At 38.7% G+C, this 135117-nt stretch overlaps 4 protein-coding genes and 3 long non-coding RNA genes across 9 annotated transcripts; 2 read left to right on the top strand and 5 right to left on the bottom strand.

The window, feature by feature from the left end:
- Positions 1-16781: 16781 nt before the first annotated feature.
- On the bottom strand, positions 16782-18260 carry LOC126615826 (uncharacterized). 2 transcript variants are annotated; one of them, XR_007620910.1, is made up of 3 exons: positions 17368-18259; positions 17173-17236; positions 16782-17076 (listed from the first exon to the last, which is right to left on the bottom strand). It is a non-coding gene; the product is annotated as an uncharacterized LOC126615826 (long non-coding RNA). The 2 variants fall into 2 exon arrangements; XR_007620909.1 differs by having other exon boundaries at positions 16782-17236; positions 17368-18260.
- Positions 18261-20481: 2221 nt separating this feature from the next.
- LOC126615816 (protein DGS1, mitochondrial) lies at positions 20482-32815 on the bottom strand. The gene is made up of 14 exons (XM_050283724.1): positions 32428-32815; positions 30148-30262; positions 28846-29049; positions 27976-28113; positions 27673-27834; positions 27188-27382; positions 25149-25249; positions 24469-24558; positions 23684-23756; positions 23576-23604; positions 23352-23475; positions 22699-22809; positions 20988-21088; positions 20482-20847 (listed from the first exon to the last, which is right to left on the bottom strand). The coding sequence occupies exons 1-14, from the start codon at positions 32658-32660 to the stop codon at positions 20727-20729; spliced, it is 1797 nt and encodes a 598-aa protein (XP_050139681.1). The 5' UTR covers positions 32661-32815; the 3' UTR covers positions 20482-20726.
- LOC126615828 (uncharacterized) lies at positions 32781-33005 on the top strand. Its single transcript, XR_007620912.1, has 2 exons — positions 32781-32896; positions 32932-33005. It is a non-coding gene; the product is annotated as an uncharacterized LOC126615828 (long non-coding RNA).
- A 324-nt stretch (positions 33006-33329) lies between these two features.
- LOC126615817 (uncharacterized) lies at positions 33330-50712 on the bottom strand. Of its 2 annotated transcripts, none has more exons than XM_050283726.1 (14): positions 50008-50712; positions 49875-49915; positions 49708-49800; positions 49534-49608; positions 47178-47227; positions 44564-44653; positions 44380-44436; positions 43878-43947; positions 43566-43667; positions 43442-43494; positions 42690-42840; positions 42495-42579; positions 42265-42393; positions 33330-33770 (listed from the first exon to the last, which is right to left on the bottom strand). In XM_050283726.1, the coding sequence occupies exons 1-14, from the start codon at positions 50312-50314 to the stop codon at positions 33583-33585; spliced, it is 1491 nt and encodes a 496-aa protein (XP_050139683.1). In that variant the 5' UTR covers positions 50315-50712; the 3' UTR covers positions 33330-33582. The 2 variants fall into 2 exon arrangements, with proteins under 2 accessions (XP_050139683.1, XP_050139682.1); XM_050283725.1 differs by having other exon boundaries at positions 42265-42420.
- A 144-nt stretch (positions 50713-50856) lies between these two features.
- LOC126615822 (4-diphosphocytidyl-2-C-methyl-D-erythritol kinase, chloroplastic) lies at positions 50857-56483 on the bottom strand. The gene is made up of 11 exons (XM_050283736.1): positions 56131-56483; positions 55931-56029; positions 55771-55839; positions 55559-55663; positions 55414-55470; positions 55128-55328; positions 54729-54821; positions 54539-54638; positions 52505-52604; positions 51764-51849; positions 50857-51279 (listed from the first exon to the last, which is right to left on the bottom strand). The coding sequence occupies exons 1-11, from the start codon at positions 56335-56337 to the stop codon at positions 51179-51181; spliced, it is 1218 nt and encodes a 405-aa protein (XP_050139693.1). The 5' UTR covers positions 56338-56483; the 3' UTR covers positions 50857-51178.
- Positions 56484-63739: 7256 nt separating this feature from the next.
- LOC126615818 (uncharacterized) lies at positions 63740-69219 on the bottom strand. The gene is made up of 13 exons (XM_050283727.1): positions 69022-69219; positions 68805-68900; positions 68538-68615; positions 67058-67138; positions 66754-66973; positions 66620-66678; positions 65391-65440; positions 65212-65299; positions 64862-65119; positions 64669-64761; positions 64434-64538; positions 64151-64267; positions 63740-64055 (listed from the first exon to the last, which is right to left on the bottom strand). The coding sequence occupies exons 1-13, from the start codon at positions 69085-69087 to the stop codon at positions 63984-63986; spliced, it is 1383 nt and encodes a 460-aa protein (XP_050139684.1). The 5' UTR covers positions 69088-69219; the 3' UTR covers positions 63740-63983.
- A 37505-nt stretch (positions 69220-106724) lies between these two features.
- On the top strand, positions 106725-109803 carry LOC126614655 (uncharacterized). Its single transcript, XR_007620473.1, has 2 exons — positions 106725-109291; positions 109726-109803. It is a non-coding gene; the product is annotated as an uncharacterized LOC126614655 (long non-coding RNA).
- Positions 109804-135117: the final 25314 nt, after the last annotated feature.

Here is a 135117-nt window from a genome sequence, read left to right on the forward strand (position 1 = left end):
CAAATCGTTTGATTTCTCATATAGATGTAAATGAATCTTTTGTTTACTAGTTTTACAAAAGATTAGTGGGAGTTAATCATGTTCCTAAAAATTTAAATATATATGATATATTAATTTTGGAAATGAAAAGAATACTTCTTCGTTAAAGTTATGACTTTAATACATTATATGAAGATAGAATGTATATGGGAGATATAGTCTATATACATGGGATGGAAATCTATAATGATATATTTCATGATATAATTGGATTATATCAATCCCTAATAATAGACAATGGATGCTAGGAAGTTTCTCATATGATGATAAACTTCAATTAGAAGGACGATTCTAGTGAGACTAGTAAGTTGCCCTTCTCAAAGGGAACGTGCCCCTTTGACTCCCAAAGAAATAATGCGTAAATAGAATCCTTTATGCGTAAGTAGAAAGGTGATTTATGTATTTCATATTGTATGAAAAACATTGATATGAGTTGTACCTAGAACGGTACAAGACGATATCAGTGCAAGCCCAGGATCAGAACCATGGCAACTGTCAAGTGAGTCCTTAAGTATTTAAGAAATACTAAAGGATAAATTCCTCAAAGATCGAGGAAGAATCAAAGTAACGTAATGGAAGCGTAAATGTATTAGATTATGAATCTAATCCATCATTGGATGTTTCTTCATTATGAATGAAGAGATAAACAGATATCTCTTTATTATGAGTAAAGAGATATTTGGATGGAAACATTAAAGTAATGACTTTAGTGTGTTCCATTATGAATGCAAGATATATTGCCATATAGAAGTTTACAACAATGTTGTTTGGATGGGAAAGTTCATTTATGAACTCTCTATTCGGTTCCAACCAGAAAGTGTATGACACTAATGGGGCGATAACTCAAGCCTGGGAATCAAGGTCTCATCAAGATCCGAACACAAATGAGAGACTGAACCACATGATTGAGAATCATGTATAATGGTGACGTTGTTATTCTCAAGGTTGCTTCTGTGGATAACACATATAGATATCAACTGCCTAGGCCTACTATTCAGCCATTTATGAAATGACTACAGAAGAGATATCATCATTGATGATCAAGCTGATTGGCTCTAGTGCAAGTGGGAGATTGTTGGAAATGTGCCCTAAAGCCAATCATGTGATGATACTTTACGGACATTTCACATGTTAAACTAATCTAGTTTAACATATAAAGGGCATAGATTATTGTTTGAGCCGTCTCATATAAATGTTATATGCTTAAACGATAAAGTCCAAGGAATATGTGATTGGGAGAATGTAATCTAATGAAGTTAGATTCTTGAGACCATTCTTTCGTAGACACATCCTAAACGTTCCTGATCATAGGATTGCCAATTGGGCATTGACAGTCCGTCAAGATCGGTACGTACTATGTCTTCTCTCAGGGATAGTGATTAGTCTCGAATCATTGGTGTGTGTGACATCAAGACAAGTACGGTAGGTGCTCAATAGAGAATGAGTTCACTGAACGCGATCAACGAAGAGTTCTCATATTCCATGTCACATGAGAACTCATGGTTGGGATAATGCAAAGTAGTCCTTTGACCTGAGGCGTCATAGTTGTCTTGTGGTTAAGACCTTGATCTTTGATTATGTCAAAGTCATCCCACCAGGAGGGTGTCCACGGCATCGTTGGGGTCAAGCCGCTTAGCTATGGAGACAAGTGAATGCGCAACAAGGGATCTCTAACCTTCAAACCGTTTGAAGGAGAATACTCTCTGATATGATTTGAATCTCTGGCCAGAGTATGAATGAGATTTGGGAATGCGTTCCTAATCACATTCAAGGTAATCATATAAGCACAAGACACACATTGGATAGTAGACATGAGAAAATAAACTATCAAACCAAACAATGTGGTCAAGAGTATTAGATTAGAGAAGGACCGTATTGCATTTGTAATCCCAGACTGAATAGGTTCTCCACCTCTTCTGATTAGCTTGGGTAACCATGACATACGGCTAGGTGTCACTCATGGTTTGTGGAAGCCCTAAACGTGTGTAATCACTAAAGGGAGAATTGAAAATAGTTTCAATTCACAATCGATGTAAAATGGTTTTAATCGCCCACTACCTCGCTAAAAGGAACCTAATGGATCGTATACCGTGTAAGGTAGAGATGGACGAAATAAATGAAATGAGTAAGATTAATTGAATGGTTTAATTATTTATGGCAAGGATTAATTAATATGTTAATTAATCAAACGAATAAGTTCGTTAAAGACCACGGGATAGTTTTGGACCTTAAGGCCCAATGGGCTTCGAACGTCAAGCCCATTAACTTAAGTTGTATGACAATTTAATGAATAAAGATTCATTAAAGCCCAAAAGCCCAAAAATCCCTAAATGGCCGGCCATAAGGAATGAATTAGGGTTTTGGTTATTTAGGTCACTTAAAGAAGTGACTATATAAATGACTTTATAGCCAAATATTCATTAAGTGAAATAAGGGTTTATTTTTGGGGAAAATGGGTGAGAATTGTCTCTCCATTTTCTCTCTAAAGAGGCCAACACCTTGGAGGTGATTAGCTAGTCATCTAATCCTCCAAGGTCACTCATTCATCATCCAATCTCTCCTTGGTGTAGAGACTTAGAGGTTCTCAATTTTGGGAACTTGGAGAACCTATTCTTCCATCCAAATCCATGGATCTAAGAAGCAAGGAATGAAGGCCCTATCTCTTTGGGTGATTAGCCTTTGCTTATGCAAAGAGGAATCTACAAAGGTATTAATTTCAACTCACTTATTTTTGAGTTGATTATTGGTTCACCAATCTACTAGGCTTTGAATTTCATGGTCATGTTTTGTTTTTGAGTACATACAAGCATGATTCCGCCTTTTAATTGTTAATTGCATGCTATATGATGTTGCTCAAATGAACATGTTTTTCAAAATAATTCCTTCACTGACTACTTCACTAAATAGGTGGAAGTAGAGCCCATGAAAACCACAACTCAGACGAACATAAAATGTTTCATATGGAGGAACATCATTTGCTAATTTAGCATCCTTCAATCCATCATCACAGACAACGGCCCGCAATTCATAGGCAAAGATGACGAAGTTCTTCTAGAAATATGGCATCAAGCAGCACATGTCCATGTCGAGGTATTCTCAAGGCAATGGGCAGGCTGAAGCATCCAATAAGATGATTCTCAACTATTTTAAGAAATTCCTCTCCGACAAAACGGGAAAATGCCCAGACGAATTTCTTGGATATCTATGGGCGTATTGCATAACCAAACGACGAGCAACCAGTGAGACGCATTTCTCTTTGGCATTTGGTTTAGAAGCAATCATTCCTTTCAATGTCATCATGCCAAGTATCAACATTCTACTACCAAGCATTGAGCATAATAGAAAGGAGATGGCCACAAACTTAGATCTAGCAGCGGAGAAACGCGAGAAGGTCACCACCATCATCGCAGCCTACTAGCAGTAGCTATTTTCCACCTGTAACAAAATGGCCAAGATCCGGTAGTTCTAGCCTGGAGATCTAGTCCTAATAAAAGTCTTCATCACTGCCTGCAAAAAAGGCTCTAAAAAGATAGATCCCATATGGGAAGGTCTATACAAAATCAACAGGGTAGATGGCAAATGCTCAAATCTAACAGCCTCATTTTTCTTCCCATTAGAAGAAGTCAAGTCAATGAATAGCCTATCATCAGCAGACGGACCCTCACGAGTAGCGGAGGAAATCTTTGGGTTTTTCTTAACCGGCATCTCTTGAGCAGGCTGGGAAGATTTCTTCTTTCCACCTTCATTCATAGTAGATTCCATAACAGCGATCGGACGAGCTAATGCATCTGCCTTGATCCTTTTTATCTCCTCTACCGAGAGCAGCCTATCTTTCTCCAAGCTAATTGGATTAAGTAGCCAACGCCATTCACGGTACTCAGCGGGAGAGCTCAACCCATTTTGGCTTTTCCGTCATTTTTTTCTCTCAGGCCAGCAGGCAGGAGGCTAGTATGCCCAGCGTTCTAGTAGCCCATGAGGCCCGCGACCTCCTCATTTCTCTTAATCGCCAACCTAGCCCGCTTTAGGTCTAAGAGCCCAAAGGACATGAGCTATGCGGCTCTCCTAGCACTTCGCCCCAGCATCTCCATCTGCGACCCCAACCGTACAGCTGCCCTTGGCTCTAGCCAAGCTAAACAACCTAAGTTGTGATCCCTGCCACAACACTCATCGACCCATGTCGAGCTGACTCCTGGCCCATCTCAGCAGATGTGCTGCACCACCCCGACGGCTGCCCTGCGACAGCACTATCTAAGAAGAAGACAAGGAAAAATAAATTTTTCTTACCTTAATGCAGCATGGAGAAGATGAAGAAAGTAACGAAAGACGGTCATTTGCACAGACAAGTGTAGAAGATTGCTAGGGGAGGTGGAAAAAATATGCTTTAGCTTTCTCTCTCTTGTAGGGTAGAATAAATTGCTCTCTGAAGTTGATTTAATAATCTACTTAAGGTAGACTTAAACAGACTTTAGAAGTAATTTATTTCCCTTTCCTAGAAGGATCTAATTTCCAATTAAAGAATGAATCTACATCAAGAAAGGAAACAATCCTATGTTTCCTAACAGAAAAGATCTATACACCTGCTATTTCATGCAAGCAGCCCAACAGGTGTAGGGGCATTTGTGGGGCCAAAAATAATCAAGAAAAATATAAAGACGACATGTGGACCTTTAGATGAGAAAGACAAAATTACCCTTGAGGCATGTTGTGGTAGAAACTAACACACTAATTAAACCCCATAAATTATGCAATCGTAATACGAGTAAGTAGGGATCGTTCTACTCCGAGGATTAGAAGGGATGCTAATCAACACAAACTAAACTTATAAAATTGAAAACTAAATTGAACTAACATTAAAACAATGACTGGGGAGATTTCAGACGAATTTGATTAAAACAAAAGTAAATTGCAGCAAGTAAATTAAGTTGTGAATGAACTATGGATGAAAGGATAGCTAAATGATTCTTCTCCACACATGAAACATATGCATACAAATCGATTTCTAGCTATTCTTCCTATAAACCATAAATGACTATGCCCCAAATTAATTGTGAATAGCACTTATTAACTCTCAGAGTTTCCTAAGTTCATTGAATTGGACTCAGCGACGCAACCAAATTATTTTTCTCAAGTTCCCTAACTATGAAAAGCATGATAGAGATACATCTCAAAGATCATTAACTGTGAAAATCATAAGCATTGACAAAGCATTCGTAACTATGGAAAGCATGATACTCCTGCCAAGAATTTACTTAACTCAATCATGACTAGTGACTTTTATTACTTAAAAATATAAGTTCATAACAATTGGGTGAAATTCCCTTGTATTCTAGCATCAAATCCCTACATGCAAACTAAGTATTCACCCTTAATAAACATACAACAATAAGTTTTCTATAAAGCAGATAAGTAAATCGCAGTCATGTTTTATGAAACAATAACTGGATGTAATCAATTTATATAAAACATATGAACATGGCTTCGAATCCACCTCTAACTAAAAAGAAACTTAGTTACACATGTTTATCATAATTGAAAAGCAATCTAAAATAAACATTGAAACTTAAAACAAAGATAGAAAGAACTTTGAAATTCCAGTAACTTCAATGGATGAATGGTAGGCGCGGCACACCCTAAATCTCTGCAGGAATTTCATATATATATGGGGAAATGGCTGAATCCAAGGAGGAAAGGGTTTTGGCATTTTTGAGTTATTTTAGGACTCTAAAAATCAGGTAGAAAGTGTTGGAATGTGATTAGAATTCCTCCTTGCAGCTGGAGATAAGATAAGATAATATTGGATAAGATAGGATAAGATAAGATAGGATAGGATAAGATAATGTTCCTCTTCAATTAGGATTTCTCTTTCTTGTGTAATTCCTTGCCTTCCAAGCGTCAACTTTAATTTCTCCAGATTTTAGCACATGTCTAGCACCATTTAAACACCAAAAACGTTTAGCCCATAAGCTATCCATGCATGCTATCCAATCCAAGTCCAAAACTGCTCCAAATTGCTCCATTTAGTTATTTATTGTTATCTTTACCAACTGGACCTACAATAATACGAAAATAATAAATTACCAAAATAAATGGAAATTAACGAAGTAAATGCAAAGAAATAAGATAACAAAGTCACTTAAATATGCTCTTATCAAGGCACACCGGGACTCCCACACATATGCAACGGACAATAACAGCCCAATTGAGGTCAAAGGTGATCAAAATGGTATTCTTTAAAACCTTCTCATCATTCCTCAACAAACCCACAAGGTAACTCCCAATTATCCTTTCAAATTGGGATTAATTACTTTAATTAATTAATTAATTGATTAATTGCCTAAAGCAATTGCAATATATTATTTCCATGATATCTTGCAATCAATCTCACAAAACAACCAAATATGGCCGGTCCCAATTCTCCTAAGAGGGTTAGCCACACCCCTATATATAGCCCCTCATTTTCTACAAAACCTAAGTCTAATTCTCTTCTAAAATTCTCTAAATTTCTTTAAACACTTTTCCCTTAAATTTTAACTTTGGCATCAGAGAATCTTCGGCCAAAGCCCCCCCCCCAAAAATAATCGTGGGCATGTGAGGCTCTTGGCCTTGATCATAGGTGTAATTGTTTCACATGTGCATTTTCATCCAAAAAGAAGAAGAAGGCAGAAATTTGCATCCACAATCATGATTTATGCTCTAGGACAACAATCACGTGAAGATTGGCGCTATGCGCATCACATACGAGTCATAATTGCCTAGAGCAATTTAGGACTGGACTGGCACCTACAATGGATCCAAAGTTAGTCTACGGTGCGATGTGAACATACATGTGAAGACTGGCCCTAGCTTAGGCAAGTACTAACACTAGTGTAGTACACAAATGAGCAAATAACGTAAATATGATCATGCAATAGTAAACCGATAATTCTAGTCGACATAATGTTATTCATGGCCGTAAATATGATTAAGGCATCCTATAATAATATGCATATTTATGCATCCTTTAGGACGTAGCATAATTTCCTAATTTCTATCAATGTGCTAATTCTTATAAACATTAATCTAATCTTGACATAATGTAGAAAATTCTTTATAAAAAATATAAATGAAAACTAAATAAATATATAGTATTTAAAAGCAAAGACCCACTCACAAATTATGTCGTTAGGTCAAACCCACTTTGCGGGCATCGAAAATCCTCACGATGCGTTTCACCTAGAAATGAAACCATTTACATAGATATATTACGTAATATTGTAACTAAGCATTTTCGTACAAAGTACGGCTCATAAAGAAACTATTTTAAAATGATCAAATTTCAAAAAACGGAGGGCTGATTCAGATTTAGCACGTCGAGAAACCTATATATATATATATATATATATATATATATATACCAATTCGAGGTTGAGTCATAGTCGGTGCTGGTTGAAAGAATGGCCTAAAAGTGGTTGCATCATTCGCCAAAAAATCTGGGGAAAACTCCTCGAGATGCTTTCTATATTAGATCACTCTCAAATCTCGTTTTAAGGTTGAAAAACAATATAAAGGCTTCGAAATAAGAAGGATGTGAGGGTCTCAAGGCTCACCATGGTTGGGGAAGGGAATGAACAGTGATAGAAGTCACTATGCAATGTAGGGTTTCAAGTTCATGGTTTGAGCTTATAGACCGAGATCCTATTTCTGACTGGAAGATTGTTGAACTTCTTTGAGGTGGCGAGTCAAGGCAGTGATGGTGTTGGCCGCTACAGCTTTTTGGTGCTTCAACGAGAAAAGGATGAGTTAGAGAAGGATGAGAGAAAGAAAGTTAAAGAGTGAGATCAAAAGAAAGATGAGAAGGAATCCAGGAGAGTAGGAAATAAGAGGACACGGGGACAAATGGGACAAAAGACCCATATGGGTTGGTCCCACGAACATAGATACCCTATAAGAAAATAATAAAATAATAAGGATGAATATCTAGAATAGTGAATTTACTAAAATGCCCTTCTGCTTCGTTGTTTCGTAAAATCTTCATCATAGCTCCAAATTCTAGAATAGTGAATTTACTAAATGCCCTTATGTTTCGTTGTTTCGTAAAATCTTCATCATAACTCCAAATTCAATTCCGCTTGCGCCCACGCTTTTGTAGCAATGGGTACTACGAGAATACAATACGATAATAGCTCATACACGTCACGAAATGACGGTTAATGAAAGTCAACGTTTTTGCCCCAAGGGGCATTATGGTAAAATCACATATTTAAGATTAATAAAATCGTAAAATTTGGGACAGTTTGTTACACCCACCATTTGTCCTTGCTTATTTGGATTGCTGGAGGTATTTTTTTTTTTTTGGGCTTGAGGGCAACATTATTGCCTTTGCCTTTGCCTTCCACCAATTGGTGGAGATACTCATAGAGCAAGTCCACTCCATGCAAATTGTTTGGGCAATTAGCCAATCCAAGCCCTCAAAATCCAAAAAATACTTCACCCTTGCCCAATCAGTTGGTTATTCGGTAGCAAGACTCATTACTTGGGCATGAATAGTCTAAGTTTGTGACTGAGTGGATCTGACATCAACCATGCATCAACCACGTGAACTTTTTGTAGCAATGGGTACTATGAGAATACAATATGATAATAGCTCATACATGTCACAAAATGACGGTCAATGAAAGTCAACGTTTTTGCCCCAAGGGGCATTATGGTAAAATCACATATTTAAGATTAATAAAATCGTAAAATTTGGGACAGTTTTTACACCCACCACTTGTCCTTGCTTATTTGGATTGCTGGAGCTGTTTTTTTTTTGGGCTTGAAGGCAACATTATTGCCTTTGCCCTTGCCTTCCACCAATTGGTGGGGATACTCATAGAGCAAGTCCACTCCATGCAAATTGTTTGCGCAATTAGCCAATCCAAGCCCTCAAAATCCAAAAAATACTTCACCCTTGCCCAATCAGTTGGTTATTCGGTAGCAAGACTCATTACTCGGGCATGAATAGTTCAAGCTTGTGACTGAGTAGATCTGATATCAACCATGCATCAACCACGTGAACCTTTTTTTTTTCTTTTTTTTTTGTGCCAGGCTTGTGGTTTGCACGCACAAAGAACGGTGAGTGAGCCGACCAAAAAACATGGTTGGGGCCCACACTGCAGCCACACTCAGCCTTTCAAGATAAGGAGTGACGTGGCTCATTTCTAGGCAATTGGATTTCCAACTGTCAAAAATTTTGAATTCAATTGTAACAGCAGTACATGTGGCGCAACCTGGGTTGTTAGCTTTTATCATCAACAATCCAGATTCTTTTGGCTTAGAAAATTAAAAAACAAATCAATAAAAAATATTTTATTACCATTGGGCCCACGTGTCACAATTAGGGTTGTTGGATTGCAAAAAAAATGTAATCCAATGGTCCATATTAATTAAGTTAGATAAAAATCATTAAAAATGTTGGGTTTTCGAGTCCCAATGGGCTTTGGTACATAAGGCCCATTAAGCCTAAGTTGTATGAAAACTTAAACAATAAGGGGTAAACAACCCAATTATTATAGGGAGCCGACCTTGCTAGAGAAAATGGATTACTTACACTCATGCCACTCAACTTTTAAGGGCTCTAAGAGGATTGAGTTATAACTCAACCCTTATTAAGGTTGTTTGAGAAGAAAACTTAGAGGCAATCTCCTCTCTCTCCCTATAGTAGCCAACCCCTAGAAGAAGTCCCACTAGCAGCAAAACTTCTTCTTGGCTTTCCATCTTGTCTTCACATCTCTACCTTGGTGTGGAGACTTAGAAGCAACATTCCTTTGGTGCTTGGAGAATGTTGTGTTCCTTCCAAGTAAAATATATGGTTAGTATAATGGCACAAGTAAGGGTGTCGAACCACAGGGATTGATTAGACCTCTACAAATTACTACTAGCTTTATGTGAACATTAACTAAATAATGAAAATGCAAACTGGATTTAGATTTTTCAACTGAAAACTTAAATAACTTAAAAAAGCAAGAAAGATAAAGATAAATGATAGGTTGATTCAGAAATAATGGGAATGGAACTAGGGATACTGATTTCACCATTACAAGCCAATTCCATGAAAATTAAGTCAAACCGCATTCAACTCTCCAATCTGTAACTAGGGTTCGTTTTACTCATTTATGATCTCTATTTGATGTATGGGTGTGATCAAGTACTCCTAGTCTGCAACCTAGTTGTGATGTTCAACCTAGATTGCCAACTAAAAATCCATTAGGAACAAGAAAACTTCAAAGAACCAAAGAAATCACATGGCAGGATGTATGCATAGCAGTTTCTTCATTCATTCACATGTCTACCAAGATTAAGCATGACGTGTACTATAACCTTGATCAAATAATCTGTAAGAAACTCTAATGGCGATCAAACATTAAGATAAACAAACAAATTGAACTATGAAATCAGTGAATGAAACAAGAAAACAGATTGATGAATTGAATACTGTAACTTAACAACATAAAATAGTTTTGCAAGGCTACATCGAAATCCCCAGCTATGAACTTAATTACGTAACATAATTACAGAATATATAAATATCAAGAACAACATGAGTGAAATTAAAGTTCATAGAAGAAACCCCCTTGAAATAATTATGATGTTGAACTTCTCCAAGAACAGCGCGGCTGCGTGGTTTCTTTGGTGGCTGCAGATGGTGAATGGAGAAAGGATTTTGTTTCTGGAAGAAAGGCCAAAGAAAGAGAGGAGAGAGAGCTCTAGGCGACCCCAAAGGGAAACTTATGTAAAAGTGGTTGAAACTCTTAGTTTTATAAGGTTAATGAGGCTGTTACAGATTGCCAATACATCCCAGTAATTAGGCATTTAATTCCCACGTTTTTTGTTGTTATTGGTCTTATAAAGAGCCATATTCAATTTCCACTTTTAATTCTTTGTCTATATCAGCATCCTTATTCAATTCTCCACTTTTAGCACCATTTTGCCTTATATGTCCTCAATTGAGCTCCAAAATACAATTAGCTGCACACTAACACAAAAGAGGGTAAATTGCAACTAGTTTAACTCAAAAATATCACAAAGGGGCTAGGAATGGATGGTATAAATCTATGAAATATATGAGTTATCAAAGAATCCTTTCATCCAATCCTCAAGTAGCAAATGAGCAAGGAAGAAGAAAAGATCCAAGGATTCAAGCTAAATCCATGGAGCATGTGAAGAGGATTGAAGAGCCTCACATGGGTGATAACATTGTGAAAACAAGGGTGAGCTTCAAGGGTATGAAAGCTCAATATTTTTTTTTTTTTTATGAAAGTAGTCTTGGTTCACCATCCACTAGGCCTTGAATTTCATGGGTGTTTGATTTGTTTTGAGTTCATGCTTTACTTTAATTGTTAATATATGCATGTGTTGCTCAAATAATCTCTACATGGACAAAGTTTTTCCTTCACAAACAAGCTTATGATAATCTTCGAAGCGGCTAAATATCGGATGAGGCAACAATATTTTCTTTATTTATTTGTTTGCCCTTAAATTGACATTAATTAGTTTTAGTAGTGTTTTTTTGTCCCCATATTTTTTGTAGGCACTTCAAGTACAAACTTGGTACAATGAGGCCAACAAGAACAAGTCATTTAACCGCTTTGAATGTTGGAATGTTGTCAAAGGTTGCCCCAAATACAAAATTGTGCACTGTCATGAACAACTACTTTACATTCTACACCATAAGACCATAAAAAGTCTCGCTTGTTCAAGAAGGGAACCCACTTGAAGTGCCGGAATTGACCCATCAAACTTAAGCCTCAAGGTCATAAGGTTGCAAAGAAAAAAGACAGTTCTTCCAATAGTGACTATACAAAATATATGGAATAAATTAGCCGCCAATGTGCATTGAGTTTGAAGAAAGACATGGCTAGAATTGAGGCTAAAAATGCTAGATATGCGACTAAAGTTGCGGCTCATGAGAGAGAAAGAGGGATACTTAGGTAAGAAAGGGATATACTTAGGGAAAAAATGAGGGCGAAGAAACATAGTCAAATTATGTCCAAGTCTCTTGAAGGAATGTCTCTGCATTCAAAAAATTTTAGAGGTCAAAAAAAGTGGAAGTTATGCAAATGAGGGATGCAAGGGAAGAGGGACCAAGTGGAGATGACCCTAGCACCATAGATTGGTTAGGTGATTTATAGGGAATTTATAGTAAAATCAAATGTGCCCATAATATCCCATCCGCTTTGGGTTGTAATTTTGTATTTGTTCAATATGGAACATTATTTATATTAAGAGAATCGTTATATAAACTAAGAGTATCTTCATTCAAATTGAAATTGTTCATCACACCAAATAACATAAAAACAACACACCAAATAAAGTAAGGTCATTTCCTTCCACCACAAGCTTTTTTCAAGTGTCTTGAGCTTGTTTCATTCCATACAAGTGCTCAACTAAGTCACTTTGACGCGTTTTGTGAATGTATGAAGATTTCAATGAAGTATAGGTTTGAGTGTTCCTTTCATTGTTACGTCCATTTCGTTCCAATGGCTCATGGTGCACGGTGTCTTCGGTGGCGTCATGAGCCCAATAAACCCATTTTATGGAATTGTTCATCATATCTAGTTCAAATTCATCAACAACATTATAATCATATCATCTTCCACAATCATATTGTGGATTGATGCACGTCATCATGATGGATCGAAGTGTCTCTTTATCAATTAATCGTGTAGCCCCCCTAACAATTCACCAACAAGCTTGGAGGATCCAAAACAATGCTCCACATCCTTCTTATACCCATCTTGACATCTTGTGCAGTGTTTGTCCTTTCACTTTGTGAACGTGACATTATTTTGATAAATGATGTCCACATTGGGTAAAAGTCGTCTATTAGGTAGTACGTTCTCGAGTACATGGTTCAATTTATTGCATATGTGACTTAAGGAGATCTTCCTTGTAGCACATCATTGAATACTAGGGATTGGGTAAGCACATTGAGGTTATTTTAAGCTCCTAGAACACTGAAAAAAGCATGCCAAATTCATGTATCAAATGATGCAACCACCTCCAAAATGATTCTTTTGGTTCATTTTCTGTTTCCATAATTTCCTTGCCACGAACTTGGGTAGTTTTTTCACTGCCATTAAATACAGTCAATGCTTCAGTCATGCTAGAAAACCTCGCATCTTACTGTTTTTTAGAAGCCTTTGCAGGTCCATTGTCGTGGATCGCCAAAGGTACTCATTAGTGTAGATAGCTTCGATTGCAAAGAAAAACCTCATCAGGGACTTTAAAACAGTTGACTTCCCAATCCTCGCAATCTCATTCACTTGGTATGCAGATGCCCTATATGCAAGCGTTAGGTAGGTAGCAGTAATTTTTTGCTCATGAAAGAGACCTATACATTAAAAGCATTATTCTTTTGCACAGAGTATGAATCGTGGTTGCAAATAGCAATCATGATTTTGTTGAACAAATGTGGTTACATTATACAACGACGTCTAAATATGCACCAAGGTAGACACTATTTGGGACAAAGTAATTTTTCGAGAGATCATTACCTCGTTATTCCTTCCTTATATTGAGGTTCGGGGAACGACTGGGTCTAGAGATTACCACTACAACTTGCACGACTTGACGGGTATGTGTGGTTTTTTCTCTTCTTGCTTCATCATATCTCCTTCTATGTTTTTGGTCCTCTCATTTTTCCATTTCAAACAACTCATTTTCTCGTTCCTGGAGATCGAACAATCCATTCACTTGCTCTTCAATTTCTAACAAGCTTCTTGAAGAAAGCATTGTAAGAACTCAAGATTTATACACTATGAAGAAGGATTCTAAGATATTTTGAATTTGGTGTGTGATTCTAGGTTGGATGTAGGTTTATATGGAGAAGAAGAAAAAATAAAGGATAAAGTCATAGATAATGCCACGTGGCGTGATTGGTTGAACAGATAGTGACATGTGGTGCGATGAGATTGGTCAAAAATGTAATCGAAATCTATCCACAAAAATTGTAATTTTGTATAATGACATGTGGCGTAACGAGATTGGTTAAAAATCCTATCCGAAATCAAACATTAAATTATCTTCTTCTTTTTTTAAAAAAAAAAAAATTTATTACCAATTGCTTGGGCAATTCATTTACAAGGTGGAGATGTACTCGTGCAGTATTAAGTAATTGATTTTGCAAAAGAACGGAGAATTAGATGGAGATCTCAACCATAGAATACAAGCTGGATGGATGAAGTGGAAGAGTGCATCCGGCGTTTTGTGTGACCGCCGTATGCCACTGAAGCTCAAGGGAAAATTTTATAGGACGGCAATAAGGCCGGTGATGCTGTATGGCACAGAATGTTGGGCGTTGAAGCATCAACACGTACACAAAATGGGTGTAGCGGAGATGAGGATGCTTCGTTGGATGTGTGGGCACACAAGAAAGGATAAGATTAGGAATGAGGATATCCGGGGTAAAGTAGGAGTAGCCGAAATTGAAGGAAAGATGAGAGAAAATCGGTTACGGTGGTTTAGACATGTGCAAAGAAGGCCTACTGACGCTCCGATTAGAAGATACAACTATGGGACAGAGGTTCAGGGCCGAAGGGGTAGAGGAAGACCTAGGAAAACTTTGGAAGAGACTCTAAGAAAAGACTTAGAGTACTTGGATCTAACGGAGGACATGACACAGGACCGAGCACAATGGCGTTCAAAGATTCATATAGCCGATCCCACTCAGTGACTTGGATTTTCCAAGTCTCCAACCGAGAAGTTTTCCTCACTCGGGAAATTAAGGGTATTCTCACAAAACTTCAACATACAAGCTTCAACAAAAGAAAATTCAGAGAACTTAGCGAATAAGGCTTTGGTGTATTTAACACAATACGTTGAAATGAAGGAAAGCTATTTATTGATATCCCCGATAAGTCACAAATATGTACATATACATGAGTCAAAATAAACAAACAAGAGGGAGCCTTCACAAAGGTTGCTTAGGAGAAGTATCAACAGTCGGTAGAGCCCCAGAAAGAGCAGGCACTGGAGGGGGATCATTTGGAGCCTCAGTATTGGACAGAACCCTAGAAGGAGGAGGCAGCAGAGGTTGATCATTTGGAGCTTCATTACGCGGTACAGCCCCAGAAGACGAAGGCAATAAATGCCTTTGGAACAAACCCACAAATCTCTGATGATCAAGTAAAACCTGACCATCAGATTCCTTCATCTGGTCAAGCTTCCTCTTCATGTTTGTAGCATAGTCATGTGCGAGCCGGTGCAACTGTTTATTCTCATGCTTGAGCCTTCTAATCTCCTGTTTGAGACTCATCACTTCAGCCGCCAATGATTCAACTTGGCGGGTTCGAACAAATAGGCATTGGGCCATGTCAGACACAGAACCTGCACACTGAACACTGAGAGCCAGAGAATCCTTAACAACCAACTCATCAGACCGTTTGGAAAGTAGTCTGTTATCTTTGGGAGTGAGAAGGTTCCTGGCCACTACCGCAGCGGTCATATCATTCTTCATCACGGAATCCCCAACGGTAAGAGAACCAGTAGGGGAGACGAAGGATGGGCGCCATATGTTGTCTGGAGAAGGCGTGGCTACCTCTTCAACAAGGTTCAAGTCAAAACGACGGTCGGAGGGGCCAGACATTTTCAAAGGTGTTGAAGAGAGAAGAGGTCGGACAAATCAAGATCTTAGAAGTGCAAGAATGGAGCTTCTACTGGTGAAGATTCAAGTGTGCTTTGGAACTTAATGCCAGCCTCTAAAAAAATCTGCACTCGACGGAGCTTCAGAAATCGAAGAGGCGTTTGCTTTCTCAAAAGCTGGGCTGCTCAGAGACCACGAGACCTTTGCTTTCTCAAAAGTTGGGCTGCTCAAAGACCACGAAGACCGATCTCAGAAATCGAAGAGGTGCTTGCTTTCTCAAAAGCTGGGTTGCTCAGAGACCACGAGGGCCGATCTCAGAAATCGAAGAGGCACCTACTTTTCCAGCCTTGTCAGCACCTGTCAGCTTTGCGGAAATTATGGGCATTATGTCGAAGATTTCTGGTGAAGTAGAAAGCACATGAATCTTACTGTTCAATCACCCACTTCCCACACGCAACATTAGCTCATGGGTACCACAGATAACTTTGCCAAAGTTCTCTGACAAAGTTAAGACACGTGAAGCTTGCAGCTCCCACTACACTGCTCTGACCAAGAAGGGTAAAAGAATAGCAAAGAAACAGCACTAACAAAGTTTAGACACATAAATTTTGAAGGTCTAGCTACCATATTATTACCCACAAGGGTAAAGGAACAGTACTATTGCTGGATAATTGGAAAGTCCCTGTGTGTCAACCTCTGTGCTTCGTGGCAAGATAGACTAGTAAACATGCCCAACCTTTTCTCACATTCGAGAAAACACTCCCAACAAGATTGCTTGCTCCAAAATTGAAGAGGCACCGCCCTCCGAATCTCGAGAGCCAGACTCCCAACATGATTACTTTCTCAAAAATCGAAGAGACACCACTCTCCAAATCTCGACAGCCAGACCCCTAGCAGGATTGCTTTCTCAAAAATAGAAAAGGCATCGTTCTCCGAATCTCGAGAGCCAGATCTCCGACAGGATTGCTTGTTCGAAAACCGAAGAGGCACCACTTTCCCAACTTCAAGAGCCGGATCTCCTTGGATAAAGCTTATCTGTAATCTTTACACGCAACATCAGCTTTCCATATACCACAGACCACTTTTTCAAAGTGCTCTGACAGAGTTAAAACATGTGAAGCTAGCAGCTCCCACTACCGTGTTATGACCAAGCAGGGTAAAGGAATAGCATTACTACTTGTTGTTAGGGAGACTCCTATATATGTTGACCTCCATCCCCAACAGACAGGCAGACCTGCAAAAATGCTCAACCCTTCCTCATATCTGAGAGGGCACTCCCAAAGAAGCCTTTCGAAATATTCAGCTTTCTTTCCCCCCGATAATACCTCTGCAAACAAGCTATACTAGAGCAAGAATATCTCATATCATCAGGGTTAAAAGCAAGAGTATCCCATATCATGTTTTTTCCCTGTCTTTTCCTTTGGCCTTGTTCTTACCTGCAAGACAAGGAGAAAGAGAGCAATCAGTCAGCACTTGGAATCAAGCTTCTAGTCAGGAACTGACTGCTTGGAACCCCTTACTTGATTACTTACCTGGCATTGCTCTCGAGTACTCATCTTCAACATCTTATGCTTCCAGGGAAGATACCGCATCTGCCTGATGAACAGATAGGGCAAGTGAGAAGGATACAAGGAAGCATGTGGAGACAAGCGTAACAGCACACGTGTCGATACATCCACTACTCTGTCAAAAGCAAAAGTATCCTATATCAGCAGGGTCGAACGTACTATAGATTTGATGGACTTGTTTTGACCCTCAAATTCTTCAGTCGGCCTTATACTCTGGAGGAAACCAGAAAACCCTCCAGCCCAGTTCAAGAATAAGCATGTGGAAAGTTACTTCTTCAAAAGCAAAAGTATCCCATATCATCTCTTCTCATTTTTCTTCTCTTTATCCTTCATGCTGCCTGCAAGATAGGGAGAATGTGAACAATCAGCCGGAACTCGAAATCAAAGTTCTGATCTGGGACTGATTGCTTGGAGCTCTGATTGCTTACCTTGTCTGTCACCTCTTTCAGCAGATCCCCTAGCTCGGCGACTTGGAGGACTCCTACTACATGGTTTGTATCGCGCTTGACCAAGCCTGAAACTACAAGTAAGCTTCAAGTGAAATTGATACATTACCTTGTGCATCTCCACCAGTTAAAGATACCACCCCTGGATGGAGGAAGAGTACTTCCAGAGAAGATGCCACATCTACCTACGAGACAGATAAGGCAAGTCAAGACGATACCACACTCCGGTACTTAGAAGTTTCGTGATTACGAGATCATTCTCCCACGAAATTTCCTAATGTCATTTGTACTAAATCATTCACTTGTACTCACTAAAAGAGAGCTTGAACCTATGTACTTGTGTAAACCCTTCACAATTAATGAGAACTCCTCTATTTCGTGGACGTAGCCAATATGGGTGAACCACGTACATCTGGTGTTTGCTTTCCTATCTCTATCCATTTATATACTTATCCACACTAATAACCGGAGCAATCTAGCGAAGATCACAAAAAGCGACCGTTTTCGCTACCTAGGATCTATCTTGCAAGAGAACGGAGAATTAGATGGAGATCTCAACCATAGAATACAAGCTGGATAGATGAAGTGTAAGAGTGCATCCGGCGTGTTGTGTGACCGTCGTAGGTCACTGAAGCTCAAGGGAAAATTTTATAAGCTCAAGGGAAAATTTTATAGGACGGCAATAAGGCCAGCGATGTTGTATGGCACAGAATGTTGGGCGGTGAAGCATCAACACGTACACAAAATGGGTGTAGTGGAGATAAGGATGCTTCGTGAGATGTGTGGGCACACGAGAAAGGATAAGATTGTGAATGAGGATATCTGAGGTAAAGTAGGAGTAGCCGAAGTTGAAGGAAAGATGAGAGAAAATCGGTAACAGTGGTTTGGACATGTGCAAAGAAGGCCTACTGACGCTCCGGTTCGAAGATGTGACTACGGAACAGAGGTTCGGGGCCGAAGGGGTAGAGGAAGACCTAGGAAAACTTTGGAAGAGACCCTAAGAAAAGACTTAGAGTACTTGGATCTAACGGAGGACATGACACAAAACCGAGCGCAATGGCGTTCTAGGATTCATATAGCCGACCCCACTTAGTGGGAAAAGGCTTTGTTGTTGTTGTTGTTGTTGTCTATGCAGTAATTGCCTTAGTGATGTGGACTTGCTTTAAGGATTTATCAATAGGAATTTTTATTTTTTTTTTATTTATTTATTTTTTTTTACATAAGAGGTATCCAACTACACATTTATAGCAAATTAACCCCCTCTCAATGTAGCTCCGATACCAAATGAGGTGGTAGCATACTTTTAACTAGGGATGGGCATAAAAACTGTGGAACTGCGAAACCGAATCTAACCGCAACAAAATAAACCTTTAAAAACCATGTTGACAAAAAAAGTCAATGTAGGTTCAAGAACCAAAACGAACCATTCATACCAGTTCCGATTCTCATGTTGGTAGAACCGCTTAAAACCGAACCGAATCGTGAATATAAATAATTAACTAAATCTAACAGTTGTATACAGGTGTCGCTAAATGAGTAGTGAAAATCAAATTGGTTTCGCCTAGTGCAATTGCATAGGAGCATTTCTCAATTAGGTCTTTCACTTGCACGGTTCACCTATTGAGATAAGGCACATATTTAAAAAAAGGAGGTCATTTTCTCTCCTGAATCTCCGTATTTGACATTCAGGTTTTAATATATTTTTCTTGGACAGAATGATCTTAATGTGTTAAGTTACATCCAACTTTTTTCTTTTCCTTTTTCCTGGGCCTTTTTTTAATCTCTTGATAAGTCCCCTTTGGACTCAAATTATTGTATTCATACTAACGTTATTACTACATAGTGGATATATTTGTATTTGTGGATGTATATTCGTATTATGAATGTACATGTACATTTGAATTGTGTTTTTGTTTTTGTTTGCTTGGTGTGAAGGATGTTTACATTTTAGAAGTCGTATTTGAATACAAGCATGCAAAAAACAAGAAAAAGAAAACAAGTAAACTTTAAATACCATTTTGATTTGGTATTCAAATGATTTAGTATTCAGAACCATAAACTGGCATGAACCAAACTAGAACATGCATGAACCGAACTAAACGATTTTAGTAATAAACTTAAGCAGAACTGCACCAAACCGAACTATTGGTATTTCCTTGTTCCGATTATGGTTTGAGAATGAAACAGCACAGTGCCCACCCCTACTTTTTAACTCCTGAATCGAACAGGATACAAAGCAGAATCAGGCCTGAGGGAAGTGTTTAATTAGGAATACGTCCAAAGTTGATTTTGGTTTTTGGCCGAGTTATTATGCTTGATTTGTTAAATTACATCTAGGTTCAAAAAGGAAGGCCACATAGTTTTCTGTTTTTTTCTTTTTTTTTTCTTTTTTTTTTTGGAAACAAGGCCACATAGTTTTCAGGCCTTGATAAAAGGTGGCAAAATGATGCTTTTCTTATGCCACTTTTTGCTATGGTTTCAATCGTTGTTGTTAGTAGCTTCATGCAAACTGAGAATCATCTAATGTTTATGGGTCACTGTCGTGTTTGAAGGTTGATCACATTTTGTATTTTTTTTTTGGGGGGGGTTGATGTATGGTTTTTGTTATCCGAAGCACGTTTAAATTTTATGAGTTGTGTTTTCACTGTTTTTAGGGTAATTCTCAATTTACTACCATGAGGTATCAAATTCTCAATTTACCAAATTTTTTTCATCTCAGTCTCATACCTAAAGTGAGGAATGTGAGACTTCATGCTTATGTAGGCCTTCTGTCAAAAGATCCGTTAACGGATGATGCATAGCCACGTGTCACAGACCCCATAAAAAATTAAAAATTGTAACATTGCTTTTTAGTGATGAAATAAGTGTGAATGTCTTATTTTCTTAGGAAAAGGAAAAATAATACATACGTAAACCAAACATTTACACAGTTTTCTCTACTAACAAAATTTCTAAGCTGTGAAAGATAGGCGGGCGGAGGAAAATGACGGGAAAGAATGGGGAAAGAGATTAGGAGAGAAGAGAATACTCCTCCGAGGTCAATACGAGGGAAGGGAGGGGAAGAAAAGAGTCCTATTGGCGTTTCAACGAAGGAAGCAGACAGTCGTACACTCGTACCATGCGTGAGGTCAATATGAGTTTATCTCCAATTTGGAGGCTGGGCTTCCCCAAATCAACAATATCCTCACTCAACCTGTTCATCATATAACAACTCATAAATTATTTACTCCAACACAATACCCCTCTTTCTTTCTTTCTCTCTGTTTTTTTTTTTTTTTTTTTTTTTTTTTTTTTTTTAAATGTGAACAAAGTTTACATTGTAAAGAAACTAACCATTTCCATTCACCGGTTGCTTTTGCGTGCCTCTTGACAGCACGGTATAGTCGATCCAGACTATACAACAACAATCCATACACGCACTGCGCTTCTTTCTCCTGTAAATTACAGATAAAGTATCAAGACCAACTTCTTTGCTTAAGTTTGTGAATGTGCCTCTTCCGGAAACCAAACAAAAGCACACAATAATATAATGTGGAGGACAATTACGAAACAAGAATGACTACTACAACCCCAACAATATGCATTAGAAACAACACATTCACAAATTTTATTATTGTGAATGTGTTGTTTCTAATGCATATGTAATCATCCAAATTATTCACAAAGGAAAACAAAGAGTGATTACAAAAGAAAATTAGAGGAAAACAAAAAAGACCATGATTTAGAAACAACACACAGATAAAGTTAAAAATCAGAATCAGATCTCATCACATAACAAAATCAATGAGAGGTTGCAACTATTAGCACTTTCTTATCAAAATTTTACAGATTCAAATCCTTGTTTTCATTGCAGTTTTTCATTACAAATCATCAAATAGATCATTACCCAACTCTAACAGAACAAAGCAACGAAGATTTTTCTATATATTTTTCAGTGTTTTAAAAAAGGGGCCTTGAGGCGCCCCTAGACAACCTTCGAGCGGGGCGGCGAGGAAAACACCTTGCCCAGCGGGAGTAGGCTTAAACTCATCTAGGCGTGGTCGAGTCGCGCCTCAGCACCTGAGGCGTCAGCTGGGGCCTTTTTTTATTTTTATTTTTTAAGGTAAGGGTTAACCTATACTGAATAACTTTTTGAATTGATTGTTGATTATTCTTCTATAATGTTTGATTTCGACTATATATGTTTAACTTCGGCTCTATATGTTTGATTTCAACTCTATTGTTGATTATAATTATATATAATTATAATATAATATATATTAATAATCAAATGCCTTGGCTTTGCCTTTTAAAACATTGATTTTTTTTTCCAGATGGAAAAACAAAAAGACAAATAGAATAATCAAAGAGCATATAAATGCTGATAAAGTACAGACATCAGCTCTCGAAGTAAAATAAGGACGGTAAAGTCACAGCCGCTTTCTTCTTTTAAGCAAAAATATTTTGCCAAGTGGCCTTGATTGTTGAAACAAAAAGATAACTCAATGTGCCTACATGTTTTATATTTATGTGGAGTTAAAAAACTGAAACTTAAAAGGAATATAGAAGCAGTGGTTGCTAACTTCTATAGTTGTTATCCTAAGTTTAGCTATATTTTATTGGAATTTGTTATTACCTTATTCGATTTGCTAAAAGTTTATTGCTCTATGAGTTAATGAATTGCTTCTCCTGTGCAATCTTTGCAAGCAATATACTTATCACATCTAATTATTTGTAATCTAATCTAAGGGCTCTAATTTACTTATCACATCTAATTATTTATATTCTTCAGAATGCAATATTATGCATAAGTGCACATAAAAGAATTAAAGAGAGCAAATAGTGTACCCTCCCAATCCTTCTCAATGCATATAATCCTGAATTAAATGAGTGAGATAACAGTTCTAAAACACTTTTCTTGCAGATGAATACCATTTGAGACCTGTATGCTATGAAATAATTGCCCAATACTAATATTTGTATAGTTCTATATTTGAAGCTCTTCTAAATAAATTCTCTCTATTGACAATCAATACAATAGACAGTTTTAGAACTGAATTCTTACCATCCCTTGACAGTAAAAAGTACGATACTGCATAATCTGTTTCTCAACCTCCACAACCAGTAACCTCCGCTGGATCCGAGCAATTCTTCCCCTTCCTTCTGCTCTAGTATCCTGATTTGCATAAGTAGAAATGAGATTGAGCAACTAATACAAACAGGAAGAGAAGAACAAATTTGCACAAATGGTAACATTAAAACATTACGGAGCTTTACAGAATTATAATATTTTCAGATGACTTTAGCTTTGATGTCTTTCCATAAGTCCATCTGGCATACATTATGAAGAATGTACCAAAAACTTTTTGTAGCCCACAAAATAAATAAATAGTTAAATATTTCTCAATTACAATTTGACATACGAATTTTGGATGTCAAAGAGAGGAAAAAGAGGTTTATGGAGAAAACTGAATTCTACGTGTTTTAGAAAGTTTTGCAGTAGGCTAGTAATGCTGTTGTCTTTAACTGTGAACAATTGTTTTGAACTCTGCGCAATAAGTTGGAGTTGATGATGTAATCCATTACACATGGGATATGCATAGAAATGAAACTACATCTTCATGTGAGAATACTCACATGCAGGCACTAACATCCTTAGGATAATTTAACTTGAGAATATTTAGAAGAAAAAAAAAATGCTTAAGAAACCTCTCCTACCTGCTTGAACCATGCACGCACTACCATTAGCAGAATGAGGGAGAGGAAGAATGCCGGTAAAGCTGCCAGAATAGCAAAATTGATCTCATTTGCCCTCAGAATTTGGTTGAGTTCAAGCATCGCCCTGTTCATAATAAGATCATCTTTAGGAACTGAAACATGAAATAAGATGGTGCATCTGAAAAACTTGCGTATTAACCAAGACACCAGGATCAGAAACGCACGTTTCAATATCCAGCTTTAGCTTCTGAACCTGTGTGGCACCAGGCATTATAACATGAGAAATAATATAAACAGTGGTAACAGTACTGATAATAGGTAATGGATACTACCTGGATCAGCATAGCACGAGCCAGCTCTCCATTAAGAAGGTTCTGAATAGGATGGGTAAGTTCCTCTTCGTACCTATATATTCATAAGATTAAAAAAAAAAATCTATTTTCAAGTAGACATGGGATTTTTTTTTTATGAAACGTACACATACGATTTCAGAACTATACACTAAACAACCAGTGAACCATATGCATCTTAACAAAACCATGAACAAGTTTCTAATCTACTGTTTTACACATACCGGCAGAGTACTTGTTTAGGCTTATCTGGAATTTCAAGAAGATCGAAATAAAACAACCAAATCATAAATTAGATTACAACGTATATTAAAAATAGGATTTTTTTTTTATTGAAATACAACATCCATTCCATTCATATGAACTTCAACAACAACAAAAAAAAGGGTAAATTAGCATCCATCATTTCAATCATAAGAAATCAAAGAGGGAAACAAAATGAGAGGTTCAGAGGATAGGACCAAGCTCCAAATATGTACACTAAATGAGAAACTCAAATCTGAATAAATTCGTTGATTTAGTAGACTCAAGGATATAGGTCACATTCAAGAATTTAATAACAGACATGACAATTTTATTACACAATTCCCATAGATCATGTTTTACTGCATTCACAAGTCTCAAAGTTGTTTCAATAAAAACTTCTCATGTCAAGACTCTGGACAAGAGTTAAGCAAAGCTACGTATTTATACAAGCACATTTTAAGTTTTATAAAAAGAGGCTAGCACCAAGACACAACAGAAGCAAGCGTACTATAAATACCAACCTGGCCATGACTATTTCAAGCATTTCCTGATCTGATGCATTCTCTGGGAACTTTTGGCCTTTTGTCTGCTCAATGAAAGCCAGTAACATTCTACAAACGAGCAGATAGAAATGTTAGGTTAAAATAAAAGGCATCAACCAGTTTAGCAAAATAAACTAACGCTGGATGTGCTATGTGAATGTGATAAAAGGATAAATAAATAGAACACAAACCCAGTGATCTGCAAAGAATAAGTTTCGTTAGTATAATCAAAGGATATAGTAATATTCCCTTCTGCCTCTTAAAAACACTTTTTTTTGATAAATTTGAGAAACACTCTATAAAACAAAAAGGGAAAATTGTAGCAATACACCCAAACTAAAAGGGTAAAATCTTTATTAACTACACCTATTAATGTAAGTCACAGGTAGCACAAGTGATCCAAAGCCCGCGGAATAAAATATGAAATGTAGAAGGATTTAACAGTTAGAAAGAATAGTTTTCTAAACCACTGCATTAATTGTGAATTGAACATCCCCTCCTTCCACTAAAAAAAAGGGCAACTGCCCACCACTGACGTAAGACTTGATAAGTCACAATCTGCATGTTGATCACTTTTATGACTTGAGAAATGTGAATGGCATGATCAGCATTTTACTACCCACAGTTTAAGCAAGCAAGGGGGAGATAAAAACATTAACCTGTGTAGAGAATTAGAAGTTAGTTGCACTTCTTCGTGATCCATCATTCCTTTATGTCTTTTCCTGAATGTCTCAAAGAGTTCATCTCTAATAGACAGAAGCTAGGAAAAATTGAGTCAACATATAGCTGAAGTCATTAGAATATATTCAGATGTTTATATAAATATGAAAAAGGTTATTTGCATGTACAGGAGAGAGAGAGAGAGAGAGAGAGAGAGAGAGAGAGAGAGAGAGAGACGAAGGTTGAGGTCAGAAGTGAGTGCCATCTTTTTAATAATGAGATAATACTTCAAACCAAAACTTTCAGTAAAAACAGAACAATTACAATACGCTTAATTCTCAAGGATGCATATTAAAGGCTGGATGATATAAATTTTAAATGGAAAAGATCATCCTGGTTCTCAACAATATGGGCTAAGTGGACTCTTCACATCTTTTCCTGCAATCTACGATAGGAGAAACTGAGAGGGGTTTGGCTAACAGGCACTCTGGCAAGATGAGACACGAGCATACTTTGATCAATATCTCAAAGCCAACAAGGGGAAGCTCTCTCTGAGGTGCTATTGGAGCAAATCACGTAGTAAAAAAGGACTTCAAAAGGCTAAAGAATGACTTCAGTATGCAATTTTTTATTTTTATAAAGAGACAATATTATAAGAAGAAAGGGGAAAGCAAAGAGGGCGGTCAAGAAAATCACCCAAAACAGAAAACAGAATAAACACAGCCAACCAGAAAAGCTAAAACACCCAAACACCAATTATTAGGCTGCCCCTTCCAATCTAAACAAATTATAGAGAGAGATTCCTGGGAAAACTGAGGCCCAAAGGGCAGACAAAAACTGAACTCTATCCCGTAGGTCCGCTAAACCAACTCTAGCATAATCTTCGAATATATCTACCTGGGGTTCTCATGTAATGGCTGACGAGATGGGTTCCTTTAGTGATACCGAAAAATAAATTCGAGCTCTTAATCGATAATATAATCCATCCAACTTAAGAAACAAAATACCGCACGTATTTGAACTGCTAATGTCTGCTATAGCTTCCATGAAGAGTAAAACAATTTATCTGGCTGTCAGATGCACTCTGAATTTTATTTTTTTACCTCTTCAGAGAGGAGACGCGAGAAATTAATAAAAACCGAGGAGAAGATGTCCTCTAAAATGGCGAAGACAAAAAAGCAGAAGCATCGTCCACATTCACCATAGCAACTATATAACATATCCAAGATTAAAAAATGAAGGTATTGAGAAACAGCATTGCAATTTGAAATAATAACAGAAAATGAACTCTCCCTAATCTCTGAAGATACCAAAGCTCGAAACATAACCCCTTCCAACAAATAATCCACCTCTCACCCCCCCCCCCTACATCCCAAAATCTGTCTACTCCTTTCCACCAAATTCTTTTTTTATCACTGTATCCACCTCTCACGCCACTACATCCCAAAATCTGTATATAGTCCTTTCCACCAAATTTATCACTGTGCCTCTTTCTTCCTCCAACTTACTTGTGCTTCTTACAAATAATGCCACACATGTAGCTGGAATCTCCCAGCCCAAATTAGCCTTCACGAATAACCTCAGCCAAACAATCAATGCTACTGGACTGTGCAAAAACAGATGACCCATTCTCAGCATCTTTTATCACAATTCACACACCAATGTCGACAGTACAGACACAAAAAGAGGTGTTCTCCTTTGAACCATATCGCAAATATTGCACTGAGCACTATCGAAGCTAATACCCTTAGGGTGTATTCAATTGAGATTTTAAAGGATTTTTATGGAATTATAAATCCACGGATTTTGATGGAGTTTTAAATAAATTACATAGACTCCATGGAAATATATCACAAATTTAAGCCTCCGAGAAACTTCTATCAAAGGTTAATTTATAAAGTGATCATCTGAAAATATAAACTTCATGTCAAGACAGTTACATGGCACCATAGCTTCCTTCACTTTCAGTCAAATAGCATAACAAATATTTTTTAGAGCAGCAGAAAATTAAAGCACGACATAAGTTGAACAAATATACCGGTTGCTCCACATGATCGCTAAAGAAGCTGACTGTTGAATCCCTCGCTTCACGAACCCAATTGTCAATGTCAGGACTTCCCATCAGACTACTATGTCCTATAAGCCACACAGAACAAACTGAGAAGCCAACCGCACCACATGTATAACGGATCCAATATTGTGTTACCTTCCTTGGTTTACGATGTTTGCAAACCTATCACATAAATAAATCAAAGAAAAAGTATAAAGAAGTATATGAAAAAGAAAAACAGGAAATAAAATAAATTAAAATAAAAAAACGAAAGGCAACTATTTCCTGCATATTGTCAAAAGATGGATAAAGTATATAAACAAGAACCAATCATAAGCCAGTTGATACACATATGATCTATCAGCTGCTTCAAATTACAAGGTACTACCCGTATGCCAGATAGTCATTTCATCCAGCTTCCCCAACAAAAGCTATACTTAATTCGATAGAGAAAATGTGGCAGAAGCTCTTACAATAGAAGACAAGTAAGAATCGAGCTTGTCCAGATTCTGATAAACCAAATTGATAGCATCCTTAATTTCACAGTCTGTCCACTGGGATCCTTCTTGATTTATTTCCGGGAGTTTCTCAAATAGTAGTGGAACTGAATAGCTGCCCTCAACAGACGAATCAACCTGCATGGCAATTAAATATACATATTACAATGGTTTTCATGTTTCGTGCTTGATTCTCTTTTTGAATTTCAGATGGTGAAACAATCTTGACAATAAGGCTACCACCACAATAAAATCAAGTTCGAATGTTCAAGAAGCTACCTGCCGCATTGCATGCACATGGCCAACAGATGCCTCTAGTTTGAAGAATAAGCCATTAATTCTAATTAGTAAGGAAGGCAATGAATTCTCTGGATCGCTCACTAACCCGTCTCCAAACTTGTCAATTTCCATGTAAACCTATACAAACCACGATTGACATACATCATATTCAGATATGTGTGCGTGCGTGCACGTGTGTGTGTGTGTGTGTGTGTGTGTGTGCATGTGTCTCTGTTTGTGTGTGTGTGTGTGCATGTGTCTCTGTTTGTGTGTCTGTGTGTGCGCGTGTTGTGGGTATTCTTAAGAGGATCCCTTTGGAAGAATAGTTGAGAGGGTTGTTCCTCACACTCCACAATGAGGTTCAATAATCCAAACTGACTACAGTTTAGATCTCCATCCAAGAACCATGCCTACGAAAAATCATTGAAATCCAAAATCGTTTGACAATTTGATTATCATATATTTAGTTCTTTTAGAAGAAAGATTGTGTCCGTCTATTTCTTATGTTATTGTTTGATGACCATATGATTTTGGATTTTGGTGATTTTTTGCAAGGACGATCTTTGAATGAAGTCCTAAAAGTTAAACAATTTGGATTAACGGATAGCTTTGATGGTTGGGCTCAACTACAATCCTTTTTCTAGTAGAAAGGGATCCCTCTTATGAAGCTCTCATTGTATGTATGTGTGTGTGTATGTACTATCTATCTACATATATATATAAATAAATATATATATATATATATATATATATATATTTGTGTGTGTGCTGAAAAGAAAATATAAGAGGGCTATAATTGGTCATCTCTCTCTCCTCAAAAAATTAGAGACCATATTCAAATTAACAATATATGAACAAGGTAAAGCAAACCTGGGCCAAAAATGTGGCGAGAGAACATCTCAAGCTAGTTAATATAGTTATCCGTTCAGATATGTGAGCAGATGCAGAGAGGGATATACTCTGTATAGAAGAACCTTCAGCAATGCATCCACGTATCAGCTGAATTGCACCTTCAACAAAAGCATGTGGCCCTCTCTCTAACACCATAAATTTAACTTTTTGAGCATTAGATCCCTGAAATCAGATATATCAAACATAAGTCTGATTGTGTATCATTTGTATATAACATCAATATTTGTGCATGGTTTATTCAAATCATAGCCAGCACAGACAGACGCATAAATGCAGGAACGTAGCCATGATTTGCATTGTGTGGGGGAAACCCAGAAAGTAAACTGTATTTGTTTTATTTCTAGTAACAGAATGTGGCTGGTAAGATCAATTGTTATATTACCATTTTACCCAGTTGTTAACAGATGCATTACCTGCTACAAGCTATAGTCAAAGACAACTGCTTATATGTAGCTTATCTTCAATTTAACAACATAACAAGAAAATTAACTAACTATATGTGGCTTATACACAATATGATGATAGGAACGATTTAAAATTATGTAAAACAATCTCAATGTCACAAAGATTTAAGGTTGGTGTTAATAAAGAAAAGTTAAGGGAAAGTGGTAGAGTGAAGGAAAACAAAAAGTTCTTGCATGAGCAGGAAAGGACTTTTCTTATTTGAATAACAGAGGAAGCTTTGCCTTCTGTGTGAACCTGCTTGGTGAAAATTTGGAACTGCCCCACCTAACATAAAAATATGAAAAACAACTAACACAAAGAAAACACCTGCTGATTCTAATCTCCAGGTCCTTGAATGTGGCCTGGTTGATACCAAGCGAACCCTTTCCACCAAAAGTTGTTGAACCATCATGACCAAACAATATATACATCCCGTGGCACAGATCCTTCAACACTTACTTCTCAAAACCGATTTTGAACCTTCCCAAACTGGCTTATTTCCAGTAATTTAGTATATCATCTGTTTATTTTTCTCAAAAACAACTTTTTGCTCATGAAATTGTGTCACCTAAAAGGCTTTAACCTCCCAAATCCTAGCTTCCAGCAGAACTTCAGCAGTAAACTCAGAAAAGGCTGGCAACTCTTCTTTCTATGTCATTCATCAAATAGGGAAGCTTCTGTAGTTTAGACATTTTGATAGGTTCTTTCGTGATATGTTTCTTTTTTGTTTTGTTTATATTTTCACATGTTTTTATTTGCATTCCCCTCTTTCTGTAATCTATAATGTAATTAATGATGTTGTGTTTTATTTCTCACCTCAGCCCTAGATTGCCAAAACTGCAAGTTCTTCTGGATATTATGCAAATTGTAGAAGATGTGTTCCAACATATCATGTAGAACATCAAAAACTCTAGATGCCTCTGTCGATACCCTGCATATTTAAAGAAACAAACATTTAAATGTCTTCATTTATCACTAATATGATCCAATAGTACAAAAACAATGGCATTCTTCCAACAAAGCATGATATTTGTTGATCAAAATAAATTTAACCATCTCATAATAACAAAAGTGATAATTCATGGGCACTGATTCAAGCATCATGTTTCAGTACAAGGGCGTTACGTAGATTTTATAAATTCATGGAGTCCATGAATTTTATTTGATTTCTATACTACATAGAATTTGACTGAATTGTATGTGGAATTTAATGAAGTTTGTTAAACTTCAAACATAGAGTTTGAAATATATTTATAGGCTTGATTTTCTCTACTACATAGAATTTAACTGAATTGTATGTGGAATTTAATGAAGTTTGTTAAACTTCAAACATAAAGTTTGAAATATATTTATAGGCTTGATTTTCATGGAATTTTAACGGCCAAATAGAATACTGTTGTCATGCTTACTTTGGCAGTTAAAATATTTATAAAAAAATAAAAAATAAAAACTATTTAACATTTCATATACACATTACCCTAAAATCAGTATTTTGGAAAGTATTACTATTAACTACAATTATTATAATGAAAAGGATCATAAAAATATGCATAGTGAAAATAAAAATTAATAGGGTAAGCAAAATATTGAACTACAATTATAGAAAACAGACTTTTTTTTTCTTCTTTTTTCGGTTAACAACACCCCCACCACCACCAAAAGCCAAACTTGTAAGTTTGTAACGCATACAAACAAGAAAAGAACAGAGAGGAAGTTGAAGTACAAGCCTTGATAGCTGGGTGACAAATCATTAGCCCCTGTAATACCACTAGCTCAGAATAATCTTATTTTCCACTGTTCATTTTTTTTCCTTTTTATACAAGCAATTTTGTCAAGATTATTTCAGTAGGCAATATGGCACTAGACAATCGTAACTTGTAGGTTCAATAAATATTTATGCACGTGTGCATACAGGTCTACTCTCGATGGTGTCTTCAAACGATCTACAAATTCAGTCAAATCCTTCATGTTCACAAGCAGGGTCGGCATCTTACATCCACCAAAGTGAAGGGGAAAAGGCTAGACTTGTTATAGCCCATAATTCATTCTAAAATACACCAAAATTCATTACTTTATGTAATATATTTTTAAAAATTCTTTGTTGAAAAGACCCAACCTTTTATAGGTTCCATAAAAATTTGACTATAATACGCCTAAAATCAAGCAAGTTACTTCTAACACTATTAAAATCCCAATTGAACACACTAGGCTTTTAATTAGAGCACATTAAGTGATGCAGGTACTTGTAACACTAAAATCAAGCAAGTTACTTCTAACACTATTAAAATCCCAATTGAACACACTAGGCTTTTAATTAGAGCACATTAAGTGATGCAGGTACTTGTAACACTAAAATCAAGCAAGTTACTAGTGTGTCCTATTTACCCCCTCTAATACAATTCACACACAGTTATTGTGTAGCATAACAACTACAACAGAAATTGACATTGAAAAGTGATTATTTCTTCAGGTATTAGTAATTCAAAAATTCAATGACTTCCACGCGCTTCATACTCCAACCAATATCACAATTAAAACTCAACATAAAATCAAAAAGTGCAGGTTAGAAAACTAAGTTAATATTAATGGTTTTTTTTTTTTTCTGTAATTCCATGTTTATAAAGACGATATTGTGGAATTGGGATTTAAGCCGAGCCACAAATTGACCAACCATAATTTGAAATAGTACTTCCTATTCAGGGGGAGTCAAGGTAAAGGATACTAAGATCTTAAGTATGATATGAATGGCCCACAAACCAAATGCAGCCTTATAGAATCAGGAAGAAAAAGGAAAAGTGAAGAGAACGATGTACGCCTAGATGCAGTTTCTTAGTAGGGATCCGCTCAACTGCAGGAAAAATTGATAGGGAATAGGACTATAGTATCCCATAAAGTCTGTACGGAGACCCTATCATCCCGTGTTTGTGATCATGACGAAGCAGGGGCTCGTGTGTGCGTGTACGTATACATGTATATATGTATATATGTATATATGTATATATCTATATATGTATACGTGTATATGTAAATCCGGGTTTAGGAAAATGCATCAAAGCAACCAAAAAAGAGAGTAAAGTAATGTAATAAGAGGCATACCCAGATGATTCCAGTGGATTAAAAGGCAGCGGAAGAGGAAGACATTCTCGTCGTTTCCGTGATCTGGCTTCCCCAGCCCCAGCAAGAATTGGAATTTTCCGGAGAAAATTGGAATCAGAAGCGGGGAGGAAGCGGCGGACGCGGTTCCAGAGACGGTTGGAGTAGAGCGAGATGAGGGGTTTCAGGCCCTTGGTTTCGGTTCCATCACTCGCTGGGGCTGGACTGACCTCCATTGCCTTGAGTTCAATTCAAAGCTCTGTCTCTGTGTGTGTGTGTCTCTCTCTCTATTGTAAAATTGTAAATTGTAACTGTAAGTGCTATTGTAATGGTCTACAGAGACGGATTGTGGGAAGCGGGTTCGACCTGGGCAATGGGAATTGTGGGAGCCGGGCCGCACCACGATTTCCATTAAACGGGGCCTCTATTCAATCCACTATCGTTTTTTCCTTCTTTTGCGGGCATCATCTGTGTATCATTTTCATTCTTTTGTTTATTAACAATTAGGGTAAATTACACTTTACCACCTCAAGTTTGTGGTCGATTTTAATTTCTTATAACATGTTTAAAACATTTCAATTTCATACTATTTTATTTCAATATAATACATCAGTTACATTTTTCATCCATTGAAACAGTAATAGATGACGTGGTTGCCAAGTATGTGGTCCTACTAACTTCTCTAAATAATATTGGACCACCTCGTTTGAATAATGGGTCGCTTGGTCCTGACTATCTTAAATTATGGGTCGCTTCATCACGGATGTATAAAATTTATTTTAGAAACATATATACGTGAAAAATTAGATTATTTTCTAATTTTAGTAATTTTTTTTCTACATGGCACGCATATTAACACAATTGGAGGTGTCATTGTCCTGCATCGTAAGCATAGTGACAAACAATTTAACAGAACACTTCATATTTAATCAAGTTCACTAGGGACTAAACATTATAAATTTTTAAGTCATGGACCAAAGTTACAATTGGTTCCTAATTCCGCGGCCACTTCTCGGATTCTTGTTGTTGTTATTGTTGTTGTGAAATAAAATTTTGAATTGAAAAGAGGGCCAAATTACAAGACATGGAACATGGAGAAGAAAAGGGCTACAGGTCGACCATCTTGAAACAAACTCACTCAAAAAGTCAAGTCGCGTATTATGGGTGGCCCAACTTATCAAGAATTTCAGAGAAAATGACACATCCAGCACCTCCAACCACAAGTGAAAGAGTAAGCCTTCCTCCTGGAACCAACTGTGGCAACTTCATACCAACGGATGATGAACTTGACGAGTACCTATCGGACCAAGACATTACAGCTGGAACAATTCCGAACAGCACCAGCACTATCAAAAGCAAGAAACAAAAAGAAATTTGTTAACACTAATCGTTCGTTTTATGCATCTAACTTATCTATTCTACAACAACAACAACAACAAAGCCTTTTCCCACTAAGTGGGGTCGGCTATATGAATCCTAGAACGCCATTGCGCTCGGTTTTGTGTCATGTCCTCCGTTAGATCCAAGTACTCTAAGTCTTTTCTTATAGTCTCTTCCAAAGTTGTCCTAGGTCTTCCTCTACCCCTTCGGCCCTGAACCTCTGTCCCGTAGTCACATCTTCGAACCGGAGCGTCAGTCGGCCTTCTTTGCACATGTTCAAAATCACCGGAGCCGATTTTCTCTCATATTTCCTACAATTTCGGCTACTCCTACTTTACCTCGGATATCCTCATTCCCAATCTTATCCTTTCTCGTGTGCCCACACATCCCACGAAGCATCCTCATCTCCGCTACACCCATTTTGTGTACGTGTTGATGCTTCACCGCCCAACATTCTGTGCCATACAACATCGCTAGCCTTATTGCCGTCCTATAAAATTTTCCCTTGAGCTTCAGTGGCCTACGACGGTCACACAACACGCCGGATGCACTCTTTCCATCCAGCTCGTATTCTATGGTTGAGATCTCCATCTAATTCTCCGTTCTCTTGCAAGATAGATCCTAGGTAGCGAAAACGATCGCTTTTTGTGATCTTCGCTAGATTGCTCCGGTCATTAGTGTGGATAAGTATATAAATGGATAGAGATAGGAAAGCAAACACAAGATGTACGTGGTTCACCCAGATTGGCTACGTCCACGGAATAGAAGAGTTCTCATTAATTGTGAAGGGTTTACACAAGTACATAGGTTCAAGCTCTCATTTAGTGAGTACAAGTGAATGATTTAGTACAAATGACATTAGGAAATATTGTGGGAGAATGATCTCGTAATCACGAAACTTCTAAGTATCGGAGTGTGGTGTCGTCTTGACTTGCCTTATCTGTCTCATAGGTAGATGTGGCATCTTCTCTGGAAGTACTCTTCCTCCATCCAGGGGTGGTATCTTTAACTGGTGGAGATGCACAAGGTAATGTATCAATTTCACTTGAAGCTTACTTGTAGTTTCAGGCTTGGTCAAGCGCGATACAAACCATGTAGTAGGAGTCCCCCAAGTCGCCGAGCTAGGGGGTCTGCTGAAAGAGGTGACAGACAAGGTAAGCAATCAGAGCTCCGACTGATTGTTCACCTTCTCCCCATCTTGCAGCAGCATGAAGGATAAAGAGAAGAAAAATGAGAAGAGATGATATGAGATACTTTTGCTTTTGAAGAAGTAACTTTCCACAGGCTTATTCTTGAACTGAGCTGGAGGGTTTTCTGGTTTCCTCCAGAGTATAAGGCCGACTGAAGAATTTGAGGGTCAAAACAAGTCCATCAAATCTAGAGTACGTTCCACCCTGCTGATATGGGATACTTTTGCTTTTGACAGAGTAATGAATGTATCGGCACGTGTGCTGTTACGCTTGTCTCCACATGCTTCCTTGTATCCTTCGCACTTGCCCTATCTGTTCCTCAAGCAGATGCGGAATCTTCCCTGGAAACATAAGATGTTGAAGATGAGTACTCGAGAGCAATGCCAGGTAAGTAATCAGGTAAGGGGTTCCAGGCAGTCAGTTCCTGGCTGGAAGCTTGATTCCAAGTGCTGACTGATTGCTCTCTTTCTCCTTGTCTTGCAGGTAAAAACAAGGCCAAAAGAAAAGACAGGGAAAAAGCATGATATGGGATACTCTTGCTTTTAACCCTGATGATATGAGATATTCTTGCTCTAGTATAGCTTGTTTGCAGAGGTATTATCGGGGGGAAAGAAAGCTGAATATTTCGAAAGGCTTCGTTGGGAGTGCCCCCTCAGATATGATGAAGGGTTGAGCATTTTTGCAGGTCTGCCTGTCCGTTGGGGATGGAGGTCGACATATATAGGAGTCTCCCTAACAACAAGTAGTAATGCTATTCCTTTACCTTGCTTGGTCATAGCACGGTAGTGGGAGCTGCCAGTTTCACATGTTTTAACTCTGTCAGAGCACTTTGAAAAAGTGGTCTGTGGTATCTGGCTCTCGAGATTCGGAGAACGATGCCTCTTCGATTTTTGAGAAAGCAATCATGATGGGGGTATGACTCTCGAGATTCGGAGAGCAGTGTCTCTTCGATTTTTGAGGAAGTAATCATGTTGGGAGTCTGGCTCTCGAGATTCGGAGGACGGTGCCTCTTCGATTTTGGAGCAAGCAATCTTGTTGGGAGTGTTGTCTCGAATGTGAGTAAAGGTTGGGCATGTTTGCTAGTCTACCTTGCCACGAAGCACAAAGGTTGACACACAGGGACTTTCCAATTATCCAGCAATTGTACTGTTCCTTTACCCTCTCTTCGATTTTGAGAAAGTAGTCATGTTGGGAGTCTGGCTCTCGAGATTCGGAGGACGGTGCCTCTTCGATTTTGGAGCAAGCAATCTTATTGGGAGTGTTTTCTCGAATGTGAGTAAAGGTTGGGCATGTTTGCTAGTCTACCTTGCCACGAAGCACAGAGGTTGACACACAGGGACTTTCCAATTATCCAACAGTGGTACTGTTCCTTTACAGTTGTGGGTAATAATATGGTAGCTAGACCTTCAAAATTTATGTGTCTAAACTTTTGTTAGTGCTGTTTCTTTGCTATTCTTTTACCTTTCTTGGTCAGAGCGATGTAGTTGGAGCTGCAAGCTTCACGTGCTCAACTTTGGCAGAGAACTTTGGCAAAGTTATTTGTGGTACCCATGAGCTATTGTTGCGTGTGGGAAGTGGGTGATTGAACAGTAAGATTCATGTGCTTTCTACTTCACCAGAAGTCTTCGACAGAATGCCCATAATTTCTGCAAAGCTGAGTGTGCGTGTGACAGGTGCTGACAAGGCTAGAAAAGTAGGTGCCTCTTCGATTTCTGAGATCGGCCCTCGTGGTCTCTGAGCAGCCTAGCTTTTGAGAAAGCGAGCGCCTCTTCGATTGATTCGGAGAACGATGCCTCATCGATTTTTGAGAAAGCAATCATGCTGGGGGTCTGGCTCTCGAGATTCGGGGAGCAGTGTCTCTTCGATTTTTGAGAAAGTAATCATGTTGGGAGTCTGGCTCTCGAGATTCGGAGGGCGGTGCCTCTTCGATTTTGGAGCAAGCAATCTTGTTGGGAGTGTTTTCTCGAATGTGAGTAAAGGTTGGGCATGTTTGCTAGTCTACCTTGCCACGAAGCACAGAGGTTGACACACAGGGACTTTCCAATTATCCAGCAATGGTACTGTTCCTTTACCCTCTCTTCGATTTTTAAGAAAGTAGTCATGTTGGGAGTCTGGCTCTCGAGATTCGGAGGACGGTGCCTCTTCGATTTTGGAGCAAGCAATCTTATTGGGAGTGTTTTCTCGAATGTGAGTAAAGGTTGGGCATGTTTGCTAGTCTACCTTGCCACGAAGCACAGAGGTTGACACACAGGGACTTTCCAATTATCCAGCAGTGGTACTGTTCCTTTACCCTTGTGGGTAATAATATGGTAGCTAGACCTTCAAAATTTATGGGTCTAAACTTTGATAGTGCTGTTTCTTTGCTATTCTTTTACCCTTCTTGGTCAGAGCGATGTAGTGGGAGCTGCAAGCTTCACGTGCTCAACTTTGGCAGAGAACTTTGGCAAAGTTATTTGTGGTACCCATGAGCTATTGTTGCGTATGGGAAGTGGGTGATTGAACAGTAAGATTCATGTGTTTTCTACTTCCCCAGAAGTCTTTGACAGAATGCCCATAATTTCCGCAAAACTGAGTGTGCGTGTGACAGGTGCTGACAAGGCTGGAAAAGGCTGGAAAAGTAGGTGCCTCTTCGATTTCTAAGATCGGCCCTCGTGGTCTCTGGGGAGCCCAGCTTTTGAGAAAGCGAGCGCCTCTTCGATTTTTGAGATCGGCCTTCGTGGTATTTGAGCAGCCCAACTTTTGAGAAAGCAAACGCCTCTTCGATTTCTGAGATCAACCCTCGTGATCTCTAAGCAGCCCAGCTTTTGAGAAAGCAAACGCCTCTTCGATTTCTGAGCAGGCGCCTCTTCGATTTCTGAAGCTTCGTCGAGTGCAGATTTTTATAGGGGCTGGCATTAAGTTCCAAAGCACACTTGAATCTCCACCAGTAGAAGCTTCATTCTTGCACTTCTAAGATCTTGATTTGTCCGACCTCTTCTCTCTTCAACACCTTTGAAAATGTCTGGCCCCTCCGACCGTCGTTTTGACTTGAACCTTGTTGAAGAGGCAGCCCCGCCTTCTCCAGACAACATATGGCGCCCATCCTTCGTCTCCCCTACTGGTCCTCTTACCGTTGGGGATTCCGTGATGAAGAATGATATGACCGCTGCGGTGGTGGCCAGGAACCTTCTCACTCCCAAAGATAACAGACTACTTTCCAAACGGTCTGATGAGTTAGCTGTTAAGGATTCGCTGGCTCTCAGTGTTCAGTGTGCAGGTTCTGTGTCTAATATGGCCCAACGCCTATTTGCTCGAACCCGCCAAGTTGAATCATTGGCGGCTGAAGTGATGAGTCTCAAACAGGAGATTAGAGGGCTCAAGCATGAGAATAAACAGTTGCACCGGCTCGCACATGACTATGCTACAAACATGAAGAGGAAGCTTGACCAGATGAAGGAAACTGATGGTCAGGTTTTACTTGATCATCAGAGATTTGTGGGTTTGTTCCAAAGGCATTTATTGCCTTCGTCTTCTGGGGCTGTACCGCGTAATGAAGCTCCAAATGATCAACCTCTGATGCCTCCTCCTTCTAGGGTTCTGTCCAGTACTGAGGCTCCAAATGATCCCCCTCCGGTGCCTTCTCTTTCTGGGGCTCTACCGACTGCTGAGACTTCTCCTAAGCAACCTTTGTGAAGGCTCCCTCTTGTGTGCTTATTTTGACTCATGTATATGTACATATTTGTAGCTTATCGGGGATATCAATAAATAAGCTTTCCTTCATTTCAACGTATTGTGTTAAATACACCAAAGCCTTCTTCGCTAAGTTCTTTGAATTTTCTTTTGTTAAAGCTTGTATGTTGAAGCTTTCTGAGTGGAGCATGTAGGTTGGGGTAGTGTTCCCTTAATTTCCCGAGTGAGGAAAACTTCTCGGTTGGAGACTTGGAAAATCCAAGTCACTGAGTGGGATCGGCTATATGAATCTTAGAACGCCATTGTGCTCGATCCTGTGTCATGTCCTTCGTTAGATCCAAGTACTCTAAGTCTTTTCTTAGAGTCTCTTCCAAAGTTTTCCTAGGTCTTCCTCTACCCCTTCGGCCCTGAACCTCTGTCCCATAGTCGCATCTTCTAATCGGAACGTCAGTAGGCCTTCTTTGCACATGTCCAAACCACCGTAACCGATTTTCTCTCATTTTTCCTTCAATTTCGGCTACTCCTACTTTACCCCGGATATCCTCATTCCTAATCTTATCCTTTCTCGTGTGCCCACACATCCAACGAAGCATCCTCATCTCCGCTACACCCATTTTGTGTACGTGTTGATGTTTCACCGCCCAACATTCTGTGCCATACAGCATCGCCGGCCTTATTGCCGTCCTATAAAATTTTCCCTTGAGCTTCAGTGGCATACGGCGGTCACACAACACGCCGGATGCACTCTTCCACTTCATCCATCCAGCTTGTATTCTATGGTTGAGATCTCCATCTAATTCTCCGTTCTTTTGCAAGATAGATCCTAGGTAACGAAAACGGTCGCTCTTTGGTATTTCTTGATCTCCGATCCTCACCCCTAACTCGTTTTGGCCTCCATTTGCACTGAACTTGCACTCCATATATTCTGTCTTTGATCGGCTTAGGCGAAGACCTTTAGATTCCAACACTTCTCTCCAAAGGTTAAGCTTTGCATTTACCCCTTCCTGAGTTTCATCTATCAACACTATATCGTCTGCGAAAAGCATACACCAAGGAATATCATCTTGATTATGTCGTGTTAACTCATCCATTACCAACGCAAAAAGGTAAGGACTTAAGGATGAGCCTTGATGTAATCCTACAGTTATGGGAAAGCTTTCGGTTTGTCCTTCATGAGTTCTTACGGCAGTCTTTGCTCCTTTATACATATCCTTTATAGCTTGGATATATGCTACTCGTACTCCTTTTTTCTCTAAAATCCTCCAAAGAATGTCTCTTGGGACCCTATCATACGCTTTTTCCAAATCTATAAAGACCATGTGTAAATCCTTTTTCCCATCTCTATATCTTTCCATCAATCTTCGTAAGAGATAGATTGCCTCCATGGTTGAGCGCCCTGGCATGAACCCGAATTGGTTGTCCGAAACCCGTGTCTCTTGCCTCAATCTATGCTTAATGACTCTCTCCCAGAGCTTCATTGTATGACTCATTAGCTTAATACCCCTATAGTTCATGCAATTTTGTACGTCGCCCTTATTCTTGTAGATAGGCACCAAAGTGCTCATTCGCCACTCATTTGGCATCTTCTTCGTTTTCAAAATCCTATTGAAAAGGTCAGTGAGCCATGTTATACCTGTCTCTCCCAAAAGTTTCCACACTTCGATTGGTATATCGTCTGGGCCTATTGCTTTTTTATGCTTCATCTTCTTCAAAGCTACAACCACTTCTTCCTTCCGGATTCGACGATAAAAAGAGTAGTTTCTACACTCTTCTGAGTTACTCAACTCCCCTAAAGAAGCACTCATTTCATGTCCTTCATTGAAAAGATTATGAAAATAACCTCTCCATCTGTCTTTAACCGCGTTCTCTGTAGCAAGAACCTTTCCATCCTCATCCTTGATGCACCTCACTTGGTTTAGGTCCCTTGTCTTCTTTTCCCTTGCTCTAGATAGTTTATAGATATCCAACTCTCCTTCTTTGGTATCTAGTCGTTTATACATATCGTCGTAAGCCGCTAACTTAGCTTCTCTGACAGCTTTCTTCGCCTCTTGCTTCGCTTTTCTATACCTTTCACCATTTTCATCAGTCCTCTCCTTGTATAAGGCTTTACAACATTCCTTCTTAGCCTTCACCTTTGTTTGTACCTCCTCATTCCACCACCAAGATTCCTTTTGGTGTGGGGCAAAGCCCTTGGACTCTCCTAATACCTCTTTTGCTACTTTTCGGATACAACTAGCCATGGAATCCCACATTTGGCTAGCTTCCCCCTCTCTATCCCACACACATTGGGTGATTACCTTCTCTTTGAAAATGGCTTGTTTTTCTTCTTTTAGATTCCACCATCTAGTCCTTGGGCACTTCCAAGTCTTATTCTTTTGTCTTACTCTTTTGATATGTACATCCATCACCAACAAGCGATGTTGATTAGCCACGCTCTCTCCTGGTATAACTTTGCAATCCTTACAAGTTATACGATCCCCTTTCCTCATTAGAAGAAAATCTATTTGTGTTTTTGACGACCCACTCTTGTAGGTGATCACATGTTCTTCTCTCTTCTTAAAGAAGGTGTTGGCTAAGAAGAGATCATATGCCATTGCAAAATCCAAGATAGCTTCCCCATCCTCGTTTCTCTCCCCAAAACCATGGCCACCATGAAAACCTCCATAGTTGCCTGTCTCCCTGCCCACGTGTCCATTTAAATCTCCTCCTATAAATAACTTCTCCGTCTGAGCAATTCCTTGCACCAAGTCTCCAAGATCTTCCCAAAATTTCTCCTTCGAACTCGTATCCAACCCTACTTGAGGTGCGTACGCACTAATCACATTGATAAGTTCTTGTCCTATTACAATCTTGATTGCCATGATTCTATCTCCTACCCTCTTGACATCTACAACATCTTGTACCAAGGTCTTGTCCACGATGATGCCAACACCGTTTCTCGTTCTATTTGTGCCCGAATACCAAAGTTTAAACCCTGAGTTTTCTAGATCCTTTGCCTTACTACCAACCCACTTAGTTTCTTGTAGGCACATAATATTTATCCTTCTCCTCACCATAACTTCCACTACTTCCATAGATTTTCCCGTTAAGGTTCCTATATTCCACGTTCCTAAACGCATTTTGCTCTCTTGAACTCTACCCTTCTGTCCTAGCTTCTTCACCCTCCCCCGTCTAATAGGATCAAAGTACTTCTTTTGTGTGTCCCGGGTAAAGTTGATAGGAGCATATGCTCCCAAACAACTTTGAGTGGAGTCGTTCGAAAAGAAGTTTCTATGGCCCCCTTGCTCATTTAACACTGCATCCGAGTGCCGATGGAGATACAGCGACCCTTGGTCACTTATCACTGTGCTCAGGCCACACAGCGCGCCACTTACGGGTGACGCCCTAGCTTTAGCGCGATTTTGTTCTGGATTCATTTTCATAAGGATTCGACGTGATCATGGAGTGCCGGCTGTCGACTACCTGACGCCCTCCCCCTCCTCCTTTATCCGGGCTTGGGACCGGCCATGTAAGACATAGGCGGAGTTTAACTTATCTATTCTAATGCAAAAATAATAATCTGTTAACTGCAAAAGCTACATAAGATATGGCACACGCACACCTCCATAAGTTCCAGCAAAGTCCAAGGCTTTGAAGAATATTTCTGGGTCTAGCAATGACAGCACAACCGGTGGAGCCAATGTCATTAGGTATGGCAGAGACCGGCTTTGGCCACCCGGGAGTTTCAGCACTGGGTATTCAAAACCGAAGATGAACACTGATTTTTCGAAAATTCATCAATAGGTACTTTAAAGATGAATATATAGTGGTGGAGAAGAAGAAGGCACTTACAGTCGGCAAGGAAATCAGAGAGGCCCAAAACAAATCCAATGTACGACGTTGCAATAGCAAAAAGGGAGAACACCTCAACAATAGGCTGAAAAAGTAGAAAACATATAAAACAAAAGAAAGGAAAATAGAACTTCATTCTTTTAAATACCATATGTTACTTGCAAAGAAACTAAAGAATCGTTGTGATAAACGTACTCCAACAACTTCATTGGTAGCTTGCAACTGTTGTAATGGATCCATGATCTTATCTGAGCTCATGTCGACATTTGTGATGGTTCCTAGAATCACAGCATTCCAGACTAGAAATAAAACAAGTGGTATACTTGTACCTGTAACAATTGCAGTCCTGCAAAATAACAACTTGATTACATACACAACATACAGTATAAACTATATATGCATGACAAAACTCTATCAGACAGCAAACTTTTATAAGCGTAATGAAAACGTGTGAGGTTCTTCAATGGAAAAGGCCATACGTTAATTATCCCACATTGGAACATATTGCAAAGCTGTGACTGAGATTTGACTGTCATTTTCTTGATTGTCCAATGGTTTCAAGTTTCTGGTACTAATTTTTTCAGGTGCTAGGTTAAATTGGATGCTGCCACATTTAAGTACCTCTTTTCTGTTTAGGTGCTTTGATCGATGGTGGAGAGAAGGCTAAGGTCTTAATGAGTTGCAGTGTACTGAAACCTTTTTGGGCAATTTATGAGAAGCTAGGAGAGGCACCCCTTGTCTGTGGGAGACCACCCCTTATTTCTTTACATTTAGAGGGTCAATTGAGCAGCTACAATTTCTGGATTTAAATGGATGGGTGGACTTTGTTCAGTATAGTATATGTCCGGTGCCTGGATTTTTCGGGCTGAGGGTATTTGTGACTTTGACTATAACTATCCCATATTAGTAATATGTTTCCTGTAAAAAGAAAAAGTTATCACTATCACCTTACTTTTGACAGGTCTCCTTCAAGATCCGTGCAAAGAACAGGCACTACATTCTGGAAGAAGTAGATACAGAATGTTAAAGGGTTTAATTCAGTATCGAAGGACTGTAAGTTAGTGATGTCACCTGGTAAACAAACGACAGAACGATTATGGGTATACTCATGGGAACAGCTTGAAAGTTGGCCTTCAAAAGCTCATCCCATTGTAGGTATCCACCTGCAACTGCCTAAGATAAAAAGCTCAATGTTACACACAGAAATAACACATATCCAGAACAATAGAATTGTACACAGCAATGCCTATGAGAATCGACTGATCACTTTCAGGGGAAATATTCTAATGACTAATGTGCAGAAATTTGGTGTAAAATGGGCAAGAGCAACAATCCGTAGTCTAGAGAAATTCACTTAAGTGAGGAAGAGAGAAAGAGACTTACTACAAGAGCAGCAAAAGATATGATGATTCCAGATACCAGAACCCCATTAACCGCACCAATGAAGCGTTGACTACATGTGAAGAGAAGTTTACAGTCAAATCTTAACACGTACACACAGAGAGAGAGAGAGAGAGAGAGAGAGAGAGAGAGACAGAGAGAAGTTTACAGTCAAATCTTAACACGTACACAGAGAGAGAGAGAGAGAGAGAGAGAGAGAGAGAGAGAGAGAGAGAGAGAGAAGTTTACAGTCAAATGTTAGCTTGATATACACAAGTATTGGTTCATTCCCTAACAATTTGAGCTTTTGGAAACATAATGATCATCATTCTCGACTACTAGAGTCTAGAAACTAATGAACGATCCATTCAAAATATATATGTACAAGCATTGCATAAATTCAATTTTCTTACTAGAGTCTAGGAAAAGAACGGTTTACTTTGATGAGCTTAGTTTACAATATAAACCAACAGGTTATAAGCATCACATTAGTGTAAAGACAAACCTTCCGAAGTAGCATATGCCTCCCAACAGAACTGAAAACATGGTTGCACTTTCCCATCTGCAACCACAATGCTGCCATCAATACCTGACAAAGGTAGAATGTGCTTCGAAAATAAAATGCGATAAAACAAGACATTTGCCCAACAGATGGGCGCATAAGCAATGCTCAAGATTTTGGTCCTTACAAGGGAATTCCGAGAAAATTTGTCAAAATTTCTGAAGAACGAGCTACATAGGCAACAAGAAGTGCGTAATGTATAAAAATGTATGACCAACTGCAGGTTAATGGAAGTTGTTATCAGAAACCGATAAAGAAAACTGCAAACAAAATTGTAGAATCTTAGGTTATTGTCATGATAGACCATGTTTATTTGAGAAGAAACAAAAGTTATTAAAAAGCAATGAAAAGTACTTAAAGAGAGTGATAAAGAATCCACCAGTAATAAAGAACAACTGATTACCAGAGAATTACAACCAAAAACAACAAAAACCAAGTTATCCTATAGCAGCCTTCCAACAGAAGAGAACGTTAAATTCCTGAACTATGAGGAATCTGAAGCCTACAGAGACGACAAAATCCTCATCCTTTCCAAAAGCTCTTCTACCACCACCCCTTAGAGTTGTCGAGAATTCTCCTTTTCCCTCCATCCAAACAACCCACAAACAACAATCCCAAAGCAGCCTCAAAACACACTAGCCTTCTTAACTCTACCAAAAGCAACAAGACTTCCACTAAACAATGAATGGCACCCTTCTGGAAATACCAACTCACTCCAGCCTCTTTGAATATTTTTTTTCCTTTAAATAATAAAAACCAACAAATTTAGAGCTATTGGATGGTGGAGAAACAAAAAAAATAAATGCAAACTAGTAGACCATGCTTAAATAACTATCAGTACAGGTATTACATAAGAGCAAACTGAACCTATAGGCATGTACAAGAAGAAACGCCTTGTTTCGAAATAAACAAAAGAAGCACGATGCAGATTTTATCAGTAACCATTTTCACATTTATAAACTATAGGAGTGGTAAGAGTGTCACTCGGAAAGGTTCTTCAACAATAGGAGACATATCTAACCCTAATGTAGAAGCCATGGTCGAAAAGGGATGCGGCTGTGTTGAAGAGACAATTATTTCATCGGGCACTCCTTACCTTAAAACATTATCAAATTAGCTTACTTCTCTGTTGGTTCCCTTACGTATCTCTCTTGCAATTCAAGCCATATCCTTCTCTCTGCAGCCCAAGCCATAACTTCAATTTTGAGGGGAACTTTCATTTTCCAAATCAGCAATTGGTTGAAATTTTGGATTAGTAATATCCTCACAAGACATCTGAAATATGATTTACCTGAAAAACTCTGCGGATTATAGCCTCCACACCTTTCAATCCGGTAGAGTTTGTTATCAATTTGCACCACTTTCAGTATCCCAAACAGAGAAGGTTAGTTCCTACATCTCAAAAACCCTTCAAAACCGCTAAACTGTTGTAATTTGACAAATTATAGAACCTGGCAAACTGATCTTTCAACACTAATTCCCCAACCCATAAGTCCCTACAAAACCACACCATATCTCCATTGCCACAAACTATTTTCAACTTTCTAGAAAGGCAACATGCTCTTGTGAAACGATATCCTTCCATGGACTTCAACTTGAGCCTTCACATCGTAAACTGGAACGTTGAGCCTTCACATCGTAAACTGGAATGATTTCCAGTACTATAAAATAAAGACAAACAGTAAACTGAAATGCTTTCCAGTGCAACTTTCAAATTTTTTTTTAACCTTTTCAGCCACCAGATTCATAAAATTTACAGCTCTAAACTTGCTGCCCAAGAAGAAAGACCTTCCTTTTATCTCAATGGGTGCAATTAGTTTGGCATGGGCATGGGCTCATCCATCGGTCCAAGTCTTAGAGGTCATCCCAGAGAGTCATAAAAAACATAAGGAACAAAAAATTAAATGAAAACAAGAAAATGAAAGTCATTTCTATGTTGAAATAATCGAGTATGTCTATGTCCAATGATCTATCAGTCCAAGTTGATCTTCTCCCTCCAGCTTGGACTACAGTTACCTTGGTTTTCATTTGACGGTGAATCCTGTGAAGCCGGCCTTCATTCTACTTCACATGGCTTCTTCTACGACACCAGTATGCATAAAGCCGATTCCAGCTGTTGGTTCCAGTGGCAGGATCTCAATTATTTTCTTTCAAGGGCTTGCTGAAAGAGGACAGAACCTTCAACGGATGTCCACCAAAACTTTAGACCTCTCTCTATAATAATTTTTGGGAAACGTTTGGGCTCAGTTTCCTTCTACCAACATCAAATTTACGACAGCAACATAGAAAAAAACTACAATCTTATTAAACAGATGCACCTTGCCAAGAATGACTACCTATTACAACTCTTTAGATACAAAAACTGAAAACTCTAAAGACAACAACTTATCTCACAGTTAGTCCTCGGAGGAAACTTTGGATACATTACATTTGAAAGCAAGGAAGGTAACACTGACTTGAAATAAAAAGCTTAAACGAAAATTTCTAATATGCTACTTTAATTGTTCAAACAGAAACCAGAGTATTCAGGACAAAAAAAAAGGTCGTACCCAGTGCACAAGGCTCCCGCTTTACGCAGGGTCTGGGAGAGGTGAATGTCGGCTAGCCTTACCCCCATTTATGGAGAGGCTATTCAGGACAAAACAAAACAAAACAAAAACCCAAAGTATGCACGTTGAGATCAGCAATTTGCTATAAAAAAAAAAAAAAATGCTTGAAAAGTCTATCAGATATCACCCTACCAAACAATTTGAACTCCCACACTCCCCATAGTCCTCATAGCCATTGATACCTGAAATCGATCGCAGGACAAACTGTTGTGAATTTAATCTCATTCTCACAAGTAAACTGACGAAAGAAACAAAATTAAAGTGCCAAGAGGACAAAGAGCGACTAAAGAAAGCACATCAAGAATTAGAAAAATTCAGCATACGTCCTATAGTGTTGTATCAAATACATCCATAGAGAGAGTGAATATCGTACGTAATAATGCTCATGGGAACTAGTGCTTATGGTTCAGAGGTCCATTGTATAAGCTTGTGTTAAACCGAGTTAGTATGGTGAGCCTAATTAGGTCAAAAATTACTTTAGCACTTATGTATAACTGTGGTCTATCGACTCTATCCGTAAATAGCGAATGGAAAGATAGTACACATGCAACTCCCAACAAGAACAACAACGTATACAGATTCCAACTCTCAAACTAACATAAGGGCACAGTTTGTAAACTATCTCTGGTAGCACATAAATACAGGGTTTGACATCACTTTTACATAGCCTCCCTCTTGGGGAGAACCGCAACTCTCCATTCTCTCTTTATATTGCTTTTGAATAAAAAACAAAACCCTATTTCCCTTCCATCCGCTGCCACAAAAGAAACCACGCAGCCACGTTGTTCTTGAAGGAGTTCCACCTCAAAATTGTTTTTTTTTTTTTTTTTTTTGAGAAGAAACAAACATTTTCTAAAAGAACAGAGAAATACACAGAAGTGGATAAGAAATCCACCAAGAACAAAAACAAGAAAATCCCTCAAGAGGATCTGGCTACATCAACAAAACCTAAACCTAAATCACTTTACTGCTGCTAACATATCCCACAGTAACTAAGAAAGAGAGTAATTTTTAAAATCATTTGAAACTGAAGCCCAGAGGGCTGCCCAGAATCTTACTCTTCCCCAAAGTACTTCTACCCCCACACCAGTATAATCCTCAAAAATTCTTTTGTTACGCTCCAACCAAATGTTCCAAAAAACTGCCGAGACCAGACAACCCCACAAAGCTTTAGCTTTCCTCCCAATTCCTAGGGCCTCAAAATTGGTGCTTAGAAGCTCAAAACAACCCTTTGGAATGACCCAACTAACTCTAACCTCCTAAAACAATTTCCACCACAATTGAATCGTGTAAGAACAATGGAGAAAAATGTGGTTTACACTCTCCTCCTTAGCTTTGCACAAACTGCACCAATGGGGGGAGAAGCAAATAAAAGGGCTTCTCCTTTGAATTTGGTCACAAGTGTTGAGCTTCCCATTAGCCACAAGCCAGACAAAAACTTTGACCTTCAGAGGAACTTTTGATTTCCAAATCTGTGAAGAGGGTGGAAAATGTTGCTCAATCCCATTGTTACTCAAGAAAGAGCGATAGGATTTGCACATGAACAATCCAGATACGTCCAGTTTCCACCTTCTGTTATCCGTTTTCCACCTTCAGAGATTTCTTCTATGAGTTTAATTCATTCATGTTGTGTGTTACATTTATATTTTATGCAATCATGGTGTAGCTAAATTCATAGCTGGGATTTCTATGTAGCCTTGCAAAACTATTCTATGTCATTAAGTTGAAGTACTCAAACTTCCAATCTGTTTTCTTGTTTCATTCACTGATTCTATTGTTTGATTTGTTTATTAATCTTAATGTTTGATCACCATTAGGCTTGCTTATGAATTTTTTATCAAGGTTATGGTACACATCATGCTTAATCTTGGTGGACATGTGAATGAATGAAGAAACTGCTATGCACACATCCTTCCATGTGATTTCTTTGGTTCTTTGAAGTTTTCTTGTATTAATGGATTTTTAATTAGAAATCTAAGTTTAAGATCACAAATAGATTGCAGATAAGGAATACTTGATCATAACCACACATTGTATGGATGACCATAAATAAGTAAAACAAACCCCCTAGACGCAGATCAGTTAGTTGGCTATGTCTGGACTTAATATTCATGGAGTTGGTTTGTAATGGTGAAATCGAGATCCCTAGTCTCATTTTCATCGGTTCTAAAGCAATCTATCATTCATATCTACATTCTCTTGTATTTTAAGTCACTTTAGTTTTCAAAACAAAACCCAAATTCAATATGCTATTTCTATTGTGTAGTTAGGGTTCACATAAAGCTAGTGATTTGTACCAGTCCATATAGATCGACACCCTTACTTGTGCCACTATAGTAACCATATATTTGCACTTGAAATGAACACAACATGAGTGTGTGACAAGTGTCTGTTTAACTATTGATGGGAAAAAGAAGAAAGAAAATCCTATTTTAGAATTGCAGACTGAGGAAAAGACAAGTGTAAAGAAAAGCAAGAAACCAAGTACCAGTGATACACTGCCGGAACCCAATTCGCACATAGTGTTTACATTGACTTGGGCTATTAGCAGTCCTGTTGCAACCTGCAGTTGAAATGGAACAAATTGCGGTTAGCGACAGCCAAAGCAGCCATTTGGAGAGTAAAAACCGGGGCTAAACAGAGGGCGTTTCCAAAATAATACCATGTATAACCAACAAAGGATGCATGTAAGCGCAGAAGCCAGAAATCCAGATTCTAGTGTGACTGCAGGAATTGCAAGGATGCCGGCACCCACCTAAAATTCAAATGCAATATCTGACATACATGATAGGTGATAGTACAAGTAGAAGTAGAAGAGCGAGAGAGTACCGTTGTCCCTGCGACTAGCAAAATAGCGCTGGCTAGACTTCCTGTCGATTAGGTTACCCAAATGATAATAATTAGAAATTATGATATTGGATACTAATAATAAATGACTAGTGACGGACCGACGGTGACTGACCAGGTTCTCTCTTCAATGTGGTTTGGTTGAGGTTGGAAAAGAGACGCCGCTGCAACTCAAATTCCGCCTCCGTCTCACTCTCCTTTGAGAGGCATTTGATAACTACATTTCTTCTTTCACCTCGACTTGAGTAATCGCTCCTCCTCTTGCTCCTCCTCCTCGTCTTTGTATATGATGTCGAATAACTATGTGCAAGGGGGAGTGGACGATGACCAGAATAATGCAACGACAACCTTGACGACGGCGACGACCACCACCACGGAGGACTAACAACCCAAGAAACAGAACGACAGAAAGCTGCTGCCATTGCCCTTCTGCTCTCTATAGTTTTAGCCTTCAGGTAGAGGATGAGCAACGGCCAAGAACCAACAGCCGCCAACCAAAATAATCAAGTTGTTTTTTGTAATTTCGCTTTGGCCCTCTAACTTTCTGAAAATTACAAAAGATCCCCTAGGGCCTAGTCCGATGGATTCGACATCGTGGAACATCTTTCGCTTCAATTTCTTGGCACCGTGTCGTTAGAGAAGTCAATTTTGTAACCCATGTCATTTCTACTTTTGGTTACACTAGATCTGCTAGGAGCACCTAGCTTTTTCATTGCAGTGACTTGATTGTGAAAGAGTTTCTCTCCGTTAATATTATTTTATGTTCCATTAGCATAGCGGTATTCTATTCACTTGTAAATGAGAGGCATTTGGTTTAAATCTCATAGGTGACGAGTACCATACCAATTCATCCCTTCACCAAGTGTAAATATATCATTGTATATATAGGAAGCCTTTAAGAGAAGGGATTCCCATTTTCTTTATAAAAATGGGGATTAGTTGTAAAGTCCATTACACATCCAACTTTAACATTCTAAACGGTTTATTTTTCAAGATGCACCTCATAGATCATCCTTACAAAATATTAACTAAATCGGAAATATCTAAGACGTCTAATTAAGTTCAAAGAAATTGACCAACACATTGTTCTATAAACTCATTCCAAGGTTAGAGAATCCTCAATGCATGCCAAAACCTATTTCTAATGCCCAAAATCTTTGTATTATGCAAGACTCAGAATCCTCAACCTATAATATTTGCAATGAACGTTTCTTTATTTCATATTGAAGAATGAAAACCATTCAACAATATGAACCATTACAGACTTCTCTTAGTAAAGGAGTCAATCACTCAATCGACCCGGAAAATTGGGAGGATGAGCCAGAAGCACTTCTCGAAGCAGGTTCCGTATACCAGTTATTTTCTTCACGTGTCAGAAAGTTCGCCTCTGCATAAGGTAACACATCCACGCAAAAATACAATCATTTCAACAATCCTTGATATACTTCAAAAGGATATTTAAAGCCTTTAAGGTTCACTCCGTTAAGCATAGTCTAAAATTATTTCGACTAGGTGATCAAAAACGTTAGGCAGCCATCCATGAATTGCTTGATTTTTTTTTTTTCTTTTCATTTCATGGTTCCCCATGGATATCAAGCTTGGGAAGTTTTACAGCTATTACATACACAAGTAGTTCAAATGACAGCATGGGCGGCAGCATGATGAATAAACAAGCTTGGGAAGTTTTGTAGCTATTACATCACAATTACTACGTTTTTTATCTTCTTTTTTCCTGCTCTGCATTTCGTCACAATTAATAAACAATCTTTTGATGAATTTCTTTAACATTAAGATTGCTAGTATCATGGCACTGAAAATAATATTGATACAGTAGTGCTGTAAAAATATCAGATATAGTACATTGGACTGACCTGACAAAAATACATCCTTGTATTCATCGTCGTCATATACAAATTGGGGAGGGTCTGGAGAACCAATCCCAACAATAGTGCTTCCACTGCATTAAGAATATTGAGGAAATGGACATAATGGAAACATAAAATGAGTTTGCACTAGAGAATATATGTTCTTCGTACAAAAGTTGACAATGTGGCATTTTTCCACAACGGCTTTCATTTTGGGCCATTTCGCGTTAAAACCCCTTTTTAGTAACACAGATGATGGGAGGAGAGATACTTATTCATACTCCGTATAGTTAAGTCTTCTCCAACACCACCATCAATAATTTTTCAACAAAAAAATAAATAATATATTCCGAGTCTCCAACCTATAATGATCACTAGGAAGTAGGAAGAGAAGAAGATCTCTTTCCAAACAATAAGAATGAGCAAAGATAGACAGAATGAAGGAAAACAAACAGAAAAGAAAAGTCATCTGATATGTGTGGCGTGCGGTCCAGTAGGTGAGCAGAACTGACCGAGAAAATTTAGTCATATTGTTGGTCTAAATTCTTGGAGGCTAATATTGAGTTCATTTGAAAAATTACGAGTAGGAAACTATTGATTTCTGTGTGAAATTAGGCAACAAATTCAAAGCCTACATGCAGATATTCAAGTAACAATACTTATTATGATCATGCAGATAATTATTTCATGAGAAAACAGTCAAAGCCATTTAATTGAATATGCCAATAAGAGCTATAATCAATGTACCTTCCAGACATAAAAACAGCGTCATATTGTCCACGGCTTGCGGCAAGTACTCGCTGCTTTAATCTTTTAAGAGATGGAAGAACATTAAATGCTGGAGGTTCTGCATATGTTTACATATAAAAAGTTTGCAAATGGAGTCATTTTTAGATAAAAGATGGTCCCGTAGCAGTCTGATACTTAATTGACCCAGCTGAGACTTGAGATCTACTTTCAGAAACAAGCTAGTTTCTCTAGTTCTGTTAAAAATTCAATCTAGGTCGAAGTTCTGTGCAATACATTTGAACAACCATCACATGCGGAAGATTGTTTAGACAATAATGATAACAATTCCAATGTGTACTAAAATAATTCCAGATGCAAAAACAGTTAAAATCCAGTCAAGCAAGATGCCCTAGGTGAACCTCTGGAGTCATATACATACGAAACCCCCCAACAGGATCAATATAACCAAGATTCACCTTTATTAATCTTTTATAAGTCAGCTTTCACAATAGAAAGAACAAAAGAAAAACAATACCCAGAGTTTAAATTCCGCAGAGATCAGACAAGCAGTTTGTTCTACTCATTTATAAATCTAAGGCGGTTCCAAAACTCTCAAAACCAATCAAATGTTAAACTCCAAATAGACAAGACAATCACTGTGTCCTATTACAATTGAAGTGAAATTCTGTTCATAATTCCCATAAACAATCAAATTAAGCCCCAAAGTGTTCAGAGAAAAGTGTTTCCTATACAACTGAAGTCTAAGGCTGTTCCAGATTCCCAAATACAGTCAAATCAAAGGCACATGGTGATCCACAGAGACAGAATGCTCAAATTGGAACATTTAAGAATCCCAATTGTAATTCCACATTCAGAGAGCCTAATGAAGTAACTACTGTAAAATATGCTATTAGAAATGAAAAGCAAGTAAAAGAAGTAGCAAAACAAAGGACAAAACAGGTGTTTGGGCCATAAAATAAAAATAGGGCCTGCTACGGGGCAGTCTATTTTTATTTAAACGAAGGCGTGCTACACCGCCCACTAACTACGAAGCCCAACTTGGACTGGCCATCTAGGGCTCGAGATGACCACTTCCAAGCACGCCACGATCTCTTGAGAGCTCGGTTGACGAACATCCCAACCAACCTGATTACCTCCTTGAGGCTATGTTTTCTCTCCAATGCAGCCCGATACTAGTGAGACAGATGGACTTCTCTAGCATTATCCTGACTCTTATGGCTCAAATCTTGCTAGAGTTTTACAGCTTTCTTTACATTTCGAAGTCTATTTACTTTCTAGTTATGCAAGGTGGCTCATCAGTCCACAAGTTTCTTTAATGAACGTTTGTAATCTTGTCTCAATCATGAAACAGCTTTCTTTACATTTTGAAGTCTATTTAATTTCCAGTTATTGTAAAGTGGCTCATCAGTCCAAAAGTTTGTTTTATAAAAGTTTGTAATCTTGGATTCAATCATGAAATGATTACATTTAGTTTTCTGCTTTCATTGTCATCTTATTTTCATTTACTAGTAAACATATTTTCACACTGGATTCCAAGTGCTCGTTCACTAGAGGCATAAAAAAACACCTAACCGAACAAGCGTCCCACTCAGTGCACAATCGTTTTGGTTAAGAGGTTAGATCTAAGTGCAAATCTTATAAAACACTGCCTGTTGGCAGCCTCCAACAATGACATGCCTATTCTCTTTTTCACTCAAGCCATCCCGTGACATTAAGACAGAAAGCAACACTAGGGGCACTAAGACTGAAGGTCCCTTAAGTTAGCGATGTATGACAGCACTCCACATCCTCACAACAATGGTTTTATTCTAACACTCCTAAAATGTAAATCTCCCTCGTGACTAAAGGGTACAGATCAGAAACTGGGAGATTTAACTTGCATGAATTTGAACACAAGATCTCTCTCCCACTCTAATCAAATGTTAAACTCTCTTAGTTCCTATTCGAAAAGCTTAATCTATTAGGACATGGGCTAATAATAGCTTTATAACAAACAAACAATGTATCTTACTATTCTTCATTAATACATACCTAAATCATTTATGCAAACATCTTGTGATATTCCATGCCTTGAGATTCTCTCCAGCAGTGTTAAAGGATCAGCCTTATTAGTTTTATCCAATTGGAGGCTCTGAAAAATAAAATAAAAAAGTTCTCTTAGAGAAGATGAGGAAATATATTGTAGATAATAATCCCGTCAAAAGTTTTAAATGTGCAATACCTTGTAAACTTCAGCTGTCGAACATGCCTGTTGGGGCTTTATAAGAACCATTGGAATGTCCAATGGTAAGGCTGGACTAATATTTTGAACAACCTGGACATCAAAAAGCAGAACTAAAATGTGAACTCTTACAGATTATGAACCATGATATGAAGCACAAACACTTCTCCAAGTATTTTATGGCAGTATCATATAATTTGAGGACACAATCTCATATATGGTACAAAATGCACCTCACGAAAGTCAAAATTGTTCTGTGCATGTTAGAGATAACTATTTCGTACACATTATGGGGGTGGAAAATCATTTGTAAACATATTTGCAGACCCGTCATGTGAAATTGTGTAGAATTAGATAATAAAAAACCGACCAAAAAATTATTCTGTAACACAGACATACCTCACCCCGACCAGTACAATAGGCTGCTCCTTGAGAGAAAAAGAAGGGAACATCTGAACCAATCTCACTCGACCATTCTTGGAGTTCCTTCTCAGTGGCAAGAAGACCACTAAACTGATTTGCTGCCCATAGTGCAGTTGCAGCATTGCTGCTTCCACCACCAAGCCCTGCTCCTGTTGGCACCTTCTTATCAAGATGAATCTGCCCCAAAATGTGTGGAACGTAAGGTTGATCAAATTCAAAGAAAACTCAAAATGTCCTAAATCAGCCAAGTACCAATCCTTACCCAAAAGAAATTGTTGCTACCTGTCTTCTTCCTGTAGAGATTAAGGGCCTTAATAATCTGCAGAAACAAAGTTCCCAATCACAATGTGCCAGCCAAGATTAATAACAAGTTGCAGGCAAAACGAAGATAAGAGTCGGTGGCTTACCAAATTTCTATCATCAAGGGGCACCCCAGACACATTGGTCGAAAGACGATCCTTAGTTTTTGAGGGTGACAAAGAGAACTTAATTACATCTCCAAGACTTATTACCTAGTTGCAGAAAAATAATCAAAATTCCAAGACACATTTGGGGAGTAAGAGATCTTTTGTATATGTTTGAGGCCAAAATATAAAAACGATGAGCGAAGTGAACTGACGTGAAAGAGAGATGCCAAATCATGAAACCCATCTTCCCTTTTGCCAGTTATTCTCAAGAAAACATTTATCTGCAACAAATTCAAGTTATATTCCAACAAAAAATAAATAATCAAACAAATTGGAAAACCCAATTGCCATAAGAGACAATGCAGTTACTACCTTGCAAGGGGAGAAAAGGGTGAGCCTTGAAACCGGAGCGGCCTTCTCATCAACCTCATCTGCCAACTTGTTTATCCTTTCATCAGGATCATACACTATCTAGTAGCAACCAAACCAAACCAAACAATTAACAAACAAGTTCAAAACATATAAAATTTAAACCATAATTATTGAGGACTTTAGATTGAAGGACAACCAACCTCTACTTGTTTTCTGGCAAATTTGGGGGTCCTTTGATTTCCAGACTTTGAGTGAGAAAAAGAGCACCTATGCGACTGTGACCTGAGCCAAGAGAGCCTGAGGCTGCTGCTACTGCCGCTATTTCCGACGAAATTGGGGGAATTTATGAGGAAGGTAGGAGGAGGGTTCTGGCAGAGCAAACGAGAGGAAGCAATGGCCATGGTCATATTTCAAGAGCAAAGGGCCTCAAACTTGAAGCTTTCAGTGTCCGGGCTTTCCTGTACCCACTACTTACCAAGGGAACGAAAAGGAATCAATTTCAGCACAGATTTTGCTACCCCTCCTTGTCCTGTCTGAAATGTCTAAGAAATAACTACTATGCATACGGGGTTTAGCAATTTTAGGAAAATAAATAGATAGTATTTTTAAGGTGCACAGCACTTGGACTTGGTGCAATGCAATATTCTAACTATAATAATTAAGTATCAAATTTGTTAAATTCGTCATTAACGAAAAAAAATCAAACTGTACTGTTGTTCGTTGTTGTTGATATGCATCTAGACTAGTTGATGAACCTATATCACATAGACGCAGTTTGATAAATTTGCACATTAGGAATAAAAATATGAAACTTACTTCAAACCCCATCACTTTTACATAAAATACAAAAACAACAAATAAAAAGCCCTTTTGTACATCAGCCAACCTCTATAAGTGTTTGTTTCTTCTTTCTAAAACTTTAGTTGTCATCTAGCAACTATGGAGCACGGTGTTAAGTTAGTGGGAGCAACTTTGGTCCAAAAACCACTCAATAAATGGGGAGTTGGAAACATTCTCCGTTCCTCGTGGAAAGAGATGGGGGATATTGAAATTAAGTGGGCCAAGGAAAATACCTTTCTGATTACTGTCCCAGATGAAACTGTATCAGCTAAAATTATGGAGTAGGTGTCTTGGGCAGTCATGAAACAGAATTTCTCTGTCAAACGATGACCCCATGAACTCGCTTTAGAGGAAGTTAATATGGAGATCGTTTCTTTTTTGCTTCAAATCAGAGGTGTTCCTCCATATATGGTTACTTTAGAAAATGTAAAGAGATTAGCATCACAAATTGGAGAATTTGAAGACTTTGAGGATCCAGCAAAGGCAAGAGGTTTTCTGCGTGTTAGAATGGCAGTAAATATATTACAACCCTTAGCTACAGGGTGTTGGCTCCCAAGGGATAATAATCATGAGACCTAGGTCGAATTCAGATATGAGAGATTACAGGATTTTTGTTATCGTTGTGAAAGAATTGGACACTCTAATACGGGGTGTGCTTTTGAATTTGCAAGGGAGTATGGCAGGCTATGGGGACTGGACAAGAGCGGCGCATGTCGGAGACTTTATTGATTCTCTAAGAACGCTAGTTATTATGGGGGAAAGACGATTGCTCGGGGCGTCCAAAAAGGGATCGCGAATTACAAATCAATGTAGTAGATTGACTTTGCCCAACCTATTCAGGCCAATGTAGAAACCAGGGAAAATTCTCCCCTTGTGGAATTGCCGCAACATCAGGGTAGAAATTCGAGTAGATGGCATCGAGTACAGCGCAAGCGGCGGAGTCTAGTCCATTGGAGGTACTAGAAGAATCGGAGCAGACGAAGCACTATGGAATAGAGGCAGGACTTGATCTTGTGTAGTCATATGGGGAGGACCAACATAAGAGGTTAGGTATAATCGAGGCAACCGGAAGTACGTAGCAGTTCGATAGCAGCAGAAACTGCTATGGCCTACACGGGAAAGCAATGCATTCCAAGTACTAGGGGTGTTCTTTCTAGTATGGAACAAGCAGAGCAGCCATTTGCAGGGAATACACCAGTGAATGGTAGGAGCAGCTCGAAGAGGGAATTGGTTTGGAATACTAAAGAACCAGTTCACTCCCCACAAGAAAAAAAAAACTAAAACTCAACCACCTGGTGATGTAGTTCGGGAACGGAAACAGAAGGCTGCTGAAAGATTCTGAAGCATGAATGTGGGAATACTTGGAGGCGGCCTCTATGAGCAAAATAGATGCTCTATTGGCAAGGAAGGCTAGAAGGCAGATAGCTAAAGAAGGCAGAGAACATAGTGGCGGTGGCGGTTAACCTTTGACAGCCGCACGGTCACCATGAATTATCTATTTTGGAATTGTCATGGTCTTGGGTCAGACCCGCTAGTTCGTGCCCTATATGGGCATATAAAGAAAATTAGACCCTCTATGATTTTTCTTTCGGAAACTAAAATGAAAAATCATAGAATTGATGATGTTGAAAAAAGAATAGGTTATGCAAATGGTTTTAACGTGGATCCAGTGGGAAGAGCAGGGGGTCTTAGTCTTTGGTGGGATGATTTACTAATGGTGGAAGTTTTGGAAGCTTTTCAAAATTTTATCAATGCTAAATGTACTGTAGGGGATGGTCAAGGTGTCTTTCGATTTACGAGATTCTATGGCACTTCTTATTAGGCTGCCAAGGCCGAATTTTGGCGATCCATGCTTCAGAAATTTGGACTAGATACCATTCCATGGATTTGCAGGGGAGACTTTAATGAATACATGTGGAATCATGAAAAAATAGGCAGTGCAAAAGTTAGATCTAATCGACCAAGATATTTAGAGGATTTTATGTGTCAGACGAAACTGATGGATCTGGAGTTCAATGGTCTCCAATTCACATGGCGAGGAACAAGAAACGATTAGTTGGTAGAGAAGCTCGATTAGATAGAGTTCTTGTAAATGATGGGTGGCAAGAGTTCTAGCCTAATTCGATGGTTATCCATGGCACATCAATTGGGTCTAATCATCATCCCATATTCTTACAAACCAATCTGAGCGTGGTGAAGGGGACTTCCTTGTTCAGGTTTATGGCATTCTGGGCACATGAACCAAGCTGCAGAGAAGTTGTGAATCAAGCATGGGCCATTCCCAATGGCGATAATATAATGGAGCAGTGGATTTCAAAAATAAACCATTGCCGTCATAACTTACAAAAATGGAGTAAAGCAACGTTCAAACAGGGCCAGTGGCAAATTCAACAATTGATGGATCAATTACAACATCTTCAACATAATGGTCATGATAATTGTCACAGTATTGAGGAGTTATCGAAATAGGTTGATCACCTATGTCGGCAGGAGGAAAGTTTTTGGATTCAAAGATCAAGAGTTAAGTGGCTTAAGGAAGGAAATGCTAATACTGAATTCTTCCATCAGACGACACTACAACATCAAAGGAGGAACATTATGGTTTCATTAAAGAATAACAATAGGGTATGGGTGGACAACCCAAGACAGGTCCTGCAGATGATTGATTCTCATTTTATTGATCTTTTCACATCCATCGGTAATCGTGACTGGGGGGACATCTTGGATTATGTTACACCAAAAGTCACAGCTGCAATGAATGATACATTACTAGCTACGGTTTCAGTGGAAGAGATTAAATGGGCAGTAACAAAAATGGGCTGTCTTACAGCTTTGGGCCCATATGGTTTCTAAGGAGTTTTTTTTTATCATTCTTATTGAGACATTATCGTGCAGGATGTGAACCAGCTAATTTGGGAACTCATTCAGGGCTCTCAACCTCCAACTCAGATCAATGAAACACATGGTATTAATTCCAAAAGTACAGGCAACAGAATCAGTTTCACAATTCCGACCCATCAGTCTTTGTAATTATTCATGCAAGGTGCTTTCAAAGGTAATGGCAAAGCGGCTCAAAGCAATTTTACTAGAATTGATCTCTCCTACTCAAAATGCTTTTGTAGCTAGTAGACAAATACAAGACAATATTGGTACTTCGAAAAGCCACCCATAAATTCGAATTAGCACTCAAGTTAGATATGCATACGGCCTATGATCGGGTGGAATGAGACTTCATGTTGGCGGTGATGGAGAAGATAGGATTTGATTCACGATGGACCCATTTGTTAATGGGTTGTATCTCTTCGGTCAATTTTGCTATTCTTCTCAATAGACAGCCATGTTCTAAGTTTGTTCCTAAGTGAGGTTTAAGGCAAGGAGATCCACTCTCGCCATACTTATATTTATTCGTCAGTGAAGTTTTTTCCCTTATGCTCCAACAGGCCAGTGATCGATAGTGGATTCAAGGTGTTCAGATGAATGTTGGTGGTTCGGTCATTTCACACATGTTCTTTGCTGATGATACTTTGATCTTCCTTACAGCTACATATGAAAATTGTAGGCGCCTCATTCAGTTAATTGATCATTACTATTTAGTGTCGGGACAACAGGTTAATAAATTGAAATCCAGTGCTTTATTTAGGGGTAATGTGCCAAAGGTTTTATCACAGGATTTGTCTGCCATTTTAGGAATGGGGAAAGTTGGCGATTCGGGTCCCTATCTTGGTATGCCTGCTATATGGGGTCGATCAAAGAAATGTGGATTGACTTATGTGAAAGGTAGATTGTTGGGGAAACTTCAAAGGTGGAAGTAATCAACACTCTCACAAGTGGGAAGAAAGGTTTTGATTAAGGCGATGGAGCAAGCAATCCCAGTGTATCTGATGAATCTTTTCAAATTCCCTACTACGTTATGTCATGAATTAGATTATCTGGTTTCTCAATTTTGGTGGGGGCAAAAAGGTAGTGAGAACCGAATTCATTGGGTTTCCAAGGAGAGGTTATGCAGATCTACGTCTAACGGTGGGCTTGGTTTCCGAAACTTTGAAAAGTTTAATGATGCTCTTTTGGCAAAGCAATGTTGGAGATTGATAATTGAACCGAATACTTTATGGGCGACAATTCTTAAAGCTAGATATTATCCTAATTGTTCCTTTCTTGAAGATAAGAGAGGTGGGAAAGCTTCCTAGCTTTGGTCCAGTTTATTGGTGGGAAGAGACATTCTGCTAAAGGGAGCTCACTGGCAAATAATGAATGGTCGCGAGGTTCGTGTTTGGATTGATCGTTGGCTCCCATCTTTCCCATCGGGTAAACTGAAACCATTGACTAATGTGCCAATTACTCGAAATTTGCGAGTGGAGTCTCTGATTAGTCAAAACTCGGGGACTTAGGGTATTTCATTCTTGAAACCTTTTCTATCACCGAGAGACTATGATGCGATTTTAGAAACTTCCATTGGTAATCCATTGATTCGAGATCGACTAATATGGCCTTGTGAGAAAACTGGAATCTATTCAATTCGCTCAAGTTACCGTTGGACTATGGCTGGGCAACGTTCCCATAGATCTCTTTTAAGTGGAAGTCACTCAATCAGGCACTTTCTACCATAGCAAATTTATTCAAAAGACGATCCTATTCATTTCCTATGTGCCCTATTTGCAATGCTCAAGATGAGACCATTAAACATCTTCTCCTTCTGTGTATGTCGGTTGAGTTAGTATGGTTTGTGGGTGCTTTGTGTTTGCGTATCCAACGTGAGGTGGTCACTACTTGGGCCAACTGGCTTTCGGATTGCTTGCAGGGGGCTCTAGGATCGAAGTTTGACAAGCAACGCTTCTTGTCTTATATTGCTTTTACATGTTGGAATCTATGGAAAACTTGTTGCAATTTCTTTTTCAACCATCAACCCATTTATCCCTCTAAGGTAGTTTTTGAAATTTCTAATTCTATCGAAACTTTTCTGCATGCTACTCAGGTAATTGGCTCTCAAACAACTGCTTTTCTATTACCAGTGGTAACTGTCATGTGGACTCCTCCAAGCCCGGGGTTTATCAAGCTTAATGTGGATGCTAGTTGGGAAAAGTCATTGGGCTCGGGTTTTGTTGGGGTGGTTGCACAAAACAATGCTGGGGTTTTTTGGGTGCAGGTAGATATATTGTGAAGGCTCGGAGTATGGCTATGGCAGAGGCGTTGGTTGTTAAGATTGGATGTGAGCTTGGTCATCAATTGGGTTGACATTCTGTGGTTCTTGAATCTGACTCCTCTTAAACCATTTTAGCTTTGCAGGACTCGCCTTCCAAGGGCACGTGGGAAGCTTTCCCTCTTCTTCAGCAATGTATTCACTTAAGAGATTCTTTCCATGTCAGTCACTGGTCTTGGATTCCAAGATCAGCTAACAAGGCTGCGCATTTTTTGGCGTCACAGCGATGTCGGGAGATGAGCAATGGGGTTTGGGTTCACAAACCTCCATCTTCCCCGGTTTCCGTGCTTCGCAATGATGGACTTCCTTGTCCACACTAGGTATCTCAGAAGGTAATGTAGGGAGTGACGTTTTAGCATCAAATGCGATGTCAGGATCCTTGTATCTCCTTGCATTGCCTGTTTGTGGTGTAGTTTCTGGCTGTTTGCCTTTTTGTAGGCTTACTTGTACTGTTTTGGCTATTTTGCCTGTAAATCTTATCTAGTTTAAAAAAAAAAAAAAACTTTAGTTGTCATTGTCATTTAATACTATGGTTTAATGATATTTTTTCTTCAGTTGTACGTAAAAAAAAAAAAAAAAAGGCGAGAATCTTGTAAATGGCAAGTTTTATACAAATTTATTTACCCACCTTAACTTGTTGTATAACATATTAAATAAAAAATACTTGAGATATTCCATTCAACAAAACTATGAGTTTAACCTCTATACAAAATTCCACCATCTGCAGAAAGAGAATATCAACTTACTACCAATGCCGGAGCTAATAATTTTTTCACCGGTTGGGGCTAGCTAAAAGATTTAAATCTTTATAAACAAAGAAACTTTATGCTGTATTTTTCACAGTATTAGCTAGCTTACAAGGTGAGCCAAGAGTTTTCATTATTAAACAAATTTGTGCTAAAATTCCAACAAATTCAAACTTGTACATGTACAAAAAAGCGATGAGAAAAAAGGATGTAAGAAAAAAAGACGGTTTGTAAATTGTATTATATAATTTTATATAATTAAATTGAGAGAATTCAAATTAGTGACTAAATAAATGGTGGACTACATTCGAAAATCTAAAAAGATGCAAAATTTTATTTTTCACCGAAAGTTACCTAGGCTATAGCCCAGGGTAGTCCTTAACACGGCTCCGCCATACTTGCTACTTGTTTGTTGCCGTGGGTATTGGCAGAAGTCTCCATATTCGATTAATGTTGTTATCATAAAATTGGTCGAAATTTTTTTGTTCAATTTTCCAACCAATTGTGTTATTACACTTGGTGTACAAAACCATATTCCCGGCACACTTATAAATCTCTCCCCCACATAAAACCCGCCTCATTGTAGAAGCTTCTCTAGGAAATAGATGAGCGAAACCATGCTTGAGGACGAGTATGTCAAATGGGGCCCAAAGAGTTCTTTCGTTAGACATGAGAAAAAACGGATGGTTGATTGTATCACCCATCACCACACCTGTAATTCTCTCATTCAGGTGGGTTGTGTGCATGATCGCCCATAACCCCTATCGACAACATATCCTCGCCATATTGACAGTATAACGATACACTATTTATATGCTATCAATACGATAAAGATACGTTGTCAATATACCATCAATACAGGTCATGCGCACAACCCACAAGGACAAGAGAGAATTTCTCGTCACCACGCTAGTGACTAGTCACAATGCCTCATAGTCGAGTTGGAGGTCGAAAATCAGACCCTTAGGCCTCTTTTGGTTTAGGCCTTAGACTCTAACCTCCTGTTGGCCACAACACTCAGTCCAGTTTCTGTATAGCAGACTGTTAAAATTGTATTATAAAAGTAGAGTCGAGAAAAATCAAAGCTTACAATACAACGAGGCTTTCTATTCCGCAATTTGTTCCGAGATGAGCAACTATTTCATAAAACTGAACTAGTCTGAATATGTCTTCTCCTCTCAATTGACAAAATCTATTCCAATCTATTGAAGCACGGGGCAGAAACGAAAACTTGCCGACTTTCCATTTCTAGCCACGGACTCTGTCTTAATCATTTCTCTTTCTTAGCAAATGCCTCCCCTTTGCACTCACTTCCAGCAGGAACCACGAAACCTGCACCGACCTGGAAGCCAACAAAATGTAAATAATGGGATACGGTGCACTGAATGGGACAGAAGAGGAAGGGGGGCAACAAGAGAAATAAGAGATCATGCTTACTTGACAATCTTTAAGTACAACACGATCTTGGAGCTGTACGTTACTGCAAATAACTGAATTCTGGACTGAACAACCATCGCCAATGGTAACATGATTCATAACAACTGAATTCACAACCTGCGGCGCGGGGGGGAAAGAAAAAAACGGAATTGACTATATTATCTGAGTTCTAAATCTCAGTTTTTCTATTCATTCAGGAATCAATTCATATTTCAATAAATAAAAAAAGGCATTTATACTATATTTTAGCTTCCAACGTTTTATGATAAACAAATTATCTTACCTTCACGTTAGAACCTATCCGGCAGTGACGACCAATAACAGATCGTTTAACACTACATTTGTCACCCATCTGTGAACCTTCCCCAAGCATACAATGTGGTCCGACCTAAATGGAAGAAAAGGAATGACCTTAACCCAGCATAATGGCCTAAACTTTCGCAAACTGTCAGAAAAGCCCTAACATTTATTGCTGAATTGACAATCAATCGTTTTGGTTTTTAAACAATTTGACTTACAGTCGTTTTAGATCCAAGTTCTGCTGACGGATGGATGATGTTATTTTGTGCAGAGAATGAATACCCTGACAAATGGCTAGCATCTCCTATGACCTGATAGAATTTGTGAAATGTTAAAACTATCCACATAATGAATGCAGAAGAGAATTTTCACGGAAAAATGGCAAACTAAAGCTCTCAACCATGAACTCACATCTCGATTAATGTCACTGAATGCTTGAATGGAATTTAACCTCACACAGTACTTGCTGTTTCCAGCAATATAAACACAGCATTTATGGGTTCTTTGCGCAGGAGTAGAGCCATTACAACCTAGTGCATAGAGCTCATGGAAGCTTGGAGTGGATGAATTAGCCAGGATTTGAGATATCACTAGTTGGTTGCTCTGAGAACTAGCCTTCTCATTTCCATTTTCTTCTGGTTGTGGTGCACCATTTGACACTTCTGAATTCTAATGTTCAAACACAGAAATATGAATGAGTCAGATGTTTTAGAAGGGCCTGCATGTTAAAGGAATCTAGCAAGGAACTGCACTGGACTAACCAGCTGGCGACGAACAAGATAAGGTAATACATCGCGCTTTAAACTTTGAAAGGTATCCTTTTGATCCAAAACTTCTTGTAGAACAGACCTAGGAGGGAATGGAAAAATATACTGCATGTATAAAGATCGATTTGTATATGACAAACATCATTTGACAGCAAAACGGAAAGATGTATAACCTCTTGAATGCATATAAATGAGCATCCATGAGATCAGATCGAATTTCCATCTACAAGGAAAATACAAGTGTAAGAATAAACAGAAACATATAAACCTTATATCACGGTTAATGACATTTATACCCCCCTAAAAAAAGTTTACCGCCTAGATTATGCACCAAATGTTAATGTGAGGTTCTACCAACTACCATTCATTTTTCAGTTAAATTTGCCATGTTCTGTGCAGAAGACTTTCTTTTTTATGCGGTTTTCTTAATTTTATTTATGTCTTCACTTTCACTTCCTCCCCTTGCTTCTCTCTTCTCTCCCTGGTTCTCTCTGCTTTCTCCGCCCATTACAAAACCACAAATCCCACCCGCCACCAACCCTCTATTCTAACCTGTTCAAACAAAATTTCCATGAGTAAAACAACAAATAAATAAAATAATCAAGTACTCAGCTCACACTGACATATAAAAGAAACCCCCAATTGAAATATAAAACATCAACACCAAAACTGACTCAACAGACACTCAGCTGGCACCAGCTAAAAGATCCCCGGAAACCCCAACAACCTATCAAAACCACCCCAGCCCACTACCAAACCCAGTGGCCATTAGCACCCAAACCCACCAAAACACCAATCCCTAAATCCAATTAACTCACGCAAGCATAAGCACAGAGAGAGGGAGAGTTTAAAAAAATGACCCAATGCCCTTAACAGAGGCCTCCTCTCCGCAGCACATTATCTTATTTACAAATTATTGGATGGAACTAGATGGAGACCAACACTTACTTGTCTCTTTTATTTTTTAATAAGAAACAAAGAATTTAATTGGACAGAGAACCCAAATTACCATACATGCATAAACAAGAGAGTACACTGAAAAAAGAAAAAGATTAGGGGGTCAATCGTCACATCCTAAAAGATCAAGAGCATTGGTATAATTTCTTCAAGCAAGAAAAATTATTAAGAATCCATGAATGTTAAAGCTGGAATGCTATCCTGAAAAGCACCTAATCAAATCCATGATTGAATTTCAAATTTAGTAGTGATCAGCACGAACTAAAACAGTAACTTTAAATTTTTATTATGATACCGTCCAAATTGAGAGAATAGTTTCAGATTTTATGTGAGGTTGTAGTTGAGTGCCAAGCATATCTCAATGAAATTCACCAGCCCAGTAGTTGTTTACTACTGGAAAGTGTCGACCAAAAGAAACAAAATAATTCAGGGGCAAACCAATTACCTGGCCAACCGCACGGAGTATGCTCTTCTGAATTCGAATATCTTTCTCAAGTTCCGCTCCTAGCAAGGACCAAAAGATAGATGAGGAATTTAAAAGATTACATGCTACAGAAAGGGAAAATTAAAAGAACTAACCTGTTGCTATGTACAGTAAAAACTGCTTTGTCGGATCCAGCCCAATGATATTGTAGTGCCCTGGTTTCTTGGCTTTGTCTTTTCCAACAGAGGATCCTGAATCCGAAGGTCCACTTACAGGAGCAGAACAAAGCATTGCAGTTAATACTGCATCATGACGTCTATGAGCAGCAGCTACAGCACCAGGAGAAACATCAGAGACAATATCGCCACTCACAACCTGCAGCAACGCAAGGAGTTGAAGGCTAATCTAGAAGAAACTTTTGAGAAGTCAAAATACTATAAAGAATATATAGATGCTAACCAAAATGTCATTTGCAGTCAAGTGGTGTGCAATGGCTCGAAGTGCACCAGCTGTTCCAACATCCTCAGGGACTGCTGCAACCTGCACTAAGCCAAATTATGCAATGCATCTCTACGTGAAATTCTTAGATAAAAGACCCATTCATGGAGTTGATTAGAAAGACTGCTCGGTATCACGTTGGCTATAAAACTATATACTAACGAGCTCAGTTTACATGCACACATGCCTAAATGAAATGCAATGTAAATGCAAGAGATGTAAATCCAGCTTCAGAGAAATTTAGCAGTAGAAACAATTTTGGAAACACAGAATTGGACCATTTACAAGCAAGGAATGAAAATCTAATTGAGCAGTAAACAATAATGAAAAACAATGGATTTGCATCAAACCAAGGCTTTCAAAGAACAGAGAGTGGAACATATTCAACGCCATGCTTGACAACCAGAGTCATAGTCCCATGCATCATACAATCTCTTAAAAGACAAGTTTTATTACAACATAAATTAGATTAGTAGGACTAACAATAGCCCATAAGAGGCTTTCCAGGAAAAATTTATACCTCTCACACACCAAAGAGTTACATGAGGCTGGAATAACCCAGCTCAAATATGCCTCCCCAAGCAGCCCTTACCCAGCAATGCAACTGGACAGTGAAGACACGCAATCTACACACTATCTTGCAATGGCAGAATTTTGGTATTGTTATCATATGTAAAGGCAAGAAAAGGGAGAACAAAAGGCTGTTCCTCCTAACAAACACTCCTCCCAAAACCTCACCCTTTCCTCATTTCCCACCCCAATCAAAACTGTAATAAGAGGAAAGAATTAAGACTACGAGAGATGCATTTCAGGGGCATGGACTTGAACCTGCGAGCACAAGGCTAGAATCCCACCCATTTTAATGCACCTAATAACAGGATGCCAAAGGCAACTCCTCGCTAACTGACAACCTTCATAACCAGTCTCCAATTTATGCTTCAATTCACCAAATTTTACTAAATGGCCCTTTTACCCCTCCACCACCACACCATCACCTCCCACAGAAAATTCCTCATCAAAAGCGACAATGTTAGGATTCCTGCACAGAGGCCAAAAACGATTGGATCCATGCCGACCTTCCCCTTCTCTATAAAACTGCCTTCCTCCAATCTTATAGCCTCCCTCTTCACGTTTTCTATAATTGCATCCCAAAAGGTAATGGTCCCTGGGTTGCTCCCCAAATACTTGTGATTTCTAATTACTTACACCGATGCTATCGTTTCAATTTGTTATAATCCAAGTGCACACGTACTGAGACTAGAGAGTACAACATTGACAAACATCATATGCATAAAGTGTCCCCCAACGCAACACATATCTAAACGAACTACTAATTATATAACCACACTAGATCCTTGGAGCAGAAACAAAATAAGTAGCATGAAATTCAAAACATTAACAATCAAAACAAATATAGAAGAAATGAAAGTTGGGTAAGTACCTCAACATGTAAACGATCGACATAAGCCCCTGAAATCCAACTTCCAACGAGTACGGCTGCATCTTGCCCTTCAACAACCTAGAAAATCGACAGTTAGCCCTGTTTGGTTACTGGAGAAACGAAAAATTGGCATCACATTAAACCCAACAAAGCCAGGGCAAGTGTAAACAAGAAAACCCTTTACTCATGAGCAACCATTCACCAAGCAGAGAGCATAAGAGTTACTATGAGGTCCTTAAGGAAGAGAGAGAGGAGAAGAAGTCGTACAACTATGAGGTTCTTAAGGTTACAGAGTTCTAAGAGCTCCAGAACGTAGGAGATAACCGGACGATTCGCCACCGGAAGCAGAGCCTTTGGGACCTCCTGCCATTGCAATTCATAAAAAAAAAAAAAAAAAAAAGAATAAGAAATCATAACAAAAATTGGAGAGAAATAAACCGAATGGGATTCCGGAGAACCAAAGAGCGTAGAAAAAGAGGGGGACCTTGGAGACTAGAGGGACAAGATTCTTCGAGGTGCCACCGGCTAAGACTACCACTTGGAAATCCATCGGAGCAGCAGCAGAGAGGGAGAGGGGGAGAGAGAGAAGGGTTCAGGTTCCGCTTTTTTAGGCGTTTTTGTCTCCACAGGAAGCAGAGCGAGCGAGGGTGGCTTGACCACTCGCAATTGTTGTGTGTAATTAACGGCGTTCGTCTACTTAGTGGATTCGGATCGGTTTGATTCGGTTTGACAAGATCGTTTGATTTATTTTAATATAAAAATAAAAACATTTAGAATGAGATGCCTCTTTTTACACTTTCTAGATTCAATATTTGTTACTTTCCAACTTCAAATTAAAATATTTTCATTTTGATTAAACCCTATATTTCATGTATATTCTTATTTAAGTGTTTTCTAAATTCATTTTTTGTTAATATTAATTTATTTCTTACTATTTTTATGGAACCTCTTCCATTTTCTTAATTTAAGGATTCAATTATATATCTAAATGGTTTAAGAAATTTCAATTTATCTAAATTATTTGGGACTTTATTTCAAAAAATTATTTGTAACTTTGTTTTATACAAAAATTGTTTGTAACTTTTTTCTTCATTACGGTAAGTCTATAACTATTGTCGTTGATAGTTATTTCTTACTCTTTATTTTTTGTTTCTAGAAATTCAGGTATGATTGAATTAAAATGTACTATCGTTCTTTAAAATAAAAAATTGACATGTACCAACACAATTTATTTTCAAATTGAAACGTACCTATGCAAAATTAAAACTTATTCATCCCGAATTAAAATGTATGCTTACTAATTTGATATGTATACATGCTGAATTGATATATATATCAAGTATGTAATATCATTTTGAGTACATTGGTACGTTTAAAATTGGTGATATTTTGTTAAAAAAAACCATCATCCTTTTTGCACCCACAATTCAACATTTATTCTTTGTTATATATATATATATATTGAAATATATTGAATCACTAGGACATAAATGAACAATATCTTGTTTTGCAAGATTTAGGAATTTGTTATATATTGAATTTAATTAGTAAATTAGTTATAATGAAAATTTGTGTAATTTGAAAGTAATTAGTAAATTAATTAAAATTGTAGAAAAGTAGTTTGATCAAGTATCTAAAAGTCTTAGATGTTTGGTCTAAGAAATTTAAATACCAAGCATCTACATCAAAATGCCCTTGAAAATAAAATCAAATTAACTAGTGTTGATGCACAAAATTTGGTCGATCTTGGATCAACATAAATCCGACCGTAAATCACACATACGCTTAAGAATGCAAAGGTATATTCTGGTTCATCCCAACTTAGGGCTACGTCCACACTGGTGTTGACCCGGTTTCATTATGTAAATTGAGGTTACAATGTACATGAGGCTTAAGAGGCTATAGAGGCTAGGGCTTGCTCTCCTTTACTCTTCTTTGCTATCTCTCTAAAGTGAAGGTGATAGAATAAGGGTTTCCTTTCTCTCTTACATACATAATGGGCTAAGTAGTGAGACCCAAATATTGAGGCTCAATCTATGCTACACCAACTAGTATTTAACGAACCGATTTAGTTTGGTTTAGTTCAATGTTAACAAATATTACCATTGAAAATCGAACCAAACCAAACCATTATTAATTGGTTTGATTGGGCTTGGTTCGGTCATTTAAGCTTGTTCTACACATAAATTTGAAAAAAAAAAACTCAATTTTTCAAGAGTTTTTAATCTTCTAAACGAATACACATCTTACGTATTCCGATTGGATTAAAAGATTAAGTTTTTTCAGAATATAAAAAGTTTGTTTATACCATATTTAGGGCCTCGTATTTAGACCTCGTATAAATACTCAGGGGACTTAATTGTAATTATGTAATAAAGGAAAGGGCAAATATGTAATAAGTGAGGAGTCCTTATTCTATAAAAGGACCCCTCACCCTCACAATTGAGAGAGGCCATTTCTGAGACCAATTCCTAAGGCTCCTCACCCCCTCTCAAAGCTTTCACTCTTAGAGCTCTCTCTCCCTCAGATAAATACATAACCAGTGTGGACGTAGCCCAAACCTTGGGGTGAACCACGATACATCTTGTGTTATTTACATTACTTGCAGATTCACGGTCGGATTTACGTTGTTCCAAGACCTCCGGTTTTGTGCATTAACATTTGGCGTCGTCTGTGGGAATCGATACGAAAAGTTGTGTCGGTTCTCTTTCATTTTTTCACATCCACTGTGAATCTGCAAAAACCCACAAACCTCACTGGATTTTTCCAGAAAAAAAACATTCACTAAGCTCCAAAACTCATCCCTTAAACGCTCCTCAGAGCTCTCTCTCTACTGTGTTTGTGTTTACACAATAAAAACAGAAGATTCTGGATAGGAAGACTACTGGTATTTTAGACTTGTTCGCTTTGGCTTCTTTAAAAAAAAAAACCTCCATTCATCGCTTCCCTTCCCACCAAAAATTATTCAACAGCAAAAATGGGGTTAGCTCTGAGCTTGGGGGATACTTCAAAGCCTTTTCTGTTCCTTGACAAAGCTCCAAAGATTGGAAGCAACAAGGATCTAGGGTTTTGCATAGGCTTGGGGAGTGTTCCTTGACAACGCGTAGCGGTATGTTCCTTGACAACGCTTATCAGCTCCGAATCTTTGGTTCCAATTTGAAAAGATGATGAAGAAAGCAGTGCAAGTGTATATGATCTCGATTTTGAAACCGTGGCAAAACCTCATCAACAGAGGCAGCATGTCACAACTCACAAGAATAGCTCCTCCTACGCCGCCTCCGCCTCTTTCGCCTACAACTCATTTTCTTGTTGGTCCTCCAAAGGTCGACCCATGTGTTCGTCTATTTTTCCGGGACCTTGGTTCCCCTAAAGATGTGCTGCAACTGCTCCCGTCTGCCTGGTTGCACAATCCCCTGACTACGCTCAAGATCATTTGCAACCTAGAAGAAGCCTAGTCCGACGAGGAAGCCTTCTTGATGCCGATGGTTTGGCTCCACCAGAACCACCCCAACACCCTCGCCCGCAACCTCTTCCCCATAACGATCTACTTTTCTTGTATTATCGGCCTTGTCCCCCTTCTCACCCGAGTGCTTCTCGACGGCCGCCACCACGAAGTTGATCACGAGGAGGCAGCGAAACGTAAAATTATTGCATTGTCATCAGGGGGCGGTGGCGGCGACATTAACCAAGAAAATGGCAGCCAAGCTAAAAGCCAAAGAAAAACTCGGGTTGCCCAACGTGCGGTGGTTCTTAATGAGGGACGACGACACGGTGTTTTTTTAGCGACAACCTAGTTTCGATGCTGACGAGGTACGACCACGACCTTGAACCCGATCCGATCCTCATAGATCTGAAATTGCCATGGCTCCCGTTTCGGCTCTCGCTAAGTACAAGCTAGTCTTCATAGGGGATCAGTCCGTCGGTAAAACCAGCGTCATCACTCGCTTCATGTATGACAAGTTCGACAATATCAGTGGTGGGACTGTGTGTGCCAACTGCAGTCATAGAAAAGCCCTCTCTTTTCTTTCACAAATTCCCCAAGTCTCTTTTCCTTTACAGAAAAGAAAAAGGAAGAGTAATGGATGGGCACGACTTGTCCAATAAAAGCAAGTGCTGTCACTTTAGAGAAAAGGAATACAAAAAGCAAAAGTAAGGAGCGGGGAGATCAAGAACCAAAAAAAAAAAAAAAAAAAAAGCAGAAAAGAGATATGCGATGGAAAAGAGCAAAGCAGAAAGCATGGCTACCCTTTCAACATGAGATCTGCGGTAGAAAAGAGCAAAGTAGAAAGCATGGCTACCCAGATAATTGCAGAAAGCAGAAAAAAGGAGGAAAGCAAAAATGAGGCACATGGGGATAAAGAGAAAGCAAAAGGGAGGCACATGGGGACACTGCAAAAGCAAGGAATAAACACCCCACCAGAATGATGTAATTTATTTTCCTTATCTTTCGGAAACATCTGTATAAATCCCATCAGAGGGTAATATGTATAAACCCCATCAGAGGGTAATATGTATAAACCCCATCAGAGGGTAATTAAATATAAAAAAGAAAAAGAAAAGGCAAAGCCCAAAATAAATGGGCTGGAATGTTGTGTAGAGGGCGAAGGTCCATAAGCCCAAAATAACTCCAACCAGGCGATCAAAAGTACGCCCAGTACTCCACAATTATTCGACAACTTGCCGCTATTACCACCAACCAGGTGATCGAAAGTACGCCCAGTACTCCAAAATTATTCGGTAACCTGCCGCTATTACCACCAACCAGGTGATGAAATGTACAACCTGTACTCTAATATCATTTGGCAACTAGCCATTCATGCCACCAATCAGGTGATGAAATGTACAACCCGTACTAATCAGGTAATGAAATGTACAACCCGTACTCTAATATTATTTGGCAACTAGCCATTCATGCCACAAACCAGATGATGAAATGTACAACCCGTACTCTCCTTCATGCCACCAACCAGGTGATCAAAAGTACACCCAGTACTCCAAAATCATACATGAGCATCACTCATATAAAATCATACATAAACATTCATGAGCATCACTCATGGCAATCATGCATAAACATTCATGACGATCATTCATGTCAACATTCATGAGCATCACTCATGTCAACATCCATGAGCATCACTTATGTTAATCAACAGAAACATTCATGAGCATCACTCATGTCAATCAGCTTCAAAAGCTTCATTTACAAAGCTCTAGCTTCAAAAGCTTCATTTACAAAAGCTCCAGCTTCGAAAGCTTCATTTACAGAGCTCTAGCTTCAAAGTTTCACTTGCAAAGCTTCACCTACAAAGCTTCAGTGCAGGGTATACAAATACCACCTCCGAACAACCGCCACTTCGGCCCATACATGGATTTAATTTGAAGTCTCCAGCCAACAGACTCTATTGACCGAAGACTTGGGGGACTACATTATGTACCATATATTGGGCCTCAACTGGGCTTCATGAAAAATACTTGGGGGACTTAGCCCATTATTTATGTATTAAGAAGCGATCCCTTATTCTATAAAAGGGACTCCCTCACTTCCATTAGAGAGCACCCATTATTCATGTATTGAGGAGCGAGCCCTTATTCTATAAAAGGGACTCCCTCACCTTCATTAGAGAGCAACGCTGCCAGCTGAGCAACCACCTCACCGTGAGCATCACTGCTAACGTGTTATTTATGTATTGAGGAACAAACCCTTATTCTATAAAAGGGACTCCCTTACCATTATTAGAGAGCATCAACTCTAGCCCATCATCCATGTATTGAGGAGTGAACTCTTATTCTATAAAAGGGACTCCATCACCTTCAAATGTCACAAGCCGAGCCGAGCAGCCTCGCAGCGTGTGCTACTTCTAGTTGAGTATCATTTCAAATTGAGCACCGCCTCATATCAAGCATCAGTTCAAGACAACATCTAGTTACTTCGGCCCATGATAAGAGCATATTTATGAGACTAAGTTAGCTTGTTCTCATGCATTTATGTTGTTATTTCTTAGTTAATTATGTATTTTAAGCTATTTTCGTGTGTTTGTAGGTCCATAGGCCTTATGAAGCAATAAGATGCATTTTGGTGCATTTTGGGCTTGGAATGAATAACACATGCATGGAGCAAGGTGGATGGACGAAATTGAAGACTAAAGAGGCTAGGAATGTGTTAAAGAGAAAGAAGAATTAATGTAAAAAGGACAAAGAGCTCAGCCATAAAAGGGTGTCACTCTACCGTTCACCTTTCCATAATTGTCGTGCACCACCATTGCACTCCCTTTGGATTCCTATGTCATGCATCATCATCCATGTTCCCTCCATTGACTCATTTGTTGCATCATTCCACCTCCCTTTCCTTTCTCTACCATGTGCACAATCATTCATGTTCCCTAGCTACAACACCACTCTATTTTACCCCCATGCTTTGCGTCATCACTTCACTTTCACCTTTGAATCATTTTAAACACCACTCATTGCACTCAATTGCTACACCATTCCTTGTTCCCTCCATCATTTCAAATTTCATGCATCATTACATTGAATCATTGCACTCAATGTCTACACCATTCCTTGTTCCCTCCATCATTTCAGATTTCATGCATAATTACATTGAATCATTGCACTCAATTGCTACACCATTCCTTGTTCCCTCCATCATTTCAAATTTCATGCATCATTGCACTCAATTGCTACACCAATGTTCCCCTCCATTGCCATGTACTTCCTCTATAAAAGGAAGTGTGTGTAACATAAATTGAGTTCATACTTTGCTTGATCATTCATCCCCATTTCAATACAACCTTCATCCAAACACATCCATTCATCTTCACATCCATTCCTCCATACAAACAAACCTTCAAACACTCACTAACACCTTGTGCCGTAGCAAAGGAAGGGAAGGAAAGTGCTTGGACGTGCTTGCTGTCCAACTTGGATCGTTGGAGCGTTTAGTGTTTTCTTTCTTTTGTTTCTAATGTTTAAATTCATTTCCTTTCATTTTGTTGTAAATATGAGTGGCTAAACCCTTATTGGCTAGGGGTGATTTCAAAGCCATGATTATATGTGCAATATAATTTGATAAATTCCAGTTATGAACTCTTGAATCGTGAATGCAATTGGTTTAACTATTTGATTGATAACTTATTTGTATTTGTTAATTAAGGGTCAACACTTAATTGGGATACATAAATCCGTTGCTAGAATATAAGGAAGTTTCACATAATCGTTACAAACTTATATTCACATGTAGTGAAGGTCACTTATAAACGATCGCGTTAAGTTCAATTCCTAGCATGAGTGACGTGATGTCATAGTTGCAAGTGCTTTGTCAATGCTTATGATTTTCATTAAACGTAATGATCTTTGATTGTATCTCTATTATGATGTCATGTAGGGAACTTTTGAAGAATGTTTTGGGTTGTCGAATGATGTCATCCAATCCAATAAAACAAGGAAAATCTAAGAGTTAATTAGTGATGTCACGGTTAATTTGGAGCATTGTCATTCATAGTTCAATGATGTAGTAACTAGAAATCAAGTTATTTGCATACATGTCATGTGTGGAGAAAAAGCCTCTAGCTATCCCATCCATCATCTTATTTCTCAAATTTGTTTTACAATCTGTCTAGTTTTTCATACTTGTTTGTTTGTTTCAACTTCGTCCAAAACTCAATCCCCCTTTACTTTAGTGTGTCTAATTAGTTAGAATCTGTTTTAATTTGTGTTTTTAAATGTTTTGATTCAAGTAAAAGTCAATTTTCGTCCAAAGTCATTCCTAGTGTCTAGTTTAAGTTTATTTGGTTGTTTTAAGCTGTTTTGAGTATTTTAAGTTTGCTTTGAATCTTGTGAGTCTTGTTAAGTGTTTTTAAGTTTAGTTTTATGTTTTTGAGTCAGTTTAGAGGTTATTAGCAAGCCCTCCTAATCCCCGGTCCAGAACGATCCATACTTATACTCATACTACAATTGTCAAAAGAGGGTTAAATTTGTGTGTTAAGTTAATTTTCGCATCAAGTTTTTGGCGCCGTTGCCGCGGATTAGCAACTTGGCTAATCCCTTGTTATTTCTTTTTGTTTATTTTCGTGTCTTTTGTTTTCAGTTGCTGACTTTGTTTTTGTTTGTGTTTTTTTTTTGTTTTACTTTTGATATTTGATTTAGTTTTGTTTCCTTGATTTCAGGTACTTGAGAAGTAAGACATGGATTTTGCTACCATTCAAGCTCAATTGGCGGAACTTACTTCTCAATTGTCACAATATGCCAAAAGGACCACAATGCAAATTTTCCCTACATGTGGTGTGTCCTATGGGCAAGGATATTCAACTCAGCAATATTCTTAATTCGTTGCGAATGAAGATGCTTGGGGTTATCAAGGCCATAGCCAATCATGGGACAACATGTTTTCCAACGCTTACAATTCGGATTGGAGAGATTATTCAGATTACATAGAACCTCAACAATTCCAACAAGATGGATATTGGCAGCAAGAAGAGGAGTTCCATTCATGACCTATGCAGCCATCACAACCTCATATACAATATGCTCAATCAAACTCAGGTTCGTCAATAGATTATGATCAAATTTTTTATGAAATAAATTCTTTGGTGCAGGGCTCACAAAATCAAGCCAAGGAGGCTCAACAAGATGGATATTGGCAGCAATCTGATGAGTTTTATTTAACACCTATGCAGCCACCACAGCTTCCCCTACAACAATTCCAATTAAATTCAAGTATGTCCACGGATAATGATCAAATTTTTCAATTACTAACCTCTTTGGTGCAGGGGCAACAAAATCAAAATGAAACAATGCTCAATCAAGCTAAGGAGACGAGCGAATTGAAAAATCAACTTGGAGAGATTATGGAGTTCACGACACAAATTCAAGAGCAAAGTGAACTCTCCAACTCAACTATTGAAAATTTGAAGGAAGATTTTGAAATCCATGATGCTATCACTTTGGGAAGTGCTATGGAGGTTGGAGGTGAATCCAAGACATCCAAACCAAGCCAAAACATGGATGAACAGCTGATGCTCGAAGAAGAAGAGAATAACAAGGCCACGGCAAGGGAAGAACCACCCTTGCCGCAGCCCCATATACCCTCTATGCCGTCCACTACAACCAAGGTAAGCCTAAATTCAATTCGTCTTGACCCCGTTTCACCAAATATCCTTATTCCTTGCAGGATCAAGCAATCCAAGGAAGAAGAGGGTGAGAAAGGCATCTTCGAAACCTTTCCAAAGAATCAAGAGCAAGAAGTGGATGGGGAATGTCTAGAATTCATCAAAGAAGATACACTTGAGACGAAAAATCCCAAAGAAGTTGGATTTTATGACACGGGACAAGTAATAACTCTCAAAACACCAAATCTGGACAAATCCCATATCCCTGCAACGTTCAAAGATGTGGTGTTCGTAATTGAGTTTATGTCGGAGCAAGCAAGTAAGCCATCTTCTCCAACTTTGATTTTATTTTATACTAACTTGCTGATTTTGATGATTCAGGCACATACACTAGAATTTAAACCATTGCCGGATCACGTCAAGTATCACCTTCCATTCAAGGATCAATTCTATGCTATGGGCCCTATCCAAGCTTAGAAGGAAGTTTCGTCCGGCTGGAAGACGTTAAAGCAAGCGCTTCTTGGGAGGCAATCCATGTATTCAAAAATGAGGAAGATTTTTGAATCGCTCCACAGTCAGTTTTGCATTTCTAAAAACCTTCCATTTTCTGCATTTTATTTTGCCATGATTGTTATTTTTATTTGTTACTTGTTTAATTGTTTTTGGTGTGAGTTTATTTTTGAAACATTGACAGATATGCAAGGTATTTTTACATTCATTTTCATGAAAAAAAAAGGAACATTAAGCAGAAAATACAAGAGGAAGCCTTCACAAAAGCTGCTTAGGAGAAGTCTCAGTAGTCGGCGGAGCCTCAGCAGTCGGCAGAGTCCCAGAAGGAGGAGACATCAAAGGTTGATCATTTGGAGCTTCATTACGCGGTACAGCCCTAGAAGACGAAGGCAAATGCTGTTGGAACAAACCCACAAACCTCTGATGATCAAGTAAAATTTAACCATCAGATTCCTGCATCTGGTTAATCTTCCTCTTTATGTTTGTAGCATAGTAATGTGCGAGCCTGTGCAACTGTTTATTCTTATGTTTGAGCCCTTTAATCTCCTGTTTGAGACTCATCACTTCAGCCGCCAATGATTCAACTTGACGGGTTCGAGCAAATAGGCGTTGGGCCATATTAGACACAGAACCTGCACACTGCACATTGAGAGCCAGAGAATCCTTAACAGCCAACTCATCAGACCGTTTGGAAAACAGTTTGTTATCTTTAGGAGTGACAAGGTTCCGGGCCACCACCACAGCGGTCATATCATTCTTTATCATCGAATCCCCAACGGTAAGAGGACCAGTAGGGGATATGAATGATGGGCGCCATATGTTGTCTAGAGAAGGCATGGCTGCCTTTTCACCAAGGTTCAAGTCAAAACGACAGTCGGACGGGCCAGACATTTTCAAAGGTGTTGAAGAAAGAAGAGGTCGGACAAGTCAAGATTGTAGAAGTGCAAGAAGGGAGTTTCTACAGGCAGAAATTCAAGTGTGCTTTGAAACGTACTGCGCCTCTATAAAAACCAGCACTCGACGGGATTTCAGAGATCGAAGAGGCGAGCTTAGAAATCGAAGAGGCCAATTCAAAAATCGAAGAGGCACTAGCTTTCTCAAAAGTTGGGCTTGCTCAGAAACCACGGGCCAATCTTCTTTTCCAGATTTGTCCGCACTTGTCACATGCAACCTCTGCATTCGACGGAGCTCAGAACTCGAAGAGGCAAGCTCAGAAATCGGAGATGCATCTGCTTTTCCAGACATGTCAGCATCTATCACATGCACACTCTGCTTTGCGGAAATCACGGGCAGTTTGTCGAAGTGCCAATTCCAGATATCGAAGAGGCACTTGCTTTTCTAGACGTGTCAGCGGCTGTCACATACCTACTCAGCTTTGCGGAAATCACGGGCAGTTTGTCGAAGTGCCGATTCCAGATATCGAAGAGGCACTTGCTTTTCCAGACGTGTCAGTGCCTATCACATGCACACTCAGCCTTGCGAAAATTATGAGCAATCTGTCCAAGATTTCTTGTGAAGTAGAAGACACGTGAAGTTTACTATTAAATCATCCAACGGTTGCCGACAAGAGTGAAAGAATAATATCGGTTATTAATTCTTATAAATGTCAACCTTCACCCTCCATTACAAGGCAGACATACATAACCTTTCTTCATCTCCGAGAATGCTTTCCCAACGAAGCCTCTCGAGTCACTCAGTGTTCTTTATTCCTTGGGGTACCTCTGCAAACAACTCATCCAAAGCAAAAGTATTTCATATCATGAAGCTTGAAAACAAGAGTATCTCATATCATACTTTCTCCCTGTCCTTCTCTTTATCGTTGTTTTCATCTGCGGGACAAGGAGAAAGAGAGCAATCAGCCAGCACTTGGTATCAATCTTCCGATCTGGAACTGACTCCCTGGAACCCCTTCCTGATTGCTTACCTAGCCTTACTCTCGAGTACTCATCTTCAACATCTTATGCTTCATCTTCGTCTACCACATATGTCTGGGGAACAGATAAGGGAAGTGAAAATGATACCTCGAAGCATGTGGAGACAATGTGTTAATTCATCCTTAGCTAGGGACAAGGAGAAAGAAAGCAAATGGTGGGCACTTGGAAATATTGAAGAAAGAAACAGACCATCACCTCTACTTCGTGCCTGCCTGCCGTGCAGAAGAAACAAGCAGAGAAGAATGCAGACTGCACAACCAAGGAACTCTTATATCCCTCGCTTATAATTCCAAACCAGTTCGAGATCAAAGCTGTGGAAAGTCAACAAGATCATCTATCTCCAAAACCAGATTTGCGTTCTTAAACTTTACTCTGTTTGGTTTTTACTTTGCTATACTTGTCATGTTTATTCGTTGTTTGTTTGTTTGCTTGTTTTTGTGCGAGTTTATGCTTGAAACATTGAGGATAATGTTTGATTTAAGTGTGGGGGGGGGGGAGTAACCAAGTTGTTTTGCATAAAATTCGTATGAGTTTATCACCCATTACTTCTAGTGTTGTTCCTTACTGTTTTTAAGTGTTTTTAAGCTGTTTTGGAGTGTTTTAGTGTGTTTTGACATAAAAATCCGAAAATCTCATAAAAATTTGAAAAATTGTTTTGAAAAACAAAAAAAAAGAGTTGTTTTTGTGTGTTTATTTGTGTCTTAGGGTACCTTCCAACACAAGTATGAGGATTTGATTTTTAATTACATGACTGTTAAAACATGGATGAAAATTTGATTTACTCTTTGGTGTATGTTTGGTTGTGGTTATAATTTATGAATTCACATGCAATCATAAAGGAAAAATCAGTTTTTGTAACATGCTTGAAGGAAGGAACTCAAATAAACGCTACAACCTTGTGAGACTTGAGCCTACACGTTTATTTAGAGAGTTAATAATTTGTGCATCATTGTTTTCTAAAGTCGTTGCATGATCTCATTATTCTTTGCTTGGTTGCTACTTAGAAGGCGTTTCATCATTTAGTTCCAAATGCAAGAACTCATGCCTATTTCATTCAAAGCATGCTATTGATTTGCATAACACATATTCAAGATGAAGTTGTGTAGTGACCACCAAAGCCAAATTGCCGTGCCCCTATTTCTTATGTGTTTAAGTTTAACCCCATTGAGCCTTGTTAAGCCTATGTTCTTTGTTAATCCACAATATACTTACCTAGCCTAGTTTTAGGACCATCCATACCCTTATTCTTGAAGCATAGTAAAGCATGACTTAAAATGAACTCCTTTTTTATCAATGTATTGCAGAAAGCAAGTGTGGGGGAAGTGATTCTTGTGTGTGTGTGTGTGTGCGCCAAAGTCCTTAATAAGGCACGGGTAGAAAAGAAAAAAAGAAAAAAAAAGAGTGAAAAGAAAAAAGTTTGTTAAAAAAGGGTCCAAAACATTGAATTCGGCCCTAAGTGTTGCATGAATTTTCCCTTTGTATTGAAAAGTTGATTCTGCATTCTAAAGTGAATTCTAAGTGTCTATTTCATTGCTTTGCTTGCTATCGCTTTAAGAACGTTGTGGAGCCAAAAATAATCACAAGGTGACACATGGATTTTTGACAAAAGAAGACAAAACTACCCTTGAGGTATACCGGGATTCCTACACGCAAGCAATAGGCAATTATCCCTCAACCAAGTCAAAAGTGCCAAAAATAGGTATCAACTTAAAACCTAATTTATTCATATATTTCCCATTTCATTATTTAGCTAATCAATTAGCTAAATAATATACTTATTCCTTTCATATTTCCTAAAATCATAATAATTGACTAATTAAGGGATTAATTACCTAATCAATCCCTTAATTATCAATTGAAACACCCATCCAAACCTAAAACTACTAAACTGGCCGGCCAATCCCATCAAGAAAAGTAAACCATCTTATTCTCCACCTTTTCCACTATTTTCCCTTTTTAATTACCCTAATTAACTAGCCAATTAATTCCAAAAACCACCAAAACATTCATTTTATGTTTAATAGCCAAATAAATTGGCTAATTAAACCTAAATCAAACAAAAAAACCCTAGCTAGGCCGGCCACCCCTATCCCTATAAATAGATTCCCATTTTCACCAAAAGATCATTTCAATTCTCATACAAAAAATCCCAAATACTCTAAACACTATTTCTCTCTAACATTCTAACTTTGGCATCGGAGGTTCTTCGGCCAAAGCCCCCTCCCCATTCATCGTGGGCGCGTGAGGCTTTTGGCCTTAATCTAAGGTGCTAGTTGTTTTGTAGGTGCAAAATCGTCCAAGATCGAGGAGGAGAAAATTTGCATCCACAAATTGGTGCTTTCATTGAGAGTTGAAATCCATACTCGTAGAAGACTCTCGCACAAAAAGGTTTTTTCTTTATTTTCTAGTCCATTTGAATATTTTTCATACGTTCTTATTATTAGAATTTTTTACTTGCAAAGGTTCTTTGATAAAACGTATAAGAAAAATATAATGGCTAGAAATTTAGAAAATTCCACAAGTGAAAATTCTAATGTTCAAGAAATGGGATTGCGGAGATCCGTGAGGCTAAATGTGACAATAAGTGGAGCAGCAGCACCACCACGCGTTTCCACCATGGGAACCACCACGGTGGCTACCTCGGTAGCCACCCGTGGTGAGGTCCATGGTGCTTTCACCATGGCCCGAGCCATGCCATCCAAGGCTCACGGCACCAAGGCCACGACCTAAGCTGTGCCATCCAAGCTTGCACGCGTCCGAGCCCAAGCCTCTCATTCGCATGCATCACGCGCTGAGCAGCCTGCTCCCGACGAACAGCCCACTCCCGTGGTCCAGCCTGCTCCCGATGAGCAGCCTACTTTCGCGGCCCAACCTGCTCTCATGGCCCAACCTACTCACACAGCCCATCTTGCTCCAGTGGCTTTCCAAGCAGCCCAAGTCGGCCCAAGACTATTTCAACCATCCGGACCTACCATCGAGTCGGGGGCATTCTCACCATATTTTTTCGCAGATTTGACATTTCCCAACTCAAATCTCGCGCATGGAGTCTACCACCCTTCCACTGCCCAATGAGGCGCATTCCTTCCAAGCTCTTCCAATCCAAATGGCGAACAACACTTGTCTCGACAAGTCATAGAGTTGTGATAGGAGCATATTTATGCGCCTTAGTTAGCTAGTTCTTATGCACTTCTATGGTGTTTTCTTAGTTAAAGTAGTCTTTTAAGCTAGTTTTATGTGTTTTTAGGTTTTAAGGGCAAAGCATATAAAAAGATGCATTTTGGAGCCTTTTGGAGCAAAATGGAGCTTGGAATGAATGTCACATATTTGGAGCCAAGGGTTTGGATGAATTGAAGACTTGAAGAAATTAGGATTCCTAATCAACCAAGGATTCCTAATCAACGAAGGATTCCTAATTGAAGATGGATTCCTAATCACATGAGGATTCCTAGAAGAACAAGGATTCCTACTCCAACAAGGATTCCTACTTGAAGTAGGAAAGTTAAGCCAAGGTTTCTTATTTTGGTTTGACCTTTCCTAATCCTAATTGTCCCTATGTTCCAGCAACTTTGAAGGCCTTTTAAGCATTCTAGGACACAAATTACACATTCCTTGCATAATCCTCATTAGTGCCGCACCTTTCCCACCTTCCCTCTTCCTTGCCGTGCAAGGGAGGGAGTTATTTCCTGTTCCCTTGCTTGTAAACACCTTCCTAATCTGTTTTAGGTTAGTGTCGCACCTTTTGGCTAATTTCCCTTAAGTTTCTGATTTAATTTCCTATTTCTAGAAGCTTTTGACTTAATTTCTGTTTACCAAAAGAGTCTAGGGTTTTTAATTTCCTAATCCCTTTAAATAAACATCCTTGTGCAGCCACAAACATCCCCATTCATCCAGTAGATATCCATTCACGCCAGAAACTGAACCTCATATTCAACAGCCCTATTTCTTCACCATTCACCATATTTTCTGACCCAAAACTACCCTAGCCGCACCACCCATCAACCCTAAACACTTCCATACATCCTCCATCCATTCTACATCATCCAAGAACCCAAGAACCTGCCCATAGTCCCTGTGCCGCAGCAAAGGAGAGGAAGAAGAAGTACTTGGAGATTCTAGCCGTTCAACATCGAATCGTTGGAATATTTAGGTGTTCTCTTTCTTATATTTAGAATGTATGAATATGTTTTCCTTTGTTTTGTGAACATGAGGAACTAAGCCTTTTGGCTAGGGGGTTATTCAATACCATGATTATGCTTGCAAGATGAATTGATTACGTCTAATTGTTATTTCATGAATTGTGAATGCAATTTGCTTAACCGTTTGATTGATGACTTATTTTTTTGTGTTAATTAAGATGGCCAACTTAGTTTTCATGCAGGAATTTGAAGCTAAAACATAAGGAAGTTTCACCTAATAGTTACAACTTTATGTTTGAAAGTAGTGGAGGTCGCTTATAAACGATCGCGTTAAGTGAATTCTTGGCAAACGTTTCATGCTTTTCATAGTAACAATTGCCTCGTCAATGCTTATAGTTTTCATGAAGCTTAATGATATTTGATTGTATCTTTATTGTGCTTTTCACGTAAGGAACTTTTAGAGAATGTGTTGAGTTGTTGCATGTGCATTCCCATCCAATTCACTAACTTTAGGAAAACTTGAAGGTTAAAAAAGTGCTATCACAGTTAACCTAGGGCGTTGAGATTCGTAATTCATTGAAAGAAACAATTGGAAATCAAAGTTGAATGCAAGTGTATCATGTGTGGAGAAGAACCCTCTAGTTGGTCTATCACCCATCAATTTACTTAACTTTGTCTTAAAATCTGTTTACTTTGTTCTTTCTTTGTTTTAATTAACTTCGTCCAAAATCAAACCCACCTTATTTCTTTGAGTCATATTACTTAGAATTTGTCTTAGAATATGTTTTTAGGTGTTTTAGGTCATTAGGAAACCAAAATTCGTCCAAGTTGTGTTAGAGTCCCAAAACTGCCCAGAAAGTGGTTTTTAGGCAGTTTTGAGTGTTTGGTTGCTGTTTTGATTCTTTTGGTTCGTTTTAGTGTTTTAGAGTTTAGTTTTGCATTCTTTGAGTCTAGTTTCGTATTTTAAACTTTGTTTTACAGATTTGAGTCAGTTTAGAGTGTTTTAGCAATCCCTCCTAATCCCCGGTTTAAGAACGATCCCTACTTATCCATACTACAATTGTCAACAAGAGGGTTAATTTGTGTGTTTAGTTATTTTACGCATCAACTTTTGGCGCCGTTGCCGGGGATTAACAACCTTACTAATCCCTCGTTCTTTTTGTTTATTTGTTATTTTCGTTTGTTTTTTTTATTGCAGATTTCTAACTTGTTTCGTTTCTTTGTTTTTAGGTACTAGTGCATGACTCGAAGTTCCAAACCTGTTCGTGAGCATATTTTGGACTTCGACGACGATTTCGAGCGAACTTTGAGAAGAAGGAAGCACCAACAAGAGTCTAACCCACCTAGCCTGGAACCTGACCTTGAAGAACAAATTCTAGAAGAAGGGGAGGATCCCACGGCACAAGAGGGTGAATAAGAGCAAGGCATGGCCATGGACAACCGTACACTCAAGGAGCTTTCCGCCTCGGGTTTGGATAATGCCGCACCATTGTGTATCCAATATCCCATGGCTGCCCAAGGTAAAACCGAAGAGTTCGAGCTTAAGTCAAGTTTGCTCCACCACATTCCAAAGTTCCATGGGTTGTCCATGGAGGATCCGAACAAACATTTGAAAGAATTTGAAGTGGTGTGCTCAAGTATGACTCCGGTTAACGTTGACGGAAGTATTTTAAAGATGAAGGCTTTTCCATTCTCTTTAATGGACAAGGCCAAGGATTGGTTATACGAGTTGGCTCCCGGAATAGTTACGTCTTGGGAGAGTATGAAGAGGGCGTTTCTTGAGAAGTTTTTCCCAACTTCTCGCATCATTCTTTTTCGTAAAAAAATAAGTGGAATTCAACAAGATGAAGGTGAGTCTTTTCCTACATATTATGAATGATTTAAATCACTTGTTGCTTCTTGTCCACAGCATCAGATGAAGGAGGAGTTGCTTTTGCAATACTTCTACGAATGGCTCCTACCACTAGAACGTCAAATGCTCGATGCCTCGGCGGGTGGAGCATTGGTGGACAAAACGCCCATGGCTGCAAAAATCTTGATTGCTAATTGAGCGTTGAACGCTCAACAATACGAGGGTGTAGGCCAAAGAGGACCCCCACGGCAACAAGTTCATGAGGTAAGTTCCACATCCAATATTCAATCTCAGTTAGCTAATCTTACTTCTCTTGTTTCACAGATGGCCGAGGGAATGAAGATTCAAGGACCCTTGGTGTGTGGCGTATGTTCTATCCAAGGACATGTTTCTGAAAAGTGTCCTCAACTCATCGAGAATGGTGGATGAGAGAGTGCTAATGCCATTGGGTTTCAAAGCCAAATCAGCCAAGACATGATCCATACTCCAACACGTATAATCCAGGGTGGAGAGACCATCCAAACTTCAAATGGAGAGAGCCACAACAAGCCCAACCACAAGGAGGCTTTAGGCAACAACCCCCGGGTTTCTATACCAAACCATACGCACCCCCTCAAATCCAACCACAATCTGCCCCAAATACTTCAGGTAATGCTTTGGATAATGATACACTTGTTAAGTTACTAACCACTTTGACTAATGGGCAGGAAAATCAAAACAAAAGGGTGGACCAACTAGAGAAACAAATGGGACAGATTGCCGAGGTTGTTGGGCAGATTAGAGACCAAGGAAGGCTTCCTAGTTCTACCATTCCAAATCCAAAAGGAGGGTTTGAATCAGCCAAAGCAATCACCCTAAGAAGTGGTAAGGAAGTTGGGGCAGATTCTTCATAAAAAACAGGTCATAACGAGGATGAAATTTTGCAAATGGAAGATGAGGAATCAAGGCCACCCACGGCAAAGGGTGGACACACCTATGCCGCAAGCCCCCATGGGTCAAAATCTGTCCAATTCATCCAATAAAGGTAAGAATGTGTCAAATTCAGTTTCTACTAATGTTGTGCCTTCGAATGCTCCTTTTCCTAGCAGGTTTGTGCAAACAAAGAAGGAAGAAGCTGAAAAGGACATCCTTGAGACACTTAGGAAAGTTCAAGTCAACATACCTTTGTTGGATGCCATTAAGCAAGTCCCGAGATATGCTAAGTTTTTAAAGGAGCTGTGCACCACTAGGAAGAGGATTTCAACCAAGGAGGTTGTGAAGGTAGGTGAAAATGTCTCTGCCATCTTGCAACGTAAACTACCCCCCAAATGCAAAGATCCGGGTAGCTTTACAATTCTGTGCGTCATTGGTAACACTCGTTTCAAATCTGCCATGCTAGATTTAGGAGCCTCTATAAATGTTATGCCATACTCCATTTATGTATCTATGAACTTAGGTGAGTTGAAACATGATGGTGTAATCATACAATTGGCCGATAGATCTAACGCTTATCCAAAGGGAGTGTTGGAATACGTTTTGGTGCAGGTTGACCATTTAGTCTTCCCAGCAGATTTTTATGTGCTCGAAATGGATGAATCGGATCATGCTCCTTCATTGCCCATCCTCCTTGGAAGGCCATTCATGAAGACGGCCCGGACGAAGATTGACGTGTATAGTGGAACGTTGTCCATGGAATTTGATGGGGAAGTTGTTAATTTTAATCTTTCTGATTCCATTAAGTACCCTAGTGAGGACCATTCATGTTTCTCTATTGATATAATTGACTCTTTGGCGCAGGGATATCTTGAAGATTTGAATGACGATGCGCTTGAAAAAGTTATTACACAAGGCATAGAACTCACAACCAAGGGGGCAGATTCTAGTATAACCCACGGCATACATGGACTAGGCCATGTCGTGCCTCCTAGTGATGAAATCTTTGAGTTGGTTGCTGCCTTGAGTCACTACCTAAGCATGGTGGTAAGTCTCCTAACTTTGATTCAATTCCAATTTCGACTAACAAGTTGCTTCCATCCATCGTTCAGGCACCCATACTTGATCTCAAACCCCTACCAAGCCATTTGAAGTACATCTTTTTGGGGGAAAACGAGACACTACCTGCCATCATCTCCTCATCCCTCACGGCATAAGAGGAGGAGAAGCTAATGCGTGTGTTGAAGGAATTCAAATCTGCCCTAGGATGGACATTGGCCGATATTAAAGGTATAAGCCCTACGACTTGTATGCATCACATATTTCTTGAGGAGGGGGCCAAACCAACTAGAGAGGCTTTACGCCGTCTTAACCCTCCGATGATGGAAGTGGTGAAAAAGGAGATAATCAAACTTCTAGATTGTGGGGTGATTTATCCCATCTCCGATAGTTGTTGGGTTTCACCTATCCAATGTGTGCCCAAGAAATTTGGAGTGACGGTTGTCGAGAATGCGAAGAATGAGCTTGTGCCCACCCGAATTCAAACCGGTTGGCGAGTGTGCATTGATTATAGGAAGCTAAATGCAACCACAAGGAAAGATCACTTCCCATTACCGTTCCTAGATCAAATGCTCGAAAGGTTAGCAAGTCATTCCTTTTATTGCTTTCTTGATGGATACTCCGGTTATAATCAAATTGTTATTGCCCCGGATGATCAAGAAAAGACCACTTTTACTTGTCCCTTTGGAACGTTTGCATATCGACGCATGCCATTCGGTTTGTGCAATGCTCCTGCCACGTTTCAAAGGTGTATGGTTAGCATCTTTTCTGATTATGTTGAGAGGATTATTGAGATATTCATGGATGATTTTAGTGTGTTTGGTAATTCCTTTGATAATTGCTTGGATAACCTCACTTTAATCTTGAAACGTTGTGTTGAAACAAACCTTGTGTTAAATTGGGAGAAATGCCATTTTATGGTTAAACAAGGTATTGTTTTGGGTCATATAATCTCTGAACGTGGAATTGAAGTTGATAAGTCTAAAATAGATCTTGTACGCTACTTACCCTCTCCCACTTCGGTGAGAGAGGTTTGTTCTTTCCTTGGTCATGCAGGATTCTACCGACGATTTATCAATGACTTTTCCAAGATTGCACAGCCCCTATGCCGTCTCCTACAAAAGGAAGTTCCTTTTGAGTTCAATGAGGCATGTGAGAAAGCATTCAAGCATCTCAATGACCTCCTCACCACGGCACCCATCATAACTCCCCCGGATTGGTCCATTCCCTTTGAATTGATGTGTGATGCATCGGATTATGCACTTGGCGCTGTTTTGGGTCAAAGAAAAAATAAACAGGCACATGTTATTTATTATGCTTCACGCACTTTGAATGATGCTCAGTTGAATTATTCTACAACCGAAAAAGAACTTTTGGCGGTTGTATTTGCTTTAGATAAATTTAGATCATATCTAATTGGTACTAAAGTCATTGTTTTCACTGACCATGCAGCCTTGAAGTACTTGTTCACCAAGAAAGAAGCTAAACCGAGACTCATTCGTTGGATGCTTCTACTTCAAGAGTTTGACATCGAAATCAAGGACAAGAAGGGGAGTGATAATGTTGTTGCTGATCACCTAAGCAGGTTGGTGCGTGAGGAAGAGGTTCTTCCCATCTCCGAAACGTTTCCGGATGAACAACTCTTGTCCATTCAGGTAAGTGCTCCTTGGTACGCAGATTTGGTGAATTATTTGGTGACTAAACAAGTTCCTAGCACCTTAAACAAATTCCAACTTAAAAAGGATGCTAGATTTTATGTTTGGGATGACCCATACTTGTGGAAATATTGTTCAGATCAGGTTATAAGAAGATGTGTGCATGAATCAGATTTTCACTCAATTTTAAGTTTTTGTCACACATATGCATGTGGGGGTCATTTTGGCACCCAAAGGACATCTTTTAAGGTTCTTGAATGTGGTTTTTATTGACCTACTTTGTTTAAAGATGCTAGAACCTTTTGTTTAACATGTGATCGATGCCAAAGGACAGGTAATATTGGCCAAAAAGATCAAATGCCGCAGGTACCCATTTTTGTTGTTGAAATCTTTGATGTTTGGGGTATCGATTTTATGGGTCCTTTTCCTTCATCTTTTGGTTTCACTTACATATTACTTGCCGTTGATTATGTTTCCAAGTGGGTGGAAGCGAAAGCCACTCGAACTAACGATTCTAAAGTTGTGGCAGATTTTGTGAAAACTAATATCTTTTCTAGGTTTGGGATGCCTAGGGTGCTAATTAGTGATGGAGGGTCTCATTTTTGCAACCGTACCATTGAGGCATTACTCAAGAAGTACCATGTGATGCATAAGGTTTCCACACCTTACCACCCCCAAACCAATGGCCAAGCCGAGGTGTCTAATCGTGAGATCAAACAGATTTTGGAGAAGACCGTTGGGCCAAATAGAAAAGATTGGAGTTTACGGTTGGATGATGCATTATGGGCGTATCGAACGGCTTACAAAACCCCCATTGGTATGTCTCATTTTCGCCTTGTGTATGGCAAGCCTTGCCATCTTCCCGTGGAATTAGAACATAGAGCTCATTGGGCCATCAAGACCTTCAATTTGAATGTGGACCAAGCTGGAATTCATCGAAAGCTTCAATTGTGTGAACTTGAGGAGTTAAGGCATGAAGCTTATGAGAATGCTAGAATTTACAAAGAGAAGACCACGGCATTCCATGATAAGATGCTTCGAGGCAAGACTTTCGAAATTGGGCAGAAAGTGTTGTTGTTCAACTCCCGTCTTCGTCTATTCCCTGGTAAGTTACGTTCCAAGTGGGTTGGCCCGTTTGTTATTACTAATCTTTTTGTGCATGGTGCAGTCCAAATTAGGAGCTTGAGAACCGGGCAAGAATTCAAGGTGAATGGACATCGCTTGAAGCCGTACTACGAGAACTTTGTGGAGCATGTTGTGGAGGAGATCCCACTGCATGCCGTGGGTTCCAAGGAGGAGTGAAAGTGTTCTTCGTCCGGCTGCAAGACGTAAAAGAAAGCGCTACGTGGGAGGCAACCCATGCATACAACAAAGGAAGCCCTCGGAATCACTCCAATTCCAGATTTGCGTTCCTAAAACCCTTCTCTTTGTTGTTGTTTATAATCTGCCAGTTTATTTGTTTACTTGCTGTTTGTGTGTTTCTTTTTATTTGGTGTGATTTTATGCTTGAAACATTGAGGACAATGTTTGATTTAAGTGTGGGGGGGGTAACTAAGTGTTTTTTATGCAAATTCGTGGGATTGTACCACCCATTACTTAGAGACTTGTTCCTTGCTGTTTTTTAAGTGTTTTTAAGCAGTTTTGGTGTGTTTTAGTGTGTGTTAACATAAAACTCCGAAAATCACATAAAAATTTGAAAAAAGTGTTTTGAAAAGCCTAAAAAGAGTGTTTTGAGTCGTTTTTGTGTGTTTGTGTCTAGGGTACCTTCCAACACAATGATGAGGATTCGGTTTGTAATTGCATGGCTGTTAAAGAAAGTTATTAACATGATGAAAGTTTGAATTACTTTTTGCTTATGCTTGGTTGTGGTTATAGCTTATGAATTCACATGCAATCATAAAGAAAAAATTAGTTTTTGTAACATGCTTGAAGGAAGGAACTCAAACAAACGCTACAACCTTGTGAGACTTGAGCCTAAACATTTATTTGGAGAGTTCAAATCTGTGCATTATTGTTTTCTAAGTCGTTGCATGATCTCATTATTCCTTGCTTGGTTACTACTTAGAAGGCGTTTCATCATTTAGTTCCAAATGCTAGAACTCATGCCCATTTCATTCAAAGCATGTTATTGATTTGCATAACACATATTCAAGATGAAGTTGTGTAGTTACCACCACCAAAGCCAAATTGCCATGTATCCCATATCATTTCATGTTTAAGTTTAACCCTGTTGAGCCTTGTTAGCCTTCATTCTTTGTTAACCCACGTTAACCTCACCTAGCCTAGATTAGGACCATCCTTACCCTTGTTCTTGAAGCATAGTAAAGCATGATTCAAATTGAATTCCTTTTGATTTATATATGGCAGAAAACAAGTGTGGGGGAAAGGTTTCAATTTGGGAATTTTGGGTGCCATAGAACACGGCAAGAAAAGAAAAGAAAAAAAAAATGAAATTCGTGGAAAGAGAAAAAGAAAAAGAAAAAGTGTGTGAAAAGAATGAAAAAGAGTTGAAAATATGTGAGAAAGAGTCCCAAAGTATTGTTTGTTGAAGAAAGGGTCCAAAACTTTGAATTCGGCCCTTAATATTGCTTGAATCTTCCCCTTATGTCTAAAAGTGATTTCTGCATTCTAAAGTGAATTCTAAGTCTTGATTTCATTACTTTGCTTACTATTGCTTTAAGAACGTTTGTTTTCCCTTACCTTTCTTTGTTAACCAACATCCCAAACCCCGTGACAACCTTTGACTTCAATCTTGAGTGTTATGTGTTTCAATTTGTGGAGTTTGAATTTGGTATGAGCATATGGTGTCACTGGTTCTCGCATCTAAGTAGTAGCATTCCATTCATGAGATCATATCTTAACATGCTTATTAACTCCAGAAATTGCGTTCTTTGTTATACATATATGTGAGTGTTCGTTTCCATATCTACATCAATCTTCTCACATATAACTAGTATAGGGTGTGTAGTTAGAAAATCTGAGTGAAAATTGAGTGCATATCTTGTAAGGAATTGAGTGATTTCTCTAAGGCATGTTACTACATCAAAAACATTGTTTTAATTGCTTAAATGTGAACTAGTAAGTAGTGACTATGATTAAGCATGTGCTTAAGTGTAAAGATGACTAAAATCTGTGGGGAATAACGATTTTTAACATGTCATGTGCATTGGAAATCCCTGAGGCAAATGTTGGAAGGTTTAGGTTGTGTTTTATTTGTTTTATCTCTTTGTTTTGCTCGAGGACTAGCAAAAGCTAAGTGTGGGGGAATTTGATAGGAGCATATTTATGCGCCTTAGTTAGCTAGTTCTTATGCACTTCTATGGTGTTTTCTTAGTTAAAGTAGTCTTTTAAGCTAGTTTTATGTGTTTTCAGGTTTTAAGGGCAAAGCATATAAAAAGATGCAGTTTGGAGCCTTTTGGAGCAAAATGGAGCTTGGAATGAATGTCACATATTTGGAGCCAAGGGTTTGGATGAATTGAAGACTTGAAGAAATTAGGATTCCTAATCAACCAAGGATTCCTAATCAACGAAGGATTCCTAATTGAAGATGGATTCCTAATCACATGAGGATTCCTACTCCAACAAGGATTCCTACTTGAAGTAGGAAAGTTAAGCCAAGGTTTCTTATTTTGGTTTGACCTTTCCTAATCCTAATTGTCCCTATGTTCCAGCAACTTTGAAGGCCTTTTAAGCATTCTAGGACACAAATTACACATTCCTTGCATAATCCTCATTAGTGCCGCACCTTTCCCACCTTCCCTCTTCCTTGCCGTGCAATGGAGGGAGTTATTTCCTGTTTCCTTGCTTGTAAACACCTTCCTAATCTGTTTTAGGTTAGTGCCGCACCTTTTGGCTAATTTCCCTTAAGTTTCTGATTTAATTTCCTATTTCTAGAAGCTTTTGACTTAATTTCTGTTTACCAAAAGAGTCTAGGGTTTTTAATTTCCTAATCCCTTTAAATAAACATCCTTGTGCAGCCACAAACATCCCCATTCATCCAGAAAATACCCATTCACGCCAGAAACTGAACCTCATATTCAACAGCCCCATTCCTTCACCATTCACCATATTTTCTGACCCAAAACTACCCTAGCCGCACCACCCATCAACCCTAAACACTTCCATACATCCTCCATCCATTCTACATCATCCAAGAACCCAAGAACCTGCCCATAGTCCCTGTGCCGCAGCAAAGGAGAGGAAGAAGAAGTACTTGGAGATTCTAGCCGTTCAACATCGAATCGTTGGAATATTTAGGTGTTCTCTTTCTTATATTTAGAATGTATGAATATGTTTTCCTTTGTTTTGTGAACATGAGGAACTAAGCCTTTTGGCTAGGGGGTTATTCAATACCATGATTATGCTTGCAAGATGAATTGATTACGTCTAATTGTTATTTCATGAATTGTGAATGCAATTTGCTTAACCGTTTGATTGATGACTTATTTTTTTGTGTTAATTAAGATGGCCAACTTAGTTTTCATGCAGGAATTTGAAGCTAAAACATAAGGAAGTTTCACCTAATAGTTACAACTTTATGTTTGAAAGTAGTGGAGGTCGCTTATAAACGATCGCGTTAAGTGAATTCTTGGCAAACGTTTCATGCTTTTCATAGTAACAATTGCCTCGTCAATGCTTATAGTTTTCATGAAGCTTAATGATATTTGATTGTATCTTTATTGTGCTTTTCACGTAAGGAACTTTTAGAGAATGTGTTGAGTTGTTGCATGTGCATTCCCATCCAATTCACTAACTTTAGGAAAACTTGAAGGTTAAAAAAGTGCTATCACAGTTAACCTAGGGCGTTGAGATTCGTAATTCATTGAAAGAAACAATTGGAAATCAAAGTTGAATGCAAGTGTATCATGTGTGGAGAAGAACCCTCTAGTTGGTCTATCACCCATCAATTTACTTAACTTTGTCTTAAAATCTGTTTACTTTGTTCTTTCTTTGTTTTAATTAACTTCGTCCAAAATCAAACCCACCTTATTTCTTTGAGTCATATTACTTAGAACTTGTCTTAGAATATGTTTTTAGGTGTTTTAGGTCATTAGGAAACCAAAATTCGTCCAAGTTGTGTTAGAGTCCCAAAACTGCCCAGAAAGTGGTTTTTAGGCAGTTTTGAATGTTTGGTTGCTGTTTTGATTCTTTGGGTTCGTTTTAGTGTTTTAGAGTTTAGTTTTGCATTCTTTGAGTCTAGTTTCGTATTTTAAACTTTGTTTTACAGATTTGATTCAGTTTAGAGTGTTTTAGCAATCCCTCATAATCCCCGGTTTAAGAACGATCCCTACTTATCCATACAACAATTGTCAACAAGAGGGTTAATTTGTGTGTTTAGTTAGTTTACGCATCAAGTTGACGAGCGCCCTTGCATAACAGACAACCTTGGTGAATCAACTTTTGCAACGCATCGGGATCCAACGTGCCCCGGACGAGGTATCCCGAAGTAGGACAAGGGCAAACGAACCTTTCGAGCAGCGTCCCGGCAAGCAGCCACTCGATCAGCCATGAGCCGAGCGTTCGGGCAGTGTACATTCCTGATTGGGCCCTCGAGATAGCATATATTCCTGTTTTAGCGCGCGGATGAGCGTGCACTCTCAACGAGGCCCATGGATGAGCATACATTCACGGTTGGGGTCACACTCCGATAGTCAACATGAGCAACCTTCCGGGTATAGTGTTCATTCGTGGCTAAGCCCGCAAGGAGCATCCTCCACCTCACATTGGAGTAGGCAGCATGACGGACGGAGAGAAGTAGTCACTCAATCCAGCTCAAGTTCAACTAGCAACCTGCGAAGAATTCGCTCGCCTACTAGGAACGCACCACATGCACTGCATCCACGGTATAGACGAGCCAAACACATAGAAGAGCAGCCTAGACCAGCAAGTCATGGCTGGGGGCAGCCAAGAGCTTCGCTACCCCAACAAAGACATATTTAGGAAGAAGTAGAAAGACTCTTGACCAAGCGATTGCACGATTTCCAACGCAACGAGGTTACCGACGAGGCACTACGACAGAACATGACCAACATAACTAGGTCACCCTTCACGGACGAGATCGAGCAGGCAGAGCCTCCACACGTCAGCATGCCATATTTCACATCTTTCAAAGGGGATGAAGACCCAGAGAGACACTTAAAACGCTATCGAAGCGCAATGATCCTTTATCGAAACAACGATGATCTCATGTGCAAGATATTCGCCATCACTTTACAAGACGAGGCGTAAAATTGGTTCTACACCCTGCTGCCACAATCCATCCGGAATTTCTACGAACTTTCTTTGGTTTTCACCAAAGAATATTCATCCTATCGCTCGATCAAAAAGAAGTCTGACCATTTGTTCAACGTCAAGAAGAACCCAAAGGAGTCGCTTCGCGACTATGTGAGGAGGTTCAAAGTAGAGAAGGCAAGGATAGTCAGATGCAACGACTCGATAGCTAGAGCAGCCTTCCAAAAAGGACTTCCAGCAGACCACCCGCTATTCAGAAAATTGATCATGAAAGAAGATCTAACTCTGGCAGACTCTTTCACTATGGCAGAGAAGCATGCACTTTGGAACGAGGCTCGCCAATGCACATTCAAAGAAGAAGTACCCGACGTCACATCCCTACTATCCAAACCGGAAGCAGCTGAGGACTTATTCACGTGTTTGACGGTATCTAGAGCAGTAATAAGCTCTATTATCATGCGAGAAGAGTTGGGGGCCCGACTACCTATATTCTACAATTTAAAAGCTCTCTTCGATGCTATTAGAAATTCAAAAGTTAACTTTGGCAATATTTGTTATAACCTGAAAGCTCAAGTTTTACCTTCAAACGCACGCAGTCATCATCATGATGCATTATTTCGCCGAATCCAGATGCACGACAATAAAGGCGTAGAACTTGGCGAATGTAAAGTTTTCTGACGAACGTAACAACTCGGCCCAAAAGACACGGCAAGGGCAGACGAACACTAGAAGGAACACTCATAAGCAAGTTTTATCCTCGTCGCCCCAGAAGATTCTACATAAGACAACATGTACCGGCAGTTGAACACTACCTTCTGCTGCGTGTCACACGGCCCTAGCCAACCCTTGCTCCATTATTCAGCTCTAGAGTGGCCCAATACCGGCAGTTCAGCATTTCTTGCCACATGTAACATGGCCTTAGTTCCATGGCTCCCTACCGCGCCTTCACGCCTAGCCTTGACAACGTAACAGAGCAACCTAATGACGCCCCGAAGGTAGCTGACCACACTTCAGCCGTGCTTGCTCCACTCGATGGAGACTTCTGGCATTTGCATGTCAACAGTGCATCTAACTACAAAGGTTCAGAGCAGACGTGGTCCTTGTCACCCCAGGCGGTTCGATGCCCGAGCAGGCGATCATTCTAGGTTTCAAAGTATCTAACAACGAAGTAGAGTACGAAGCCCCACTAGCAGGCCTTCGAATGACAAAAGACTTGGCGGTGAAAAAGCTTTCAATTCATTCCGATTCCTAGCTAATCACTAGCCAAACTACTAGGATCAAAGGTATGATGATCGTGGTAATCGACTACTTCACCAAATAGGTAGAAGCATAACCCATGATGACTACGATTCCGACAGACATAGAGCGCTTCATATGGAGGAACATCATTTACCGATTTGGCATCCCTTAATCCATCGTCACCAACAACAGCTCGCAATTCGTAGGCAAAGATTTAGCAAAGTTCTTCCAAAAATATGGCAACAAGCAGCACATGTCTACGCCAAGATATTCTCAAGGCAATAAGCAGGCCAAAGTATCCACCAAGATGATCCTCGACTGCCATAAGAAATCCCCCGCCAGTAAGAAAAGAAAATGGCCAAACGAACTCCCTAGATGTTTATGGGCATATCGCACCACCAAAAGATGAGCAACCAAAAAGAGATGGCCACAAGCTTAAATCTGGCAGAGGAGAAGTGCGAGCAGATTATCACTCGCATCGCAGCTTACCAGCAGTAGTTCCTTTCCAGCTGCACCAAAAGGGCCAAGATCCGGCAGTTCCAGCCTAAAGATCTAGTCCTAAGAAAAGCCTTCATTATTGCCCACAAAGAAGGCTCCAAAAAGATAGATCTCATTTGGGAAGGTTCGTACAAGATCAGCAAAATAGGCGGCAAGAGTAATTACACCCTCACCACCATGAAATGATAAAAAGATGGAAAAGTAATGGAGCGCCTACAATCTGAAGAAGTACCATATGTGACATCCCACTACATCAAAGCCCGAAAACTCAAGAAGCTCGAAGGGCACCACCTCACAAGTCGAGGGCTATCCAGTTGTTATGCAGTTCATACCTTACAGCTAAGTTCTCGTTCGTTTCACTCATTTTTCAATGAGGAATTCAGAAGTAATCACAACTTGGCTCGACTACATGCTTACAACAACTGATCACTTCGGCACTTTAAAAGAAGATTGCGCCCTTCTTAGGGACCCATTGCAAGAATTGCACCCCCCGAGGGACCAACCATGCTCTCCAGTGCGAGAGGGTAAACTAATTGCTCTCCAGTGCGAGAGGGTAAACCAATTCCCCAACACCCATATGGGTCAGCTCTCCAAGACGAGAGGATAAACTTTACACTCCGAATATCCAGACGTGGATGAGCCTGGCTGCCCTAGTATAACTAGATGCACGATGGCTTGCGCCGAGATTCCTAGAATTAGCCACAATGGTCTTTTTCAAGGCTTAGCTAATTGAAGGATTTTGGGTCTATTGGCCTAATCCGCATGGAACTGGGCCCTAGAGACGGAGGGGGCACATTACGCAGTACGCCTTATAAACGGCTGCCCTGGAACCTTAAATCTGCTATCGAGTGCACTAAGGTAGCCTACGGATTCCGGAAGACTACCTATGGCTTGCTCTTTGAGCAGTAAAACCGCGCTAGACTTATACAATCGCACATTCTTATCAAAGGTTAAACAAGCTAGCGCACATATACGAAGTTTTATCCACTGCCGACATGCTACGTAGTCGATAAGCTTCACATCTGCCAAGCGCAGAACAACTTACACCAAGTCCTAAAGTGTTGTGATACTTGCTACGCAACCTACGGAATTGAAAAAAGTCAAGGTTAACAGCCTAGTGGTTACGCGGACTTGTCTGCTTCTCTAAGTAAGGCATTCGGCTGCCAACCCTATGGCTAACAACTTTGCAAAGTTCTACACCAACACCTACGGCTGCATAGGCTACGCGAGCTTATCTGCTTATAAAAAAGTAGCATGCCTGCCACTGGTCTATCAAGTATAAAGGTTAGGGCATGAACAAAAGAAGCGAAGATGAAGAAAAGCGAGGGAAAACATGTTTATAAACAACTAGCAAAGGCCGAAGAAGTTCAAGCAAAACAAGAGCTACAAGGAAAAACAAAGAAAATCCTAAAGGCTACCTAGAATACTATACTATAGCAGCTTGGACATCCCATGACTACTCGATCGCCACACCTTCAGCAGCCGTAACGCTCTTAGCAGCGGCATTATCCGGCGCTTCACCCTTGGCTGCCCTAGCCTGGGCACTAACTTCTCCAACTACTTCACCAATGGAAGCTTCAAAAGTAAAATCAAGCAAGTCTTCCGAAGAAATAAAGAAGACTTTCGTTGATCTTTAGTACACCTTAAAGTTCCAACACTTGAGGTTCAAGCCTATTAACGATTCTCTTGAAGTGGATCACTTGATTATAAGCAGCAATCAACTTTTCATCCTTTGCATAAACAGCAAAACAAAGCTTAGAAACTGCAAACTCAAGTTCTTGAATCTGAGGTATGTAACATCCAATCTCCTTCTCTACACTTTCATGCTTAACTTGGATCGCGTCAAGCCTAGTTTTCAAGTCAATGATCTTTTGGCGAGTGGTTTTAAGCTGCAAAGGAGTGGGGGCAGACATATGAGACCCTTTCAAAGCAACGAGCTCAAAATCTGCCATAGTATTTGTCGTCTCCTTAGTAGCTTTGCTATATCTGCATCATACCAAACAGAGCAGTCCTTCTATAATTGGGTCGTATGCTTCGCAAACGAGCTTAGGCAAACACCTTTCTGACGCCATTAACAAACTTGGCACAAGCGTCCATGTTTTCAAGAGATCTGGTTTCAAAAGCATATAGATCTCAGCAGCCTCCCTAGAAGCAGGCTTAGTGGATTTCTTACAACTGCCTATGCGAGCAGTCTCCTCATTTCCAGCAGGCGAATCAGTCTCAGCAGCATAAGGAATGGGCCTTGGAGCCACTTTAGCAGCAGAGTCCACCTTATCGTTCTTCATAATAGCAAGCCTCTCCAAAGGTGAACTGGACTTTGCTCCTAACATAAGTCTTAGTACAAAATTCAGCACTAGGGGCATGATAGGACCTTTATGCCGAACAATCCTATCAACAATCAAACTAGCCATTCTTGACATGGCAGGCGCCACATGCTCAAATCTAGCAGCCTCATTTTTCGTCCCCTTGGAAAAAGTCAAGTCAATCACAAGCTTGGAGGCAGTCGGCGAACCCGTGCGAGCGAAATAAGTCTTTGGTTTTTTCTCAACCGGTATCTCTTGAACAGGCAGGAAAGATCCATTTTCCCACCTACACTTGCAGCAAGATCCACAACAGTGATTGGATGAGCCAATGCATCCGCCTTGATCCTATTCACCTCCTCTTTCGGGAGCAGCCCATATTTCTCTCAGCGAAGAGGACTAAACAGCCAACGACATTCATGGTACTCAGCAGGGGAGCTCAACCCAGCATTCCAGCAGGCAGAAGGCCTGCATGCCAACATTCCAGCAGCCCATGAGGCCCACGACCTCCTCATTTCTCTCAATCACCGGCCTAGCCCTACACTGCACCCCAATGCCATAATCTGTGGCCCCAGCAGCACAAAATGCCTATGGCTTTAGCCAAATTGAACAACCCAACCAGTGGTCCCTGCCACAACACCTCATCGGCTCATGCAGAGCCGACTCCTGGCCCTTGCCAGCCGACATGTTGCACCACCCCGACGACTGCCCTGCTACAGCACTATCCAAAAAGAAGACAAGAAAACTTAAAATTTTCTTACATCGGTGCGGCACGGAGAAGATGAAGAAATCAACGAAAAACGGTCCTTTGCACGGGTAAGATGTAGAAGATTGCTAGAGGATGGGGAACAAATATCCTCTAAGCTCTCTCTCTCTTGTAGGGTAGAATAAATTGCTTTCCAAAGTTGATTTAATAACCCACTTAAGGTGGATTTAAATAGGCTTTGGGAGAAATTTATTTCCCTTTCCTAGAAGGATCTAATTTCCTATTAAAGAGAGAATCAACATCAAAATAGGAAGCAGTCTTAAGTTTCCTAAAGCAAGAAAATCTCTACACCTGTTGCCCTTTCCTACAAGCAGCCCAACAGGTGTGGGGGCATTTGTGGAGCCAAAAATAATCACAAGGCGACACGTGGATTTTTGACAAAAGAAGACAAAACTACCCTTGAGGCATACCAGGATTCCTACGTGCAAGCAACAGACAATTATCCCTCAACCAAGTCAAAAGTGCCCAAAATAGGTATCAACTTAAAACCTAATTTATTCATATATTTCCCATTTCATTATTTAGCTAATCAATTAGCTAAATAATATACTTATTCCTTTCATATTTCCTAAAATCATAATAATTGACTAATTAAGGGATTAATTACCTAATCAATCCCTTAATTATCAATTGAAACACTCATCCAAACCTAAAACTACTAAATGGCCGGCCAATCCCATCAAGAAAAGTAAACCATCTTATTCTCCACCTTTTCCACTATTTTCCCTTTTTAATTACCCTAATTAACTAGCCAATTAATTCCAAAAACCACCAAAACATTCATTTTATGTTTAATAGCCAAATAAATTGGCTAATTAAACCTAAATCAAACACAAAAACCCTAGCTAGGCCGGCCACCCCTATCCCTATAAATAGATTCCCATTTTCACCAAAAGATCATTCCAATTCTCTTACAAAAAATCCCAAATACTCTAAACACTATTTCTCTCTAAAATTCTAACTTTGGCATCGGAGATTCTTCGGCCAAAGCCCCCCCCCATTCATCGTGGGTGCGTGAGGCTTTTGGCCTTAACCTAAGGTGCTAGTTGTTTTGTAGGTGTAAAATCGTCCAAGATCGAGGAGGAGAAAATTTCCATCCACAAACGTTTGTTATCCTTATCCCTTCTTTATTAGCCATTAACCCCAAGCCCTGTTACAACCCTTGACTTCAATCTTAAGTGTTGTGTGTTTCAATTTGTGGAGTTCGAAATTGGTAGGAGCATATGGTGTCACTGGTTCTCTCATCTAAGTAGTAGCATTCCATTCATGAGATCATTACTAAACATGCTTAATAACTCCAGAAAATTGCTTTCTTTGTTATAACATATGTGAGTCCTAGTCTTTCGTGTTTATATTAATCTACTCACATATCTTTTATGACAAGTGGCATTAATGCCTATAAATAAAGGATCCATATGTCATATTCATTCAATTGAATCCATCTAGATTCTTAGTTATAAATAGCATTTACAGAATATTTTAGGTAGGGGTGGGCACTTGAACTCGAAAACCAAAATCAAAACACGAACTAAATCGAACCGTACCGAACGGTTTGATTTTGCAGTTTCAAAATGGTTTCGGTTTGAAACCAAACTGAAGGAAGGAAAAACGGTTTGGTTGCAATTCTTGCCATCTAAAACCGAACCAAAACCGCATAGCTTTATTAAAAGTTAAATTCTAATTGGTTATTTCATTGAGTCCATACATTTAGTATGGACTCAACCACATCATAACATGACCACATAATCTCTTTCTTTTCTTTCTTCTAGTCGTAGTCTGTAGACTCTGTACTCTTTCCTTCTCATTTGCTGCTCTCGGTCTCCCAAGACTCTCTCCCCAGACTCTCTTTTATTTTGGGTCAGTGATGATGTTAATATTTTTTCTCTTGTTGTGTTCAAATTGGCTGACAGCTTTGGGCTTCACGTGCATGCTTTTTGTTTGTGTGCTGTGGAAAATGGTAGCATGAGGAGCAACTATACGAAATGATAAAATGATAGCTTGGGAAGCAACTGTACAAAAGTTCTAGTTCACAAGGATCAATGATTTCTCATCCATTGGTTTTAAATTTACAACATGCAAGGTCTTCCTCAAGTATCAGCTTCTCAAGTCCGTTAATAAGTTCAAAGACTTTCTAAACCTTTGGCTAGTAAGTGTGTAAAGGGAAAGGGAAAGACAAATGTTTGAAACTTGAATGATACAAAGTAAGTTGAAACACCAAAACTTTTTATTGAATTGGATGAATGCTATATTGAAGTCATGCTTGATTGAATTTTAATATTGTATCCATGCATGAACAATGCAGTAATAGAAGTGTATAACAAAGGAAAATGAAATAAGATACAAGTAGGTAACCATAATAGCATTTTCAAACAATGAAACCAAACCAAAATCATTTAAAACCAAATCGAACCGAACCAAACCAAATGGTTTGGTTTCATTTTGGTTTTGATTTCACTCAAAACCGCATCAAACCAAACCGTGCCCACCCCTAATTTTAGGAGCATTTAAGAGAGTGTTCAAACGCCATTTCAAGTTAGCTTTTCTTGGGAATTGAAGTGTTACCTTCGTAAGAAGTCAATCGTTGTCTCCTGGGAGAAGTCTATCAAGCAAATCCTTGAGCACCTGTGAGGAAGCAATTTCGTCTTAAGGAGATAGAATCCCATTCTAGACTCGATCATTTGTAAAGTTTATCTTAATTTTTGGTTGTCATTTCTTTTGTACAAATTTGAATCTATTTTGTATTTTATTTTCGAAATTCTATAAATATAGCAACTATCACTACGTATTTTCCAACAATCTTAAGACAAAACTTTTTGTTTATTCCTTTTGCTTAGTCATAATTGTGGTATTTATTAGTTAGATTTCTATAAAATTTATTATTTTACTCTATATTAAATTGTGGAATTTCCTATTTGTGACTAAAGATGTTGACACTAGTAACGATAAGGGAAAAGGTGTGGCTCATGCTCTACCTGTGGTGATCCCTGCTTCCTCATCTCATGAAGAGAAACCTGAAATGTTCAATGGAACTGATTTAAGAGGTGGCAATAAAAGATGTTGTTCTATTTGACCACTCTTAATTTGGCACATATTCTGAAAGCAGAACCTCTGATACCTAGCACTACAATCGAATTTGTGGCTGCTGTTGATGCTTGACACCAATCAGTTTTCTTGTGCAGGAATCATATTTTGAATGACTTAAGTGATGCACTATACAATGTGTATAGTTCATTTAAGACTGGTAAGACCCTGTGGGATTCATTAGACAAGAAATATCATACTGAAGAAGCTGGAATGAAGAAATTCATTGTCGATCGTTTTCTACAAGATGGTGGACTCCAAAACATTCATCAGTCAAGTCCAAGAACTCCAACTTATTTTGCATGAGATTCATCCAGAAAAGATGAAGTTCTCATGCAGAAAATATCGAGTTCAGTGAATCATTCCAAGTGGCTGCTATAATTAAAAAGTTACCACATTCTTAGAAAGATTTTAAGAATTATCCCAAGCACAAGCGTAAAAAGATGGGACTTGAGGATCAGATTGTAAGGCTAAGAATCGAGGACGACAACCGTGGTTCTGAGAAGAAAATTGGTTGAAACTCCATGGTTGCTAAGGCACATGTTGTGGAGGATGAGTCAAGAAACAACAAAAAATGAAAGCATAATGGGGAAGGTTCTAGCCAAGGGAATTCGAAGAACAACAGTGAATTCAAGGTCAAGTGATTTAGTTGCAACAATCCTAGTCACAGAGCAATGAATTGTCAAAATAAAAAAAAACCAAGGAAGTTTCAAGAAGAACAAAAGGGAAACCACAGAAGTTCACTTGACTAAGGAAGATATGTTGTCCAACCAGATATCTGATATCAACCTCTCAGTTGTAATCTCTGAAGTGAATATGCAAGCAACACCAAGGAATGGTGGGTGGACATTAGGGCTACGCGCCACATATGCTCTGATAGAAAAATGGAAAAAATTCCCAAAAATCCCAAACCAAACTGACAAAAATACCGATCACAAACCAAAAATGTCCCAAACCGATTTTCCAAAACTTTTCGGTATGCTATCCCAAACCAATACCGAAATTTCGGTATGGTAATCGAGATTGTCTTCCCAATATTTTGGTATTCCCATACCGAACCGAAAATGACACACCCCGATCCTAGAATCAAGGCGTGCTGGCCGTCACGTGAGCATGACGTAGCCAAAAGTGCGACACGGAAGCAAGATATAATAGAAATATGAAGGAATTTAAAACAACCACTAGCAGTAATAACCTACTAGCATAAAGGAGTGAGTTATAAAGTAAAACACACGAATTCAGAGCGTAGGTATCAAGTGCAGTCAAGTAGGACTATAATTAAAAGTGCAACACCCGCAGGTGAGTCCTACATGTAGAACGTCTGTCAGAACGCCGAAAAAGACCTCGTGAGCCACCAACTGCTAACTAGAACCTGGAGGGGCGCAAAACAAAGATGAGTGGGTCAGTAAAACCAAAGATTTTCCAAAACATTTCATTTAAAGCGTTTCTAACCCCTCACCGTAAAACCTGTATACTTTCCCAGAAATTTATTATAAAACATATATACATATATCATCAAACTCAGCTCACAATCTTTCAACGCTTTTCAGAAAGAATATGCCATGCCATGCCACGCCAAAATATAATATGAATGCATCGATATAAATCAGGTTAAATAATAAATCAACCGAAGACCCTACAGTGGTCCTGTACGGCTGATTCTATAGCTCAATATCCCACTCAGCCGGAGTCACCACAGTGACCTATACGGCCCAACTCTGCACGTCACTCGGAACTACGTAAGGTAGTCTGTACGATGAAAGGTGTAAGAATACGCTCTAGTGCTTCTCTCATCAATCATCGGCGCGCATAACTAAGGTCACCCACTAGTCGGAATCACATCTAGCGATCTATACGACTAGCATGTCGGAACCCTCACATGGTCTGTACGACATTCACCTACTTGGATCCAAGGCGAGCGTGCGGTGTGGTGAATAATATAAGCACTAACACCTAGGGTGCAGGTTATGAGCTTTCAATGCAATTCACATAAATAAATCGTATGAATAATGTAAAAACTCACATGCGCGTCCACAGCGTCAATTCATATATATATGCATCAATTATCAATTCAAATATCTCATCAATTGCATGTATGGCATTTTAAAACATATTTTCATATAAATGCATTTTCTGGGAAAAACAGTAGTATATAGGTAATACGAAAACAAAACTGCCCACTCACTGGTAAGTCGATGGGTCGTAACCCCCGTGACGTCCCTGGATGCGCTCGTCCTCGGGATAGGTGTCACCTATATGCGAAACAACTATAAAAACATTAATTAAAACACATAACCAACAATTCGAAATAACTTCTCATACAGTGCTCAATTTGGGTGTATGAATATACCACAACGACCTACTCGACGTCACAGACGTTGAGGAATTTTTAGAAAAAATTTTAGAAGCCCCACGCGCCGGCCAAGGCACGGCCAGACGCGCTGTTACCCGCAGGCCACGTGCCGCGCGTGTCATCTCCTACCCTGGGCTCGCCGGACTGGTTTTTCCGGCGGTCGGATTCTGACAAATTTTGCAATTGCTTGTTCTCCTTCGTTTCTCAACCGTTTTCTTTGAATTTTATATCAAAATGAAGCCCTAAACATGTAGTTTCACGTAGGCCTGGCAATTACTGACACGACCCGATAACCCGACACGACACGACCCAAAATTAACAGGTGTTTGAGTCGACACGATAACGAATCGGGTATTATCGGGTAACCCGATAAGCACCTGTTAAGATAACGGGTTGGGTCGGGTATACACGTGGGTAACACGATACACGATAAGCAGAATATTAATTTAATAATTTTATAACCCTAAAAAATACTATAATAATTATATATAATAATTTAACAATTTTATACCCCTAAAAAGTTTAAAACTATAATTATATATATATATATATATATATATATATTAAATTAACTATAATAATTATATATACTATAATAATTATACCCCCAAAATATTAACTATAATAACTATATATATATATATATATATTAAATTTTAAATTAAATTTTATACCCCTAAAAAAACTATAATAATTATAAGTACAAAATAAATAGATTTAAATCTACATAATAAATATATATATATATACACACACCATTGAACTTGATGGGATACACGAAACTAATTTCAACGATCAAACCGTCAAACTTGTTTGTATATGCTTCGAGATCGCATATGCCAAAAATCACAAAAAACAAACATTCAGAGATCAAGTAATGAGGCAAAACATTTTGACGGTGATAAAACAAAAAATCACGATTTAACGGTTATTTTAACTTCGATTTTGATGATTTTTTACAAGTACACTTTTTGACTCTATACGAATACAATGAATGAATTCGATCGTCAATTTAAAATATTTACACATGTGGATACCACAAAATCTTATGTTATACTTAATGAAAGTATAAATAAACTCTAAGTGTTAGTGAATCTATCGTTTTGATGGAATACGAATTCTATGAAACTAATTTCAACGATCCAACCATCAATCTTGTTTGTATATGCTTCGAGATCGCATACGCCAAAAATCACAAAAAACAAACATTCAGAGATCAAGTAATGAGACAAAACTTTTCGACGGTTATAAAACAAAAAATCACGATTTAACGGTTATTTTAACTTCGATTTTGATAATTTTTACAACTACACTTGTTGACCCTATACGAATACAATGAATGAATTCGATCGTCAATTTAAAATATTTACACAAGTGGATACCACAAAATCTTATGTTATACTTAATGAAAGTATAAATAAACTCTAAGTGTTAGTGAATCTATCGTTTTGATGGGATACGAATTCTATGAAACTAATTTCAACAATCCAACCGTCAATCTTGTTTGTATATGCTTCGAGATCGCATATGCCAAAAATCACAAAAAAATAAACATTCAGAGATCAAGTAATGAGACAAAACTTTTCGACGGTTATAAAACAAAAAATCACGATTTAACGGTTATTTTAACTTCGATTTTGATGATTTTTTACAAGTACACTTGTTGACCCTATACGAATACAATGAATACATTCGATCGTCAATTTAAAATATTTACACAAGTGGATACCACAAAATCTTATGTTATACTTAATGAAAGTATAAATAAACTCTAAGTGTTAGTGAATCTATCGTTTTGATGGGATACAAATTCTATGAAACTAATTTCAACGATCCAACCGTCAAACTTGTTTGTATATGCTTCGAGATCGCATACGCAAAAAATCACAAAAAACAAACATTCAGAGATCAAGTAATGAGACAAAACGTTTCGACGGTTATAAAACAAAAAATCACGATTTAACGGTTATTTTAACTTCGATTTTGATGATTTTTTACAACTACACTTGTTGACCCTATACGAATACAATGAATGAATTCGATCGTCAATTTAAAATATTTACACAAGTGAATACCACAAAATCTTATGTTATACTTAATGAAAGTATAAATAAACTCTAAGTATCTATCGTTTGGATGAGATAGGAATTCTATGAAACTAATTTCAATGATCTAACCGTCAATCTTGTTTGTATATGTTTCGAGATCGCATATGCCAAAAATCACAAAAAACAAACATTCAGAGATCAAGTAATGAGACAAAAAATTTTAACGGTTATAAAACAAAAAATCACGATTTAACGGTTATTTTAACTCCGATTTTGATAATTTTTTACAACTAAACTTGTTGACCCTATACGAATACAATGAATGAATTCGATCGTCAATTTAAAATATTTACACAAGTGGATACCACAAAATCTTATTTTATACTTAATGAAAGTATAAATAAACTCTAAGTGTTAGTGAATCTATCGTTTTGATGGGATACAAATTCTATGAAACTAATTTCAACGATCAAACCGTCAAACTTGTTTGTATATGCTTTGAGATCGCATACGCCAAAAATCACAAAAAACAAACATTCAGAGATCAAGTAATGAGACAAAACTTTGCGACGGTTATAAAACAAAAAATCACGATTTAACGGTTATTTTAACTTCGATTTTGATAATTTTTTACAACTACACTTGTTGACCCTATACGAATACAATGAATGAATTCGATTGTCAATTTAAAATATTTACACAAGTGGATACCACAAAATCTTATGTTTTACTTAATGAAAGTATAAATAAACTCTAAGTGTTAGTGAATCTATCGTTTTGATGGGATACGAATTCTATGAAACTAATTTCAACGATCCAACCGTCAAACTTGTTTGTATATGCTTCGAGATCGCATACGCCAAAAATCACAAAAAACAAACATTCAGAGATCAAGTAATGAGACAAAACTTTTCGACGGTTATAAAACAAAAAATCACGATTTAACGGTTTTTTTAACTCCGATTTTGATGATTTTTTACAACCACACTTGTTGACCCTTTACGAATACAATGAATGAATTCGATCGTCAATTTAAAATATTTACACAAGTGGATACCACAAAATCTTATGTTATACTTAATGAAAGTATAAATAAAGTCTAAGTATCTATGGTTTGGATGAGATACGAATTCTATGAAACTAATTTCAATGATCCAACCGTCAATCTTGTTTGTATAATTTGAATGGTTTTTAATGTTTGGTTTTTCTATACTTAGTTTATGCGGAATAGAGTTCTGACGTAGAAAACCTTACCGAAAACATCATCAACAGAACTCTTGAAGGCAATAGATCAAGCCAAAGTTCCAATACAATTTCCCCATGATGATCGATGAAAATTGAGGATTTTGTAAAAGAAATAACATTCAAACTTTGAGTTCTATTGGCAAGGTTTAAACTTTTGAGAAAGGCTTCACAACCTTGAAAACAAAAACTCTTTCATTTTGCATATCCTTGCACATTTAATATTTTGTAATAGACTAGTGTATGGATGTTTTTTTATTAGGCTCTTATTTTCGAGTGTAGATGTAGTACTTAAATGACAAATATGTTTTAATGTTTTGAAGTAATATTTATGTGGTAATGTGTGGTATGTGCAAATTTAAGAAAAAAATATATTTTTCTTAACGGGTCATAATGGGTCATAACGGGTCGGGTCACTTTACCCGTTGGGTAAAGTGACCCGACCTGTTAAGGACCCGTTAAGATAACAGGTGTGACACGACACGACCCGTTAAGATAACAGGTGTTACACGAAAACGACACGAACACGACAGACACGACCCGTTTGCCAGGCCTAGTTTCACGCTATACTACTTTAAGGCTCTAAAAATCACGAAATCTCACCGGAGAAATCCCACGAAAACCGGCCAACTTTGAACGTGGTGATCCTGACGTCCAAAACTTCCAAACGAACGTCCCCGAGCTTCCTTAGAACCTTACTAAGTTCACTGTGAGGTTGGATTGTCCTAAAAATCAACCAACACAAAGTTCATGAATAGTGCCACATTCGGTCCTCGAGTTTTCAACGTGAAAACGAAGGATTTCTTACCTGAAAATGGTATCTTTGAGTTCGTAGGACACTCACGAACACGATGATGCTAATCTCCACGTCGATCCATGAAGTTTCAGGGGTTTTTGACGTTGGTCCATACGTTTCAAGGGTGAGAGAGAGTGAGAGAGTGAGAGAGTCGTGAGGGAGGAGAGAGAGAGGCACGGGGAAGAGAATGAGAGCAAGGAGTGTGTGTGTGTGTGATTGTGTGGTCCAACACAATCCTCACCATCAATTTTCATCCTAGCTCCCTAACCACACAAACAATCCAACATACCAATTTTATATCCAACTTAAATAATATTTGCAATAGTTTAGGAAAATATGAAATATTCAAAACATATCACACACACACCTTAGTAACGTCAAGGGTACTTTCGTCCTTTTACGTCCTTAATAAGAAAATCTCGGGATGGGTTGTGACAATCTCCCCTCCTTATAGAATTTCGTCCCCGAAATTCCCACAACCAAATAAACCGCTTAATACCCATAGAATAACCTTGGGTACATCTCTCTCATTCGATCTTCTGTCTCCCAGGTAGCTTCTTCTACAGAATGGTTCCTCCACAACACCTTCACCAAGCTCACCGTCTTATTCCTTAGAACCTTATCTTTCCAATCCAAGATAGTCACTGGTTCCTCATCATACGTCAAATCCGGATTAATCTCTAGCGGTTGAGGAGGGATCACATGTGAAGGATCAGAAATGTGATGTCGAAGCATAGAGACATGGAACACATTATGAACCTTAGATAACTCCGGAGGCAACTCCAATCTGTAAGCAACTTCACCAATCCTCTCAGTGATCTCATAAGGCCTTATGTACCTAGGACTTAACTTTCCTCTCTTTCCAAATCGTACCACACCTCTCCAAGGTGACAATTTCAAAAACACCCAATCACCCACATCATACACTCGATCAGTAGTATGTCGATCCGCTAAGCTCTTCTGTCGATCCTGAGCTGCTTTCAGGTTAGACTTAATCACCTGAATATTTTGAGTAGTCTCATCCACAATCTTTGGGCCTTCTAACACTCTTTCACCAACCTCAGACCAACACAATGGCGTACGACACGCCCTACCATAAAGTGCCTCAAATGGTGACATACCAATGCTCGAATGAAAACTATTATTGTAGGCAAATTCCATCAAGTCCAGGCGATCATGCCAGGAATCACCAAACTGTAACACCGAAGATCTCAACATATCCTCCAACGTCTAAATAGTCCTCTCTGATTGCCCATCAGTTTGAGGATGATAAGCAGTGCTGTAAAGCAATTTCGTACCAAGAGCTTCCTAAAAAGCTACCCAAAATTTAGAAGTAAATCTTGGGTCTCGATCAGAAATAATATTCACTGGAACTCCATGATACTTCACAATCTTCGTGATGAACAACTTAGCCAATTTATTCAGAGGATAATTTTCCCTCACTGGAATGAAGTGCGCTGACTTGGTAAGTCGATCCACAATCACCCAAACACCATCGAATCCATTTCGTGTACGAGGAAACTTATACACGAAATCCATAGTTATATTTTCCCATTTCCACTGGGGAACGGGAAGTGGCTGCATTCGCCCAAAAGGCTTCTTCCTTTCTGCTTTGACTTGCTGGCAAATAATACATCTACTTACATATTCTGCAATTTCCCTTTTCATACCCGGCCAATAGTAAAATGGTCGAATGGTATGATACATCTTAGTTCCTCCTGGGTGTATCGCATAAGCTGAACAATGCGCTTCATCCAAAATTTCCTTCTTTAATTCCTCATTATTCGATATGTACATTCTGTTCTCCTGCATAAGCATGCCATCTGATTCTCGAATCCTGAGGTCATTCTTTTTCCCTTCATTTCTTAATTGAACCATTTCTTGAATTTCCTCATCCACCATTTGAGCTTCGAGTATACGATCCACCAAAACTGGCCTGACTTGAAAACTATCGAGAAAAGCTTCGCTTCGATCTTCCAACTCCAACTTTACTCCAGTAGCCCTCAGTTCTGCAAGAAGGGGAACACGACAGGCATATAAAACATTGAGTCGACCTTGAGGTTTCCTACTCAGTGCATCAGCTACCACATTAGCACGACCCGGATGATACTCAATAGTGCAATCATAATCACTTAGCAATTCCATCCACCTTCGCTGACGAAGATTAAGATCATGTTGAGTAAATAGATACTGGAGACTCTTGTGATCTGTGAAGATCTTACACTTCTTACCATATAGATAATGCCTCCAAATCTTCAAAGCAAAAACAATGGCTGCCAATTCAAGATTGTGAGTAGGATAATTCCTTTCATGAATCTTCAACTGTCGAGAAGCATAGGCAATCACTCTATTATGCTGCATCAAAACACATCCCAAACCATTCAAGGAAGCATCACTGTAAATCTCAAAATTACCGCTATCATCAGGAAGTACCAATACTGGAGCATGAGTGAGGCAATATTTCAATTGCTGGAAACTCCGCTCACAATTCTCATCCCACTCGAATTTAACATCCTTCCTGGTCAACTTTGTTAACGGCAAAGCAATCATAGAAAAATCCTGAACAAACCGTCGATAATAACCTGCCAAACCAAGAAAACTTCGTACCTCAGTGACGGTTCAAGGTTGTTCCCAATTCTCCACTGCTGCTATCTTTTGAGGATCTACTTGAATTCCTTGTGCCGATACAACATGCCCCAAAAATGCCACTTCAGTCAACCAAAACTGACATTTACTGAACTTGGCATACAACTGATGTTCCCTCAATTTCTTTAATACCAAGTTAAGATGTCGAATATGATCTGCCTTAGACTTAGAGTATACGAGAATATCATCAATAAAAACAATGACAAATTTATCAAGATATTGTTGGAATACCTCGTTCATTAACCTCATGAAAGCTGCAGGCGCATTAGTCAACCCAAAGGGCATAACCAGAAATTCATAATATCCGTAACGGGTTCTGAAAGCCGTCTTAGGTACATCTTCATCTTTAATCTTCAACTGATAATAACCAGATCTCAAATCAATCTTAGAGAATACACACGCACCTTTCAGCTGATCAAACAAATCATCGATGCGAGGCAATGGATAACGGTTTTTAATCGTTACCCGGTTCAATTGCCTATAATCGATGCATAATCTCAGAGTTCCATCTTTCTTTCTCACAAATAATACTGGAGCTCCCCAAGGTGACGAACTAGGTTGAATGAAACCTTTATCAAGTAATTCTTGTAACTGAATTTTCAATTCTCTCAACTCAGCTGGAGCCATTCTATATGGAGTTAAAGATATAGGATCTGTACCTGGAAGCAAATCGATAGAGAATTCCACATCTCTGTCTGGCGGCAATCCCGGCAAATCATCGGAAATACATCAGGATAATGCCTGACCACACCAACTTTTTCTACACTGCTAGGAACAACATCATTTAACACCACATGTGCTAAATATCCTTGACAACCCTTCGATAATAACTTCCTTGCTCTTATGGCAGAAATAACGCCATGTCTCACCCCACTTCTTTCACCCACAAAAGTAACCTCAGGTAGTCCAGGGCGATAAAAAGTAACTGATTTCCCATAACAATCAATATGGGCATAATTATAATGCAACCAATCTACTCCGAGGATCACATCAAAATCCACAATATCTAACGGAATAAGATCAGCTGGCATAACTACGCCCTCTACCAACACTGGACACCCAAGATACACACTATCAACATAACACTTATCTCCTCTAGGCATGGCAAACTCTAAATCAAATCCTAGAGGTGAAGGGTGAGGTTGAGTCATTTGAGCAAACGTATGAGAAATCACAGAATGCGTAGCACCACAATCAATCAAAACTCTAGCAAAATGACCAAGAACATTTAACGTACCCATGATCAAATCTGGATGGTTCTGAGCATCTTGCAGTGAGATGTGATTAACACGTCCCTGAGCTTGCTGTCGTCCACCACGACCTCTGTTGCCTTGATTACCTCGCCCCTGAGAAGTACGTCCCTGGCCTGACTGATTGGACTGCCTAGATGATCCTGCACCACCAGCAGCAACTTCCCCCTGACGGGGCTGACCTCCCTGATGCCACTGAGATCCATCAGCTGGCATGGAAGAATAAGAAGAATAACCCCCAAGGTCTTGGGAATACCCACTCAGAAAATAAGGGTCCTGGGAATACTGATTCGGTCCGGAAGCATAAGGAGCAGCATCACCCTGGTAGTGGTAAGCACCACCACGACTCGACTGGCCATAACTGCCTGGTCCAAAGCTCTGCTGAATCGGCACTGGAGGTGGCATAGTGGTTTGCTGAGGTCTCTGTTGACCCTGGGGACACTGAGAAGCCCGATGTCCCATTTGTCCACAAGCATAACAAGCACCACCACCTCTCCTGCACTCACCATGATGACGAAAATTACAACGGCGACACCACAGAGCACCAGAACCACCAGCACCACCGGAATCCCTCTGCCTTTGAAATTTTGGGTCCACCAGAAAATCTTTCACCACCTCTCCTCGGGCCAGTAATACTATATCCTCCACTAGAAGAACTCGAACTCGCTCCACTGTTCTTAAAATTCTGCGTCATACGAGGTCCCGGAATGGAGATACCCTTACCTTTATCATCTTTCTTCTGACCATCATTCTTGTCCTCGTCATCTTCACTGTCACTAGGAAGATTGTCGGAGTCCTCCATCCGAACCAAAATCTCGAAAAACTCATGATAATCGGCGCAGAGAAGTGCACTGGCAAAAGTCCGCCATTTTCTCTTAGTTCCTAACTTGAAACGTCGAAGCATCTCTACCTGATTACCAGCTGTATTAGGGTCATAACGAGACAAATCAGTTAACTTTCTGTAGTACTCATGCGCTGACATATTCCTTTGCTTCAATCGAGTAAACTCATGTTTCTTGCGATCGATGTACTCTGGAGGGACAAATCTTTTCTTAAAATTCTCTTTAAATACTTCCCAATCAGCTGCCATTTCTGGGGACATAAACTGAGTTTGATTCCTCCACCAACCTGTCGGCTCTCGACCCAAAAACCAGGTAGTGGTCTCAACCCACCTATCAGCAGGAAAGTTCCCCTGACTTTGCATCACCTGAAACGTCTTCTCAATATGGTCTAGCCATTTCTCTGCCCCCTCGTGACCCTCATTACCCATAAAACGATCCAATTTCAAATTGTACATAGTCTCCAGGGGTGTCCTCTGAGGAGGGGGAGGATGACGAATTGCATTCTGAAAAGCCTGGGCCATTGCTTCCCCTAACTGAGTAATATCAGGGAAATTAGGTTCAGAAGTACGGCGGGATTCCCTACGTTCCCTACGAGGCGGCATAATTCTGACAGAAAACATCAAAAGATCATTAGAGTATTAACAATTATACAGGACTGCAACCTAAGCTCTGATACCAAACTGACACACCCCGATCCTAGAATCAAGGCGTGCTAGCCGTCACGTGAGCATGACGTAGCCAAAAGTGCGACACAGAAGCAAGATATAATAGAAATATGAAGGAATTTAAAACAACCACTAGCAGTAATAACCTACTAGCATAAAGGAGTGGGTTATAAAGTAAAACACACGAATTCAGAGCGTAGGTATCAAGTGCAGTCAAGTAGGACTATAATTAAAAGTGCAACACCCACAGGTGAGTCCTACATGCAGAACGTCTGTCAGAACGCCGAAAAAGACCTCGTGAGCCACCAACTGCTAACTAGAACCTGGAGGGGCGCAAAACAAAGATGAGTGGGTCAGTAAAACCAAAGATTTTCCAAAACATTTCATTTAAAGCGTTTCTAACCCCTCAATTCAAATATCTCATCAATTGCATGTATGGCATTTTAAAACATATTTTCATATAAATGCATTTTTTGGGAAAAATAGTAGTATATAGGTAATACGAAAACAAAACTGCCCACTCACTGGTAAGTCGATGGGTCGTAACCCCCGTGACGTCCCTGGATGCGCTCGTCTTCGGGATAGGTGTCACCTATATGCGAAACAACTATAAAAACGTTAATTAAAACACATAACCAACAATTTGAAATAACTTCTCATACGGTGCTCAATTTGAGTGTATGAATATACCACAACGACCTACTCGACGTCACGGACGTTGAGGAATTTTTAGAAAAATTTTTGGAAGCCCCACATGCCGCAACGCGCCGGCCAAGGCACGGCCAGACGCGCGGTTACGCGCAGGCCACGTGCCGCGCGTGTCATCTCCTACCCTGGGCTCGCCGGACTGGTTTTTCCGACGGTCGGATTCCGGCAAATTTTGCAATTGCTTGTTCTCCTTCGTTCTGTTTTCTTCAAATTTTATATCAAAATGAAGCCCTAAACATGTAGTTTCACGCTATACTACTTTAAGGCTCTAAAAATCATGAAATCTCACCGGAGAAATCCCACGAAAACCGGCCAACTTTGAACATGGTATCTTTGAGTTCGTAGGGGAGGAGAGAGAGAGGCACGGGGAAGAGAATGAGAGCAGGGAGTGTGTGTGTATGATTGTGTGGTCCAACACAATCCTCACCATCAATTTTCATCCTAGCTCCCTAACCACACAAACAATCCAACATACTAATTTTATATCCAACTTAAATAATATTTGCAATAGTTTAGGAAAATATGAAATATTCAAAACATATCACACACACACCTTAGTAACGTCAAGGGTACTTTCGTCCTTTTACGTCCTTAATAAGAAAATCTCGGGATGGGCTGTGACAGAAAATATATATTTGTTAATTATATATATATATATATATATATTTACACAGATAATAATATATATTATATTTTTAATTATAGTTAGAGTTAATTTGAACCGTTGGATTGTTTCAAATTAACCTATGCCGTCCATTCCTTATTAGGGTTTCTCCCAGTCGAGTGTCATTTCAATTTCATTTCTCACTCAGTCTCTTAGCAGTCAACTCAGCCACTGAGAGCCTTCTCCTCCTCTCTGTCTCGACTCTCAAATCCAACTTCGGCCAGTCACTGGCCCACCACCACACTGATCCACCGCTGTCTCTCTTCGACGGTAGAGCCTTCCTTCACGGCACAAAGCCACAGCCACCGGTCTCTCTCTCACGAGACTCTCTCTCAGGAGTCTTTTTCTTAGATTCAAGCACAGGTAAATGATTATGGGAATTAATTTAGGTTTTGTGAAATTTAATTTTCTAATTCTACATTGGGGTTTGTACATTTAGGGTTTGTGAAATTTAATTTTCGAATTCTTCAAATTTTGGTTTCACATATTCTATTTAATTGATCTAATCTAATGGTTCTTGGGTTTTTGCAGATAGGTGAAGGAACTGGGCTCTTTTGCTTTGCTTCTGCAGCTTCTGTGTTGGAGTTTTATTTACCAATAGGTAAATTTCTCATATGGGTTTTTACTGTTTGCTGTAAATTGGTAGTTTTTTATTAACTTATGTGCTTGTTATGAGTACATTATGCATTAATTATTTTGACCAAATGCTTGAAACCCCATGATTAGTTGGCTTTTGTGGAAGCATCTGAGGAAACTATTTTAAATTCTATGTGTTTAACTGGTTAATGATGGCCAATTTATATTAATTGGGTGATTATTCTATGTTTTGAATTGGGGCTCACTGATTATACCTTAAAAAATTAAGTTTTGTTATCTGGTTTTGTTAAAATTTTGTTCTTTGAGGCACAATGTGTAGTTTGTTTCTAATAAGTTTTGTGTCATCAATGCGAAAGATGGGCAAAGACAAATGTGTGTGCTTTTCTATTTGTTGATGTTCTCTACAATTGCATTGTTTGATTTGCTTAAGGTTACATGTCGAAAAACTTGGTATTAGTGGTTTAAGATATCCATGTCATAATGAACTTAAGTGCTGCAAACACTAATAGGTTGTGGATAGTGCCTAGACCTTTTTGAACTCCCCTTTCTGTAACTGTCTTATGTATACTTTTCAATTTGCTTCTTTATATATACTTTTCAACTTCTAATTTGTCTTTAATGCTTTAATAGGTTTTCTTTATATATACTTTTCCACTCCATTACCCGCATGAATTGAGGCTTAAGGAGATTGGTTTGAATTGAGGCTTTTCAAGGTTAGTACTAAATTCATTTTGCATTCACATGTTTGAGTTGTTTATGTCATATGGACATTAGTTAGATATGAATAAATATGAAATCTCCTTATAAACAGACATGACTGTTTAATTGTGTTTCCTCTTCATGACTAACTATGAATTCTCTTTAATTCTGTTTAATTGTTTCCTCTTACTTTGCACATATTGAATATGTTAATGTTATTGCATTTGAATTGGATATGTGAGTTATTAATTGGAATTTGGATATATGTTGAATTGTGGTTGTGATGTATTAATGTGCATTGTTATTTTATTTGTTAGGATGGACGGGTCTAGTAGCCAATCTAGTATACATATGGTCTCGGTATTAGGAAAATGAAAACAAACCCAACCTAGTGGGTACCTTTCAACTAGGCACCCCCTCACCTCCAGATTATCTTCATGATGATTATTATGAAGATTGTTGGGATGATGATCCGAATGTGGAGGAGGATATTGCATTCGAACAAGTAGAAGAACATGGGGAAAAGGGGGAAGGCGGAAAGAGGAAGTAGAAGTAGTGAGGCAATGGGAGGGTCCTCCTTGGAAAAAGGGTAATAGGAGAAAGGGTCCAAGTCCGGCGTGGAATGATGCTAAGAGGGTAACGATCACCGATAATAATGAGGAGAAATCGTTCATGGCCGAATGTAAGCATTGCAAACTCTTAGTACCAGCACACCTTAGAACTCACGGGATGGTGGGAATTCTTAAGCATTTGAGGAAATGCCTGGGTTCTAGTCTTTTTGAGAATGTGGATCCGAACCAACCTACATTGACACAAGCGAGGATGGGAGTTTCGATTGTCACTCACACTTTCAATAAAAGAAGACTTGATAGGAGATGTGTGAGGTGGATTATAATAGCGGAAATGCCTTTTAAAGTGGTTGATCAAGAAGATTTTCGAGCTTTTATTCGTGATTTAAATCCAAAGTACAAACTTCCTAAAAGGCATAAGGTGGTGGCGGCGGTTTTGGAGTTGTATTTTGAAGAGAAGGCAAAAATAAAAAGTGTGATTGAGGGGTTGAGAGTGAGTATTACAACCGATACTTGGACCTTAATTCAAAAGATAAACTACATGGTCATCACAACCCATTTTTTGGACACTAATTGGGGGTTACATAAGAGGATCCTAAACTTTGTCCAAGTTAATTCTTAAGGGTGATGATATTGGAAGATGTCTAGAGGTTTGCTTGAATGATTAGGGCATAGACAAGGTGTTTAGCATTACCGTTGACAATGCTAGTGCAAATGACACCGCTATTGCATACACGAAAAGAAAACTCCAGTCAAATGGTACTTTTTACTTGACGGGGCTCACTTTCTCATAAGGTGCACTTGTCACATCCTCAATTTGATAGTTAAGGATGGAATTGAAGGAAATATTTGTAAAAACATGTTCATTTAAGCAACATCTATAACATGCTATTAACAATTAAAAGGTGGAATCATGCTTGCATGCACTTAAAAACAAAACATTAACCATGAAATTCAAAGCCTAGTAGATTGGTGAACCAAGACTCAACTCAAATCAAAGTGAGTTGAGAAATTATACCTTTGTAGATTCCTCTTTGCATAAGCAAAGGCTAATCACCCAAAGAGAGGGCCTTCATTCCTTGCATCTTAGATCTATGGATTTGGATGGATGAAATAGGTTTCTCCAAGTTCCCAAAATTGAGAACCTCTAAGTCTCCACACCAAGGATGGATTGATGAAGAAATGAGTGACCTAGAGGAAGTAAGATTGCTAGTTAATTTCCTCTAGGGTGGCCGGCCTCTTTAGAGAGAAAAGAGAGCTTTGTGTTCTCATCCTTTCTCCAAAAGAAACCCTAAATGAATTTTGGCTATAAAGTCGTATTTATACCTTAATTCATTGGAGTGGCAAACTTGTAAATAAGTCCAAAACCCACTCCATCTCTAAATGGCCGGCCATAGGGATTCATTGGACTATTTGGGCCTTTGTGAATCATTATTCATTAAGTTGTCATATAACTTAAGTCAATGGACTTGACGTTCGAAGCCCATTGGGCCTTAAGGTCCAAAACTATCCCGAGGTCTTTAACGAACTTATTCGTTTGATTAATTAACATATTAATTAATCCTTGCCATAAATAATTAAACCATTTAATTATTCTTACTCATCTCCGTTGTTTCTTCAATCTTTACCTTACACGGTGTACGATCCATTAGGTTCCTTTTAGCGAGGCAGTGGGCGATTAGAACTCTTTCAAACCGATTGTGAATTGAAACTTACTTTCAATTCTCCCTTTAGTGATTATACACGTTTAGGGCTTCCACAAACCATGAGTGACACCTAGCAACATATCATGGTTACCCAAGCTAATCAGAAGAGGTGGAGAACCTATTCAGTTTAGGATTACAAATGCAATACTGTCTTTCTCTAATACAATACTCTTGACCACATTGTTTGGTTTGATAGTTTATTCATGTCTACTATCCAATGTGATTCGTTTACTTATATGATTACCTTGAATGTGATTTGGAACGCCTTCCTAAATCTCATTCATACTCTGATCAGAGATTTTCAATCATATCATAGAGTATTCTCCCCCAAACGGTTTGAAGGTTAGAGATCCCTTGTTGCGCATTCAATTGCCTCCATGGCTAAGTGGCTTAACCCCAACGATGCCGTGGACACCCGCGGATGGGGTGACTTTGACATAATCAAAGATCAAGGACTTAACCACAAGACAACTGTGATGCTTCAGGTCAAATGACTACTTTGCATTATCCCAACCATGAGTTCTCATGTGACATGAATATGAGAACTCTTCGTTGATCGTGTTCAGTGAACTCATTCTCTATTGAGCACCTACGTACTTGTCTTGATGTCACACACACCAATGACTCGAGATTAGTCACTCTCCCTGAGAGAAGACATAGCACGTACTGGTATTAACGGACTGTCAATGCCCAATTGGCAATCCTATGATCAGGAACGTTTAGGATGTGTCTACGAAAGAATGGTCTCATGAATCTAACTTCTTTAGATTGCATTCTCCCAATCACATATTCATTGGACTTATCGTTTAAGCATATAACATTTATATGAGACGGCTCAAACAATAATCTTTGCCCTTTATATTTAAACTACATTAGTTTAACTTTGTGAAATGTCCGTAAAGTATCATCATATGATTGGTTTTAGGGCACATTTCCAACAATCTCCCACTTGCATTAGAGTCAATCAGCTTGGTCATCAGTGATGATACCTCTTCTGTAGTCATTTCATAAATGGCTGAGTAGTAGGCCTAGACAATGGATATCTATATGTTATCCATAGAAGCAACCTTGAGAATAACGACGTCACCATTATACATGATTCTCAATCATGTGGTTCAGTCTCTCATATGAGTTTGGATCTTGATGAGACCTTGATTCCCTGGCTTGAGCTATCGCCCCATTAGTGTCATAGTGTCAATACACTAGATACACTTTCTGGTTGGAACCGAATAGAGAGTTCATAAATGAACTTTCCCATCCAAACAACATTGTTGTAAGCTTCTATATGGCAATATATTTTGCATTCATAATGGAACACACTAAAGTCATTACTTTAATGTTTCCATCCAAATATCTCTTTAGTCATAATAAAGAGATATCTGTTTATCTCTTCATTCATAATGAAGAAACATCCAATGATGGATTAGATTCATAATCTAATACATTTACGCTTCCATTACGTTACTCTAATTCTTCCTCAATTATTGAGGAATCTATCCTTTAGTATTTCTTAAATACTTAAGGACTCACTTGACAGTTGTCATGGTTCTGATCCTGGGCTTGTACTGATATCGTCTTGTACCTTTCTAGGTACAACTCATATCAATGTTTTTCATACAATATGAAATACATAAATCACCTTTCTGCTTACGCATAAAGGATTCTATTTACTCATTATTTCTTTGGGAGTCAAAGAGTACGTTCTCTTCGAGAAGAGCAACTTCTTAGTCTCACTAGAGTTGTCCTTTTGATTGAAGTTCATCATCATATGAGAAACTTCCTATCATCTTTTGTCTATATTTAGGGCTTGATATAATCCAATTATATCCTAAAATCTATCAATATAGATTTCCATCCCATGTATATAGACTATGTCTCCTATATACATTCTATCTTCATATAATGTTTTAAAGTCATAACTTTAACGAAGAAGTATTCTTTTCATTTCCAAAATTAATATATCATATATATGTTAAATTTTAGGAATATGATTAACTCCCACTAATCTTTTGTAAACCTAGTAAACAAAAGATTCATTTACATCTTTATGAGAAATCAAACGATTTGATCCTTTTCTCATAAAATGCTTATAGCTCCCACTAGCTTGCTAAGATTCATGATGGATGGATCTCTACAACTTACATGCCTTGTGATTTATAGTTTTAGACATATATTATCAAGACTATCTTAATAATGGTTTCGAAAACTCATATTATGTCCAAACATTGAATCACCATTTAGTTGTAGCTAGCAATCTTCGAATTAATTGAAACCAAGACTATCTCAAAAATGGTTTCTTCAAAGTCACCCATTCTCTTTGATTGTAGTCACCTTAAGCTACCAATTAGCTTATGAAGGTTTCATTATTTCGGGTCAAATGGTACTTTATCATTTCCTTGAGTATATATCATATATACACTCAATGTAGTCATAAGGATTTTCATTCTTATTTCTTTCGAATTAAGAGGTGCAACTCTATGACATATTCATAAAGTTCAAACCATTCAACTGAGACGGTTTATAAATCCTTCTCGACTACCTTGGAGCTTTTGGTATAGGAACTAGGTTGTTATATTTGTTGATTATAATCTTGTCTCTCAAAGAACCCATTCTTTGAGTTCTATCTTTCATTCATTTGCTCTTAGGCAAATCATATTGTAAGACTACAATGAACTACCCAACAAAACAACATTTGTTAGTTGGTTTATAGAAGCGATATCCAAAAGTTAATTTAAGGATATCCCACAAGATTGTTATCAAACAAATATTGCTTATTAGCACACAACCCCAAATCTTAACATGCTTGAGATTTGTCTTTCTTTCCAACTACATCTTATGGAGTTATGAAAATTTTGGAAGATCTTCTAATTGACAATCATATTGTCTTAGAAGTATATATCCTATATATGGGTAATTAATAATATCCAATGAACTAAATCTTATTCAAGTTCGTTCTTCTCCTTATGGAGAAATCCATTATCATATGATGCTTCTTTCCTTGATATCTTTCAAGAAAACTATTCTAAAGTGTTACCATTCCTTGGATCAAATCTAAGGATGTAAATACTTTAGACGTCTTACTCATCAACTTACATTTCTTGAATTCTTTGAAACCTTTTGCAAAGTATTCGGACTTGTGTTTATTTAAAATAAACTATAGTCCAACCGAGGGTGATCTTCGGTGAATGTCATACAACATGAGTAGTATTATGTTGTGGACATGTGCCACTAACATCTAAGTGAATTAACCTCAACAACTTTGTGATTCTTTATTCTTTCCAAAAGAATAAAGATTCAAACATTTTGCCTCTATACAATTTTAACAAGAAGGTATTGGATCTGGATCTAACGATCCAAAGCATCCATCTATGACCAACTCGTAATTTATGTTTTAGAGGTATCACAACTCAGTTGGGATTAGTCACTACCTTGCAACCTTTTGGGTTTTAAGCATCATTATGTTCTAAACAGTTAACACTACCATATCATCTCTACTATAGAGACAATCAATTAGATTACAATAATCCAATCATTAATTAATAAAGAACAATGTTTTGTCAATCAAAACATTCATCCATCTCTACTATAGTGACGGAATTAAGTTCCTTAAAATTGGAATGTAAAGACAATCTTTGGTTTTTCCAATTTCTTTGGTAGTTCATATGAGGAAGTAAGTACTATCTGCTTTCGCAGAGATCTATATTTTATTCACGTTCCGAATGTGAAGCACATTTTTCTTCTCTCATATATCTTCTACTTCTTATTAGTCACACTTTTACAACGATTGTAAAACATAGTTACTAATACGGAATCAAGCATTCAAGTAGAAGAACCAACTATTTTGAACTATTCAAGAACAATTTACAACACCTTCGAAATGTGTGTTCTTGACACTTGCAAGACATTTCTTGCAAATACCCCTTCCAATGTCCATCCTTTCATAAAGAAAGTTTGTTCCCTTGGAGTTAATTTTATCTTCTTCATTTGACTTCTCCTTTGACTACAATGGTCATGGTCCCTAAACTCCCACTATCTCTCTTGAAACTTATTTCAATTGTGTTATACACATCAAACGATTTGGAGAGTGTGTGGTTATTGTTCACTATATAGTTTACAATAAACTTAGTGAACCATTAGGATAGGGACACTAAAGTGAAGTCCTTGCCTAGTTTCCGTCTCGTTAAGTGGTTTATCACTTCAACACTCAATGATTCAAAATCATCATAAGTCCATGTTGATGGACTATTTTTGTCAACCAACCATTATGTTCTAAACATAATTACGAACTTTCAAGAGTTGTTCAAGGCAACTCTCATTTCTTCATACAACAATTTGTAAGTAAAGAATCATGGCACATAAAGTGTCCATGCCATTGTGCTTTCTTCTCAAGTTTCTTTGTTCATTTAACAAAGAAAACAAGCACTAGTGTTTGCATTGACTAAGGGTTGTTCAAAGCAACTCTTATTTCTTCATACAACAATTTGTAATTGAAGAATTATGACATTAAAAGTGTTGTCCTCTTTATGATAGACTTTTTCTAACATATTCTTCTAATGATACATTATCAATAGGAAGATTGTGAGGATAAGACTACTTAGGTACATATGCAATCCTTTTAAGACAATCTTTGGGATTGTGGTACCAAGTCCGGAAACTAAAGCATTCGGCTTTTCTTTGTCAAGTTTTGGATAGCGTTTGCAAATATATTGGTAAACAAATACATAACGAATATAAATTGATTGATTTTTAAGCCATTTGATCCGGGTCTTTAAATCAAATAGCACCGCCCACTATTTTTGGCAAATTCCATATCCCTCATTGGAATTCGAGAGTTTTGGAGGAAACTCTTAGTAGGGTATGGGAGACTCACTACTACCAAGCCCACCTCACAATGATATGATGTTGGCTAGCATTAATAATAATGAGAGAGTACGCTTACTCATTCACAACAACCTCTTGTGATTACCCATCTTTTTGGCCTCTAGAAAACAATGCCTCACGATGATACGATGTTGGCACCATTTCTCTTAGTTAAGTTCTTTCCCACTATGCCGGTTTAGATAGGGGTTCAAGTATGACCTCACGATGATACGATGTTGGCCACACTCGTTGCCTACCTTAACCTCATCAAATGTTTTAAATAAACTCCTCTTGAGTATAAGCATGCACTTTGCACTCCCCCATGATAGGGTGAAGGCAGTGTACAAGTCATAAACGATTGGAGTCTACCACGGTGGAAGGCCACGAAAGAGTGTTCAAAGCACTCTCACGCTTATCAACTTAATAATGATTTGGTTGAGGGTTTTAGGTCTCATCACATATAAATATTCATTTTAATCTATATTAAAACAATTTTGGTCCTATTACAACTATTGGTCCATTTGATAGTTTTTAGTTGTATATAATACTCCCACTATGCTTATAAAACGGTTTTTAAAGCAAGAGTATATGATACTACTAACATAAACTTTGCATTCATTTTATGGACTATATAGTTGCCTTAGGGCCTTAGGATGACTATGAACCTTTGTTTAGATTCAACACGAGGTGTTGAATATCGGTCTAGGGATGGTGATTGATTTTAGTTACGCGTTTAATCACATTAAGGCGTGTTGTCTTAGGGGCGTTGCACCCAACTACTTCATTTTCATGCATATCAAATAAAGCAAGAAAGAAGTACTTCAAAGTAAAGGTGAGCTTATGCTCATTACAACATTTGCATAATTCAAATTACTTTAAAGTAAAGAAGAGCTTAAGCTCTTTTACAACATTTGATCAAATCAAATTACAACCAAAATCTAATCTACACATTCCCATGGTTCAAACAAATTTGAAACGGCCTTTCACATAGCTCATTTATCGTAGGCTTAGGTTCATAATCACCCTTTAATTAATTAACACTTTAACTAATTAAATTTGAATGCAACATTTTCATTTGGTTTTTGTATCCATAGAATTGATTTAAATAGAGCTAAATGAAATGAAAATCCAATTCTCATTTAAAGAGACAAAACCATTTTGTTCTCAACCTAATTTGGGCCAAAATGCAATTACCACAACTTTTGGGCTATATTGCAAAAACACAAACTTTTGGGGTCACTTTGTAAAAACACAAAAGTCAACTACTTCATCTAATTACAACTAGAACCCAAAAATTTCAGTAAATTCAAAACTTCATTAAAGGAGCAAAACAATTTGTCCTTTAGCGTTTTTAGGCCTTAACGTCAAAACGTAAACTTTCGGGTCAAAATACAAATACACAAAAGTATCAAAACTTTATGTAATTGCATAAAAGCCCCAAAAATACCCTATTTTAATAGGGTGGCCGGTTTTAGGGAGAAAAAAAAGAGTGGAGATAAGTCCACAAAAATTTGGAAATTTTTCAACTAAGTCATAAAGCCATGCAAGTGGAAATAGGTTGATGTGAATAAAGCCATGCAAGTGGTGTGTGTGTGTAAGAGAAGTCCTTCTTACACACTCATCACCATTTCTATCACCTTTCAAAAGTAATAAATGTTTTGATGATAGATAAGTCACACCCACCAACACAAAACAAAGACTTTATGAAATAAATCAAAACTTTGAATCAAAACATCAAACCTTTTTGTTCTTGGCAAGAACATCAAGAACAATGAAGAACATCCATGAAAACCCATAAGAGCTGATCACTCATATATTTCATGCATTTATACCATCCATTTCTAGAGTTTTTGTGATGTTTTTATATTAAAATTGTAGCAATTTACTATACTTTGTGTTAATGTATAATTAATTTTGTGTTAGCATTGTTTTCACAGAAATAATGGACTGATAGAGAAAAATAAAGAAAAGAAAGAAAAGCATGGAAAGTGGAGAGGGAATAGAGACACGGAATGGTAGAGTTGAAAGATAAAAAAAAAAAAGAAAAGGCAGAGGGAGTGGACATGGCATTAAGGAAAGAGATATAGAAACGGGCAGACAAAAGGGAGTGGAAGGCAGGTGAGAAGGCTGGCAGCGGGAGGATAGAAATAAAATAAGAAGTGAAAGGAGGAGGTTATAGAGAGCAGCACGGAAGGAGGTCAAGGGGGAAATAAGAAGGGCTGCCTTTGGGCAGCGTGAGAAGGTCAGGCGCAGAACAGAAAAATAATTGGGGGAGAGAAGAGACTGACGCGGGGGTTGAAAGGGCAGGTCAGAAAAGAGAGCTGCCCTAGGCAGCGTGTCAGAAGGGAGAAAGGAAAGGCAGTACGGGGAGACAGTAGGTGGGAGAAGGGAACGGACAGAAAAATAATAGGGAGGACTGGACAGCAGCAAAAACGGAAAAATAGGAGGGGCAAGTCAGAGGAAGAGAGGGAGGTGAGGACAGCCAAGAGAGCTCAGAGGAAAGAACATATAAAAAACTGCTTTGCGCAGCGTGACAGGGGACGGCAGTGAGCCTCGGGGAGGAAGACAGACAGAAGCAGCAAGCACTCTCCTCTCTCGGTTAAATCTTTCCAAACTTCTATTTTATTTCTTTTTTAATAATGTGTAACTAAATTTATTTTGGCTAGAGGTTAATTCAAAGCCATGAATATATTTGTAATATGAATTGATTACCTTCAGTTGTGATTTCTGAGTTGTGATTTAATTTGCTTAACTGCTTGATTGATAACTTATTTTTGTATGTCGATTAAGAATGCATACTTAATTTACATGCATGAATTTGACGCTAGAATATAAGGGAGTTTCACCTAATCGTTATGAACTTATATTCACAAGTAGTGAAGGTTGCTAGTCACAATCACGTTAAGTAAATTCTTGGCATAAGTTTCATGCAAATCATAGTAACGAGTGCCTCGTCAATGCTTATGTTTTTCATAGAACTTAATGATTCTTGCTTGTATCTCTATTATGCAATTCATGTAGGGAACTTGTAGGGAATGTTTTGGGTTGTCGTATGCAATCATCCAACCCAATAACTTGTGGAAAAACTGAGGGTTAATTAGTGCAATTCACGGTTAATTTGGGGCGTTGAGATTTACAATTTATTGAAAGAACAACTGAAAATCAATTTAGATTGCATATGTGTCAAGTGTGGAGAAGAACCCTCTAGCTAGTCCGTCACCTATCCTTTCACCTTAATTTCATGTTTTTGTCAATTCTGTAATTTATTTAAGTTTAATTTACTTCTCGTCAAAACCAAACCCCCCCCCCATTATTAAATTATATTATTTAGTTAGTTTTCATTGTTGTTAGTCTTTTAATTAAATTTCCGTCCATTGCAGTTCCTAGTGTCTAATTTGATTGTTTCCATTATTTTGAGTCATTCTACGTGTGTTTCGAGTTATTAGAGTTTTTAGCCTAGTTTGTGTCCTTGAGTCTTGTTTAATATTTTTGAATTAATTTAGAATAGATTAGCAATCCCTCCTAATCCCCGGCCTAGAACGATACCCTACTTACATCTATACTACAATTGTCAAAAAGAGGGTTTAATTTGTGTGTCAAGTAATTTTCACACCAAATTTTGGCGCCGTTGCTGGGGATTAGCAACTTTGCTAATCCCTTTATTTTTGTTTTTGTTTATGTTTATATTGGTGTTTGTGTATTTTACTTTTGATATTTGATTTATTTTTCTTTCTTTGATTTTAGGTACAAATGGAGCAAGACATGGCACTTGCGACCATTCAAGCTCAATTGGCACAGCTCACTGCTCAATTGACTCATAATGCCGAACGGACCACAATGCCAAGTGTCCCTACACTTGATGTGCCCTATGGGCAAGGATATCAAAGTCCTCAATTTTCTGCCAATGAAGATGCTTGGGGTTATCAAGGCTATGATCAACCAAGCAACAACATGTTTTCCAACGCTTATAATTCGGCTTGGAGAGATCATTCAAATTATATGTGGGGGGAACCTCAACAATTCCAACAAGAGGGATATTGGCAGCAAGAGGAGGATTTCTATTCAAAACCTATGCAATATGCTCAATCAAACTCAGGTTCGTCAATAAATTATAATCAAATTCTTAATGAATTAAATTCTTTGGTGCAGGGCTCACAAAATCAAGCCAATGAGGCTCAACAAGATGGATATTGGCAGCAATCTGAGGAGTTTTATTTAACGCCTATGCAGCCACCACCGCATACCCCACAACAATTCCAATCAAATTCAAGTATGTCCATGGATAGTGATCAAATTCTTCAAGTACTAACCTCTTTGACGCAAGACCAACAAAATCAAGACAAGAAGTTGGATAAATTGATGAGTCAAATGGGAGAGATTATGGAATTCATGGTACAAATTCAAGAGCAAAGTGAACTCTCCAGCTCAACTGTTGAAAATTCGAAGGAAGATTTTGAAATCCACGATGCTATCACTTTGGAAGGTGACATGAAGGATGAAGCTGTCCCAGAACCATCCAAACACAGCCCGAACATGGATGAATTGCTGCTGCAAGCAGAAGAGGAGGAGGACGACCTGGGCAGTTTAGAAGAATTCTTGCTGCAAGCTCCTCAAATCCCTATGTCATCCAACTCAGGTGAGGAAGTTCTAAATTCACTTCATTCTAACATTATTCCACCGAATGTCCTTTGTCCTTGCAGGTTTTTTATTCCAAATATCAAAGAGAGTGAAAAAGACATTGTGGAAGCTCTTCCAAAGGTGCAAAGTGATATCCCAATTCTTGGTGCACCAAAACAAGTTCCCGATGGTATTGAAACGTTCAAAAAACCTTGCACACCAAGAAAAGGGATTCAAGAAAATGAAGTGGCTGAAGCATATCAAGAATACATCCAAGAGGCTGTGCATGAGACAATCAAGCCCAAAGCAGTTGAATTTGATGACACGGGACAAGCCACAACCATCATAGTAAACCTGGCCAAGTTCAAAGTCCTGGAAATGTTCAAAAATGTGGTGTTTGTCATTGAGTTTGTGTCGGAAAAAGAAAGTAAGCCATCTTCTCCAATTTTAATTTTAATTTATACTAACATGTTTTTGATTTTGATGATTCAGGCACCCACTCTTGAATTTAAACCATTGCCGAATCATTTCAAGTATCACCTCCCATTAAAAGATAAATTCCATGCTTTGGAGCCGAGTGGAGTTTAAAGGAAAGATTCGTCCGGCTAAAGACGTTAAATCAAGCGCTTCTTGGGAGGCAACCCAAGCATTCAACGAAGGGAGACTTTGGAATCGCTAACCCAATCAGATTTGCATTCTTACACCCTTATCTTTACTGCTTTCATTTTGTTTTGTTTAGTTAGTTGTGTTAGTTGGTTGATTTCTGTGAGTTTGTGTTATTTAGTTTAAGTGTGGGGGAAGGTTAACCAAAGTCTTTTTACATTAATTTACATTTAAAACAAAAAAAAAAAAAAAAAAACACTTAAAAAAAAAAAAAAAAAAAAAAATTAAAGTAAAAATATTTTACAATGATGTGTAAACTAATAGCATTCATTGGTCAGGTGGTGCTTCAGTAGTCGGCGGAGCTTCAGCAGTCGGCGGGGCCACGGAAGGAGGTGGTATCGGAGGTTGATCAGTTGGAGCTTCACTACGCGGTGCCGCCCCAGAAGACGAAGGAAGATGCGGTTGGAACAAACTCACAAACCTCCGATGATCAAGTAAAATTTGACCATCAGTGTCTTGCAGCTGGTCAATTTTCCTCTTCATGTTTGTGGCATAATTGTGTGCAAGCTTGTGCAATTGTTTATTTTCATGCTTGAGTCCTCTAATCTCCTCTTTGAGACTCTGTATTTCAGCCACCAACGATTCAACGTGACGGGTTCGAGCAAATAGGCGTTGGGCCATGTTGGACACAGAACCCGCACACTGCACGCTAAGAGCCAGAGACTCCTTAACCGCCAATTCATCAGACCGTCTAGCGAGCAGTCTGTTATCTCTTGGGGGTGATAAGGTTCCGGGCCACCACCGCAGCTGTCATATCATTTTTCATCACCGAATCCCCCACGGTAAGGGGACCGGTAGGGGATATGAAGGATGGGCGCCATATGTTGTCTGGTGAAGGCGGAGCTGCCTCTTCACCAAGGTTCAAGTCAAAACGACGATCGGAAGGGCCAGACATTTTCAGAGGTGGTGAAGAAAGAAGAGAGGATGACTGATCAAGATTAAACAAGTGCAAGAAGGGAGTGTTTACAGGAGGGAGCTCAAGTGTGTTGTGGAACAAAATTAGCGCCTCTATAAAAAGAAGAAATCAAAGAGGCGCTCCTCAGAAATTGAAGAGGCGTCCTCTCGCAAATCGAAGAGTCGGGGCTCCGTTCTCAAAAGCCGGATTCTTTTCTCAAAAGAGGCGTTTCATTTCTTAAAGGCTGGGCTTGCTCAAAAACCACGAGCCGAACCCCGGATTTCAAAAGATCAATTTGTCCAGACGTGTTGTCACTCGTCACATGCAACTGGCAGCTTTGCGGAAATTACGGGCAGCTTTGTCAGAAAGCGCGTAATATGTACTATTCATCCATCCACCGGCTGCCGACAATGAGTGAGAGAATAGTTCCGGTTGTGAAGAAAAGTCCTATAAGTATCTACCTTCGCCTTCCACCGCAAAGGCACACCCTCTCAGCACTCCTTCATCTCTGAAATGGCTTTCCAACAAACCCTTTCAAGTCACTCTGTATTTTTCATCCCCTGGGATACCCCTGCAAACAACCCATCCAAAGCAAAAGTATTTCATATCATGAAGGTTGAAAGCAAGAGTATCTCATATCATGCTTTCTCCCTGTCCTTTCTCCAGCCAGCCCTTGCTCTCGAGTACTCATCATCTTGTGCTTTCGCTTTGTTTCTCACTTATAAGGGAAGTGAAGATGATACCTCGAAGCATGTGGAGACAACGTGCTGATTCATCCTCAACTAAGGACAAGGAGAAAGAGAGCAAGAGGTGGGCACTTGGAAAGATTGAAGAAAGAAACAGACCAACACCTCTCCCTCGTGCCCGCCCGTCATGCAGAAGAAACAAGCAGAGAAGAATGCAGCTTGCACAATCAACCCAGCACAAGGAGTCTGAGTTGAAGAACTAGAGAAGCTGCCACATCTGCTTGGAGAACAAATAAGGAACTGCAACATCACCAAAGAGCAAAGCTTCGCCGTACAATATCATCAAATCATCACTTGCAAGTAAAAAGCTAAGTGTCACCCCGTTCAAGAGGAAAGCTGTGGAAAGTCAACAAGCACGACCAATGATCACTTATTAGTTCTATTCATTGTCTTTTATCGTGATTTTCAATTTTTCGTTTGCAATTTTTTTATATTTTCTTGTGTTACTTAACTGAATTATTTCTTTTCTTTGCAGGAACTTTTGGTTATTTCCACCCTTGAAGTTGATTGCAGAATTTTAGCTTGGGGGTCATCGCTTGGTTTTACTGCAAACTAGGGAAGTTTTCAGTCCAATTGCTTTATTTTGTTTTTTATTATTTATTTATTTTATTTTTATTTGCATTATAGTGTTTTCTGACATTGGGGACAATGTCCAGTTTAAGTTTGGGGGTAAAGAGTATAAAAAAATGACCAACTTGAAATTTTTTGTACCTTCGACTACAAACTGGTTTCATTTGTTTCTGTGTTGTTTCTTTTTGTTTTCTTAATTAGTTTTGTTTTCTGTGAAAAAAAAAAAGAAAAAAAAAAATTGGAAAATTTAAAAATCCAAAAATATTGTCTTGTTTCCCTTATTGTTTTGAATTAGATTTTTTTTAGCTTCCCGACCCAATGATATAATTGGATCAAATTTGAATCATGATTATCAAGATCTTAGTTAACATGTGTTTTGTGAAATTCCTAATTCTCTTGTTAGTTTTGTACATGTTTGACCATCTTTGAAAAACCAAATACACATAGCCTTGTTAATGTGAAACTAAAGCATGACTTAAAGCTTCATATGTGAATTTAGTGACCATATACATCCTATGTGAGTTTTTGAGCCGATTGAAAGTGTGTGCATTTTTCATACACTCCTATTCTTTCATGTGTGATGAACTTATGTGAGATACATCTCTAGAACTTGCGTAACGATCTTTCGAAATGTTTGTCATTGATTGCATGAACTTGGAAATGATAGAGGCATTAGGTTTACCACTATGGCCCAAATAACCATGTTTCCCAAAGAAAAATGATATCATTAGATTGCCAATTTGAGCCGTGTATGTTGAGCCTTTTATTTCTTATCACCAGATATGTCTACCCTTATGCCTGAAACATTTTTCCTTACCCTTTCCAAGCAAGCTAGTGAGCAATGTGAGAATGTCTTATGAGAAATGTTTGTGAAGTACTTTGAAGGTGTTTGGCAAAAGAATAAGTGTGGGGGTATTTCATGTTTGATTTAAAAAAAAAAAAAAAAAAAAAAAAAAAAAGAGAGAAAAGAAAAAGAAAGATTGTATACAAAGAAAATAAAAAGTTTTTCAAGTTTCAGTTAAGGGTGTGGTTGGAGGTGCTAGAAGAATCGCTGGAAAGATTGAGTTCTTATAAATCTAAACAAAAGAATTGCTTGCAATGCAGCTTGGAACTTGTGTTTACCTATTCTTTCATTTCAATAACCCTCTTCCTAAACCTCATTACATCCAATAAAAGTCCTCTTGATTTAAGTTTTGCAATTATGACTGTGGAGAAGTGATCTTTATGCAAGCTTATGGTAGAAATTTCACATTTGATTCTGAGCGAAACACATTAAAACTAAACACATGTGTGATTGAGTGCATATCCCGTGAGAAGGTTGCTAGTTTGCATATGATGATTTTAAAAATATAAAAATTTTGAAATTGCATTAGCATCGCTATCTCACACACTACACTTCAATGATGATTCAAAGATTACTGCTAATATTTGAATAAGGAAGATGAACTTGGATTAGTTCCTTGATGCTAGCTATGGTTCTTGATGATTTGTTTTCTTGAATGAAATTCTATGAGGGTCACATAGAGGGAAGCTAATGTTTTTCATGTTATTACTTTTTCATATTTTCTTTGTTTTGCTCGAGGACTAGCAAAAATGTAAGTTTGGGGGTATTTGATCACTCATATATTTCATGCATTTATACCATCCATTTCTAGAGTTTTTGTGATGTTTTTATATTAAAATTGTAGCAATTTACTATACTTTGTGTTAATGTATAATTAATTTTGTGTTAGCATTGTTTTCACAGAAATAATGGACTGATAGAGAAAAATAAAGAAAAGAAAGAAAAGCATGGAAAGTGGAGAGGGAATAGAGACACGGAATGGTAGAGTGGAAAGATAAAAAAAAAAAAAAAGGCAGAGGGAGTGGACATGGCATTAAGGAAAGAGATATAGAAACGGGCAGACAAAAGGGAGTGGAAGGCAGGTGAGAAGGCTGGCAGCGGGAGGATAGAAATAAAATAAGAAGTGAAAGGACGAGGTTATAGAGAGCAGCACGGAATGAGGTCAAGGGGGAAATAAAAAGGGCTGCCTTTGGGCAGCGTGAGAAGGTCAGGCGCAGAACAGAAAAATAATTGGGGGAGAGAAGAGACTGACGCGAGGGTTGAAAGGGCAGGTCAGAAAAGAGAGCTGCCCTAGGCAGCGTGTCAGAAGGGAGAAAG

Source organism: Malus sylvestris, chromosome 3 (assembly GCF_916048215.2).
Source record: "Malus sylvestris chromosome 3, drMalSylv7.2, whole genome shotgun sequence".
Lineage (NCBI taxonomy): Eukaryota > Viridiplantae > Streptophyta > Magnoliopsida > Rosales > Rosaceae > Malus > Malus sylvestris.

Excerpts from the sequence above, each read along its gene's own strand:
- LOC126615817 (XM_050283725.1), bottom strand. The coding sequence starts at position 50,314 with ATGGCAGCAGCTTTCTGTCGTTCTGTTTCTTGGGTTGTTAGTCCTCCG. Across the intron at positions 44,437-44,563 it reads AATTTTCTCGGAATTCCCTT|ATGGGAAAGTGCAACCATGT; the intron begins GTAAGGACCAAA and ends TTGTGGTTGCAG. Across the intron at positions 42,841-43,441 it reads GGAGACCTGTCAAAAGTAAG|GACTGCAATTGTTACAGGTA; the intron begins GTGATAGTGATA and ends GTTATTTTGCAG.
- LOC126615818 (XM_050283727.1), bottom strand. The coding sequence starts at position 69,087 with ATGGATTTCCAAGTGGTAGTCTTAGCCGGTGGCACCTCGAAGAATCTT. Across the intron at positions 66,974-67,057 it reads TGACTGCAAATGACATTTTG|GTTGTGAGTGGCGATATTGT; the intron begins GTTAGCATCTAT and ends GCGTTGCTGCAG. Across the intron at positions 65,441-66,619 it reads TACTCCGTGCGGTTGGCCAG|ATGGAAATTCGATCTGATCT; the intron begins GTAATTGGTTTG and ends TTTTCCTTGTAG.
- LOC126615822 (XM_050283736.1), bottom strand. The coding sequence starts at position 56,337 with ATGACCATGGCCATTGCTTCCTCTCGTTTGCTCTGCCAGAACCCTCCT. Across the intron at positions 52,605-54,538 it reads TGTTTGCATAAATGATTTAG|AACCTCCAGCATTTAATGTT; the intron begins GTATGTATTAAT and ends AAACATATGCAG. Across the intron at positions 51,850-52,504 it reads GCTGTTTTTATGTCTGGAAG|TGGAAGCACTATTGTTGGGA; the intron begins GTACATTGATTA and ends TTCTTAATGCAG.
- LOC126615816 (XM_050283724.1), bottom strand. The coding sequence starts at position 32,660 with ATGGAGGTCAGTCCAGCCCCAGCGAGTGATGGAACCGAAACCAAGGGC. Across the intron at positions 29,050-30,147 it reads TTTGGCAATCTAGGGCTGAG|GGATCTAATGCTCAAAAAGT; the intron begins GTGAGAAATAAA and ends ATCTGATTTCAG. Across the intron at positions 23,476-23,575 it reads CTAAAGCTGGATATTGAAAC|GGCGATGCTTGAACTCAACC; the intron begins GTGCGTTTCTGA and ends TATTATGAACAG.